Here is a 144,179-nt window from a genome sequence, read left to right as displayed (position 1 = left end):
CTCTTCACCTTCCTCATCACGCGACCTGCAGCATTGAAAACACAGACATTAAATAGTTTAATACATGTGGGTAAATGACATGATCTTAAAAATTTATTAAATCTGATAATTTTAAAACAGAATCATGGATTATCCATAGCACAACATAATATAAACAAGAATTTACACTTGCACTTAAAATCTTTAATCAAATCAGTTAATATTTTTTACAAAATGTTTTGTTTCACACTAAAACAAAAGAAAAATGGCTGAAATTATCAAATACACTGACAATTCATTAAAAACATACTTCCTACATGAACCTTATAGTCAAAACCCCATCCTAAGAGATTAGAAGTCACAACAGTTTATACAAGTTATGCATGGCTAATTAAATATCCAGCACCTTATGGTACTTATTAAGCAGAAATATATGTATGTCTGCCTTGCTTTATAGTCAGCTGTTACATACAAATCTCTTATGCGAAGCTTTTTAAAACAATCTGTTATTTATTTTGCATAACAATATTTACTTCTTGGTTAAAAAAAGACACAAGGTTAAAAAAAAATGCATAACAGCTTGAAAGTAATTTATAGACTTATCCTACATTTAAAAATTCTCAATCAGAATATTTTGTCTCTGTTTTTTTTTTAATTAACAGAAGAGCCATTTTAGAAACTTATATTTTTAAAATATGATCCAATTTTTCCTTAGTTTAAATCTTTTAAAAATACAAACTTTTGATGAAAGAACAGAGAGCAAGCATTTATATTTTATTTAAAAAGCTTAAAGCCACAAACCTTATTTGGCATAGTAAATTTAAGTATAAATAAGAAACATATTTCATCTATGCCAATAAGAATATATCTGGTGGTTACAAGGTATAAATCCGTCTTTTTTGCACTTTAAAACTTAAATAATAATCTTGTTTGTCAAAATGGAGGTATCATCTAGAAATCCTACTTTCGGTTTTAAAAGCAGTATCGTTTGAAAAATAATAAATTACTTGCGAACTAGGCTATAGATTTAATTTTATCTATGCCAATTAGAATATATCTGGTGGTTACAAGGTAGACATTCGTCTTTTTTGCGCTTTAAAACTTAGAAAGAATCGCGTTTGTCGAAATGAATGGACGTTTACGTCTAGAAATCATTCTTTTGGTTTTAAAAGTGGTACCGTTTAAAAATAATAAATTACTTCCTAACTAGGCTATAGATTTAATTTTATCTATGCCAATTAGAATATACCTTGTGGTTACAAGGTAGAAATACGTATTTTTTGCGCTTTAAAACTTAAAATAATTGCGTTAGTCGAAATGAATGGACGTATACGTCTAGAAATTCTACTTTCGGTTTTAAAAGCGGTACCATTTGAAAAATAATAAATTACTTGCTAACTAGATTTAATGACAATTTTGCACACTTTAAAATTGCATCTATATGTATTTATTTACATGTATTTCATTTCAAAGTCAGATGCAAGGTGTTTGGCTTTAACAATGATTGTCAGTACATTGTATTATATGGACTGTTTCAGACAAAATATTGGTCTTCTACCATATGAGTCGTGTTCTGAGAAAACTGGTCATAATGCATGTGCGTAGTGTCGTACCAGATTAGCCTGTGGAGTCCGCACAGGCTAATCAGGGACGACTCTTTCTGCCTTAATTGGATTTTTTGCTAAGAAGAGACTTCAATAACAAAAAATCTCATAAAAGCTGAAAGTGTCGTCCCTGATTAGCCTGTGCAGACTGCACAGGCTAATCTGGGACGACAGTTTACGCACATGCATTATGCCCAGTTTTCTCAGAACGCGACTCATTTGCTACCAGCAGAGCTCCATACCAGCCATTGAATGCAGGCAGTCTGGTCAGGAGCTTAGCTATCTGCTATAAAGCTCATTAGAATACAGGGTCTGGAGATACGCTGGCCGGAGAAGGTGTAACACCCATTTTTGCATGACAAGGCTCATGCAAAATGTGCTGCAGAGCTCACATTATACCATTACCCTTCCATCTTATCATCTTCATTCAAGAAAATTTTATACAAAACTAAAAATCTTCATCCTCCAAAGATTGAATGTAAATGGCTTCATGTTCCAAGAACAATATGGACATGTCAGCTGATGAAAATTCATAGAAAATTATATTATAAATTATGAATGTACAGACTTTTAAAGTACCGTAAGGAAGTATTTTTAATTAAAAATGGCCAAAGACCAAAATCACAGACAATTAAGTGAGTGAAATAAGGTGCGCACTAAATTTATTAGATAAACCAAACATTAATGTCTTTTTTATCACAAAAGAAGGAATAAGTTGTGAAAACCACTATGTCTGGATTAAATTAGTCTTTAAGAATGTTTTTATGGACAATACATTTACAGTTGAGGTGATGGAACACAAACTTTATCATTGACAGATACCAAGAACAATTCAGTTCAAGTATCTCAGTACTATGTACAGTCTGTAGTACTAAGGAAATGAAACTGAATGTAACAGTATAGGAAGGTAAATCCTTAATTAATTTTCAAAACCTGCTGTTGTTCTCTCTTTCACTTTAAGGGCTACCTTAAAAAATTCATAAGGTACAGTTGAATAGATTCTTTTCTAAAAAGGACCTTCTATAGGACCTCAGAAAACTGTTGATATTCCTGGAAAACTTAAATGATCAAATTGCTTTCAGGAAAATCTTAAATTGTTCCACAAAAAAAAAGGAATTTCCAAGATTTTTTTATGTTTAACATACTGAAAACCAAGAGTAAACATTACTCTAAAGATAAAATTCGGTATGATGAGCAACATTAATAACAGACAAGGAAGTCCTTTGTCCAGTGTCAATGAATGGTTTATTAAAAGAACAGGAACTACAACTTTAGCCTTTTTTCTTTTAAATCAGCGCGACAATATTGACCGGACACCCAAGCTGATTGATCTGTTGATTTATACATGTCCAGACAATGCTGGTTGAAATTTTTCAAATACGGATCATAAGCAACCAAGATCTCATGCGGTCACATATTATTTTTTGAATAAACTGACATCATGCGAACATATAAGAATAGAGCATATAAATTTAAATGTCATTAAAATGTTTAATCAAAAATCAATAAATACCTGAAAAATAACTGGATCTTAGCGACATAAAAATAGGCTTTTGTCAACCATATATGGATGTTGCATAAACAGTTTTATCAAATTGAGATCCAAATGGTCAAAGTCTTGTGTGGAAACAAACGAGCATTCAAGGGGCAATAACTCTCTGACACTCACTGGTCATCATCAATTAGACACTGTTTCATAAAAAGTTCCACAAAATAGTATATGGTAATAAGCATTTTAAACATTGTTTTTGTAACACCGGATTTTGGACACTCAATACGGTTATTTAAATATAATTATGTGAGTTTAGCTGCCTATTTGACGGATTATCACACAGGGTATACTGAGGTCAGAGCTGTACCTACCTGTCTCAACGTTGATCAAACAGAGCTGTACCTACCTGTCTCACTGTTGATCATACATGGCTGTACCAATCTGTCTCACTGCTGATCACACATAGCTGTACCTACATGTCTCACTGCTGATCAAACAGAGCTGTATCTACCTGTCTCACTGTTGATCACACAGAGCTGTACCTACCTGTCTTACTGTTGATCACACATAGCTTTACCTACCTGTCTCAACGTTGATCACACACAGCTGTACCTACCTGTCTCACTGTTGATCACACACAGCTGCACCTACCTGTCTCACTGTTGATCACACACAGCTGTACCTACCTGTCTCACTGGTGATCACACAGAGCTGTACCTACCTGTCTCACTGTTGATCACACACAGCTGTACCTACCTGTCTTACTGTTGATCACACAGAGCTGTACCTACCTGTCTCAACGTTGATCACACACAGCTGTACCTACCTGTCTCACTGTTGATCACACACAGCTGTACCTACCTGTCTCACTGTTGATCACACACAGCTGTACCTACCTGTCTCACTGTTGATCACACACAGCTGTACCTACCTGTCTCACTGTTGATCACACACAGCTGTACCTACCTGTCTCACTGTTGATCACACACAGCTGTACCTACCTGTCTCACTGTTGATCACACAGAGCTGTACAGACCTGCCTCACTGTTGATCACACTGTCTCACTGCTGATCACACATAGCTGTACCTACCTGTCTCAATGCTGATCACACATAGCTGTCCCTACCTGTCTCACCATTGATCACACACAGCTGTACCTACCTGTCTCACTGTTGATCACACACAGCTGTACCTACCTGTCTCACTGCTGATCACACACAGCTGTACCTACCTGTCTCACTGCTGATCACACAGTGAAGCTACCTGTCTTACTGCGGATCACACAGAACTGTTCCTACCTGACTCACTGCTGATCACACTGTGAAGCTACCTGTCTCACTGCGGATCACACAGAACTGTTCCTACCTCTCTCACTGCTGATCACATTGGAAGCTACCTGTCTCAGTGCTGATCACACAGAGCTGTACCTACCTGTCTCACTGCTGATCACACAGAGCTGTACCTAACTGTATCACTGCTGATCACACACGGCTGTACCTACTTGTCTCACTGTTGATCACACACAGCTGTACCTACCTGTCTCACTGTTGATCACACACAGCTGTACCTACCTGTCTCACTGTTGATCACACATAGCTGTACCTACCTGTCTCACTGTTGATCACACACAGCTGTACCTACCTGTCTCACTGCTGATCACACACAGCTGTACCTACCTGTCTCACTGTTGATCACACACAGCTGTACCTACCTGTCTCACTGTTGATCACACATAGCTGTACCTACCTGTCTCACTGCTGATCACACTGTGTGCACAAAGCTCTGCCGCCTCCTTCAACTTCCTCACTTCCTCTGCCTTCTCTAGAGTGGGAGTGCCTGAACAAACAACAAACTTGTATTTCTATATTACTGTAGCTACTTATTTACTAGGTACAGATGAAAACTGTTGGACATAAGACATAAAGGAAACAGTAAAAAAGTCCAGCTATCACTAGCAAATATAACCATCAAAGTGTCAATGTGTACACTTTACAAACATTATATAATATAAATGCCCCTGTGACCTTGAACTTTGACCTGTTGATGACAGATGTGTATATTGATTGGGTGATCCATCAAGACTAAGCATCCATTCACTTAATAATTCCATGTTAAATAATTTTTAGGATATTGTATGAAAATGGTTCTCATATAACAAGATCCTTAGACCTTGACCTTTTACCTCGTGACCCAAAAATCTATGGGCGTATTCCTATCACCCAAGCAACAATCATACCAATTAAAATGATAATAAACAAGAGGGCCTGAAAGGCCCAAAGTCGCTCACCTTAGATAACAAGATATTATTGGGACAAATCTTCTGACCAAGTTTCATGAAGATCGGAAAATAAATGTGGCCTCTAGAGTGTTAACAAGGTTTCACTATAGCCAAATAAGGAAAAATGCCCCGCCCCCTGGCAGCCATGTTTATCAACCAACCGGCATCACTTTTGAACTCTTTCAAGATATTATCGAGATGAATCTTCTGACCAAGTTTCATGAAGATCGGACAGTAAATGTGGCCACTAGAGTGTCAACAAGATTTTACTATAGCCATATAAGGAAAAAAGCCTCGCCCCTTGGAAGCCATGCTTTTAAAGCAAACATAATTATTTTCGAACTCATCCAAGATATCATTGAGACCAATCTTCTGACCAAATTTTATTAAGAGTGGACAATATATGTGGCCTCTAGAGTGTTAACAAGGTTTAACTATAGCCATATTAGCCATATTAGTTAAAATGCCCCACCCCTGGTGGCCATGTTTTTAAAGCAACCAAAACCATTTTCGAACTCGTCCAAGATATCATTAGGACAAATCTTCTGACCAAGTTTCATGATGATCGGAAAATAAATGTGACCTCTAGAGTGTTAATAAGGTTTTACTATAGCCATATAAGGAAATGCCCTGCCCCCATGGTGGCGGTGTTTTTCAACCAACTGGCATCATTTTTGAACTCGTCCAAGATATTATTGGGATGAATGTTTTGAGCGAGTTTCATGAAAATCAAACTTTTAACAAGATTTTACTATAGCCATATATAGCCATATAAGGAAAAATGCCCCGCCCCTTGGCAGCCATGCTTTTCAAGCAAATATAACCATTTTCAAACTCATCCAAGATATCAATAAGACAAATCTTCTGACCATATTTCATGAAGATTGGAAATAAATGTGGCCTCTAGAGTGTTAACAAGGTTTTACTAAAACCATATAAGGAAAAATGCCCCGCCCCTTGACAGCCATGTTTTTCAAGCAAAGGTTACCATTTTCAAACTCATCCAAGATATAATTGGGACAAATCTTCTTAGCAAGTTTCATGAAGATCATAAATTAAATGTGGCCTCTTGAGAGTTAACAAGGTTTTACTTTAGCCATATACAGAAAAATGCCCCGTCCCCTGGCGGCCATGTTTTTCAACCAACCAGCATCATTTTTGAACTCTTTCAAGATATTATTGGGATGGATCTTCTGACCAAATTTCATGAATATTAGACAATAAATGTGGCCTTTAGAGTGTTAACAAGATATTACTATAGCCATATATTTAGCCATGTAAGAAAAAATGTCCCGCCCCTTGGCAGCCATGTTTTTCAAGCAAAAGTTACCATTTTTTAACTCATCCAAGATATAATTGGGGAAACTAAATGTGGCCTCTAGAGTGCTAACAAGGTTTTACTATAGCCATATCAGGAAAAATGCCCCGCCCCCTGGCAGCCATGTTTTTCAACCAACCGCCATCATTTTCAAATTCATCCAAGATATTATTGGGATGAATCTTCTGACCAAGTTTCATGAAGATTAGTCAATAAATGTGGCCTCTAGAGTGTTAACAGGATTTTACTTTAGCCATATAAGGAAAAAGGCCCCGCCCCTTGGCAGCCATGTTTTTCGAGCAAACATAACCATTTTCGAACTAAACCGTCATATCCAGAAAACATGTTCTGACTAAATTTCATGAAGATTGGACCACAAATGTGACTTCTAGAGTGTTCACATGTTTTCACTATATATAGAAAACTGCCCAGCCCTCTGGCGGCCATGTTTTTTCACAGATCTGGACCATTTTCAAACTCGTCTGAGATATCAATGAAACCAATGTTTCCACCAAGTTTCATGATGATTGGGCAAAAATTGTGACTTCTAAAGTGTTCACAAGGTTTCTCTATAGCCATATAAGGAATACTGCCCCACCCCCTGGCGGCCATGTTTTTCAATGGACCTGTACCATTTTTGAACTCAACCAACATATCATTTAGACAAACATTTTGACAAAGTTACATGAAGATTTGGCATCAAATGTGGCTTCTACAATGTTCACAATGTTGTTGTTTTTTTTTACCTAGTGACCTAGTTTTTGACCCAGCATGACCCAGTTTCAAACTCAGTCAAGGTATCAATGGGACAAATGTTCTGATCAAATTTTATGTAGATCGGACAATAAATGTGGCCTCTAGAGTGTTAACAAGGCAAAATGTTTCCGACGCACAACGCACAACGGACAAAAGGCGATCACAAAAGCTCACCATGAGCGAGCTTACAAAAGCATTCTATAAGTATGCACAAACAGTTTCATTTAGGCTGGTTCATGAGGATAGAAATCTAAATGTTGGACTTAAAAAGATATACATCTAAAAGAGTTATGTTAGTACATATCTATTACTAAAATGTAATGCTATATTTGATGGGAGGGATAAACTTGAAATAATCACATGAAACAATAGACCGTGTGACATTAAAAGTGAATAAACCTGACTGGACATGTGGATCAAAATGACTGAACATGTGGGTCAGAATGACTGAACATGTGGGTCAGAATGACTGAACATGTGGGTCAGAATGACTGAACATGTGGGTCAGAATGACTGAACATGTGGGTCAGAATGACTGAACATGTGGGTCAGAATGACTGAACATGTGGATCAGAATGACTGAACTTGTGGGTCAGAATGACTGAACATGTGGGTCAGAATGACTGAACATGTGGGTCAGAATGACTGAACATGTGGGTCAGAATGACTGAACATGTGGGTCAGAATGACTGAACATGTGGGTCAGAATGACTGAACATGTGGGTCAGAATGACTGAACATGTGGGTCGGAATGACTGAACATGTGGGTTAGAATGACTGAACATGTGGGTCGGAATGACTGAACATGTGGGTCCGAATAACATAAAGCGTTCATCTGAGCCCAGGTCAAAGTGTTACAACATGTATATTCCAGTTGATCATTGAATAAATAAATTTCATCAAATACTTCCTGTAAACATTTATTGTAAAAATCATGTCATAGAAAAAGAAGTTTTAAAATAAACTGATGCTAATCAAACAGCCATAGACATACCTTCCATGCCAATCTCCCTCAGCATTTGTTCACATTTGCGTATCTTTTCCTCGTCTGTTCTACAATCCTTGAGTTCCCGGTCGTCACGCACAAACAAACGACACTCCCGGCATATCCTCTTCATGAGTCGCAGGCTGGGACTTTCCTCCACTACAGCTGTCTGAAATGTGTGTACAGATTTAGTCTGAAATGTGTGTACAGATCTAGTCTAAAATGTGTGTACAGATCTGTCTGAAATGTGTGTACAGATCTAGTCTGAAATGTGTGGACACATCTAGTCTAAAATGTGTGTACAGATCTTGTCTGAAATGTGTGTGCAGATCTGTCTGAAATGTGTGTACAGATCTAGTCTAGAATGTGTGTACATATCTAGTCTGAAATGTGTGTACAGATCTGTCTGAAATGTGTGGAAAGATCTAGTCTGAAATGTGTGTTCAGATCTAGTTTGAAATGTGTGTACAGATCTAGTCTGAAATGTGTGGACAGATCTAGTCTGAAATGTGTGTACAGATCTAGTCTGAAATGTGTGTACAGATCTAGTCTGAAATGTGTGTACAGATCTAGTCTGAAATGTGTGTACAGATCTGTCTGAAATGTGTGTACAGATCTAGTCTGAAATGTGTATACAGATCTAGTCTGAAATGTGTGTTCAGATCTAGTAAGATTACATGATCCTGACTCAATGTCCTTGTAACTTATATTTTTCTTCAGTCAAGATTTTAGTGTTGCTTACAAAAATTGATAAATGAAAGCCCCAAAATAAGTAAATGTTTTATAAAATGTGAACGTCTGAGTATGGCTACATGTTACATGTATGTAGATTTGGAAAGTTATAGAAACAAAGTTGAAGCTTTTTGGAAAAGATTTAGTTTAAATATGCTAATTCTACCCAATGCTAATTATATCCATGTAAATTACATATGGACCATACAAAATGCAAATATTTCTCTTTTTTTAAATAATACATGCTGCATTATACATTAAACTAACTTCAAAGACATTATTTATAGCCATACTTTCACTAAAGTCTCCCCTTCATCCTCCTCTGTTGTAGTATTCTGTAAATGATAAATCACATTGAAAACTGTAGGCTGTAAAAAATATTGCGTATGCCCTCCAAAGCAGGAAACTAGCCATGGGAAGGCAGCACTTTCAGGACTGTATATACATGTATCTGGACAAGGAGAATTACAAGTATATAGGAATTAAGAAAAAAAAATCCTAAAACAAGAGGGCCTGAAAGGCCAAAAGTTGCTCACCTGAGATACAAAGGAACAGACCTGTTCTGTGAAGACCAAGATATCATAAGAACAAATGTTCTGACCGAGTTTCATGAAGAGTGAACTATGAATGTAACTTTTCAACTCCAAACAAGGTTTTACTATAGCCCAATAAGGTTATGTTCCCTGCCGCTTGTAGCCAAGGTTTTCAACAGACCAGAACTATTTTTTCGAAGTCATCCAAGATATCATTAAAACAAATGTTCTGACCAAGTTCCATGATGATCGGACAATAAATGTGGCTTCAAGGGTGTTAGGTTTTTACTATAGCCATATGAGGAAAAATGCCCTGCCCTCTGGTGGCCATGCTTTTGAAAAAACCTCAACCATTTTCCAATTGTCCAAGATATCATTAACACAAATCTTCTGACCAAATTTTATGAAGATCGGACAATAAATGTGGCATCTAGAGTGTTACATGTAACAAGGCAAATGCTGACCCCAAACGACCCACAACAGACAAAAGACGATCACAAAAGCTCACCATGAGCACATTGTGCTCAGGTGAGCTACAAATAAGTATCATAACCAATAATCATTTATATGTGACCTTCAATAATGACTGTTACCTTATATATAAGTTGTGTATATGAATGGATATAATAAATCGAAAAAATCTTGATGTGCTGAAAGAAAAACCACAGTTTCAACAAGATTTGTAAACATATTTTTAATAAAAAATTAAGTGGGTGAACTTTGTATTTTTATTCTCACAATGGAAATTTAATTAAAAACATGTCTATTTAATTAATCTGGTCAATTCTTGAAAAGTTAAACTATCATAAAAATAAATTTTATCAAAAAATAATTTTAGTCTAAGACTTTAAATATCAACTGTCAACATTGACTAGGTACAAAATGAGAAATTCCCCATGATAACTCTGAATATCATTCGTTAAAAACTTCCTTGTTTGTACAATGATGGTGTAATCTATGCCATTAAATATCATCTGAAATGCCTGGCAAATTAATTGGCTAGTTATTGGTCTTCGCTGAGATTTTATTCACACAAACATTGTGTCGTTGATATGGCTAGTTATTGGTCTTGGCTGAGATCTTATTCACACAAACATTGTGGCCAAGTCTGCTTATGATATAAATACAACTATGTGAGTTTACAAGTGGTCAAGGTTAAAATCATATTCCCATAAACAATTTAACCAATGCTAGTGATATGCTTAAACCTATTTGGGCTATGGAGAGTATGATATTTGGCTTAGGGAGTGGGTGATGTTAATTTGGCTTATTTTGGAAAATTCACGGACCATATTTCAAAAATACTTCTTGCTGGTTATCCATCTTGATGAAAATTGTATGCCCACAAATCATTGTCACCCAGTTTCATGACAATACAATTAAAACATTTATTAGTAAGAAAGCAGACATGCTTTGCTTGGAAAAGAAATCATAGTTATATTATTAAAACAAGAGCACAGCATAACAGGTGCCAACGCTCGGCTGCTGATGCAGTTTTGAATAAATGAAAGCTTGTCAGAATTTTTTAATTTTTTTTTGGAGGTCACAATGCCATTGACCTTTTAACTATTGACCCAAAAATGGGTGTGGCGTGTAGAACTCATCAAGATGCATCTACATATTAAGTTTCAAAGTTGTAGGTGGAAGCACTTTGATTTTAGATTAAGGTTTTATCAAGGCGGACGGCATACAACGAGCTGGCTATGACAATACCTCGGGTTTTCTCCGAAAACAGCCAAGCTAAAAATATATCAAACTTATATTATTCCCACTTATATTATTACTAAGTGTCATAATTATCTCAATAATTCTTTTTGATTTAGAAAGTGGACAAGAATAATACAGCAATTTTTTCCAGGGAAATAAATAACATGTGCTTTAGACCATACTGCTGGTTTTCAAACTAGGCAGAGATTATATGCATTTATTTATAACCATTAAAGATATAAGAGTCTGAGATTGTCAAATTTATTTGGGTCTTATAAATTTCTTCTGGTGTTCAAAGAATCCTGTGTCAGTGACTGATGTTTCTTTACAGCAACAGAACAGTGGCAATCCAGCATTAATTTAAGGGAAAAACTAAAATCTCAATTAATATATCAACATGTTTATCTATCTCAATTAATATATCAACATGTTTATCTATCTCAATTAATAAATCAACATGTTTATCTATCTCAATTAATATATCTGTTAATCTATCTCAATTAATATATCAACATGTTTATCTATCTCAATTAATATATCAACATGTTTATGTATCTCAATTAATATATCAACATGTTTATCTATCTCAATTAATATATCAACATGTTTATCTATCTCAATTAATATATCAACATGTTTATCTGTCTCAATTAATATATCAACATGTTTATCTATCTCAATTAATATTATCTATCTCAATTTATATATCAACATGTTTATCTGTTTGCAAGTTAGTGCTTGCTTATGTTAAGAAACAAAATATGATGATTCAAGAATAACAACAACAAAAAAACTGACCTTTTGTTTGAGGTCCGCCAGGGGTATATCCAGATCCGAATCATCTAGATCCAAGTCAGAGTTGGGACATGCATGATCAGACTCAGTGGACTGAAACAAACAGATAGTTTCTAACATAATGACAACATTTTTTTTCCTGACTTCTGGGCAGTGACACACGGTATAAGACTATAGGGATAATACACATTTTCGAGGGCATGATCATCTGCGGGCCCTCGAAAAATCTGTTCCCCGAGTGCACAGCACGAGGGCAGGAACGGATTTTGAGAGCGCCTACAGATGTTCGATGTCCGAGAAAATGTGTACTTTCGCTATTATTGCATAAATAAATCACACATACCCCAAAAAAAATTGAATAACATTGAAAACAATATATTTTGTTCATTTGACATCGACAAAATAATTCGATTATTTTAAGACAGTTTAAGGTTGTGTTTTACATATGCCTCACTTGGTCATCATCCAAAATGACGAGGCTTTACCTTCGGATAGGCAGTTTTTCGATTTAAAATGTGTTTAAACAGTGGATTAATGCAAAGTTGAAATGCAGCCACGCAAAGTAAGAAATGAGGAATTGTTTTGGAATTTACAGCAGGAACGTTGAAGGTACATAAACACTTACATTTACAGCATAGTCTTTTGAAAGTGTTGAGTAAATAACCTTAACTTCATTGACGTTGCCAATAAAATAAAGCTGTTGTCAAGAGAGTGCAGATGGTATAACTTGAAAAGTGGATTGAAATAGTCATTATCCCTGCATGCATGAGGAAACTGGTGCTTATTCAGTTCCCTAATTATGCTTGGAAAGTCGTCGAAGGCTGGCGATGGAAGTAACTGCGCGTGGACCAGATTATGGATATGAAAAACACATAACAGGGCTTGAACGGCATGTGAATCGCATTGTTCATACACGATTTCTCCCGTTCAAGCCCTCCTTTTGCCAAGTTTCTGCACCCCGCCAGATGGCATTATAGATAGAGTTTATGCAATAATAAATAAGAAAGTCAGCAGAAACATTAATTAAATTGGATCTCTAGGCTTAGTAGTAGCCATATTCATTATACTTCAATAACCATAAAATACTGTGAAACCATAATTATTCGTCCGACATTAATTTTCGCCTTTTTCATCCTTCGACCGATGGACAAATTCAAGATCCTAACGAACAATCATGTCCCATATTTGAAACAAATAAGACTGAATTACCGTAGGCATGAGGTATTTAAATCCAGCGTAATCCACGCATATACACAGGGCTCGAAATTAACACTCGCACACTCGCAAAATGCAAGGAAAAAAGATTGCAAGGTAAGTTATAAGCCACTAGTATTTTTTGCAAATAAAGAAATAGTGGTAAAAAAAAAAACGAGTTATATTGCTTAATGCGTTCGACGGCGTGAACGCTAAACCGTAGGTCAATTTTTTGAACGTCCGAATACCCATATGCGGAAGCGCGCACCTTGTTTGTTGACTGGTATACTTATAATACAGATACCCGGATGGTATTGATACAAAGAACATGAAACAGTCGACTATTCACACTCAAGTTTAATCCGGTTTTGACACATTATACAGTGTACTGACAACTGACATTTCCTGTAAAACGCGAATGCAATAAGGCTGTATCGAATGCGTCGACTTCGTTTAGGTACAATAGTGTTGATTAGCGCTAATTGTTAACAACTTTATTACCCATTGTGTGTATTGTGTTTTTCAGGGGTGTTGCAGATTATACAGCCTACACGCGGCGAATCCGGATTAAAGACAATACTATTAAACGCAATTAAAATATGACGATGTGTGATCAACACCTGACTGAAATATATTCTGCGCTTTGTTACAGTTTGACTGTGATAGTAATAGAAAAAGACTAATTGGCAATTGGCTTCGTTGTTTAAAACACTCGTTAACGATTATTCAGTCCCACTTATCCGCTAATCATAACAAAGAACGTGTCAATGACATAAAATAATAAGGGACAGTTACTATCACCTAAAATAACAGACTTGTTAATTGGCATATGCCAAACAAGGCCCACCTCCTACAAGTGACTACCAAGTGTCACCTTTCTTTCCCCAGCACGATTTTTTCGCAACCGCGTATTACATGTATTACAAACAAATCGGACGTTGTTTTTTTTTCAAAACCAGAAATAGACGAATTTAAGAGCGGACGAAATAGTCATTTTTATATAAAGGGCGAAATTTTGTGCCGACGAAAATAAATGATTTCACAGAAGACTGCTACACTTCACATGTACATGTATAAACATACATGTTTACAGGTAAGTTAATGTAAAATAATACTGATTACTAGTATTGACATAAATTTATAACAACAACAACCTACACTGTAGTGTTCCAAAAAATATAAATATTGTTTTAAACTATTGGATTAAAGCTAGAAAACAAATATTATTAAACAGGATTTTATTTAAACTTACAGAAATCACTTTCGTTTTGTTTGCAGTTGCTGATCTTTTTACTTTCCTGATGGGTGAATCTTCTAAAACCAGTGCTGCTTCTCTTACAGCTGCATGTTTAACATGCTTGTCTTTACCTCCAAGCTCTGCAGGATCATCCTCACAAGTGTCTTCACTAATGATGACACATTCGTCTTCAGTCAAGTCCAAACATTTCAAGGTCATATTTTGCCGATCTGTCACAGAGCCTACTCTTGCCTTGCCGGCCAATGAACACCTTTGCTGAAGTTTTTTGGATTTAACTCCAAGTCCTTCCCCAATATCACTTTCTGTACTTGTGCTGCCGATTTCAAAGACATCAGATTTCCTTTTTAGTTTGCTACTATGGAGTGTTAAGAGACTCTTAGATGACTTTTGCTTTAATTTCACAAACTTATTTCCATGTTTGATTTCTTGGTCTGAATCCTGAGACAGTTCATACTCAGACGAATTTACAAGCGTGTTTTCCGTTCCACTTGATTCAGTTTGCACAGTCACACTATCAATGCCATGCTCTTTCATTGACATTTGTCTACCTCTGCCTTTGATTCCTTTAGATAAGGCAGAAATATTGAATTTATGCTTTGATTTAGGATTGTGCATTAAGAAACTTTTACGCTTGTGAAAGGTAGAAAGTCGTTTTGATCTATCTTCCTTTTTAACACTTTGTTTATGCCCATTTTTTTGCCCGATGACTTTCCTTTCTGTTATATCATCACTCTGACTGACACTTAAAGATGAAATCTCTGACTCATTCAGTGAGGGTAAAGAATCACAAGAACTGTTCAGTACAACCTTAGCAGACTTTATCTTGCCAAGCCAGTTTTTAACACGCTTTCCAGACTCCGAATGGGCTCTAGAATGGTTAATTTTCCTTTTTTTGGGTTCAGTGTTTGTTTTTAAGGCCTTTGTTCTTGCTGCAAGCGCAGACAAGGGTTCATCTTCTGAATCAGAATCTATTTTACTTACTTTTGTCTTTATATTGTCTAAACTCTTTGATAATTTTTTAATATGCTGTTTTTTTTTCAGAGAACTAAAATCTGCATCAGAGTCACTTCCAGATGAAATCAGAATTTTCTTTCTCTTGATCACCTTTTCACTTGAAGCTGTTCTTATTGCACCACTGTGTTTCTCATACTTAACTGGAGTCTTATTTACAAGCATGGAACTTGTATTGGGACCAAACACTTCCTCCACAGACTTCCTCCGCTTTTCTAACTTCTTCTTTTCAATTTTTTCCAGGACTTTGGCTTGTTTTTGTTTTCTTTGAGGTGATTGGTCACTGATCAAACTGAGAGTGTCTGAACTATTTCCTTCATTTAAAAGCTCTGAATAGTGCTTTGTTGCTTCAATACCCACTGGTTGTGAAAAAAATAATATTAAGCTATACTGGACATACAAAAACAACAAATTTACTTAAATTTTACTCCTTACATTTTTTTTAAAGTGTTATTAACAAGTACATGTACTATTTACAAACAATGACAACAAAACCCAAATAAATAAAATACTTACAAATGTGTTAATATTCATTTAGATACATGCAATCACATAGATGGTTTCATATATGTACACAAATTCATACTAAATTTAGAAAATTTACAAGGTTTCAATATTTGCATTTAAAAACATCAAATCAACAGCAGAACAGGTATTCAACAAAGGTAATTTTATCATTACTGTTCGAGTTGCTGTCCTTTTTCCGGTCCACAGACATCTTAATCTTCTTTTCACGTGCCTCTCTGAGTCGATCAAGCTGTTTATTTTGTTCAAGCATTTCATCCACCTCCAGGTCACTGCCTGTAAGGCTGGACACACTTGAGGAATCATCATCAGAAGCTGTTCATAGAAAATATTAAAATTTGTTATAAGTCAAGCTGTTTGGTAAATGAAAATTAAAATGGTTTTTGTGACTCCATATTACATGGATGTAACATTATATTTTTTTTTTTATTAAATCTTGTTATATATGTATTGTCTTGTCTTGTCTAATGATTTTCATTAAATAAACTATAAAAGGACAATAATTTCTCTCCTTATAATGTTCCTGAAGTTAAATCATCTATATGCACACTCATTTTAGATAAATATGTCTAGTTGTCATGCAATTGAACAATAAACAACATTGTATTAAACATTGTATTGATCTATCTATAAAGACAGAATATCAACATAATAAAAATGTGTACATATTACAAGGCTTTCGTCAGGAAATAACAGCAGACCTGATTATAAGTTAACCCTTTGAATGCTGGGAAATTTGTCATCTGCAAAAATGTCGTCTGCTGAATTTCAAAAATTAGCATTTTCTTTGATTTTTTTCAAAGAATACTGTCAGAATAGCAAACAGTTTGGATCCTGATGAGAAGCCACGTTTTGTGGCGTCTCATCTGGATCCAAACTGTTTGCAAAGGCCTTCAAAATTCGGTTCCAGCACTGAAAGAGTTAAATAACATAAGGTCATTTTGCAACAAGTATGGGAGACAGCCAAATACACAAACCAAGTAGTGAGCGGATGGCATCAGACACCTTCAATGTTGATGACTTGGGTTCTTTCATTTTGGCTGTCTCAACTCTCTCAGACTTGTGCCTGCTCTTCGAGGGATCTTTTTGATTGTCTGAACTTGCTGCATGCTCATTGGATTTGGCTGCTGAGCTTGCAGTCTTCACTCCTGGGGATTTTGCTTTATACAGATTGTCTGCATCCACTACTTGACCTTAAATACAAATAATATTACTAGGCTAAACATAACATCCATTTTAAGTTTAAAAGCACAGGAAATGAATCGCCTATAAAAATACGCACTAGACATGCATCATGAATGTTCATGTATGGTTTTAAAAAAAATTACACTTGTCATGCCAAGATGGATCTTGATTTATCTGTGTCTAATGTAGTTCGAGACCAGATTCCTCATACACTTGTCAGGAGCTATGCTGTCCACTTTTGGGACCATGAAACCTTGCCTGACTTTATAGCAGACACAGTAGTTCATGACAAGACTGGGGAACTGCACAGGCTGGTCTGGAGCTACATAAGTGGTATACGACATAACAACAATTCTCTATGATGCAGCAACTACTTATAACAAAATTAAAAATTTTACTAAAATCACTTGGCACTGAATTATTTTGAAAATAAGTGGGCAATACCGGCATCATATACATGTAAGTCATTTTCCTATCTTTGTGCTGAGAAAGGTTCTGACAAAATGTTTATAATTTAACCTCAACATGACAGAACAGAATTTAAGCTTTTGCCACTTTATGTTACCCATATATTATACCTTTCAAGATGGAACGCCTGTTTGTTTTCTCTCCAACAATGTTTTCCTTATTTCCAGGTGAGACCTCCTCAGTTTTGCTGCTTTTATTGATGTCAGAGTAACCCTGTAGTATAATTGTAACTTACCTTCTATAAATGAATTAGAATTAAGGAGGAAATAGTACAGGTAACACATAAGCAATGTAATATATAAATTATTCTACATAGTATACCAACAATACAAATGGATACTAACAATTATAAGTGCTGAATTTATCTTTTTCTACTGATAAATGATAAGCTTTAATCAAATTTTGACTTATATTAAATTATCTAATTATTTCTGCAGTCTGAATTGTGTATAAATAAAAACACCCAGTTATTGATTTCCTCTTGAGATAAATATAAACAGGTTAATTTGTTGAATTAATATCCCCCGCAAATTAAATTTTGTATATAGATATGTGAAAATCCCTTGATATCCCATAATAAATAATTAAGAGTAATAATATTTGTATGCATTTCCATGCATGAAGTTTCATTATGAAATCGTGTATGGTATCTGAGATATAAATGTAGCCCTTTTAATTTATGTCACAAGAATACCAATGGGCAATAACTCTTATTTAATAAAGTTGAGGGTTTTGGTTCTTAAGAAAGGCAATTCTCCTTATTGGCACTTCTCCTCATTGATATCTACATACCCATGAAGTTGCAGGTTAATATCATATATATTCTCTGATATACATGTACAACCATGAAAAGATTGTGACAGAGCGAATTCTAGAAGGATTTAAAAAAAAATCAACAAGAGCTGTCAGAAGACAGCGGGGAGCGCGCTCAACTATTCGAGTGCTTGACAGTATAACATAAGTCATCATGGAGAGGGGGGGGGGGGGGGGGGGGGTCGTATAATGTGGGTGGGTGGTCATTTAATAGATGATCTTTCAAAAATAAGGAAAAAAAAATATTTTTTTTTGGGGGGGGGGATTCTGGGGTGGGGCATGAGGGATGGTTTAGGTGGAGTGCATTGTGGTATGTCAGGTTCATGTGTAGGTGTTGTGTTGTCAAAGTGTCAATCAAATGTGATCATAAATAAAGAAGTTATGGCAATTTAAGCAAAATGTTCAAATATCTAAGTATAAAAGGGACCATAATTCTGTCAAAATGCTTGATACAGTTGTCTGCTCTTGTTTATAGATTGGGGTCATGTTGGTAAAGAAGTATGCAAAATATAAAAGCAATATGTCAAAGGACATAGGAAATATTTGGGGTTGTACGCGAACTTTAACATTTGCACGCTAACACTAACGGGAATGGAAATGCCGACGCCGGGGTTAGTAGGATAGCTCCACTATATATATATTTCATATATAAAAGTCGAGCTAAAAATACAACGGGAAAATTATGTGACATGTGGCTTGACCGTCATAACAGTTGTTGGTTATAACAATAGGAATTTGATATTAGGCTATGCTTGGAACCAGTTAAATCTCTGCGCAGCGGTTGATCTAACTTCTGAACACAAGGTAAGGTTACCTTTGCTATGGAAGTTTAAGTTGTGATGCTGCATTAGGTAAAATGTACTATTAAATGAGTCGCGTTCTGAGAAAACTGGGCATAATGCTTGTGCGTAAAGTGTCGTCCCAGAGTAGTCTGCACAGGCTAATCAGGGACGACACTTTCCACCTAAATTGGATTTTTGCTAAGAAGAGACTTCATTTAAACAAAAAATGTCACAAAAGCGGAAAGTGTCGTACCTGATTAGCCTGTGCGGACTGTTTTCTCAGAACACGACTCAAATGATAAGTATCTTGGACTCATTACAAGGAACCAAAATACAGTTCAAAGTTATATATTTCTGATTTAACTTTCCCCTTCAATATGTGAGGCACAGTGGTGTAGTGTATATGGTGTCCGCCTAGCAATCTGGAGGTCACCGGTTCGATCCCCATTGTGGGAGCGTTCTTTAGTTTCCCCACATTGACACCAACGACAAGTACTGGTTCTAGTACTGTCTTAGAAAACTTGACGTGTTTCAAATAAGCCTTAGGATTTCTATGTACAATGTAAGAAAGCTAAAATAAATAGGTTTAGACTAATATGTTAGTTTTTAATGCATGTGTATTCTATATCAATGTACTTACTGTTTGTTTGACTGCTAAATTTTTAACAAAGTTAAGGACCAGATTATTTATCTTGTCTCGCTCATCTGTACTCAGTTCCCTCCCAACATGTTCTTTGTATTTCTGTCTCACATGCTTCTTAGTTATTACACTGAAATAGAAAATCATTAGCATACTCAATTAAGCTCTTAAACAAAAATGTCAAGATAGCTATTAATTTGTTCATGATGTACAAGTATTGTGTAGGTAATGTAATAACTCGCCGTTTTAACAGTTTGTCCCTTAATAACTTGTCACATATTGCAATCTTGACTCTTTCTTTCGTAACAACTTCCCCTTAATTTCATTAATAAATGTTGCTATACATTTATTCATTTGGTGTACATGTAATCTGAGAGCATTTTACAATAAACAAAAAAATTGTTTTAATATGTTATTGTTTTTTGTGTATCATCAATGGTCTCAAGCACTTGAACTCAGTCTGTTGTTTATTTTGGCATCAGTATCTTTGTGATCTTGGAAAAAGGAGACTCAGGACTCCTGTTGTAAAATCCTAGTGAGAAACCTGTCTTAATTAAATAAAACTTACTTTATTTTAAAATGCCATAATTGAGAACACTAAGTCTTGCATAAATTACTTTATACTTTATACCGGTAACATTTCACCACATACTTTTCCCACAGTAACAAAAATTTCTATTATCATCTGTATTTAAATTTCAGGAATGAAAACTAATTTATTTTATTTAATTTTACATGTTGACCTTATTTATGGAGGCACATGAACCAGATTCTAACTCAGCCTATATATTTTCAAGATAAACATTGTGAAGACTTCCATCTTGACCTAATTTCGTCACTTAAATGTGTCTAATTAACTAAATAGTGTACTGGTTTAATTTCTATCTCATGTCCCAGTGCTATATAGATGCCAGATCGACATTGATCATAACAGGCATAATCCAGCATGTGAACTGTGTAGCAATTGTTTAGCTCAGTGCAAATCTTTGTTGGTCCTAGAACATCCAGGAATGTCCATGGGGCTCCACAAGGCCAACATTAAAGTTTTGGGAAGTTGGAAACTCCTGTATTGATCATTCCGGGAATATTGAGGCATCAGAGGTGGTCTGTTTAGCTGCCATATAAGGGCCAGGTAGAGCTGTATTACTGCCTTTGTTGTCTGTGTGAGTCTTTGACAGTCCAACAACAGCCCGGCCAATCAAGTACCAGTTTAAGGGTTGTATAGGGACCCTTTACAATCGTTACGCTGAATATACCTGTATTTTTTATATTTATGCTATCACAACGGATCAGCATGGAGCTACTTAGGTGGAAAACAGGAAAAAAATATGGTGGAAATATGGCAGATTCATGGACTACATGAATTACGCACGAACTCAAAATTAACACCGACGATATCGGATAGTTAGGGTGCTTATAAGGACTTTCATGGTGAATACATGTTGTAAAAATAGGGAGTTTCAGGGAGGAACATGGAATAAAACGGACAATGGTGGATATTAATAAAATACATTTTATTAGAAATTCTAACATTGACGATGAGATGAGGACTGAAAACAAGCTGACAAGATGCCAGCTTCACTGCAAAAATCTCAGGTTGCAAAAGTGGAGATTCAATAGATGAATTCAGCTCTTTTTTCTAATCCCTGGTAGACTTTCAATATGCAGTGCCTTCCACAGGCCATTTAACCAGACATTCCCAAAAGTGCCGGACCCTCGGACCTTAAATATATACCATTTGCCGGTCCGAATGTCCGGCAAATAATTCAAGAGCTTAAGTGTATTTATTTCAAAGAATTAAAACTTGAAAATAAGCGAGAGCTATTATGAACTATGAGAAGGAACAAGAGCTGTCACCATAGGATGACTTTTGCCCCCTATAAATGCTTGATAGAAGTTATGAGCTTTTTTCGAAACCTTAACACAGATTTCGAAACATAAAGGCAGACCCTAAGTTCAAGGTCAAGGTCACAGGGGTCAAAATGTTTGTGCGCATGGAAAGGTCTTGTCCATATACACATGCATACTAAATATGAAGGTTATATCTCAAGGGACATAGAAGTTATGAGCATTTTTCAAAACCTAAACACAGATTTTGAAACCTAAACGCGGACCCTAACTTCAAGGTCAAGGTCACAGGGGTAAAACATTTTGTGCATATGGAAAGGCGTTGTCCATATACACATGCAATACAAATATGAAGGTTATATTTCAAGGGACAAAGAAGTTATGAGCATTTTTCAAAACCTAAACGCAGATTTTGAAACCTAAACGCGGACCCTAACTTCAAGGTCAAGGTCACAGGGGTACAAAATTTTGTGCTTATGGAAAGGCGTTGTCCATATACACATGCAATACAAATATAAAGGTTATATCTCAAGGGACATAGAAGTTATGAGCATTTTTTGAAACCTAAACGCAGATTTCGAAACCTAAACGCGGACCCTAACTTCAAGGTCAGGGTCACGGGGTAATTTTTTTTGTGCTTATGGAAAGGCCTTGTCCATATATACACATACATACCAAATATGAAGGTTATATCTCAAGGGACATAGAAGTTATGAGCATTTTTCGAAACCTAAACGCACATTTCAAAACCTAAACGCGGACCCTAAGTTCAAGGTCAAGATCACAGGGGTAAAAAAAATTGTGCGTATGGAAAGGCCTTGTCCATATATACATGCATACCAAATATGAAGGTTATATCTCAAGGGACATAGAAGTTATAAGCATTTTTCGAAACCTAAACGCAAAGTGTGACGGAAAGACAGACAGACGGACAGATAGTTGGACAGACAGATGGATAGTCCGATCACTATATGCCACCTTTTCTTCGAAAAGGGGGCATAAAAAATACGTCATATTTTTGGCTAACATTCATGAAATGTTAATGCGCACGGCACTGATTACTTCATCCTTTGCAAGTAAATCTGTCTTATACGGTTAAATGAAAACACGATTGTTGCAGTTGGGGTATAAACAGTTCATTCTGAATCAAATTTGCTTCATAGTGCTTTTTCATTGATTTATATATCTTTGTGAACAGTTTGTTGACATTTGAAGTTTAATTTTTAGCTGTCATATAATTTTGCAACAGGGAAATATTTGCCATTGCTATTTTCTTTAATTCCGATAATTGTTTGTGCATAAAAACTTTTAAATGATTTAATTGATATCCCAAACATGTTCTGTTGTTTTAGGTACTTCTTTGATTCCTAACAAGTATAAATGTGATTTTTTTGTAAAAATAGTTTATTGAAAATCTTCACTGTCACAAAGAACTATCCGTATCTGAAAACACTTGTTTTAAGAGCAATTGGCTACCAGTATACAATTTTTGAATTTCCGATTGAGAAATTGCATTGTTTTTAAAATTTCGGTTTAAATATTTTTCTTTAGAATACTGTGTGTTGTTGTTTTGTTTGTTTTCTTTGTTCAGTGTTGTGTTTTTTATTTTTATTTCATTTTTTCAATTATCATTATGTCAATTAATTTGAGTTGTTTATGTGATGTTTCGGTCCTATGAATCCCAGTCCGGTCCTGCAAGTTTTTTAAGTCCACAGGACCGAATGTCCTTTGCACTTTGAATACTTTTGGGAATGTCTGTTTAACAGTCCCTCACCGGGACGCTTTAATTTTAAAATCAGAGTCCACGGGGCGCCTGAAATTTTCTGATCAGTGTATTTTTGCTGTTACTGCAACTAGCCATTCTAAAGATCAAAGCGATATTGACTTTGCCGAAAATTTTGAAACCGATTGACGATCCTTTGTCAACTACATCTAAAGCTTTACCCAACTAAAGCCCGCTAAGGACGGAGCATCGCTGTATTGGAAAATCAATATTGGTGAATAAAAGCATACGCTTTGTACAAGTGACAGCACTCGTAGGCAGGCACTACCTGCAGTTAAATCATGCAGACAACTCGTGACATACATGTAATTGCCACTGAAATCTTGGCCAGTTACTTTGAAGACTAATGATGGCTGTAATCCTCGTGGAAGTTGTGCATTTCATGAATAATACTGTCAAATAATTTAATCGATTTGTTAAGAGTTTTAACAAATTATCATTGAATTCATTACGCAACCGTTAATGTTTTCTTGAAGTCTCAAATGAGCATAATTGAATTTGTAATCCGAAATCCACCTCCGAATGTAAATGTTAGCTACGTTAACAGATTCTTGCTTCAAATAAACAATGATAATTTATTTTGTGTTGACCCTTTGTCTCAACAAGAGGGCCTGAAAGGCCCAAAGTCGCTCACCTGAGATAACAAGATATGATTGGGACAAATCTACTGACCAAGTTTCATGAAGATCGAAAAATAAATGTGGCCTCTAGAGTGTTAACAAGGTTTTACTAAAGCCATATAAGAAAAAATGCCCCGCCCCCTGGCAGCCATGTTTTTCAACCAACCGGCATCATTTTTTAACTCATCCAAGATATTATCGGGATGAATCTTCTGACCAAGTTTCATGAAGATAGGACAGTAAATGTGGCCTCTAGAGTGTTAACACAATTTTACTATAGCCATATAAGGAAAAATGCCCAGCCCCTTGGAAGCCATCTTTTTCAAGCAAACATAATTAGTTTCGAAATCATCCACAATATCATTGAGACCAATCTTTTTACCAAATTTCATGAAGATTGGACAATAAATGTGGCCTCTAGAGTGTTAACAAGGTTTTACAATAGCCATATAAGGAAAAATGCCCCGCCCCTAGTGACCATATTTTTAAAGCAACCAAAACCATTTTCGAACTCATCTAAGATATCATTGGGACAAATCTTCTGACCGAGTTTCATGATGATCGGAAAATAAATGTGACCTCTAGAGTGTTAACAAGGTTTTAATATATAGCCATATAAGGAAAAATGCCCCGCCCCGTGGTGGCCATGTTTTTCAACCAACCGTCATCATTTTGGAACTCGTCCAAGATATCATTTAGACCAATCTTCTGACCAAATTTCATGAAGATCAGACTATAAATTTGGCCTCTAGAGTGTTAACAAGATTTTACTATAACCATATATAGCCATATAAAGAAAAATGCCCCGCCCCTTGGCAGCCATGTTTTTCAAGCAAAGGCTACCATTTTCGAACTCATCCAAGAAATCATTGATACTAATCTTCTTACCAAGTTTCATGAAGATCAGAAAATAAATGGGCATCTAGAGTGTTAATAAGGTTTTACTATAGCCATATAAGGAAAAATGCTCCGCCCCCTGGCGGCCATGTTTTTCAACCAACGTGCATCATTTTCGAACACGTCCAAGATATTTTTGGGATGAATCTTCTGACCAGGTTTCATAAAGATTGGACTATAAATGTGGCCTCTAGAGTGTTAACAAGATTTAACTATAGCCATATATAGCCATATAAGGAATAATGCCCCACCCCTTGGCAGCCATGTTTTTCAAGCAAAGGTAACCATTTTTAAATTCATCCAAGATATCATTGGAACACATCTTCTGAGCAAGTTTCATGAAGATCGTAAAATAAATGTGGCCTCTAGAGTGCTAACAAGGTTTTGCCATAGCCATATAAGGACAAATGCCCCGCACCCTGGCAACCATGTTTTTCAACCAACCGTCATCATTTTGGAACTTGTCCAAGATATCATTTAGACCAATCTTCTGACCAAATTTCATGAAGATCAGACTATAAATGTGGCCTCTAGAGTGTTAACAAGAATTTACTATAACCATATATAGCCATATAAAGAAAAATTCCCCGCCCCTTGGCAGCCATGTTTTTCAAGCAAAGGCTACCATTTTCGAACTCATCCAAGAAATCGTTGATACTAATCTTCTGACCAAGTTTCATGAAGATCAGAAAATAAATGGGCATCTAGAGTGTTAATAAGGTTTAACTATAGCCATATAAGGAAAAATGCTCCGCCCCCTGGCGGCCATGTTTTTCAACCAACCGGCATCATTTTCGAACACGTCCAAGATATTATTGGGATGAATCTTCTGACCAGGTTTCATAAAGATTGAACTATAAATGTGGCCTCTAGAGTGTTAACAAGATTTAACTATAGCCATATATAGCCATATAAGGAATAATGCCCCGCCCCTTGGCAGCCATGTTTTTCAAGCAAAGGTAACCATTTTTAAATTCATCCAAGATATCATTGGGACACATCTTCTGAGCAAGTTTCATGAAGATCGTAAAATAAATGTGGCCTCTAGAGTGTTAACAAGGTTTTGCCATAGCCATATACATGTAAGGACAAATGCCCCACCCCCTGGCAACCATGTTTTTCAACCAACCGACATCATTTTCAAACTCGTCCAAGATATTAATGGGATAAATCTTCTGACCAAGTTTTATGAGGATCAGACAATAAATGTGGCCTCTAGAGTGTTTACAAGATTTTGCTATAGCCATATAAGGAAAAATGCTACGCCCCTTGGCAGCCATGTTTTTCAAGCAAGTGTAACCATTTTCAAACTCATCCAAGATATCATTGAAACCAATCTTCTGACCAAATTTCATGATGATTGGCTATAAATCATTAAAGGTGGCCTCTAGAGAGACTGAACAAGGCAAATGTTGACGTCTCACAACGGACGACGCACAACGGACAAAAGGCGATCACAAAAGCTCACCATGAGCATGTTGTGCTAAAGTGAGCTTAAAAGCAATTAACAATATAGGGCTGTTACACCCTTAGGATGTGATTTTTTAACTATGACACTAACAAAACTGAATGCTACGATAATGATTAAAAACCCTTATGTCGAGGCTTAACAAGCAATCATAATGCATAAAAGACGAGAGATGTGGTTGTCAGAAACTCAATCCCCCCTGCTGCGCCACTTTGAAGTCATATATTTGACCATTGATCATTAAGGATGACCTTGACCTTTCACCACTCAAAATGTCAGCTTCATGAAAACAAGAAGGCCTGAAAGGCCCAAAGTCGCTAACCTGAGATAACCAGATATTATTGGGACAATTCTTTTGACCAAGTTTCACGAAGATCTGAAAATAAATGTGGCCTCTAGAGTATTAACAAGGTTTTACTAAAGCCATATACAGAAAAATGCCCCGCCCCCTGGCAGCCATGTTTTTCAACCAACCGGCATCAATTTTGAACTCATCCAAGATATTATCGGGATGAATCTTCTGTCCAAGTTTCATGAAGCAGTCTTCGAAATTAGCACATGCCCGATCGCCCGTGGCGAGTAAAATTTATGCCGGGCGCATACAAAAATTCACGTTTGTGGCCCGCCAGGCATTTTAATTATTGAAGCCGATTGACAGTTTATAAAAAAAATTCGTAAGTTCTTGATATTTGCAAATCTATTTTTCAATTTTGGAAGTTGTAAAACAATGAAATTCGATTGGTATAACAACACGCACCTGCTTGCTCACGTCATCGTTATTGTTTTTGACCGATGCATTTCGGTCACATTCAGTTATTATTGACGGTTTCTTTAGAAAGTAATAGAGTAATGCTTTTTTGAATCGATTATTTCAATCAAGTAATACGCTTCCGTTTTCGTCAATGTCAACAAATGTCATTGTCGACATAGAGGCTATGTAGTATCTATTGTATGTTGATGGGGCTAAGCCCGGTAAAGCACTTCAAAAATAGAAAATTGACAATGATTAATAGAAAAAGGAAGCCAAGAAACCGTACGAGGACACCAGAGAATGCTCTTTCCAAGCGCTCTGGTGTAACGATCGACCGTCTTTATTCTAGTGACTGATTAGATGTCATTGTATTCACTACTGTTGAAACAAATGTTCTGCTTTACTATGTGTAGCATTTAAGTGCAAACATGTTGTGGTTTGTTACATTTTTGGTTAAAAAAGTTTGGGCATGTAAAAAATATGTTGGGCATGTAAAAATTCTTAAGTAACTGGCATGTAACTTTTCAAAGCTAATTTCGAAGACTGATGAAGATCGGAATAGCGCCATGAAATGTAAGTGATTCCAGCCAAGTAAAAATTGGGTCCGTTAAAAACAAAGTGTCATAAAATTCAAATTAGTATCATTTAAGTTATATTTTAAACAATTTTTTTTACAGAAACACTATATACAGTAAAAATACCAAGAAATAGACAGATTTACCATTTACTTTTTGAAATAAAAATAAAAATGCAACAAGCATCATTCGTATTTTCAGCAGTAAATTACCCAATTTAGCCATAACGTTGTTTTAATTTTAACAAGATGTGTTTGTAAAACACAATGTCCCCCTATATGATATTTGACCTTGAAGGATGACCTTGACCCCTATATGATGTTTGACCTTGAAGGATGACCTTGACCCTTCACCACTCAAAATGTGCTGCTCCATAAGATACACATGCATTTCAAATATAAAATTGCTAGCTTCAATATTGCAGAAGTGACATTACATGAGCAATTTTAACCCATATATTTGACCTTGAAGGATGACCTTGACCTTTCACCACTCAAAATGTGCAGCTCCATGAGATACACATGCATGCCAAATATCAAGTTGCTATCTTCAATATTGCAAAAGTATTCTTAAAATAAGCGATTTAGGCCACATATATTTGACCTCTGACCTTGAATGATGACCTTGACCTTGAGCTTTCACCACTCAAAATGTGCAGCTCCATGAGATACACATGCATGCCAAATATCAAGTTGCTATCTTCAATATTGCAAAAGTACTCATAAAATGAGCGATTTTGGCACCATATATTTGACCTCTGACCTTGAAGGATGACCTTGACCTTTCACCACTCAAAATGTGCAGCTCCATGAGATACACATGCATGCCAAATATCAAGTTGCTATCTTGAATATTGAAATACTGCAAAAGTGTACATTAAATGAGCGATTTTGACCCATATATTTGACCTTTGACCTTGAAGGATGACCTTGACCTTTCACCACTCAAAATGTGCAGCTCCATGAGATACATATGCATGCCAAATATCAAGTTGCTATCTTCAATATTGCAAAAGTTATTGCAAATGTTAAAGTTGGCGCAAACCAACCAACCAACCAACCAACAGACCAACCAACAGACAGGGCAAAAACAATAATGTTTTAGTATGACTACTATAGTGGGGGACATAAAAATTGAAGGATGTGCATACAATTTTCAACATATTTAACAATAAACATAGCTTATATGCTATATTAAATCAAATTACATAAGAAAAGAAATAAAACGCGTCAAAAAATATGCGATGTCGGCAGGATTCGAACCTGCGCGGGGAGATCCCAAAAGATTTCTAGTCCATCGCCTTAACCACTTGGCCACGACAACTTCACATCAGTGCAACCTTAAATTAGATATCCATAAGTAAACAGGTAAAAAGGCTCGTCGATCTTTGAAGAAATCGCGAAATCGTATTTTTCAGATGATAATTCGATCAAAGTCAATATTTATAGTGAAAATAATGTATTCTAAATGAATTAGCTTAACACATATCAAAATTCGAAGTTCGAAAAAAATTAAAATGCATCTCTCGGAAATAACCGATCATTGAAGATCAGCAATGATCGTAAAATAAATTGCGGGAAATCATTAGAGGTGCGCTACCTTAATCCCCCCATAAAATTTGACAATAGCAGTAAAAACACTGTTTGTAACACTTACACGCTGCAGTGATTTCAATGGCACTCTGCACTGTAGGTCGCTTACAACGTTGTAAATCAATATATACAACTGACAGACGCTTGCCGCTAATCAGTCTAATGCTCGGTCGCGTGTTTTTGAATCGCAGTACATTTTTGGATAGGATTTTACAGATTTTATGAAATTTGCCACTATTAAAAAATTGGAGCCACTTTTAAAAATTTAGCGCCATGTGGCGCCAATGGCAATCAACAGCGAAACCCCTGCTCCCCGTATCAATATATATTGTATTAAAAATGTTGTTGTTGTATTATAAGCCGTACATTTTACACTTGAAGTCGCTAAAGCTGGCTAAGACGCGTTGAAATCACCTTTTTGTTGTTTTCACTTTAGCTAAAACAATATTTTAGTTTACAATTTATAATGATTTCCCTTGTTTATGATCCACAGAAAATAAATATATAATTGGAAATCATTCAAGTAATTAAATAGTTTTCTTTTCTTGTGTACAGTACCTAAACAGTGCCCAGTGTTCTTCGGAAGCACCGGCGGCCGGCGATTTCGCCGGCTACTGACAGTCTAGGCGCCGGCTACTTTCCCAAAAAATATCAATTGGAAACGGCGCAAATACGCCCGTTTTAATTCGAGTTGTGACGCGATTTTTCAATTTCGTCTTTCTATTAACTAACCGGATGTTTCTATTCAAATGCGCGTTAATTTTGCGCCGAACAGGAAGAAGCACGGATAAAACCGATCGATACAGTACACTCCACGCGTTTTCCCCAATTTCTCTCACTTCTCCGCGGGCAGTGACCTGGAGGGAGATTAAGAAAATCCCACGATACGCGGCGTTTGCATGATTTTGGGCGGGGCGGTTAACTATCGGCAAAATTGATAAGCCGACGCGGCGGCCCTCGGCGTTGGCAACGCGGGGGAAACTCCGCGTTTAACGGGATAACGATCAATTTAACATTGTTTGACTTCCTGATTTTCAAATAAAATTACATTTATTACAAGTACATACATGTAGTATAATATATACAATTAAAAAAAAACAACCAAGATAGATCGATCCCGACGTGGTTGTAGAAGTAGTTGTTGTTGTATAGAAAACTCGTTGATTTACGACAAACAAAGCGTCGTCTTTTAACTGATACTTACCAATTAATATAATCACAGTTTGCAACATTGTTTTTATTTTGATAATTTAATCCAAAGTTTAACTGATACTTACCAATTAATATAATCACAGTTTGCAACATTGTTTTTATTTTGATAATTTAATCCAAAGTTTTCATGTTAGCATGTGTTTTTTCTATACTGAACATGTAGACAAATGACCGAGGACCCTATTAAAAGTCTCGCAAAAATTCGCAATATGTGTGAATTGACAGTTTGACGTCATGAAAGAAAAAACGCTTCCTGTCTGAAGGCATGAAAAACACACTGTTCTCGCCGACAAAATTTGCTTCCTTTGTTTGGCAATCAACACGCTAAACCAATGGGGTGTTTATAACTCAATAGCAACTGTCGAAATATTAACTGCACGTGCTTAGCTCCGCCTTTCGAATCTTTGAAAGTTGAGTCCTGAATGGCCAATTACAGTCACAGCGCGTGAGTTAAAATACACCACCTTAGTGTAATTCCATACACGTGTTTCGTTAAAATTAGCTGACCATGGCATATGCCGGGTCCCTTTGAATTGGGAAAACCAGGTTACCAGGTTAAAAATTGGAATCATTATGTTAAAGCAGACGACAAACAGCGGTAATTACGGGGATAATTAGTTGATGGCGATTAAATAATTATTTCATCAAGCAATGTTCAACGTAATCCAATTGCAGAAAAAACGGCGTGCAAAACAAAACCAGCCAACAATATTAGCGGCGATTTTCAATAATGACGATTAAATAATAATTGGCGAAAAATTAACAAAGATCTAACAGTTACCGATAATTGGTAAAGCACAGGGAGATTAAAGACGTTTTTTTCCGAAATATATCACTGCTGTCGGACACTGATTGAGAAAAATGCTCTAGGCCACAATGTCGCAGAAGTTATTGACGCGTGTATGACAATACACAGGGTCGAGTGTGTACACAGGTAATCTCGTTATCGATTTTTCCTGCTTGATGGCCCGATTTGCAGGCGTTTCGCAATCGCGGGACAACATTTAGTGGCAATTTGTTTTTTTATGTAGGCGGATAAAATAATCGCCATTTTTTCTAGACAATTTTAAGAAATAATAGCCAGTTGGATAAAATAATCGCCATTGGCGATAATGTCTGGCAGCAGCGTGAGCACTGATTTGATATAAAATCTGTGTAAACTCTTAAAAATTACGTCCATTTGATATGTACAACACACTTTTTTGTCGGACAAAATGGCAGCCAGGTAAGCGTTTCTGAGGGGTGTGTGAAAAATCAATATCTGATTGGCTGATCGGAATATATGATTGACAGGTGGCGACCGGTTGAGTAAAACCTGTTTGCTACAGTTTTATTGGCTAAGTTTTCGTTTCATGCAGTGTTATAAATCTTACTCCTATAAATATGAGGTCGATTTACATCGACCTCATATCGTTTAACGTTATTTTGCAATAGCATCGTTCCGACATGAATTCATGTCGGAAGCTTTAACGGCATCAAATTCATATAACAGCACAGAATAATCATGCAATAAATTATTAAACATTAAATATAAACATTATTTTACTAATTGCATTAGAAAAATGTTTATACAAACTTACAAGTAATGATAGTCTAGACCTTAAAACACTACCACTGTTCAAATTCCATATTGTTGCCATATAGCACTGTGTAAATTGAAAGTTGCATAATGTTACCTCATTGGTCGGTTATAAATACATTGTTTCTCTATATATAGTATTTGATTTAGACGAAAATAATAATTTACGTGGAATGTCATATTAGTTTTCCATTAAAACTTTGATCTTGCCGTGTGTGTTTATGGACGTTATTAATTATGTTATACTTATTTTTGTATTTAATTAAGAATTAGAACGTGTAGCCCTTTTTGTTAACTGTTTTTAGCAAACGATTCGCGGCTTAATAAGACACGGAAAATAGATAAAGCGACACTTTCATTTAAAGGTTTAATGTGAACAATATTAAATGAAACCTTTTTTGGTATTAATATATTTTATTGACAGGTTAAAATCGATACTTGAAAAGGTGTTTAGTCTTTAAAGAGATGTCGCTGATATTGTTAATTTCAATAACTGTTAATATGCTTAATGTTGTATAAGAAATTGAATAGTTTCACTGAGTTGTATTCCCGCCTAAAATCCGATATCGTAAAACGCGCAACGGTTAAGAATAAGGTCTGAATAAGTTTAAGTATTCAGATCCGAATATCAGCAGCTGTGCCAGCTGGGAAGCCCCGTTTTGGCTTTAACAACCGCAAGCGAAACAACATACTTTTTTAAGTCTTGCACTTAGACTCCATGATCACAAGTATAGGTCCCTGCTGTGGCGTATGACACCATAGTGTTATTTAGTATTGGTCGGCACAGTATCTGATCATAACGAGATAATTGGTTTGTGCTGAACACAGGGGCAATAAAACCACAGATCTATCAATAAACAAGATTATTGAGATTTCTTTTATTGAACACCGCGATAAAAATGCTCAAACCACGGACTCTAGATTACACGGATAAGAAAAATGGCAACATTCTCAGAATCATCACTGCTATAAGTGTAATCACCTAACAATTCGTCTAAAAATAATTTATATATTTGAGTTGCAGACGATGTACTGTTGTATAAGTCTGAATAAACTATCTGTCTGCCTGTCTAAATCTAAGCCGTCATCGTCCCAGTGAAAAAAATCTGATTTTGAATAGTTGGACATGATGCCCTGATGTCAAAATACGAAATGACCCGCGTAACACCAACCGTGATTTTCAAGAATCTTTAATAAATTGATAATTTAAGGTAAATAACATTTCATATAAATATACATAATTCCGTCGTTGATAATTAACAGCAAACGATGAATGTTTTTGACACCCATTTTATTTCAAGTATGCATGCAAAGCCGAATAAAATCGTGAGGGTCCGCTATATACGCTGTTTCATCATAAATTTAACACCCTTTCTGTGTTATAAACAAGAGCTGAAATCGTTAATTTATTAAGATTTATTTATAATAAGCTTTATTGATATGTTTCGTGAACAAAATATTACAATATATTCCATAAACATATAATAATCATGGCAAAGGAAATTCAATGGCCGGTTTCTAAACAAAAGCATAATCGCCAAGACCGTAGCATCAGTTCAGTGCGTTAGGAACGCGCGCTACTTTCTTCCGCCTTCATTCCTTAATTACTTTCGTTTTTAAACAATTTTTTTTCTATCGTATACAGAATTCTATTCTCCTAAGCAAGATGTACTTTTTAAAACTGAACTCCAAATATCAACGCTACAAATTGGTATTAAGTACGAAAATGTCAACCGTAAATCTAGATTCTAAAACTCCAAAACGGTATGATATTTGCAAAAGTTAAAGTTATAACTCGCCGGGCTGTCAAAATCAGAAGAACGCTACAAATTGGTATTAAGTACGAACATGTCAACCGTAAATCTAGATTCTAAAATCCAAAACGGTATGATATTTGCAACTTATTATTTAAGTTAAATTAATAAATCGCCGGGCTGTCGAAATCAGAAGAAAAACTTAATATATATTTATCTGTTTACTACGTAACGTAAGCTTTCTAATGATATATAATTTGTCAAAATCGGCCGAGAAATGAAACTATAATTCAACAAAATACGTGATTGGGTACATCAAAATGTATAACCTCGGCGCTTCGCTGTATGCTAATTGTACAAGATCGATAGCCACAACACGATAAAACGCGCGTTGGTAAAACATGAAATGTGTATTTCTTGTGTTTATCTCGCTATAAATCCATTAATAACAACGGGAATATACTAAACCGTATATTTTTTGAAAGAGGAATTAATAAGCAACAAGATAACGTATAAACCAATAAAATCGGATGAATAGTTTTTTCATAAGATTGAATTTACTACAGTAAGGGTCAAATACTCGATTCATCTCCTATCAATATACACTCCGTGATACAACTGGTAGTTTTAACACACACATATAGGTTTCATAAGAGTACAGAAAGCTAAAAAGTGATGTGGTTTGTTGTACAACAACAATTGGTTATGTGTAACCTATTCAAAAAATAATTTCGTTCAAAATAATTCAATGTAATTCTATAAACGACAAACACACTTCGTGTGTTGTGTATGTTTATTTTTAAAAATGTACATAAGTGGTTTAAAAGCACAATTTTTACACATTTAAGAGGTAATCGCTCACATTTATGTCTAATTAATGATAATTTTTTGCATTGGCAAAGATTTAACGAGAAAACCTGAAGTTTAAGTTGAACTCAATTTGCTATAGGAAAACGACGGTAGCCGTTTAGACGTAAGCGGGGTAGCTTACGTCTAATTATTTGGACTATATAAATCTTAGAAGTACGGATTTGTTTTGTAAATAATTTTGGGGTGATCACAAAAATATATAGAAAGTTTACGTCTTGATTAATGCTTAATTTATTGCAGCACACAGATTATTGATTATAAAAAAGATCAGTCAGAATGATAATAAAGCTCGCGAAAATATGTTATTTTACTAAATTATTCATCTCACTAGCTTACAAACAACTAGAAGAAAACCCACTTTCATTTTAATACATAGATTACCTTAAGTCTGAAACATTTAATATTTCGGAAACGTATTTTTCCATCTCTTTCTTTCGCTTTCAATATATTTTTCACTTCTTTTCTTCGCTTACTACACATTTAAAGGTGTAGAAATCGGTTATTGAATAATTTCACGGTCACCAAACGCGCACCTCCGGCTGATAGCAAGCGGAGGCAAATATTATGCTACCTTTGGCATGTATTTTAACAACATAAACAGAAATCAGCGCGCTCAACCCCCGCGTATAATTTAAAGATTGAATAACACTCCAGAAACCTTCATGGGCGACCCAACCTTAATTCATACAGCGACCCTCTTCATACCGTGTGCATTGACGTCAACCAAATGTGCCGTCCTGTGTCAAAAATTAAAACTGATATTGAAAATAAACGTTTTCCAAGAGTTTGTGGTGAACATTGCCACATGTGTCTTGCTTATAAGAATACACTAATTTCGCACACATCTCGTCGGTATCAGAGACGTAGTTATCTACGTCTCTGTCGGTATATTCATTCTTGTTTTTTATTCGTATCATAGGAGACGAGGCTTTATTTTACAAGTTGGAAAAAAAATGTGTGGACTTCACCATGGAGAGTGTAGAATATAAATATATGTATCTGTTCAGTGCCGTAGTTAATCAATTGGAAAAATAAAACTGTAGACTCTAATGCTTCACACCCAGAACAATGTAACAAACCTTTAAACTTTGCAGATACTCGTTCATTAAATCAAATAGTTGATGAACCAACTAGACTACCGGTATCTGATACCACTAAGAAATGTCTTGACCTGTTTTTCTTGTCTAATCCATCTTTAGCCGAAACAGTTAAGGTCATTCCAGGTTTTAGTCAGTGATCACTGCATCCCTTTTGTTGATATTTTATCTTCTGCCAGAATAAATCGGAAAGAGAAACGAAAAATACTTCTGTTTGACAAGGCTAACTGGTCGGAAATTAAAACTGGTTTAATAAATTTTATAAATGTTAACAATATTAATGATATGAATGTCCAGAAGCTTTGGGACAATTTCAAAGTCTGTCTTAACACACTAAAAATGCATACCAACTAAAACTGTTTCTGTCAAGCAGCATCTACCATGGCTGAATTCTGACATTAAAACGCGAATGAAAAACGTGACCGGACTTATAGAAAATTGAAAAAGACTAAAAATTACACTTTACTTCCAAAAATTAAGAAGATCAGATCATTGATACAAAAAAGTCGTAACTCTTATTGGGACTACATAAACAACATAATATGTGATGAAACATAACATAAACATGGGACAACCAAACGTTTTTGGGGGTTCATAAAAAGCTTAAAATATGACTCATGTGGTGTAGCACACTTGAGGGATGTTGGGGTCTTAAAATCTAACCCCAAGGAAAAAGCTGAAGTCTTAAATAAACAATTTTCTTCCGTTTTTACTAATGACACAAGCAGCTCATATCCAGATCTTGGTAATAGCCCGTATAAAAACATGCCATCAATTAATATTACGGTAAATGGTGTTAAGAAACTCCTACTCAAACTGAATCCTTACAAGGCCGCAGGGCCAGACCAAATCAAACCCAGAATCTTACGGGAATGTGCAAATGAAATCGCAACTATTGTTACAAATCTTTTTTAACAAATCACTTATTTCTGGTTCTGTCCCTTCTGACTGGTCCATGGCTTTTGTAGCTCCTATTTTTTTTAATGTGAAAAGTACCAAGCTAGTAATTATAGACCAGTCTCATTAACATGCATTGCTTGTAAATTGCTGCAGCATATCGTTGTCAGTAACATCTTAGACCATCTTGACAACTTTAGTATCCTGGTGGACAACCAACATGGTTTTCGAGCCCGGCGGTCTTGCGAAACCCAACTTGTGGGTTTTATCCATGACTTAGCTTCTACCTTGCAGAGAGACCAGATGGATGTTGCCATCATGGAGTTTAGCAAAGCCTTCGATGTTGTACATCACGGTAGATTGTTGCTTAAACTAGCCCATTATGGCATCACGGGCACTACACATGCTTGGATTAAAGCTTTTCTCGGAAACCGTAGTCAACAGGTTGTTGTACATGGGACAACTTCCACCATGGCCCCTGTAGTTTTTGGCGCACCCCAGGGATCAGTTCTTGGGCCTCTTCTGCTTCTGCTCTACATTAATGATCTACCTTCGTCTGTGAAGTCAAACGTCCGTCTTTTTGCAGATGACTGTGTCATGTACATATCCATAAAACTTTGGCTGACACTATTCAGTTTCAGAGAGATCCAGATAGTCTATCATTGTGGGAGCTTAAATGGAAGATGTCTTTTAACATAGAAAAATGTCATATTATGCATGTTACGAGAAACCGTAAACCATTAAAAACAGCTTACACTCTTCACAATCAACCTCTGTCTGTTGTAAACCAAGCCACTTATCTTGGCGTTGAAGTAAGCTCAACTTTTAATTGGTCACCTCACGTAAATAAAATTAGTAGTAAAGCAAGCCAGAGCTTAGGATTTTTAAAACGAAACATTCATTCTTCTAAAATGGAAACTAAGGCAGCGGCATATAACGGCATTGTAAGACCATCCTTGAAATATTGCTCTAGTGTGTGGGACCCTTACCATCAGAAGGATATTGATAAAATTGACAATGTTCAGCGTCAAGCCGCCAGATTTGTAACGAATAATTACAGCAAGACCCCGGGCACTGTCACAAATATAATAAGGGATTTGCATTGGAATACCTAGCAATCAAGAAGACAACAAGCTAGACTCATTTTGTTCTATAAAATAGTATATTTAATTATGTTGACGTCAATCCCATACACTATCTCACTCCATACATTAGACACACATGCCATCACCATCACATGGCATACCAAATACCACCAAGTACAGCTGATTACCACAAATTTTCTTTCTTTCCAAGAAGAGTTGTACAATGGAACACACTTCCATCTTATATATAGTCAGCGCTGAAACGATCCCTGGATTTAAATCTGCGCTGTCTACATCCGTGTTCCATCCTTAGTTCACATGTTTCTGCTTTTGTCCTGTTTTAAATTCTACTAATATATTACCACATGCACAGTAGTAGTATATGTATATATTAAAGTCTTAAAGGCTTAAGATGTTAGGTTTTGCACCTTTTTTATCACTGTTGATAGGATTTTCCTGAGTGGATTGAGTAACTCGGGTAACCTATCAATCTATTTATTTTTACCCCCCCCCCCCACGCATGGCCATAATGTATCAGTATTGAACATAGCCATTATTATAAAAGAAGAAAGAAGAATGTTTTTATTGGAAGGGCAATCGGGGAGGGTGTGGGAGGAGTCTCCCCCTCCATATTTTTTTTTAATTTGCCGCTTATCAAGGTTAATTTTAATGCGTACAACCGTTATTTTGTGAAATAAAAATGACAATCAGCACCTTTCTGAAGTCGTAAGCTTTAATAATTGGCGTGAAATTCACACAAATTTCGAAAGTGTTATATTTCAGAAATATTTTATGTTTGATGAAGAAGAAAGCAAACTTTGATAATCAAACACGTTTTTATTAAGAAATTTATCATGCAGTATGACTGACATATAACCATAATAATATTTTCTGTATGTTTGTCTACTTTTAGTACATGGTCAACTGATAAGTTATGAAATGCGTACCGGTCCATTGATTTGTTGAGAAGTTATGGGCCGTGACCTTATTTATTTGTTCGCTGATTTTTATGCCTCCCGGTAAGGTATATAGCAGTCAGACTGTCCGTCCGTTCGTCTATCCATCCGGCATTTCTTTCTCTGGTCTTATTGTCAAAACGCTTTAAGACAATGACCAGATATTTGGTATGTGAGTCTAGCTAAATGCCTGAACATCATACGTAAGTGAGTGAGTGAGTGAGTGAGTGAGTGAGTGAGTAAGTAAGTTAGTGCATTGTTTTCCATTACAATTAACAATTATATGAACTACAATAGAAAAAAGATTATAATCACAGAAAAAAGTTATTACCAATAAGACCAAAAACAACATCTAAGTTAAACGAGGTCGCAGGTGTTATAAAAATAAAGATCACATGTGTGTTCGACTGTTCGTTATTACATTGATGCGAGTACAACAACTGAAACGTTAGAAGCTGTAAACATATGACCAATATTGTCTTACATTTCTGTACAGGAAATGGTGTTGTAATATATATGAGCATGTACTATAAAAATGTTAACAGTTGGCAGCAAAGATCGTAAAAAGAGGTCTTAATTTTTTTTAATCTCGACTCCTAAAATGTTATTCCTATTTCTGTATGAAACGATGTGATACCGGTAAATAAATCAAACAGCCTGTTGTTGTCGTTAAATGTCATATGTTTAATTGCTATTTGATCCTTTCAAGAAATAAGTAGGGACAATGCATAGACTAATATTGTTTTAATCACGGATGAATACTATTGTCGAAAGCGCTTTTATTATTTGATTACGTTGTTTTATTGCTAAGCATTGCGTGTGTTTTTCGGCGTAGCTGTCTACGCCAGCTTTTCAACTTACATGAGCTTTGGAAGTGTTCAATAAAATTCAAATGAAATTTACCGCGACTAGACACGAATGAATACACTTCATTGATTCCACTGGCTGATTTGAGCATAATCCCCAAGAACATTGGAAACATGACCGCGTCTTTGTAGTATAGCATGTAACACTGTTTTACTGCGTGTTCAGCATGAGACAATTTATCTCTAATGAAAAGTTTTGATGGATAGAATAGTTTTACACTCAACTTTTGACATCAATACAGTTTTTGCGTGCCCCTTTATATTCAGAGGATTGTCAGCGCCTGAGCGTTTGTACTTAAAGGCTATGTTCTCATATTTAGTAATTAATTACATATTGCTGTCTGTGTACTAGTATATTTAAGTTCATAAAAGTATGGCTTTTCCATATCCTGATATTCGTTATGGCCAAACCATTTTTAATTGTTTTCGAAATTGAACATTAAACGTGTAAAATTATAAAGTTTTAAACAAGCCGTCGTTTCAACAGTGGAAGCGTGACCCCACTTTAATGCATTGCATTCCAACCTGCAAGGTATCAGGCTCAGTTCGCGGCCAGTAAAATAATCATTATATAATATAGACGCTTTCGCGTGAACTAGGTGAACTGAAATTGTCTTTAGATTATAAATATGTTATATAAAGATATTCGGCGATATAATTATGGTATGTCAATACTAGATTCTTAATGTGTTTTCAACAATACAATGATAAATATTATTTTTAATTAATTTAACAAGAATTATTCTACCATATTATGAAGCATGAGCGCGATTATTCTCGATACTGTTAATAATCGAATCTAATAGCAATACCCAACAAACCACTAAAACAGGTTTATTCGAAGAACGCGCGTATAAATATTAAAAATATGAACGGATACTTCGATTACGTGTGGCCGGTTGACTTATATGTTTTAATTTCTCTTCCAATCTTCTTTTGATTTCATGTTTTGTATTTATAGATTTATGATCAGCAATATGTACATGTAATAATGTTACATAAGCCGCGAAAAATCCGCGTAACATCCCGGACTGCGTGTGATGCAGCTAAAAACTGCTTAGATGAAGACATTCGCTATCTTTGATCTCATTCATTGAACTCTTCCTTTCACCAACTCCAACCACAATCAACGCCATATATATATATTTTTTTAAAGATATTTTTTGTTTTAAATAAACTCTACACCTGCCCTACGTATGCACCTTAGCGTAAAACGACGATATTTATTTGTCTTTAATGGCAAATGCCTTCAGCAACATATTGTAAAACTATGGAGAGGCCAATCAGCATTTAATACCGCACATAAATACGGATATGAATGTTACAGAAACCCGTGCGCTGATCTGATCATTCAATTTAAGTGGAATTCTATATACATCACATACGGGTCAGGCCCGTACCCAGGCCTTGGGCCCAGGGGCCCGGGCCCCCCTCCCCAGCTGGCTGTCGAACTATATTTTTTTTTAAATAAAGGGCCCACAGTACACTTTCCCTCAATACAAAACAGCAGCTATGTTTTATTGTCCCTGATAAACAAGGGGATTAGCGCTCGCCAATGGAGATAAGCCCCTAGGCAATGTTTTCTTATCGCCTTGTACACACATCCCCGATCAGTCCCCCATTGTGATCATGAATGCTTCATCTATCGATGGTTGATGTAACATGTATTTTGATTAGTCAAGGAAGTGAATGGAAGCAACTGCCACAGGAGGTCGTAGACTATTGTCTGATAATTGCTGACGCAGTTTTTTTTTCCTTCTTTGAGAAGGCCCTTTCCCCTAGACGTATTTTTCCCCTCTAAAAGTTAGATTTTTTTAAACCTTTTATTGGGAATTTTTAGGTCCCAATTGGGAATAATATATATTTTTTTACATTGGGAATTGCATGGGCCCTGAATTTGAACGGGAACAAAAACACTGACAAAGGTATTACAACTGAGTATTTATATTTTTTGAAATGAAATCACTGAAGAAGACTACGAAGAGATAGTTAACATAGTTTGTTTAAAAGAAAAACAGATTCATAAATGTGCCGAGCAACATATTCGAATTTGGCAGAATTCTGTATTTAAGATAATTGAGTACCGAAAATTGAGTAATGCCAAGCTATTAATGGCTCATTGGTAAAAAAAGGAAAAATTAAACAACAAATCGATCTCATTATATAAGTTAACCTGATCCAGTGAAGAAAATCATTGTATAATTAAATTATCTGTTTTCTTGAATTTGTTTGAAAACAGTAAAATATGTGTAATTGATTATTTAAGACTTTCATGATTTCCCCCAAAAATTAGGCGTTTTGCACAATTTTTTCCCTTAAAAAGGCAAGGTCTTTTCCAAATATCAGATAAAAAACCTGTGACATTATTGATTTGTGAAAAAAATGGTGGAAGCAATTAGAGAGTTGATATGGATAATCGTCATTAGTTTAAACCTGTAAGTTTCAGAAATCTAAAGCTTTTAAAATTGTTGTGAATTCACATCAATGTGTAAAGCTTAAAGCTTAAGACTTCCGAAATGTGCTGATTTACTTGTTATATTCCATAAATTTATATCACAAAATACGGTTTTTATAATCATTAAAATTCAACTTGCAAAGTGCCACATTAAAAAAGTATATATACATGTATATGGAGGGGGGACCCCTTCCAAACCCTCCCCGGTTGGGCCCCCCCCCAGTCAAAAAATCCTGGATACGGCCCTGCCGGGTACACGATTGTTTGAGTTTTAATCATTCTCAGTATCGGTAGATATAATATAGGTTAAACGACTCTCCAAATGAAATAAAATTATTTGAAGTGTCGATCATTATAGCATATTTTGTTTATTTTCACAAGGCGTTTTCAGATATATTAATTTAAATGATGAAGACGTCGGACTATTAATTTAAATACCTGATCATTTAAAACAATGAGAAAAATGAGAATGTTTACAAACGCATACGTTAATTCGATCATACTTTTTTCTAACGTTTTGTCTATATCATTCTATACCATAAATACTTTTTTAAATAAATACATTGCAAATCGTTATGTGTAGTGATCATTTAAGTTGTTTAATGATATCGTCCTAATTGCTATTCACTCCGTTTTCTGATTTGCTGCGTCTCCTTAATACAATACAAATGAACTCCGTTATATACTACTCATTTGTAGATCAATTGTTATAGTATGTTTAATCTGAAGTTCACCCCTAGCTAGATTTAGCCAGCGTCATGCATCAACGATAAATCAATACAAAACAATAAAATCAAAAACACACATTCTAATATCAAAACCTGCAAAATAACAATTTAAAATGAAAGTAATAAAAAATTGATGATAATGTGAAAATAAAAACTCACTTTATTAAAAAGTGATCCTTATCTAATTTTGAGTAGTATAAAAAGAAAGCGCGAAGAACGCTACAGCATCGATTACATTTGCGCCAACCTTGCGATATAAATCACGCCTATTGAATTAAGTTGTAATTTAACTGTTAGTAGACGAGCAATCTCCACGCAGAGTTGTGGTTTATTGATATAACATACAATCTGATCACTTCCACTCACGTTTTGTCACGTTTACTGTGATATCGAGATGGTAAAATAATTAATTATAAAACAACATAAGAAATATACCTGGTTGTCTTCAATTAAGAAAACGAAATAACAAATACGAAGTGTATAGTTTGTATTTCACCATAAAATGACAATAATCTTCATTATTATCATGATCAACTTCAAATACCCGGTCAAGATCGAAGCATTTGATTAACATAAAATGCGATATTTCTATTCATTTATTTACTTGCAGTTTTCATCACAAAACACAAGTAATTAAACTCTACCTTTATACCACGAATACATATGCTTTTCATGCTAAACAATAGGGATATACAAATTTAATAAGCAGCATGTGACATTTTTTCCTGTATTACCCCGGTACGCACAGTCTCTATCGGCACTGTTCGACGGAAGCGACTGAATTGCTTATACATGTATATTAAGCGGCAAATCAACAGTCATATACTTTTCAGGGTTACGCAATGATTTGAAATATGTGTACGTGTCACACATTGGAGATTCGTGTATAGATTATGTCGAACTTTGCATTTTACAATCGACGAGTCTGCGATGAAATGCTGATAAAAAACTATGGTAATGCCACAATCTCATGTAATAATAGTACTACATCTAAATCCGCACTAATATTATGTCTGATTTAATTACCTCACATACACAATCTTTTCCTTTTTGACGATGCTGCGAAGCAGCTCGTTTAAGTTATCATACTCTGACAAATTCTTCACAATGGCGACCTATGTGAAAGACCGAGCCAGTCCGAATGAGATAGCTCGATTTTTCTTATCGGGATACCACGCTGATTATCATTGATAAAGTATAGGAAGCTCAACTATAAATAGGACAGCATATTATGGGGAAAAGATTTAATAATAGTTTAAAACGTTAATTTTAAATCAGTTATATTCAATCCATTATATGTTTATATATCAATGAAACAACTATGCATTTTCTGTTTTGTATTTGACCTTTGTCGTGATTCAGTAAATAAATTGCGAATTAAAACGTGTAAAATTAACTTTCATCGCGATCATGAGTGTAAAGAAAACGAATTATTTCCAACCTGCCATTCGTAAACGTTGTAGCGACTATGGTATATAAACAGCATACCGGTAATAGCCGTTTGACAGCCCTGATACTCGCTCTTATGCGTGCTTTCTCAATTTACATATTTATGAATTAACTTTTCAAACAGAAATTACGGAGCCACATCGGTGCACATACTATGTTTGTGTGTTGGATATTGTTTGCTGTTTTAAACACATATTAGGTCATATCGTGGAGATTTAGTTAACCTTACCATGTGTTCATGTGCTCTTACGACTATGTGCTCATACCTACTTTCGGGAATCATCATGAAATTATTGCCGTACTTAACGAACAAACATGCCTAAGCTTATTGAATTAGAGAAAAAAACAATAATCAAAAGAGAAAAATGATATGTTCATGCACATGGGCATGTGAAATCACGTCCGTACACATAGCATCATTAACTTAGGAAAGGAAACAACGCAATAAAAAGTTTTGTATGATATACATGTGAAATTAAAGAGCATGGTGTAATTAAAGAGCATGTCAAGTTTTGAATTTATATGCTGAAACGTAATGGTATAACCCACAAACGTTTTACTGTAACAGAAGTTTTTTTTAAAGATAAGTGGTACAGAAAATACACGTCGAATATCTTTTTATATTTCTTGTTAAATTTGATCGAGAATGTAACCCGCCTCCCAGTTTCGCTGAATGGATCAAGTTCCCCACGGGTACTACTTCCCCGTACCCCCCATTTTTTTCGTACCCTACATTTTTCGTACCCATTTTTTTCGTACCCAAATTTTTGCTCGTACCCAAATAATCTTTCGTACCCAATTTTTTTTTCCTACTAAAATTTTTTTTCGTAACCAAATCTTTTTTCTTACCCATTTTTTTTGGCATAATTTTTGTACCCAAAATTTTCGTACCCATTTTTTTACCCAGATACACAATTGTGGTGATAAACTTAAATAGATGCTTTTATATCAATCTTCTTCAAAAGCATCGTCACACCAGTACTGTCAGTACTTTGATTGGATTATATACCAGTTTTTGAGGTAAAGCTTCACATTTTATGTACATGTAATTATCAACACTATAATGAAAGCGCTCACATTAACCCACAACAAGGGAACCATTTCCGTAAATATTAAAGCCACACACCTTATTTGGCATAGTAAATTTAGGTATAAATAAGAAACATATTTTATCTATGCCAATTAGAATATATCTGGTGGTTACAAGGTAGATTCCGTCTTTTTTTGCGCTTTAAAGTTTAAAAATGATCGCGTTTGTCATAATGAATGGACGCATATACCTCTAGAAATCCTACTTTCGGTTATAAAAGCGGTACCGTTTGAAAAATAATAAATTACTTGCTAAATAGGCTATAGATTTAATGAAAATTTTGCACACTTTCAAATTGCCTCTATATGTATTGATTAACATGTACTTCACTTCAAAGTCAGAGGCAATGTGTGTGGATTTAAGACACACATTCTTACCGTTACTGAATGTGAAATTTGCTTTTGCTTTTGACTACGAAAGTAAATGTCGACAAGAAGGCCATGGGCCCTCTGGAGGTAATGCGCCAACTTGAGACCCGAAGGAATTAAACATCAAACATGGAAAAGGTCGAGTTAAAAAAATGAAATTACTTAACAACACAAAAATATTAATTGCTATTTACACGTATAGTTTCAATCTCGACTTATATATAATTAAACTAAATGTTTGGATCCACTTTCAGGAATATTTGACTAGAAATGTGCCTTTGCGAGTGTTAGCTTTTTCTTTAATTTTACCTAAAGACCTAGTTTTGTTTACTTCAAATGACCCATTTTCAAATTGTACAGAAATATTACAAATTTTATCATCAAATTTCATGAAGATAGGAATATGACTTCTAGAGTTTTAGTAATGCTTCACTATATCCATAAAAGGAAAACTTCCCCACCCCTGGCAGTTATATTTTTCAACGACTGGAACCATTTTCTAACTCGACCGAGATAGTATAAGAACACCTGTTGTGATCAAGTTTCAGAAAAATTGGACAACGCACTTTCACCTAATTTATTACTTCAAAAGACAAATATAGTTTCAAACTTGGCAGAGATTTCATTGGGATAAATGTTTTGAAGTTTCATGATTGGACGATAATTTTCCCTAAAAGAGTGTTTATCAGGTTTCACAGTAGCAATGTAAGGAAAAGTGCCCCACCCTTGTGGCGGCCCTGTTTTACAATGGACCGGAACTATTTCCGAACTCAACCGAGATATAATTAGAACAAATATTCTGACAAAGTTTCGTAAATATTTGACTAAAATTAAAATATCAAGAGTCTTACCATGGTGTGTCTCATATACTCATATCAGGAAAATTGCCTCGCCCTTGTCTGCTATGATTTTCAACGAATCGGGACCATTTTCGTTTCGACAGAGATACGGTATGGTGGTTTGACACCATTTTATGAAGATATGAAAAATTGCCTCTAGAGTGTTAACACTGCACATGTTGACGCAGGGCGACACACGACGGATAAAAGACGATCATAAAAGCACACCTTGAGCGAGCTAAAAAAGAAGAAAACCCATGTAATTCTTTATTGAACTAAGGTAAACCGGATGACCGTTCAATGTCCATTTTCATACGATCGAACCCCGTAATATACATGTTACTGGGGTAGGTTTGTAACTTCACTTTTATTTCTTTATGTGTTATTTTTAATTCATGCGGCACTATAAATTCAATTTAAGTGGTATGTAAGCGCAAAAACGCCAACAGGAAATAACGACACAAGTAATAATTTTCGTATCGTGAATATTTTTCGTTTTTTCGTGTTGTCGTTTTATCGCTCTTTAAACACGCCAGCATGAAATAACGACTATTTAAATAAAAATCTTCTAGCGTCATGACGTTTAAACGAACTTTTCGTTCGAAAACACGAACCATGTCAGAATTTTCATATCGGCGTGGTTATTTGTCCGGGTGTTATTTTGTCGAGTTGGCTTCCATTAAAAAACGCATAAACACAAAAATATTGATGTTGTGGAAACCGCAGGTATAACTGTAGGTATAACTGTTTTTAAACAAGTGGAATATTGTATAAGACAATACTCTAAACAGTACGGATTTTGCCAGTGGATGGAACCTTATGGCTCGTTCACAGTCTATTGTTGCTGAACTTAAAGGCACCGTCTATCGAATGCTTTCTTTGTATAAAAGCAAGTCAATGTGTCTAGATTCACATCTTCTATGCACCTTCAAATATACATGTATGCACCAACTGAAATACTTCCAGCAGAAAACTGTACAGTAAATTAATTAGTTCGTAGTCCTTTTCTGTGTAGATTAAACCAATGGTTGAATGCACGTGCAAGCGACTGGAATTAGCTCTGTTTTCCTAATCCAACGTTTAATTCCATGATTACACTCTTGTTTAAGAACTTGGACGGAGTAAAGAACGGGAGAACATTTGTATTCCTCCGAGTTTAAGCAAGTCCTACACTTGCACTTAGCTACTGTAAGTACTGGGGGAAATCGATTTAAGTCCGTGTTCATTTCATAGTCCCATGGACAGAGGGCTCGCAAGAAGAAAGGTGCTGCCGAACTCGACGGAAACGGGTCACACGCCGGTTGCTCGTAGAACGCGTGCACCGACGCGTTTACGTAATCAAGGATGCTGGGCAGGTGTTTGGGTAAGTTGGCTAGCTCTTGCTCAAGTAGGGTCAGCGCTGGCGAAGACGTGCATGTTACGACTATGGAAACGGCAATCGAGATCTGAAATTGCGAGCTGGCGTTTGTTTGCAAAGACTTCGTCTTTTGAAACACGGAATTTATAGTATCTTTTGATGCGCACATATAGCTTATGAACTAATTCTTGTCAAGAACGTTTGAATAATTATTGACAATAATTATTTTGTTTAAAAAAGCAAAGTCTTTAGTATTGTACTCAATAAAGTAAAATATAATTATTTGATTTATGCTTTGTTGTATTGTACTGCTTAAAAAGTATTTTAAAAATCAAATACCAAAATACCTGTATCAATTGAAGGTTAACGTGTATTGCGATACGCATCTCTTACATACAGATCTAGCGCTATCACGACAAGGCGGACATACAGGTGACAGAAAATTCATCAATGTGCAATTAAATATATTGTTTTACCTTAAATAGGTGCAGTAACCTTCATGTGTGGGAAACTCTTATTTCCTGGTCGCACGACGCCGATAGATAGCTATTCGCTCCTCACTACCGATACCGCAACTGGATATGAGCTGTTCCTGGAAAGACAATATCAGGGATTTAATTAAACCGCGCTCTGGGAAAATTGGGTTTATCACATTTACGTAATGTATCGTCACATATTTACGTGACCAGTCCACACTGGCTATTCGGGGCGATACTGTGTGCTGTTTGCGATTTTTTGTTTCTTTGAATGAAGTCCCTTCTAAACGGAAATCCAGTATAGGCGGAAAGTGTTGTTCCTCGCTTTCCCGTGCGGACTGCACAAACTTATCTTGGATGACCGTTAACGCATGTGCATTAAGTGCAGATTTAACAGAACATGGCTTTATTTAAAAATTAAACGAGACTTACCTTGTGATTGTGATTCTATTAGTAATAGAATTACGAAGGGATTATCGGTAAATGAGATTGTACCCGCCACGCATGCTAATCAGTCTTCAAAGCAAAAATGTTGTGCATTACATTTCTTTATTTTTAGGCAAGTATTACGTACAAATACTGCACTTTTACAACAAACTGGGTTGGGAGGGAGGCATTTATTCTGTCAGTTATTCTATGATTAATATAGTTAAAGTTCAACTTCACCTTAAAAGGTGAGTCTCGTATATTTTTAAATTTTATCACGTCATAATTACTTTGTCATTAAATGAGCATTGAAAGCTGGGATGCAAGAATTAAAAAAAATAAAATAATTAAGCCTTAACCTAATACTTAATGACTGTCGTGCAAAAAAATTCCTCGTGCCGAACTTTGTTCTGGTAGAACTTGGTAAATGTCCCAATATTGGACCATCTTGCAACACTAATTATCTCACTAATAGGCACTGAACTGATCCTTGCTTGCGAGGAAGCTGCTGCTCGCACACTGTGGGACTTGTACACTGATGTGTCAATACAAGCCCTAACCATAACTGCCCAAATCCACCTGCTGGTCGTTTCTCTAGATACTGACGCATACGGTTTCACATAACTTACGAGTAGCCTCTCTGATTGACTGTTTTTCCTTACAGCTTTAGTTCTGCTTAAATATTATTTCATTGCTGTATACGCACAAATCCTCCTTTCAGGAGGGTTTGCATGTAATTCAACATATGAAACTGTACATGTTTCTGAACATCAACACTTGACAAATACTGCAGTGTTTGTACTCCGGCCGCATGTGTTAATGCAATCAACATTGTAAGTTTCAAAGTAAGACCTTTTAAAGATAACAACTTTACTGGCGATAACGTCTTAATATAGCACAATACTATAACAACATCCCAAATGTTCTGTTATTTGGACTTTGGAGGTAGTTTATTGAATTTGGGAACGTCGTTTCATAGAAAAATATACATATTTTGCCAGGCGTCTTAAGACTCCTGTTTGATTTGAGGACATAAGCTTAATAAAATTTATTAAAAAGCAGTTGGGATATTATATTATCGTCTTAAATCTTGATACAAGCGACAACAAAGTAAAACGTGGAATTCCGACTCAAATACATTTAGGTTACACAGTTAACAAACTCTTCTTACTCTATCAACATTATTGAATCTACCTGTTTCGAAGATATCAAGCTGGTGGGAACACAGTCTCAGTTTTGTTAATGCGATTCTATATAATTATCATGGTCCACTGCAAGGTGCCTGTACCACGTTTCGGCTATGTGTGGGACAATAGGATGTCAACAAACCATCGCTTCAGGTACGTTTCTGATAATTTCTTCATTAATTCAAAACCATTTTCAAAAAAAAAAACAAAGACGAGAGCCCGGTCATTGTCAAAATACACAACTGTGTTAAGTTTGCGCAAAATGAATTAAGTATTTTTTCCAAAAAGTGCAACCGCGTGTTTGAAAGCACACAAAGTGAAATGCTATGTGTGGTATATTTGTTATTCAATCAACACAAACTTTCATTTTAATATTGTTGAAGGTTTAAAAAATAGGGCGGACATTTTAATTCTTCATAGAGAAGCTGCATATATTGTATGTTTGCGCAAATACATCTGATTCGGAGTCTGTGTATAAAAATGCTATGTGTGGAACACATTTTTGAAATGCTATGTGTGGTATGCAAGATTTTTTCCGTCAGTTCTGCATTTAATCTGAACACAGTTTTGTAAGAATCTAAAACATATACTTCAGTCTGTACTGAAAATATATCAAATTAACCAAATGTTATATGATACATGATGGAATACTGAAGTAATTATGTAATGTTTAAACAATTCATGTTTAATTGAACATAAAATTTTAAATAAAATGCACTGCGTAATAGTTATCCAACCAATGGTCTTTTTTAACAAACACGTTATGTTGAGCTATAACATTTTCTCTTTTTTTTGACTTATTGTTTTTAAATAAATATCATGATTGATATTTCTGCCTGATAATTAAATTCGGTCCTTTTTATAAATGAATGACAAAGAAAGTAAAAGCACTTGCTTTAAAATGGGTTTTACTTCTGTTGTTTTACATACTTGACAAGGATTAGTCGAAGGATTTGTAACGCTTTAAGGCGCGAAGCTGTGTTAGAATTTGATGAACACCATCAAACCACACGGAAGATGTTATGCGGCAAATTATCAAAACCATAGTGACAGAGACGGACCCAGCTTCATTCTGTGATGTTTACGGAAAGCTTTTTCAACTAACAATGCAAACATGCCATTTAATATGTATTTTGGCATAATCAAAACAAAGTGTATGTATCGATATTTGCGTATATTTATGTGTTTTGTATCTATGTTATTAATGAAATTGATTAGATGAATATAAAATCTGAGTATATATGTTAATAAAACAATTGTTTCATAACAAATAACAATATAAATCAAATGATGATTGTTTGTGGTCTATTAAGTTCATTTAGTTTCCAATATCATCTCCATATGAATATCTTAAGTATATTAAAATAAACACTTCATTTATAATAACATTGCTTTATGCACATGTTACAATAGAAATTAAAGCATCAAGTACATAAAGAAGTACATCAGTATTCGCAAAGTAACAAATCTTGCTGTACAAACATATAAATGATCTAATTAACACGTAACAAATGATAGTGTTTTTCCCAGGAGGGCAAAGGGGCATGGCACATTACTTTAAAAAAGGGCATTTTAGCGCGCAGTTTAGGCAAAAAAGGGCAAAAACGTTCCCTGAATACGCTATTTGCCATTTTTGCCGAGTCACAATTTAATTCTGTATAGTCCGCCATGTTGATAAAATGCCAAATGATGTAAGCGACAGGTGCGCATAGCAACGTTAAATCGTATACGCGATTCGCATTTTGTTAAATTAGTATACGTCTCAGTAATTATTTCAATAATTAGATCTAATTATCTTAAAGACGAAAACGATAAAGAATACATTTGTTTGTGATTTTAAATGTAATTATGCGGAAAATATATGTTTTGATATAACTAAATAATGCATGCAATGCACAATTGCCACGAGAATAACATCGAGTTTTTCATTTAAAGTCTCCGAAGTAATACATTGCCGAGCGAAAAGTGCGCTTGGTATAACATAGCCTCCGGCATTATTGATACTGACACGGGGTCATTCACGCATGACTAATTCACAGCTTTGGAGCAGTCAGTAAGACCTACCTATAAATCGAGCACTGTTATAGATTAAATCTGCTCAATTAATATAGTCGATTAGACGTTGACGTCTCTCGAGTAAATCAAGCACAGTCGGAGCGTCACACAATCGAGGAAGCTGATTTTGCGGACCAAGTAAGATCGTAAGGCAATAAAGATGTTATCGATAAGGGCGCGTGGCGAAATTTGCCTTTGAAAAAAAGGGCGCGTGGCGAAATTTGCCTTTGAAAAGGGCAGCGTGGCGATCCGGAAGGGCGGCGTGGCTTTTCGCAACGCTAAAATGACCTGGGAAAAACACTAAATGATCATCGCAAAAAGTCTTGGCTTTGGGGCTTTATTATACCAACAAACATATTTAATTGTATTAATACTTCATGAACTCAATTTCAAATGAAATCTGAATAACTGAAAATAGTGTAAGATGTTTAATGAAAATACTCATTCGACCCGGTCATGAAAGGGGCTGCAAGATCTTGTTACCACCGCGCCAAGTAATAAACAATACATGTTGTTCAATTTGTTGAATTGTCAAATGTGTATTTAATGTTTACTTTGATTGTGTTTTCTTTCACTTCAATACTTGCACCATCTGGTAACAAAGCAAACAGTCTTTTAAACGTTTGAACATTAACTATATATGACAACTTTTCATTGATCAAGATATCAGTACGTCTCTTGAACGCTTCCAAAAGTACTTTAATCTCCCTGAAAGAACAAGATGAAATAAACTGTAAACATTAAAAAAATAAAATAATTGTCATGCGTAATATATAAGATAGCTCAAAAGGATTTAGATACGAATACATGATTTTACAGAAAAATCAGTTATTGATCCTTTTGTCTATTTGTTTAAATAATGCTGTATTATCTCTTTATGCTTATTTAATAACTCTCGTTACGGTCTAATATGTTTACACATTCCTGATAAAAAGCACACAACCATAAGTTCAATAACACTTTTTGTAATTTTGTTACAATTATATTCACATGACACCTTGCACAAACAATCCTTACGATTTTGTGTATTAAACAAGTGCCTTAGTTTGAAGTAAAAATTCACTGATAATTAACATTTTGTAACAATCAATTTAATAGAAACTCACAAGAAAAGGTTTGCCGCAACAGAAATATATTTTCCTTCCCGTGCGTGGGTGGCTTTGTGTTTGGAGATTCCCGACTGTGTTTTGACCTCTCTACCACACTGTTCCCAAACAAATGGCATTCTACAAGTAACATGAACGTCGTGATTATCATATTTTAAGCACGCAAAACAGTACCAACAATGTTTTATTGACCAACTTTTGTTATTTAGACAGACTTAAAATATCATTGATGTGTATGTCAATCTTTCGATTCTCTAGTTTTGTTTGTATACCACACATAGCATTTCAAAAACGTGTCCCACACATAGCATGATTGCATTTTTAAGCACACACTCCGAATCAGAAGTATTAGTGCAAACATACAGTGTATGTAGCTTCTTTATGAAGAATTACAATGTCCGCCCTATTTTTTAAACCTTCGACAATATTATTATGAACGTTTTTGTTGATTGAATAAAAAATATACCACACATAGCATTTCAATTCGTGTCTTTTTAAACTTGCGGTTGCACTTTTTGGAAAAATACTAAATTAATTTTGCGCAAACTTAACACAGTAATGTACTTTGACAATGACCGGGCTCTCGTCTTTGTTTTTTTTAAATGGTATTGAATTAATGAAGAAATTATCAAAAACGTTTCCTGAAGCGATGGTCTGTTGACATCCGATTGTCCCACACATAGCCGAAAAAGTCCCGTGGTACAGGCTTCTTGACTGCATATAGATATTTTTCATATTTGAAAACAGTTTTAAATGTGTTAAAATAGTATAATTTGCTTTGTGAGCTAACAATGTCGCACCAAGTATGTATATATTGATCACGAATTCTTTGTTTTAACATATGTACATAGCTACAGTTATAATCGAACATTGACCATAGGTATCCATATCCAAGGTTATCTAATAAATTATTTATGGCCTTGTCCCAGCTATTTTTTACATTCAATGAGATGAAACTTACGTCATGTATGTATTCTTGAAATATTTTGCTTGGAAGAAACTCAGAATTTTTCATAATTTTACACCAATACTTTAAAGCCCTTTCCTTACAGATGACCGAAAAAGGAAATCTGCCTAATACGCCAAGGACTGCAACTGTGGATGTTTGGAGACGAACGCCAAGGATATATGTTTACAAAATTAACATGGAGTTTGTTTACTTCCTTAAAGTCATATACGCCCCATATCTCGCTAAAACAATGATAAAAGACCATTATATGCTTTGAGTGCCTGTTCATTAAGTGTTTATATAGCCTGGTTAAAGTTTCTGTAATAATAAAATTTCTTGCCTAGGTAACAGAAACTATCAACAATCTCAACATCGATATTGTTGATACACCAAGTATAGTTGTTTCTAGATTGTTTGCTTTCAAAAATACAATTTTTTGTTTTTTCTACATTTGTTTTAAGGCCCCATATCCAAGAAAATCTACTTATATAGTCAAAATGAGTCTGGATATTTTTGGACCTGTTGTAAATAATGCAATGTCATCAGCAAATAAGAGCATATATAGTGACACTTGTTCAATATCATTTACAGACAAATTAGTTCATATAGTCCGTGATGTCATTTATAAATAATATAAACAAAAGAGGGGAAAGAGGTTCGCCCTGCTTTACACCAAGTGTTAGGTCAAACAGTTCATAATACGACATATTTTCACTATTTCTTATACTTGCCTTAACATTCGAGTATAAGGATTTAAGCATTTTTAACATCTTAGAACTTATTTGTGAATTAGTTAATTTCATCCATAAAGCGTCATGTATAACAGTGTCAAAAGCTTTTTGATAGTCAATAAATGCACAATATAATTTTTATTTATTAGCAAGTACTTTCTGTATTATAGTATGAAGGATACAAACTTTTGGAAGAATAATAGGAATGTCCACTAATGTCCTCATTAGAGCCGGAAACCACTGCCGAGTGGGGCCAAATCGGAGCTACTATCGGAGCTCTTGCTCTGTCCATCTGTAATTTCTGAACACTGCGGCCGAGCAAACTGAAAGGACAGAAAATATATATGCAGCCAAAATCTGACCAATCAATTTTGAAACAATCAATAAACTTTGCTCCTGGATCTTGTTTCCAGGAGCGAAACACTGACACTTTTGCATGTAGTCGGGTGGCAAATAGATCAATAGAGGAATCTCCCAAAAGTTTACCAATTTGTCTAAATATATCTGAATGCAGTTGATGGTTCATCAGCTAAATTTGACACACCAGGAACATGCGAACAAGCCAACCATATATTGTTGTCAATACAACTCTGACAAATTTCTTTAGAAACATTGTTGCAATCCTATGACTTGATTCCTCCAAATTCAGAGATATAACTCACTGCCGTTAAACTGTCAGACTGAACCAGGACATGCTTATCTTTAAGAAATTATAACCAAATAGTAATGGCTATTTGTTTTGCCAGCAGTTCTTAAACATTAATGTGCAATTCTTATTCGTAAACTGACCAACGGCCACCAACTTTTTGATTCTTAAACACGTAACCGCAACCATGGAATCAGTCTGAATGTTAACATTTTCAATCCACCAATGCAAATCATCCTTCATTCCGTTAGTGATCACAAAGCTATGACTAGCTTTCAAAGCTATGACTAGCTTTCAAAGCTATGATTATCTGTTTTCCTTTTCTAGTTCCCGATAGTGCAACTGCCCAAGCTGAACGGCCTAAAATGAGGCAACTAAAACCAAATGATCTAAGCTACTTTACGAATGATGGCTCTTTGTTTGCATGCTAACAATTTGCATTCGTGCACAATTCTTGTTTTCTTTTCATCTTCCGGTGTAAATAGTATAGCAAAACTAAAAATATGCTCTATAAAAATCATTAGAAATCGTCCACGGTGTTGATAGATAAGTATATAAGTATAAGTAAATATGCACAGTGTTAAGATATCCCTTGACATTATTAGAACAATATTTGTGAATGATTTTGATTATTTTGTTAAAAATCCGTTTCCACAATTTTACGTTTTAGGCATGGCACCCACAGGAAATGATCTGTGTAAAGACTTTGAAGTCACCTTTGATGAATCAGATAAGACAGTCCATTGCAATTTCTGTGAGAATGAGTACTGTCTCCAATGTACGGGGTCCCTGCGAAAACATATACAGCGTTGCTTAAGAATAAGAGTGATGGTGTCATGTGGGTGTGCAAGCACTGTAGAATTAGCATGCCTGGCTTTAATAAACTATTAACGCGCATAAGTCAGCTTAATTGAGGAAAACCAGAAAAATATGCACGAATCAATTGAATCCCTACAAAAAGCTAGACAAAGTGTACACGTAAATGAAGGTCAAAGTAAGCGTGATGTTGAGAATACTTTGTATGAAATTCTGCGTGAGCAGGAATAGCGAAAAGAAAAGAAGGCAAATATCATTTTTGGTGTTGAAGAAAGTAAGAAACAAACTATTGAAAACAAGAGAACTGATAAAAAGAAGGTGATCAGTAAGATAATTAAAGATGTTATAGTGGAATAAGCTGTAGAGATTGAAACATTTACACGCAAAGGTAAGATCCCCAACCAGGAACCTGTTGAGCAGAATACAGGTGAAGACCCGGATGGTGAGCAGGTTAGTGTAGATCCACCGTAAGTGATTAAAAGACCAAGAGCAAGACCAATCAAGGTATTTTTGAACAATGTATATGAGAAAAGGAAGGTTCTTGATTCTTTGCAAAAAGCAGTCAATGAACGCAGGACTGGTGTAAATCAGTATATATTTTGTCAGTCAGATTTAACTGTTAAGCAGAGAGAAGAGGAGGCACTTCGTAAGAGGCACAGGTAAGTGATTAGAGCACGAGGCTAGGAGAAGAGAACGAGCTAAACTTCTCACTTATCCACTCCTCACTGGTCCACGGCCCTCGCAGCTCGATGGATTTCGCTTGTAATGCAAAAGACTTTTGTTCCGATGTAAATATTTCAAAGTTAACAGTTCCTAGTTTGAACAGTTCTACAGTTTCTGTTCATTTAAGTTCTAGTCAAAGCCAATCAGACTTTACTCTATATACGTGTACTATTAATTCTTATCATGATGATACAAACTTTTTGAAAAATGACTGTGTTACTTATGAAAATAGCTCTAATAATGAGGTAGATGTCTGTTCATCTAGCAAGCCCACGGCATTACATAGTAACAGTAGTGGCAACGATGATCACCCCTTTGTCAGTGAATCTACAGTACTAATTAGTAATAACTCAAACATTAAAATGCAACTAAATCAAGATAGTTCCATTGAAAGTGAAGTTTCCTTTATTTCTATTAGCAACAGTGAAAGCACATTTTTGTATAGTGACAATGATACATGTCCATTTTTAGAAAATAAATGCGATGATCAATTATCAATTTTCTATACAAATTCGGACAGTGTTTTTAATAAACGTGACGAGTTATCGTTGGAAATAAAACTGCGTAATCCAGACGTTATTATTTTTACGGAAGTTTTTCCCAAAATGTGTAAATCTACAGACATGTGTACCTCTGAACTGCAAATAGATGGTTACAATCTTAACGTTAGTACCGTTGAATGTAAAGGTCAGGGTGTTTGCGTTTACATTAAAGAGACTGTCAAATGATGAATGTAAAATGTTGACCGGAAACAATTACAAAGAATCGTGTTGGTGTATTATCAGACTGAACAAGAGCTGTCACCATAGGATGACTTATGTCCCCTATAAATGCTTGATAGAAGTTATGAGCTTTATTCGAAACCTAAACGCAGATTTCGAAATCTAAACGCGGACCCTAAGTTCAAGGTCAAGGTCACAGGGGTCAAAATTTGTGTGCGTATGGAAAGGCCTTGTCCATATACACATGCATGCCAAATATGAAATTGCTATCTGAAGCGACATAGAAGTTATATGAAGCATTTTTCGAAACCTAAACGCAAAGTGTGACGGACAGACGGACGGTCCGATCAGTTTAAGCCCTCCTTCAGGGGCATAAAAATAATAAGAATAGTGGCGTGGCGAATAATATCAAGTTAAATGATCTTATGTCAACAGCTGTGATTATGAAATATGATTATACGTTGATCATCGGGGATTTAATTATCCGGATATCTCGTGGAGAGATTGAACAACGACTCAAAATGAAGAACATTCCGAATTCAGATTTTTAGAATGTGTAAAAGATAACTTTCTGTCACAAGATGTAAATCAACCAACTCGATATAGACTAAATCAAAGAAGCAATATTTTAGATTTGATTCTCATTTACAAACAGGAAATTATTAACAAAGTAGAATACTTAAATTGCCTTGGTGCTAGTGATCATCTATATTGTGTAAAATTGTAACCCCTTTATAACAGAAAGTAAGACATCTAAATATAACTTTCATATGGGTGACTATGAAGACATTAAAAAGATTTGCTCAATACCGATTGGGACTGTCTCGAGAAGTTAAATGTGCAAGATAGCTGGAACTATTTTAATTGTACAAAAAAAAATTCAGTTCCAAAGCATATTCCGTTAAAAAGAAGGGACGTCCGAAGGAAAAGTGGATCAATAAAGGAAACTTAATAGCTACAAACAGAAAGCATAAGCATGGAATACATATGTCCATACTAAAAATTGACTTTCAAAAATATTGTAAACTGAGGAATAAGTGTACTAAACTTACAAGAAAAAGCAAGAAACAGTTTAAAAAAAACAATAGCTGGGAATTTAAAAACTAATCCTAAAGACTTTTGGGGATAGGTTCGCTCAAAAACTAAAGTTAAATCTGGACTATGATAAATCTGGACTTTCAGATTTGAAAGTCTCTGAAGGGAACATTGTTTGTGACGATGAGCAAAAAGCTAACTCATTAAATGATCTCTTTGCTTCGGTCTTTGTAATTGAACCCTCATGTTCTCTTCCAATATTTGATAGTAGGTGCAGTGGTATTCCTGTTACAAAAATGGTAGTTTGGGTAGATGAAGTGTTTTAAAAGCTTAATATGTAACAAACATCAAAATATATGGGGCCGGACATGTGTCACACAAGGTTATTAAAAGAATGTGCAAATGAACTGAAAAATCCTTTGCGCTCTATTTTTAACAAATCTTTTGAATGTGGTGATATACCTGATGACTGGAAACTTGCTCATGTAACTACACTATATAAGAACAAAGGAGACAAAACAGAAGGGTTCCCAGCTTTTTGTATGAACACAATTCCCTGATTTTTCCCTGATGGAAAATAAAAATTCCAGGATCATAATTTCGACCTATTTCTTGTTTTAGACTCACTCAATAAATAGCAGTTGCAGACATAACTGAACTACATGTATACTGCAAAAGCACCATAGCAATACAGAGGAATCGATTTGTTGTTTTAATTGAATGGACTTTTCGACACAAGTCGGGAAAGTCTGACCATACGAAATTCTCTGATTTTTCTCTGATTTAAGGAACTTTTCCCATATTCCCTGACTAGAAAAAGTGAGTCTTTTTCCAGGTTTTCCCTGATTTCCAGGTTGGCTGGGAACCCTGCTAGACCAATTTCGTTAACGTCTGTACCTTGTAAAATGTGTGAAAAATCAGTTCGGGACGTAGTAATGAAACATATGGAGGAAAATGACCTTTTTAGTCCTGTACAGTACGGATTCCGATGTAAACGCAGTTGTGTACTACAATTATTGGACGTAGTTGATGATTTATATAAATTTCTTGATAGTGGCAAACAAATTGACATGATCTATTTGGATATTCAAAATGCATTCGATAGTGTTCCACATAGGCGTTTGATCAAGAAGTTTGAATCTTACGGCATACAGGGAGAATTTTAACATGGAATATAGGAGTTCAAGTTTAAGATTATGCAATATTCACCATTTTTCTTTGGTCTGAGAAATATGGGTAATATAAATTGATTTTCATGTGGTGGTACATCAACAATGATACCCTGTGTCAATAATTCCTTTCTCAACTGCCGCAGATTCCATACAATAGAACTGATATTGAAAAAAGAACGTGTTTTGATGGGGTGCTGGAGGTTTCGGTAAATGACAAGTTCGGTAAATTGATTTATATAGTTAATGCCGTGGAGGGTTCGGTAAATTGGTTTTTATAGAGGTGGTATACCTACAACGAGGTGTTAATGACACCTATTATTGGCTTACAATAACATCAGGGGCATTTATTTGCAAACTGTGGATTAATTTTGAGTTGAGTAATTAATGCTATGCCTACGGTAAAGAATTAAGGGGAATGAATGAGCTAAATCTGGAAAACGAATTATGTTAGGAAATTGTAGGTAAATTTACGATTTAAATAACGCAATACTGTTTTTTTAATAATTGGTGCTTTTATTAAAATAACATAATAGTAATAATAAATAATGATTTATCGCGGAATCAATGTAAGATCTTCAGTTAAGTTTAATGCTATTTAAAAAGTTTCTTGTAAAATATTGTAGACATGATTTAATAAAAATGATTTCATTAAATATAAAGCGCAATAGTATTTTAGACCACCGATAAACACTTAATTTCTCAATATATAAACATGAGGTAGTTTGCCAACATAATGAATATGTTGCCCAGCTCTTGCCACGTGGAGGCCACCTCTTGTAAGAGCCAAATGTTGAATTTTATATTACATGTTTTATTATTTCTTCTGGTTGAGAAAAACACAAGAAAAAAACAATATATATAATCTAATACGTGTACGTAATTAATAAAAAGTAATATAATGATACGCGTTATTTTCTATAATTTTGTTAAGTGCGCGTGCCATTGAACGTTGAGTTAAGCGAAGAGATACATATAATTGAAAACTGATAAAAATGACATCTAACACAACGCCAGCAGAATGAATACACTGTGTAATAGCAAGCTGCTGTGATGATCACTATCTTATCAGCTTAATACACAGGCGCCTGGCTACTGTACTGGAACAATGGGTTTTACGGCCAAAATACTTAGTAACTGATATCATTTTTAGCCTGAACAAATCCGTTGAATAAAAAAAAATATAACTGATTGACTTTGTAATCCGTTTTATTTTGATATACAGGGTGTATGTAAAATTATTAATCTTGTTCAATGTGACAATGTTTGACCATATCTTAAATAGTCAACTTTCCCATTCGTTTACATTATGTTTTAATCTACCGGCAAACACAAAAGTGACAGCACTCGCCTGTTATACAGTTTCTGATTCATTTTGCTTGATCCCCGTTTGAGGAAGTGTTTTGGCTCCTGGTATGAGCGTTCCTGGAAACCATATGAATGGTATCTACCCGTCAATTTCCTCTGTATGCACTCCTGCTTCTGCCTCGAAACCTTGACGTACGCGGGTAAGGCCTGATAACCGCCACGGAACTTGCTGTTGATCTTGTTAGAGATTTTGGCAGTGTCCAAATAGATCAAGGAAAGTTGCTGCGTTCACAACGGAGTGTTAACGTTCATGAGCCTACGATCATTAGATTTTACTGCAGTGGACATAGCATCAAAAACTAATGAATTCATGTTCACTGTGACAGGTCCTTCCCAATTCCCTGGGTTGATTTTTTCTTATCCTTGATCATATCTGCATACTTGTCATTCTCAATATCATTTCTGAACATAAATGTGATATTTTGGCTAACTCTAACTGACTTTTGGTTTTCGATAACCACTCTTTTCATTAACGATACGAGTTTCTTAAATTATCTACCATTATAAACTATTCAGACATCCATTCTGAAAACATAAAACTGTATTGATCGTATTCTGATTCGATATAAAAATGTTTTACGAAGACATGACCCTTTCAGTGTTTTCATCAAAGACCAAAGACCTATAGAATACACAGATTGGAAACTTCTTCTCCGCTATAGCTATATTCAATCAAATATCGCAGCGGGCCTGACTCCACGAGAGTCACGTGACATTGATTTTGGACATGCCTGTATTCTATAGTTATACTTACTGTGATGGTTAAGCATAATTAAAACATAAACTTGTTTAGAAAATAACAAAAATCTCACTTAATTTGTCAGTGTTTATATTTGATTCACAGCTCATGCAACACTCAATGAACATCATCTGTACGAAATGAACTGAACCAATCGTTCAATGTACCGTAATACAGGTAAACTAACAATAATATATCACTTAAGTAATTGAATAGGGCAATTAACAATACCATACATGCCGATATGTAGCATTACTTAAAAATGTTTTTGTCCAAATTATGTTGTTTGCTTGCGAATAACGATATTTCACAGAAAATTTGTCTGTAGCGAGAAATCACTACGATTCACAAGACATAGAAGTACTTTATAATCATTTATGTCAGACATTTCAGTTTTAACTACATTCATTCACACATTGACATACACTGTGGATTAATACGTTCGATGAAATAATTTATAAAGGGTCCTAAATAGGAAAACAGTCAATAAACAGAAAATGAACAAATAAAAATGCATACATGTGTGAAAAGTACATTTATGCATAATTAAAATAGTTACACCAGTCACATGGTATTTTTGCGCACAACATAGGTAGTAAATACAAATCTGGGCCTATAAATTGATCAGGTAAAATCAAACAATTATAAGTCAGGTCAGGACATAAGGTAGTTGTGAAGACTCAGCGATGACCGGTAAATAAACTCTGGCATACACACAAATAACTGTCAGCGATTACCTCCCATAACTGTTCAGATTAATATCAGCCATCCCTCTCAACTGGTGTTGTTTATAAGGATGTGTAACAGACTATTCACAGATTAATAAGATTTACTCACATTTTACAAGCACATTATACAGGCAACTAATAGCATTTTAATCATATGAAAAGTTATAGACGATGTCTCCTAACAAAAACAAAGCAAATTTTCAGCTGCAGAAGCAGCATAAAATAATATTAGAGCATCATAAAAATCAAAATCATCAATCACACACATAACAAAATACAGTTTGAATTATACAATTTTATATAAAACCTGCACTTTTAAAACATATTTTAAGACGGCACATGCAAACTTACATCTAAAAGGGAAATAAATACATGTTATTCTGCAATAATAACGCACAGGCTAAGAACAACAAGTCGAGTTGATACATAGTCTATGTGAAAATCTGAAATAGTTTTGCTAAAAATGCTGCATCTTAGGCCTGATTAATTTAAACCAGTATTAAAATATACATCACAAAATATAAATCGGAAATATGAACGCACAATTCGTTTTTTTTTATTTATATCTTATTCACAATCACTATCATCAGCCGATGAACATCACCGTTATCATTAACAACAAAAACACCAACCCTACTAAGACGTACTTGTATAATCATCAACACCGTATTTTACCATCACTGGTAAGGTTTAGAACGTTGAAAATATGAGGATGGGGAACTTGATAATTTTTAAAATAATGATGATTGTGATTATTATGTTGAATTATAACAATTACAATGATGGTGATGACGCCAACTATGATAATGATGATGGAACTGACCGAATTGTGCTGTTGTTTGTACAACCAAAATGTTGTCGCTTCACAAAATATATACTACTTCAACACACTTCTGTTGATTTTAAGTTTTGAATATCAAATATGGGTTTACAACTATAAACCAAAGTGCAGAACTACAATGACCTCTGACTGGCTCTGTTTACACAATAGCAAATAACTGAAGTGCCTCAAGGGCTTTGATACATCGCCCTTTGTAATACAATTCAGATTGAAGCAAACGAAACATATTCAAAAGAATCAGATACATAGTTATGCCATTCGAAATCATGAACCCAAGTTCAAATATTGTTACTACATTTGACCATCATAATTTTTCCATTCTTTAATTTGGCAATAATTTTTAAGCTGATCATAGTTAGTATTGAGCATAAAAGGTTGGACTGACACTTTTTTGGTCATTCATTTTTCTAATGAACAAAAAAAGTGTGCAGCAACCATGGCAATTAATTTCCAAATGTCACAAAATTATACAATTAAAACTATATTTTGTCAAACAATCATTTGTCGCATGATTTCAATTTTTCCAAAACAAATAAATATTAAAATAATGATGCACCACAATAGCCATGCTTTAATAAAATCAACAAAAGCTAGAAATGTGTCCAATGGACACAGTTGCACCCGCTATATGGACACGGAAATAGTTATTGTGTGAAACACATACTTTGTACTGTTGACACAGCATGTATGTACCTTTGTAACTGTTGTTTCAAATAAAGCCTATTTTACATTAACCTTTTAGCGAGCGCCATCGTTTTTGCATGCCACAAAACGTCTTGACATAAGCATTCAGGTTTCCATCATGCGCAATAAAGAAATAGACCTGACAGTTAAACCAACATCTACTATCAATATTACCATAAAAGGACAATGCATAAACTTCAAACTTACATTGAACACTGTATTATGTGAATTGGGAATAAGACATCAAACTGGGAATGGGCATCATTTTGGTGATTTTCTCAAACAAAACTATTCATTTCATGATCTGAATTTATTTTTGTACTATTTTATCTATACTATAAGCTTAATAAGCAATTTTCTATGACTTTTTCATTAACAGTGATTTAAAAAAATAATTTTAACTGCATTTTTAAACTGTGTTCATGCTCCGCATGGACACAGTCTCATTTTATTAGGATTTTTAAAAAATCAATAAAATAATCCAGTTTTGTAGTAAAATCAATTTAAATGATGTTATTATATATGCATGCTTATATTTTAATTATATTTTGTAAAACTCAATAAATACAACTTGTAAAGCTGCGTATTATGCACTGTTGCAAAACCAAAATTTATTCCCAAATTGATGTCTTATTCCAACTTCACATAATACTGTGTTATTGTGACATTAACATTAACGTCAGCAATATAGTGGCAGCAGGCAACACGATCATCTTGAGATGAATATATTTTGTGGCAACTGATTTGAAATCATGTCATGCATTATAAAGTTTTATTTTGAAATCCCATCATATTGGACAATTTGACTGGTTGAACATTAACATGTAGATTTACTTCATCAATATGAAGAAAAATAAAAAATTCCAAGTGTCTACTATGACCTTGATCTTTAAGAGAGCAACATAATAATTTTTCACAGACTCATCTTAATATGATTATCATTTGTGCCATATATTATTTTTGAATTGCCATAATACAGGACAAGGTAAAAGCCTTGACATCAATGTGTACTTTCACTTTCTTCAAGCATCCATCTTGTCCTTAGCGACATGGTTTTGCGCGGGACACTTTCACTTGATATGATATGGTCCTTCATCCTTTGTGCCAATGTAATATACAATCCCATTAAGAACAACAAAGTTATACCGCGAACATGATATTCCCCTCTAACACACACGGATATGGGTAACACTATCCAGACTTTCGCCATTTTATGGCAGAGGCCTAAAAACATAAAGTTATAAACCCAAAGATATAACTATAAACTATAAAATTAATAACAGAAAGTTCTGGTTTAAAGAACTCAATTAAAATGTAGAAATAAGTTATTAACATGTATTATGCTTTGCAAAAAGAGAGAATTAACAGTGTTAAACAAGATGTGTTTGTGAAACACAATGTCCCCCTATATGATGTTTGACCTTGTAGGATGACCTTGACCTTGTGAAGGATGACCTTGACCTATCACCACTCAAAATGTGCAGCTCCATGAGATACACATGCAATATGATGTTTGACCTTGTAGGATGACCTTGACCTTGTGAAGGATGACCTTGACCTTTCACCACTCAAAATGTGCAGCTCCACGAGATACACATGCATGCCAAATATCAAGTTGCTATCTTCAATATTGCAAAAGTATTCATAAAATAAGCGATTTGGGCCACATATATTTGACCTCTGACCTTGAAGGATGACCTTGACCTTGACATTTCACCACTCAAAATGTGCAGCTCCATGAGATGCACATGCATGCCAAATATCAAGTTGCTATCTTCAATATTGCAAAAGTATTTATAAAATAAGCGATTTGGGCCACATATATTTGACCTCTGACCTTGAAGGATGACCTTGACCGTGACCTTTCACCACTCAAAATGTGCAGCTCCATGAGATACACATGCATGCCAAATATCAAGTTGCTATATTCAATATAGCAAAAGTTATTGCAAAATGTTAAAGTTGGCGCAAACAGACCAACCAACCAACAGACCAACCAACCAACCAACCAACCAACCAACCAACCAACAGACAGGGCAAAAACAATATGTCCCCCACTACTATAGTGGGGGACATAAAAATAAATAACATTCCCTTCCATGAAGGAATTTGACAGGGGATCATCCAAGAGAAATTAATTTAGCTAATTTTTGTAAACTTTATCAGAATTATCAGAAATAAATGGATAAGGATAATGAACCACCACTGCTCAGTGAACTTAATTTTGTCCCCTGTCCTCTGATAAGCTACAACCATTTAGAATTATTCACATTTCATATTTATGTACACTGCAGTCTTGATCATTCAATTGAGTGAAAAACATATTCTCTTGCGTAATGTTTGACCTACAAAATTACCATACCATATAGCCTACATTACAAAGATATTTAATGTATGATATTTATAAAACTAAACATTTTTATATTACCTATTTATAAATATTGATAAATTTTCTATTATTATACAAGTTAACAATTTATAATTAAACACATTTGACTTTGCATCATAGTTGCATCACACTACAATTGTAATGTACTTTGTACTTTAAAAAATGACTTTGCTATTATGGAAAATAAACTGATAATTGTTAAAGCCACACACCTTGAAATGAAGTACATGTTAATCAATACATATAGATGCAATTTGAAAGTGTTCTATACGTAAACATCCATTTCGACAAACGAGATTATTTTTTAAGTTTTAAAGCGCTAAAAAGACGGATTTCTACCTTGTAACCACCAGATATATTCCAATTGAGATAGATAAAATTAAATCTATAGCCTAGTTAGCAAGTAATTTATTATTTTCAAACGGTACAGCTTTTGAAACCGAAAGTAGAATTTCTAGACGTATGCGTCCTTTTTCGACAAACGCGATTATTTTTAAGTTTTAAAGCCCAAAAGAGATGGATTTCTACTTTGTAACCACCAGATATATTCTAATTGGCATAGATAAAATATTTTTCTTATTTATACTTAAATTTACTATGCCATGTATTTCATTTCAAGGTGTGTGGCTTTAATTGTAATAAATGTATGGCAAAGAAACAGAGCATTAAGCATTTACCTTAAATTTACATACATAAAATCAATTAAAAGACAATTTCAAAAACAGAGAAAAATACATCAACAACATTTTGCAGCAACAACAAGACAAAACAATATCAATATGTACAATCCCTGCCAATACTACACATATGGAACATACAACCTGATATTTAGTTTCTGTCAAAACATGTTTGTTCTAAAATAAACTTATTAATAAAACATTCAATTTATATTTCAATGTACAGTAAAAACTGACAACAGCGGTCAGTCAAGGAAAAGTGCCAAACTGACAGTTGTCGACAAGTGACTGCTATTCTCAGATAACCACATTTTAGATGATTGGTCAGTTGGTAGTATTTCTACGTCGTTATCCCACCCAGTCTTTCTGTGAATAATTTTAAGTTATGGAGGGTAAATAATGCATAGGATTAGAAATCTACACATACTGTAAATTAATCTTTAATTAATGTATGATATACATTTCTCCAGCAAAAGATATCCTTTATTATGGAAATTTTTTATCATTGTGCTGGGACTACAATATTTGTTGGCATTTCTTGAAGTTTGTAAGTAATGGATGCTCAAGTCTAAGAAGTTACATGGTAATCTTTTGAGTAACAGATTTTCCAGAAAAAAAAACATTGGTCATAATATAATGTATTGTGTAATAAATTGATACTTCTGTAATTTTTGTAAGTAAACAACATTAAAAATATTCGTTTTTTCTGAGACAATATTTAGTGTTCACAACATTATTTTACCCATAATGGACAATTATAATGTACATAATGCTAGTATTTTTCTCTTTAAATTATTATTGAAATCGTTTATAGTCCAACACTTCCTCCCTTAAGCATATATGATTGGTTTATGCAGGTATAAAATGAAAATAGTATAATTCAATGACCAAACTCAAAACAGGAATAAACAAGGGCTGTTTGTAAAACATGCATTCCCCCCATATGGGCTGTCCATTGTAGTGGCAGCCATTGTGTGAATACTATTTTTGTCACTGTGACCTTGACCTTTGATCTAATGACCTGAAAATCAATAGGGGTCATCTGCAAGTCATGATCAATGTACCTATGAAGTGTCATGATCCTAGGCAAAAGCGTTCTTGAGTTATCATCCAAAAATCATTTTACTATTTCGGGTCACCGTGACCTTGACCTTTGACCTTGTGACCTCAAAATCAATAGGGGTCATCTGCGAGTCATGATCAATCTACCGATGAAATTTCATGACGCTAGGCGTATGCGTTCTTGAGTTATCATCCGGAAACCATTTTACTATTTCGGGTCAACGTGACTTTGACCTTTGACCTAGTGACCTCAAAATCAATAGGGGTCATCTGCCAGTCATTATCAATCTACCCATGAAGTTTTATGATCCTAGGCGTATGCGTTCTTGAGTTATCATCCGGAAACCATTTTACTATCTCGGGTCACCGTGACCTTGACCTTTGACCTAGTGACCTCAAAATCAATAGGGGTCATCTGCGAGTCATGATCAATCTACTCATGAAGTTTCATGATCCTAGGCGTATGCATTCTTGAGTTATCATCCGGAAACCATTTTACTATTTCGGGTCACAGTGACCTTGACCTTTGACCTAGTGACCTCAAAATCAATAGGGGTCATCTGCAAGTCATGATCAATGTACCTATGAAGTTTCATGATCCTAGCCCCAAGCATTCTTGAGTTATCATCCGGAAACCACCTGGTGGACGGACCGACATGTGCAAAGCAATATACCCCCTCTTCTTCGAAGGGGGGCATAAAAACAATATCAATAATTAAAGATCATAGATTCAGTTATTCAGTTCTAGATTTAGACATGGCTCAGGCATCGGTAAGTTCATCAGGAAGTCACCCGTAATCTTTAACTCAACATTGCTAAAATATATCTTTAACTCAACATTGCTAAAACACACAATAAACAAATCTATAATAAACAAAAAACTGCATGATAAAAAATAGTGTGTTTTGTTGCATTCAAACCCTGAAGAACTTATCGGGGAATTAGAATAATGATCATTAAATACTGGCCAACTGGCCATTACAAAGTTTTTAAGAGACTTCCACTTTCCTCAAATCATGTTCACCATCATTTACCCAACACTGACCTTAATGCATGAATATATTAAACTTTAATTCTGATTAAAACATTAAATTTTGTTAGGGAATAGAGTTCATCAAGTAAAAGAAACTCCCTACAAATAACTGTTGTGTTGTCATTTATCTCATGAAGAAATGTGATCAAAGTCAACCAAGAAGGAATACACAACACAAAGTTATTTTCAGCATGTAATTGAGTCTTGTTCTGGTAAAACAAGGCTTATTGCATGTGCGAAAAATGCGGAGGCTTATCCGAGACGATACTAGCACAGGCTTATTTGGGACGACACTTTAAGCACAAGCTTTACGCCCCTATTTCCCAGAATGCGGCTTAATTTAAGCTAATAGAATTTGCAAGCATCAGGTAAATGATAGCTTCATGTACTATACATGGCTTTGTGTTTGTCACTGTTGCCAAGCTTTAGTGGGCTTTGTGTTTGTCTCATGGCTAACTATACACGGCTTTGTATTAGTCACATTTTGGCTGGCTAAACTGGGCTTTGTATTAGCGCCATGATGTTTAGCACCAAGCTGCTCTCTCCCTCTCTCTCTCTCTCTAGGCTACTCTGTGGAGTGGCTGCTTGCTGCCACAACTTGCTCATCTGACAACGTGGCTGCTGGTGTAGGCTGGCTGCTACTGGATATACTGGTCTGCGGTGGGGCAGCTTTCTTAAGGGGAGGGCAGCATGTGTCTGGGTAGCAGTTCTTTTCTGGTCCACATGCCAAGGCACAGTCAGCTGTATCCCAATTCTGGAAGAAAGCAAAGTTTATGAATTGATTGAGTTGCTTGGCTTACAAAGCCTGAATTATTTGATAAAAATTAACACATGTGCAATGAAACTGGCTGGCACAGATGTGTGCATGTATAAACAATGAAAAAAAGACTACATGCTTTAATGCATAAACTGTATAAAGCATCACACTTGATCCAATAATTAGGGATTACAGATTTGGATGTTCAGATAGTGTTTATCGTCATTGAAAGTCATCTCAAGTGATGATTTGTTAGGGTACAAACAACAATTAAATTTCCTATTGTAACTATTTAATTCAATGATCCCAACCTAAAATCTTAAAGCTGGTGACCAAATATGGAAGATACCTGTCCAAACAACACTTATACCCTAGAATTCCTCTTATGTCTTACAACTCCCTTAATATAAACGAGAGCGCCGATGGCGTTGAAAGCCTATTTGCAAGTTACAGCAAAGTTGCTGCTGAAGTAAATATTAAGGGATCAGACAGTTGCCTGAATAAACGAGAGCAATGATGGCGTTGAAAGTCTGAGGCTGATATGGATGGTCTATTTCAAAAGGATGCATTTTATTTATTATAAGACATAAGTCTATAAAACCTATATTTTTCTTATTTGCCATTGATTGTAAATTATGATGGTAGTTTTAAAATTTTGATTTTGTGTTGGTTTTTCCTGAAAATGTGTATTAAGTAATAAAGCTTGTAAAAGAATAAGTAATGTTCAGTAACCTTTAGTTTTAGTGCATTTTAAAGCAATTTAATATTGAATCAATTTATATTTTGTTACAATTTTTAGTTTCAAAGAAAAAATAATAATTTAAAATCTAACTTTTAGCACAGACTCAAAAATCTGACCTGTATAACAGCCCTGTATGTATATTGCCATTTTAATTTCCAGCAAATGTTACCTCTTCCCATTTTCTCATTCTTCAGTGTTGTTTTAATGGGCCATTTAACTCTGCAGAAGCCTAGTTAAATAGCACAAGGTAATTAATCAAGGCATCATCAATTAACAGTTTTAAGAAGTTTAATGGCTCCTGCCTCTCCATTTCAATGTTCAACTTTGTACAACCTGTTAATGGGGGACTCCTATGTTCACCCATTCTCTACATCAAATTGATTTAAATCAGTCAATTCTGGCTCAAAGTTAATCATTTTAATTTCAATTAACACAGAAAACATTCATCATACTCTGCAATTTTTCTTACACATTTTCAAAGAATGAAAGTGCATTTTGCCCGACTTCCTGTTGAGCGTATGTACATTTCTATAAATAATTAACCAATGAAATTTTACATATCCATAAACCAGGACCGAATGAATTTAGTTATGTAAAGGAAATTAAAAGTAGTTATGAGGTCACTATCAACAAGAACAAAATTGTTTCACATAATTATTTTTTAGATTCTAAAACATTTTTTCACGTAAAACGGTCTTAGAAAAATTCACTCAAAACGATGTAAGCAATATTCTTGGAAGACCATGTTAGAAAAAAGTTTCTAAATGAAAAATGGTAAGAATTACCAATACTATATTAAATGTCTATTTCGTCTGGCCAAAATCTGGTAAGGCATCAAAATGGCCAACCATTCTTCCCTAATGATTTCGAAATGTGGTATTACAGCTGTTTTGTGGCCATGTTTTACTTGTGAGCTATAAGTGTAGCTTTGACCTTTGAGTTAGGGAGACATGTGATACACAAACAAGGCTGTCTCCTGAGAACGTGTTGAATAGCATAATTTGACTTTTGACCTATAAGAGTGACCTTGACCTTTGAGGAAAGGAGACCGATATAACAGTAAACATGTCATCTCATTTCAAAACATATCAACATATGGCAAATTTTGCTGGAGACAGGATTTTGTACCCCAACATTCAGTCCTTTAAACAAACAGACAGTGCGACTGTTATATGCTGCCTTTTTCAAAGGTAGGCATACCAAAAAAGGTGTCATGCGCTCCTGTTTTACTGGAAATTCATTTAAGCAAGTCTATTCAAATTTCTAGACAAATGACTATTTGTGTCTTATTTACATCGCAACTTATATGAAACTGTTACAACATTTGTTTTGTCTATTTTTATAAATAAATAAAACAAAATTAAAAGTCAACTGGTGCTGTGGTTATTATATTCACATGTCGCAAAAAGTTATATGTTAAGTTATTTCATTTAAACAAGAGCTGCTTGTAAAACATGCATGCCCCCATATGGGCTGTCTGTCACTCACCTGAGATAACAAGATATTATTGGGACAAATCTTCTGACCAAGTTTCACGAAGATCGGAAAATAAATGTGGCCTCTAGAGTGTTAACAAGGTTTTACTATAGCCATATAAGGAAAAATGCCCCGCCCCCTGGCAGCCATGTTTTTCAACCAACCAACATCATTTTCGAACTCGTTCAAGATATTATTGAGATGAATCTTCAGACCAAGTTTCATGAAGATTGGACAATAAATGTGGCCTCTAGAGTGTTAACAAGATTTTACTATAGCCATGTAAGGAAAAATGCCCCGCCCCTTGGCAGCCATGTTTTTCAAGCAAAGGTAACCATTTTTTAACTCATCCAATATATCAGTGGGACAAATCTTCTGAGCAAGTTTCATGAAGATCGGAAAATAAATGTGGCCTCTAGAGTGTTAACAAGGTTTTACTATAGTCATATAAGGAAAAATGCCCCGCCCCCTGGGGGCCATGTTTTTCAACCAACAGTGAACATTTTCGAACTCGTCCAAGATATTATTGGGATGAATCGTCTGACCAAGTTTTATGAAGATCAGACAATAACTGTGGCCTTTAGAGTGTTAACAAGATTTCACTATAGCAATATATAGCCATATTAGGAAAAATGCCCCACCCCTTGGCAGCCATGTTTTTCAAGCAAACGTAACCATTTTCAAACTAATCCAAGATATCATTGAAACCAATCTTCTGACCAAATTTCATGAAGATTGGACAATAAATGTGGCCTCTAGAGAGTTAACAAGGCAAATGTTGAAGCCGCACAACGCACAACGGACAAAAAGCAATCACAAAAGCTCACAATGAGCAAGTTGTGCTCAGGTGAGCTAAAAAAAATACATGGTTATCAAAAAAGCTTTTGCCCGTAAATAAGGTAGCACCTATTATCATATTTAATTACAACTACCTCAGAAAACTCTGGCTGAATGGTGGTGGAATGTATGCCTTTGTTATGGAAGAGCTTCTTAATCTTCTCAGCAATCTTCATGTACTCATGCAGGTTGTGGCACTGAATGTGAGCGGAGGCTATCACTCGGTTTCCTGTCAGCTGCCATATGTGGAACTCATGTACAGCCTCAATACCCTCCATCTTCAAAGATTGAATACAAAAATGAAAGTGTAAGACAATTATCATTTGGACATTTCCTTGAATACAGGAAGGAAGGGCAAGCAAATTATAACACCAGAGATTAATACAAGATTCTGAGGTGCAATCAATTTTGTTGTAATAAATGTTTGGACACAAAATTTATAGCTAAATCGATACAATTTCCTGTCTTAAGTAGCATTTTGAGTACATGTTAAGCATTCATTAATATACAATGCAATACACAACAGGTTTCATCCAACAGATAATAAACATGATGCCTTGCAGAACTATTTAAGACATATAATGCCCATATTATACCTTTGACTTCAATGATTGATCGTTGACCTGTAAAAACATGTTGTTAGCATGTTTCCATCACATGGTAATACAAATATAGGTTACTTTAAAATTGACTTAAAGTTTAAAAAGTCCAAAGACAATCGGTTAGCTCCCACGCACACACATCGAGTGCTACATTCAGCTCTTCACAATCAGACTCAAGACCAGTAACTGTAGCAAATAAATATCTGAGGACCTACAACAATAGCAGGTTCATATATTACTGCACCTAACCTAAGACATTTACAAAACTTGTTTGTAAGGTATCCAATCAACACTTTTATCATTTCATTTTCAGAATTCCAAAACTCTTAAAATTCTGTCCAATATTCATTTTGCAAACAAAATTTCCTAATAAAACAGTTTTGCAACTGACAAAATATAAAAGACAAAAATAAACAAGGGCTGTTTGAAAAACATGCATACCCCCCATATGGGCTGTCAGTTGTAGTGGCAGCCATTGTGTGAATATGTTTTTTGTCACTTTGACCTTGACCTTTTACTTAGTGACCTGAAAATCAATAGGGGTCATCTGCCAGTCATGATCAATCTACCTATGAAGTTTCATGATCCTAGGCCTAATTATTCTTGAGTTATCATCAGGAAACCATTTTCCTGTTTCGAGTCACTGTGACCTTGACCTTTGACCTAGTGACCTGAAAATTAATAGCGGTCATCTGCCAATCATGATCAATAAACCTATGAAGTTTCATGATCCTAGGTGTAAGCATTCTTGAGTTATCATCCGGAAACCATTTTACCATTTTGAGTCACCGTGACCTTGACCTTTGACCTAGTGACCTGAAAATCAATAGGGGTCATCTGCGAGTCATTATCAATGTACCTATGAAGTTTCATGATCCTAGGCCTAAGCGTTCTTGAGTCATCATCCGGAAACCATTTTACTATTTTGGGTCACCGAGACCTTGACCTTTGACCTAGTGACCTGAAAATAAATAGGGGTCATCTGCGAGTCATGATCAATGTACCTATGAAGTTTCATAATCCTAGGCCTAAGCGTTCTTGAGTTATCATCCGGAAACCATTTTACTATTTTGGGACACCTTGACCTTTGACCTTTAAATCAGTAGGGGTCATCTGCGAGTCATGATCAATGTAACTATGAGTTTTCATGATCCTAGGCCTAAGCGTTGTTGAGTTATCATCTGGAAGCCATTTTACTATTTTGGGTACCGTGACCTTGACCTTTGATCTAGTGACCTCAAAATCAATAGGGGTCATCTGCGAGTCTTGCTCAATGTACCTATAAAGTTGCATGATCCTAGGCCTAAGCATTCTTTATCCGGAAACCATCTGGTGGACGGACAGACATACGGACTGACATGAGCAAAACAATATACCCCCTCTTCTTCGAAGGGGGGCATACTAAATAAAAAACTTACTTGTTCAATTTCTTCCTTAATCTCTTTGACACGTATATGTGCTGGTACAGTTTGTAGTAATATCATTGCAGATTGTTTAACTGAAATATGTTAAATTAGTTAAATCTTGAATTATATTGAAACAGCTCTAAATTTTAGGTTAAAATGTTGCTTAAATTATTTTTAATCTCACCATACTGACTTGATTTTAAGACAGGGACATTAACCCTGGATTTTAATTATAGAATTGGTTACCTGTCTTTATGAGAGTAAAACAAATTTTTTAAATAAAATTCATTTTAATTATTAAATACTTACCTGTTATCGTATGCTTATACTTTCCAAGGGGAAATAACTCATCCGGAATTTTAACTGGGAATCCGCCACCTCAATACCGTAATACAGGCCAGGTTAAACATAGTGCAATGCAACCTAGCCAAAAATCGGTAACCAACCCTCAATATTCTTTCAATATATATACAAAAATATTAATCGAATAGCGGGGTGGGAGGTGGGACTTACCGATAACAGGTAAGTATTTAATAATTAAAATGAATTTTATTTAAAAAATTTGTTTTAATGTCATAAATACTGACCTGTTATCGTATGCTGATTTTGCAGCTGCGGTGGGAAGGTTCGTATATATTTTCCCAACACAGTAGAACCCATAAACAGGGTTATCAGCTAATGATATCAAGTAATCTTCGTTAAAACGGTATTAATTATGACTTCTCGGACAGAGTAATATGTCTATGTCGTAAAGAAGACACTACCGTTAGTGAAACCACAACAAGCCCAAACGTATACAAATTGTATTGTTGGCACTTCAGAAAACGAAGATAAAAAGATGACAAGGTGGTCGGATTCCTCCAGTAAACAGCTTAGAGCACGTCAAAAAGTGGGGTGTGATTAATATATGCCCACAAAACAGACAGAGCTCTTAATTCATGCGGTCAGATCCTAAAAAGGAATGAATCCTTAGATAGGATAAGATTAACTTTCCTTAGTCGAGGTCTAACCCCGAGAAATAGAAGCCGCAGACACATCTCCCCCCCCCTTTTTTGGGGGAAATGAAGAGTGTCTTTGAGAACCTCGAATGGACTTCTGACTAACACTGCTGAGATAGAACTTCAAAGCCCTGATTGCCCAAAGAAGTTTATCCTCATCTTCATGACTACCAGTTTAAGAAAACTTGGAAACTTGAAGGTAGAAGCCATATAGAGGACTTGATATTAAGCAAGGAATCCTGGCTGACACAACAAAGTGAAAACGACAATAGATCCAACTGGAATTGGTCGTATTCAACAGAAAAAGCATGAATTTCACTTCTCCGTATGGTAAAAGCCATAATAAGAAGGAAAACCGTCTTAAAATTATATTGGAACTGTTAATAAGCCTGATGAAAAAGGTTCATAGGGAGCTCATTAAGCATCCCAACATGTTACACAAGTCAAAACCGCTTAAGAAGGTAAAGGAACGAAAAACATAGTGTTGACGTTCCATAGTTTGGATCAGTTCCAAAATAGGTAAGACAGCACAGAGTTGCGATGACTTACACAAAACAAGGTATACGAGAGCATAATCTCTATCCTTTGATGAAGAAAAGAACAAATTTCTTATCATCAAGAAAAAGATGAGAAAAACCTCTATGTATCTAGCAGAGTGATTAAGGTAATAACTATGCTCTCAATTACCCAGTAAAAAAAATGAATTTCCATAGAACCTTTATACAGTTCTGATGGAATTATCCTTGCACAAGTAACAAGGATTGAAACTCTAACAGAAAAACGTTCTTCTGTAGAGATAACTAAAAGTTATTAATGGCCAGACATGAAGTGGCACATTTTTGGATCAGTAAAAATATGTCTCAGTGAGATATGATATTTGACCTGTGAAGAAGTTTCCTGAAAATAATTGTACAGGAGACTTAAAAGGTCGTAGAACCATAATCCCATGGTTCATTACGTATATTTCATGAAATTATGGCAAAAACTCAGTTATTGCAAAAACTCACCAAGAAGGCAAGATATTCCAGTTTATGTCAATGGACGAATGTATAACAATCGCACACCCTGCTGGATCGATTTCTGTGAACTGCATTGTTGACGTTGTTCAGCATACCGGTATACACTGCGATATACGATCGCATAACGCTAATAACTAGCGTTTGATGATAAACAACATTCTTTGATATACTATGTACACCATGCAACTCGTCTGCAACTTCACTGGCGCGCATGCGCGATTACATTATTGAACCCAACGGAAAAATAATTCGAAAGAAAGAACTGCAGGACAAAAGGTCCAACAGGGCGTTGAGACGAACTGGTATGAGAAAGACGATAGAGAAAATTTGTTGTTCTTGCAAAGAACGAATAAGTTCCTGATTTCCAGTTACAAGGAGTGATAATATGATCATCTCCGTGTCTGTAAGTAAACCACGACCGATGTGTGATAGTTGAAACCATCACAAAGGAATCGTGAAAATGTGTTGTAAATGAAAAACAGCTAAAAAGAATTTTTGCTTTTCAAGATGTATATGTGCAGGTGATATTCGTTAGGATACCACATAATTGAGAAAATCAAGATACGTTGTTCTATGTGATCGTCCATAACCTTATCTGCTCACATCTGTATAAGATGTAAGGAAGGTTGTGGTAGAATAAACTATATTCTTGCCAAGATAATCTTCTAGTCTAGACACCACTGAATAGTGGTAAATAATGACAAAAAGATGGAAATCTGTGTCATTAAATAATCCCGAGATTAATACAATTATCTTAAAAATAAAGCTGAAACGGACGTAAGAAAAGACGTCTCAGCAGAAGGACCGGTGACCGGACCGGTAAATACCGACCGGTGACCGGAACCATTTGTCAAGGATGGGTGGGCAAAGAAACCACGGCAAGCCGAACTTTCCCACTCCAAACACACTTGAAAATTGGTAGAATAGGACAGTGTTTAACACTTATAAGTTAATGACCTATCTACAGAATATAGCCTCTTCTTGAACCAATAACAGGCGCCTTTAAAATCCTGGATAATACAGGTCGCGAAGTCATCGATTTGCGAAGTACGGAAATATGATTGATAGTGGTACCTCCGGAATCGGAGGTGTGATGGCAGAAAAAGGTGAAAACCCTAGGGGTAACCTTAAGCGGGTCCACGCTTGCCGGTAGAATGCATGGAAGTCTTAAATTCTGACTTGATTAATCCATTTACTTCAAGACTTCTAACCTGGACGAATTCCGAAAGGAATACGACCAGTTATAGGAAGACGGCCTGTTATGGCCAGAAGTGTAATAGAAGAATAACTTTAAGATGAGGTCCCTCCAGATCCTAGGATCTAAGATCTGAGTTCAATAGGTCCTAAGCCATCTACAAGACTGTAGCCGCTATGCGGTCAATCTGATAGGCAATCCTATGTATCAGAACTCTTGTTGATTCCAGTAGCTTGAAAATATGCACTGCCGTAGGAGCAATAGAAAAGCAGAAGTCGATACAAATGTCGTCTTGCTAATCCTGCTAGCGTCATTAATGTGTCCCAACTGTTCCGTGACACTGACTGCAAAGTCTGTAGCCGACAGGTAAAGGCGGTTAAAACAATTCATCCTTCGGGTCTCGAACATAAATTAATAGAGGTCAAATAGTAATGTTCGACCTCAATGCTAATCTCCGAGCCCACTTCAGCCGATCTATCTGCAAGACCAGTAGTCTGCATGTAGCCAGTTGAGATAGAAGTACAAATAACAGATATAGCATGATTTGGTGACCGTCGCCAGTAGAAAATCAGTATTGAAAAACACAAAAAGTCATGTAGATTGTTGAATCCATAAAATATAGTATTCAATACAATCATAGCCAGGGGTATACAACTATGTAATGTAGACGATACCCGTGATACTAAAAATTGACCGATGAAAACACAGTGGAATACCGGTAATTGGTAAGTGGTGACCGAACCGGACCGGTCAATGACCGGTAACTGTAGCCCGGTGAACGGACCAGTCATAATATGACCGGTGACGTTACCAGTTAAAGACCGAAAAAATGGTTGAATCCAAATGGTCTGTTATCAATGTCAAGCACTGCTCGGAAAAGAAGATCATGCCAAAAAAATCCAATCCGATGGCGATGAGACATCACTTATTCTGACCGGTGATCAGTGATCGGTGATATGACCGATGAATGGTGACCGATGTCCGGTGATCGGGACCGGTATAAAATAACTGCGTCAGAATGGAAATATCTGGTGCAGAAGAATGACCATCCACGAAGTCATCTGATAATGTTAACCGGAAAACAACGGTAGATTATCAGTATTAATAGGCATAAGTGTCCTTGTAGTCGTAGTGGAGAAAAGAACAGCTTATCCCGAAGCCTGAATGTTAAACGAACTAGTGTTCGTATACAACTACGGCTCGGTGACTGCAACATGTGTGGATGCCATAAGAAGAACCATCACACGTGGAATGGAGACATGATATTCCTAAAGGAATAAAATGGAGAACGTCGATATGACCAGTAGGTTCATTAACGCCTACGTGAGAAGTGGCGACATCCATATAACTTCGATGCCGAAATATTGTTCGGCTACGCTGGAAATATTGTCTTCTACAATATTGTCTCCGTGAGCATTGACATGATCGCTTACGAGCGTATCAACGCCGAGAACTGCTCAATGAAGGAGAGGTATGTTCGATAAATATCCAGTGGTGCTCAATGCAGTCCGCTGATGTCTACGTGAAGGTTGACGACGTCCTCGTTTCCTGCGATGTCGAGATCTGGATCGGCCGAGATGTGGATCGGCTGCGATGAGACCGAGATCTTCTAGAATAACGTCTCCGTGAGTGACGACGTGATCGCTTACGAGAGCCGCGACGATGAGAACTGCTCGACGAAGAAGAGCGTGTCCGATGTCTAATCCTTGATGAAGACGATGTATTCAACGAAGAATAGGAGAATAATTCAATGAAGAAGACCGAGTTCTTCTTCTTGACCGGTGACTGGTGTTATCGGTGGCAGGCCTAACTGATGACTGTTGACCGGTGACCGGAGCGGTGATCAATGACCGGACCGGTGACCGGACCGGACCGTTGACATGACCGGACCGGTGACATGACCGGACCGGTGACATGACCGGTGACCGGACCGGACCGGTGACATGACCGGTGACCGGACCGGTGACATGACCGGTGACCGGACCGGTGACATGACCGGTGACCGGACCGGACCGGTGATCAATGACCGGACCGGTGACCGGACCGGTGACCGGACCGGTGACCGGACCGGTGACATGACCGGTGACCGGACCGGTGACATGACCGGTGACCGGACCGGACCGGTGACCGGACCGGACCGGTGATCAATGACCGGACCGGTGACCGGACCGGACCGGTGACCGGACTGGACCGGTGACCGGACCGGTGACATGACCGGTGACCGGACCGGACCGGTGACCGGACCGGACCGGTGACCGGACCGGTGATCAATGACCGGACCGGACCGGTGACATGACCGGTGACCGGACCGGCCGGTCAGACGTCGATCAATGGTCCGTGATCAACGTCCCCGGTGACGTACCGGTCATATCATGACCAGTGTTGTCACCGGATAATGACCGTATGGCGGATGCCAAATGGTCCGGCATTGGTCGATGTCCTTGACCAATGCCATCGGGCAAAGACCGGCTGACGGGTGTCGCCATATGGTCTGATGTTGACCGACTGTCTAAGAGACTTAGCATAGTACGGTCGCGATCGTGCCCGATACCCGGTGACTGATACTGCAACTATCATCCATGATCTGCGAAGTCACCGGGTATTTATCCACTCTTGTTTCTGCGACCATCATGTAGTCGAATATATGAAAAACAAGAGCAAAGCATATTCAACCATAAACTGGTCACAGACCAGATTATCATACGGCACATAAAATCATTATTTGACCATAATGAAAATTATAATAATACTGCCGTAGATCATAAATTAAACAAAAGTTTAATTCAAAACAGATGAAAAATAAAATGACGATCAATTAGATTGTCATACGGAACGTTAAAATCATTATTGCACACAATGGCAAATGATAAACAATCTGTCAATAGAAGAACACGCTTTGCACGATCTCGTAACACATTAGAAGAACATGCTTTGCACGTTCTAGCAATGTATTAGAAGAGCACGTTTTGCACGTGGTCGTTCGCGCCTGAAAACACCCAGCATGGTAGAAATAAACCATTGTTCGATAAAAACAAGCATGGCTTACCTTTTACAAATGAAACAAAATCCATTAAATCCACACAAATTAATCCGAATGAGAAATAAAAAGATAAATAACACAATTTATCTATTCAAAACCCCAATCAACCAAGTGAAAAACAATATTTTAATTCAGAGCCGTAAAAGACACGTATACACCTGGTTGATCCGGAAAGAATATTGAGGGTTGGTTACCGATTTTTGGCTAGGTTGCATTGCACTATGTTTAACCTGGCCTGTATTACGGTATTGAGGTGGCGGATTCCCAGTTAAAATTCCGGATGAGTTATTTCCCCTTGGAAAGTATAAGCATACGATAACAGGTCAGTATTTATGACATTAAAACAAAATCTGTGTGTTTGTGAAACACAATGCCCCCTACTGCGCTTTGAACACGGCAGCTATTAAAGAAACAAAGTTATATTTTGAATGTAAAGGTCACAGTGACCTTGACCTTTGAACTAGTGATCTCAAACCATGTTTGATTGTAGATCTCAATGAGCATGTGAAGTTTAAAGAAAATAGACCAAAGAGTTTTCATTTTATGAGCAAGGTTAAAGTTTTGGGACACACACACATACAATGACAGACAGACGGACGGACCGACAGACAAGACAGACAGACAGACAGGCCAAAAACAATATACCCCCTGATCATTCAATCTGGGAGCATACAAATAGACAAAACACAAAGATTTTTAAGGGTCAATGTTAATTTATACAATTGTTAGGCAGCTGAAAATATCCTCGCATATGCAGACATTTTTGGAAGCCTGTTTTAAGAAAAGCTTTGTTTCATTGGTTGAATTTTAAAACAGAATTCGACGTGTTCACTAAATCAAACAGATGTTTCAATAATTATTTATTACTACAAATTGTGCTAACCTAATCTCCCAAGCATATATAGGAGCATTGGGTATTAGGGTGAATAACCTTTCTAAAATGACAATGTTTAGTGATTTAATCATTTTGAGCCTTTTATTAAAGTGGACATGCTCACAGATGTTCGTATTTTACAAATCTATGTCTTTTGTTACAGTCTTAACTAATTAACGTAGCAGTATAAAATGTTATATTAACAACATGGCTGTTTTCAGGATTCGAACCTGTGCTATCTACACCACAAAGACTTTCATGTCGATCACAGACACATAAGCCTTATACTTAAATAATTGTAATCTAAATTATAAAGGAAAGGCATTACAGTTCACTTTTTACCAATTTCAAAAGACAATTACATTTAACCTTGTTGAAATTTAGCAACATTTGTCTTATGCAACCACTTTGAATTCCCCCCAAGCATTTTCACTCTATTTTGATATTGTATTAAAGGGATCTTTTCACGGTTTGGTAAAAATTCACAAAATTGAAAAAAGTTGTTTCAGATTCGCAAATTTTCAGTTGAGTTATGATATTTGTGAGGAAACAGTATTACTGAACATTTGCAATTGTCTAATATAGCCATAATATGCATCTTTTGACGATATAAAAACCTAAAATTAATAAAGCGTTGCAACGCGAAACGATTTAATAATTAGGAGAGTTCTGTTGTTGTCATTTAAATTTGTGAAACTACGAAGATTGCTTATATAACGTATAAAATACACATCTTATGTATGCTTGGCAGGATAGCTCAGTTGGCTTATGCGTTTTTACTTCAGGATTCCGGGAGTAACTGGTTCGAGCACTGCTGCAGGCTACTTTTTTTTCCTTTTTTAAATTTTATTTTTGATTTTTTACTGGAGTTTTTTAAATTTAATGTTTACATTTATCAATATAAAGCATTTAATGACAAACTTCAAAACATGCTAAAATCTGTGAAAAGGCCTCTTTAAGAAACTTTTGTCTGGCACAACCAGCAACGGCTCATTATCTAGTATATTGATGACCAAATAATGGATTTAGCGAAAACGTGGTGGTGAATTTGAAAATGGCTTGAAGCCCTACAACAACTTTTTCTCACCCATAAAAACATTAGCTTCCCTTGTCTTACTCGAGTTGCAAAACCGATCATGTAATAGCACATGCAAACCATGCCTTTTGAATGTTTTACTGAGAACCAAGTTGGACCTAAGAGTTTACAGTTGTGCCCCGCCCGATGCGCCGACATTAAACATATGATTCATGAATGTTCAGTCCCATATATTTGCAAACATATTTACTTGGCATAAGCTTTAAAATAATGAAAACATTTGTCTTTGCTTTCCGCGAAAGGCCATATAGTTCAGATATATAAACTTTCCATACTTTTCCACAAAACTTGGTGAATGTTTGTGTTTGAAGTGAGATTATACGATTTTGTCAAATATTAATGAATTTATACAAAATTTGTTAAAACTTGTTATATATATTTTTTTCAATATATATCAAAATAAAAATGTTAAGAAGAACATGTGTCGAAAAATGCGAAATAAGCCAGATTATCTGAGATATTTAATTCTGAAATCGAAAAAGGCTGTACAGCCAGCATGTATATCATGCATGTACGATGTGAATCTAAACTTAGTTTAACAGTTCATTTTAAATTCCTGCAACAATATATATTCATACGACACACGAACACTAACTCTGGTCCTAATAAAAAGACGAATGCTTCGGTCATTGTAGAAAAATATGTACGTCACAATTGGCTGGGGGCGCTAATTTGTCTTTGCTGCATTTAATGAAATTCATCTCTAATGTATAATTTTTCTTGCTTTCTTTGTGTTATTGTAACATATTTTATTACAATTTATCACATATAAAACATCGTATAATCTCGCTTTAAACAATTCTTATAAAACCCATTGATTGTCAAAGACAGCAGCAATGTTCTGTTGGTTTATTGTGTGTTATAAAATTGCGAGGTAATGATATGTTTAACTACACTAATATCTGGATCATTATATGTAATTTAAATGTTAATACAAGATAGTTGTGTCAAAGAATCAGTCAATGAATTTGAAACTGAATATGTTTTTACGTTTTGTCCAGAATGGTCTTTTTTAAACACCATTTTATTAAGAGACCACTTTTGGTTACTCACTTCTGCAGTCTCTTAATACAAGATTTACTGTATATGTTAATGAAACAATATTTGTAACATTGTATTTAGTCAATAGCGTTATTTCGCATGTTTAAACATAATGCAAACATGCTTTTTTTAATATATAACAATTATTTTGTAAATCTTCATTCAGCAAGCTGTTAACAAGTTCCTAAGTTCAGTATTTGCACAATTTCTTGAATCTTCTAAAAATGTTATAAACAAAGTTAATTAACATGTAATGATTCATTCCAATACTTACGTAAAGGAATGGTTGTAGACAGAATGATTGCTACCAGCATCAAACTGAAATGGAAAAGCAAGCTCAGATTATCTTATCTGTATGTTGAGTCTTTGTGGGAACTTAAGTATTAATTAATTAAATTGGGATAATTAATACTAATATTACTAATAAAGGAAGCAATGCTTGACACTTCTGCCATATCATAATGGATGATCATGAAGAGATATGAGAGATGTCCCCTCTCATTATGCTTATTACTTTTGCAAATTTCTTGAAGATCCATACATGATAAGCAAAGGTATGATCCAAACTAAGTGCTTAGGTTTAATTTTTAATCCAGTAAAATCCCTATTTACAACATCCTCATGGGACCATGTGAGAATTCCAAGATAATGGGGATTCCAGTTGAGAGGAAAAATATAAAATATAAAGATTGTTTACTTCAAAGTCTATTGTGGAAAAAACAAACAATTTAGACTTTTATTATTATAGTAAGTCAATTATTATCAAACGTTTATATTCCATTGTACAAAAATAAATCTTGTTATTTTTAATCTGCAATTACGAAAATATATCATTACATTATTAATACTCAAACAAGATCGTTGCGAACACTGGACTCTGATTAATTTTATATTTTGTATTTGTGAGACATACATTTGTTTCTGATATTTTTAACTGAACCTATACTGGATAGAATTAAAATTACAAGCAGTAACAATGGCAAAATACTGTATTTTGTCATGTTTAGCGCGCAGTTTTTTACCTTAAAATTTCCATTTAAAAGCTAGTGTGTGTTATACATTGATAAAAAGCTATCCTGGCTGCTAAATTGTGAACAATTCTTTTTGTAAATTCATAATAGCCACCATGTTTTTATACCTGTGAACTACACCCTATAATCTTTCAGACTGAAAAGTAAAATGGAGGCCATTTTTGGTCCGTTTGGTAGTTTTTTTGGCTTGCATTTTTTGTCTCCATTTTTGCATATAAAAAAACAGCCTGCAAATTATACATGGGGCGCACTATACATGGAAAAATGCTTATATACGATTTGAATTGTTTTCTATTAAATGCAGTTTTGCCGGATATATACATTTTTTTTGTTCATAAATACCTCATGGAAGGGTCGATATAGTAGACCCAATCCTGGTCAACAAACTTGATGACTAGAGCACTGATTATGACAATCACAGAGCCAAGGGCATCACCTAGCACATGCAGGAACACTGCACGCATGTTCATCTGGGAACTGGATGCTGTAAAGTAATACAAATAATAAACAGTTACATTGTCATTTAGGTAGAAAAGACATCTGTGCAATCATGATTTTCGGGAAATTCTTAAATTGGGAACATTTTTTAATGTTAAATTTGTGGATTTTTTTTATGGTGTATGCTACGATACTGATTTAAGAATTTATTTTTTGTCTATTGGCTTAAGCTAAATGGACAATTGTACCACAGACTGTCTGCCCGTTGAACATTGCAGACGAACAATTACAAAGGCTGACGTAAAATGCAAGATTGTCTGACTTACTGTCTGGTAATTTTTGTTTAAAAAAATTGTAACCCACTAAATTTTCACAACAATATTATTTCATGGTTACCGGATTATAATATTCCCGAATATAAAAGTTCACTTTCATTCAGTCAATTGTTCCTTTAACATTTACTTCAGCAGAAACTTCCCTGTATCTTGCCAAAGGACTTTCAATGCTGTCAGCGCTCTCATTTGGTTATGTGGACCTCTAAAATCAGTGTCATAATACTGTGAAACCATTATATATCGTCAGGCATTATTTTTCGTATATATATAGTCAGTCGACGGATTGACAAATTCAAGATCCTAATGAACAATAATGTCCCATATTTGAACAAATTGAGACTGAATTACCAAAGGCACGAGGCACTAAAATCCAAAATAATCCACGCATACATACTCCGTCTGTTACGTAATCAAGATAAATACGGTTTTGACACAAAAGGGTCTTGATTACACATTGTACTTAACTGACACGTGACATTGCTCTAAAACTCGAAAGCAGTACGGTTGTATCGACTGCGTTGATTTCGTTTAGGTAGGATTGTAATGATAAGTGCTTATTGTTAACAACTTTATTACCCATTGTGTGTATTGTGTTTTTCAGTGTTGTTGCAGAAGATTATACAGCCTCTTTGCACCGAATTAGATCCGGATCAAAGACAATAAACAAATATTAAAGATGATGATGTATATACTTACTGTATATACTTTCTCCGCATTGATTACATATAAATACAGAACATTTTGATTTGTGTTTGGTTGTTTGCGTTTACTACAAAACAGGTGTAACAAGGGACAAAATTGTCACAAAACCAGGTTTTCATTGTGAAAAAAAAATCTGATAAAGGGAGAAAACTCAAACTGAACTTTTGTAATGAACAAACAAAATTAACCCCCTTTGTAAGTTTGTTTAAAAAAAAATAATCTATTTTTAGTCATGGCGACCTTGACATTGGAGATATTGACGTGATTCTTTCGTGCGACACACCGTACCATGATGGTGAACAAATGTGCCAAATGATTTCAAAATCTCACAATGAATGACATAGTTATGGCCAGGACAAGCTCATTTATGGCCATTTTTGACCTTTGAACTCAAAGTGTGACCTTGACCTTGGAGATATCGACGTAATTATTTCGCGCGACACACCGTCCAATGATGGTGAACAAATGTGCCAAATGATTTTAAAATCTGACAATGAACGACATAGTTATGGCCCGGACAAGCTTGTTCCGCCAGCCCGCCAGCCAGCCCGCCCGCATTCGCCAATCTAATAACCAGTTTTTTCCTTCGGAAAACCTAGTTAAAAACCTGGTTAAAAATAGCTTGTGCTTCCTCTTATGGGCTATCAATCTTTTTAATCATTGACATCTTTTACTAGTTTTACAATACATGTTTCAAATAATTGTTACTTGCAGCAAAAAGAACAAGAGCACCGCTCATCTATTTTCTTTTTAAAGGTGAAGGGACTCTCATTTTCAATCACAAAGGAGGGAGGGCCGGAGTGAAGAGGGGTGCATTGTGTGGGGGTGTGGACATTTATTACATTATCTTCCAAAAATGCGAAAAAAAACGGGAAAAAAAAAATCGGGGGGGGGGGGGGGGGGGGGGGGGGGGGGGGGGGGGGCATTCTTGGGTGCGATGGTTGGACGGTATTTCAAACATAAAATAATAAAAATAAATATTTGTTTTTTAACCGTTTCAAAAAAAATAAAATGGGGGGGGGGGGGGTGAGGTGGGGGGGGGGTATAGTGTGAGGGTGTGGTGGTAATTTGTGAGATGATCTTAAAAACAAAAAAAATAGGGGGGGGGGGGGGGGGGTTTGGGTGGGGGGGAGGGGGGGGTGGGGGGGATTCTTGGGTGCGATGGTTGGACGGTATTTCAAACATAAAATAATCCAAAATAAATAGTTTTGTTTCTAACCGTTTTAAAAAAAATAAAAAATTGGGGAGGGGGTGGGGTGGGGGGGGGGTATAGTGTGAGGGTGTGGTGGTCATTTGTGAGATGATCTATAAAAAATTAAAAAAAATAGGGGGGGGGGATTCGGGGGAGGGGGGGGGGGGGGAAGCACGGGCGATGGTTTGGGTGGAGTCTATTGTGGTATGTCAGGTAAGAGTAGTTTTGTCAAAGTATCAATCAAATCTAATCATAAATAAAGAAGTTATGGCAATTTTAGCAAAATTTAATAATTTGACCTTGAGAGTCAAGGTCATTCAAAGGTCAAGGTAAAATTCAACAGGTACAGTAACCTTATGATAGCATGAAAGTATTTGAAGTTTGAAAGCAATAGCCTTGATACTTAAGAAGTAAAGTGGGTGGAAACACAAAATTTAACCATTATATTCAAAGTTACTAAGTCAAAAAAGGGCCATAATTCCGTAAAAATGACATCCAGAGTTATGCAACTTGTCCTTGTACTGTACCCTTATGATAGTTTGCGAGTGTTCCAAGTATGAAAGCAATATCTATGATACTTTAGGGGTAAAGTGGACCAAAACACAAAACTTAACCAAACTTACAATTTTCTAAGTATTAAGGGCCCATAATTCCATCCAAATGCCAGTCAGAGTTACATAACTTTGCCTGCACAGTCCCCTTACGATAGTTAATAAGTGTTGCAAGTATGAAAACAATAGCTTTGATACTGTAGGAATAAAGTGGACCTAAACACAAAACATAACCAAATTTTCAATTTTCTAAGTATAAAAAGGGCACATAATTCTGTCAAAATGCCAGTCGGACCTAAACACAAAACTTGACCAAAATTTTCAATTTTCTAAGTATAAAAAGGGCACATAATTCTGTCAAAATGCACGCCAGAGTTATCTAACTTTGCCTGCCCAGTCCCCTCATGATAGTAAGTAAGTGTACCAAGTTTGAATGCAATAGCATTGATACTTTCTGAAAATAGTGGACCTAAAAGCAAAACTTAACCAAAATTTTCAATTTTCTAAGTATAAAAAGGGCACATAATTCAGTCAAAATGCACGCCAGAGTTATCTAACTTTGCCTGCCCAGTCCCCTCATGATAGTAAGTAAGTGTACCAAGTTTGAATGCAATAGCATTGATACTTTCTGAGAAAAGTGGACCTAAACGCAAAACTTAACCGGACGCAGACGCCAACGCCGTCGCCAAGGTGATGACAAAAGCTCATAATTTTTTTTCAAAAAATAGATGAGCTAAAAATGAAAACCTAACAGGTAAAGAGAAATTAGCAATCATGACGATTAGTTCCACCCAAACGTAGGGAAATTGATTTCAGAAATTTACTTTTAATTTTGCGCGATTTTCAGGAAATCCCCAGAAAGCACATGTTTCGAATGACTGAGTATGATGCAATAAAACATTGCTTTGTATCCCATTGCATTCAATCTAATTTAAACTCACTCGTCCAATGGTTGTTACAATTAAATCTGAACTTTGCCCCATGAAACCGCTGTCCCATAATGCACTGTTAATTTTACACTTTCGAAAATTATTGTACATAAAGTGATCAAATATTTACTATGCAAAACTCTTAAAACTTTATTGAAAACTGACCAAATAGTTTGCTAACACTAATTTTAACCAATAATCTTTGCACCTTCTCTAATTTGCGCAGATAAAGGTAAGATTGTTATTAGTTTGGCCTTGATAATAAATGAATAAGACCAATTGGCAACTGGCTTCACTTTTTCAAACCCGGGTTTCAATCACTTGTTAACGGTTATTCAGTCCCACTAATCTGCTAATCATAATAATGATACACTAATGGGGGCAAATTACTGATCACCTGATAACAAAAGACTAGTATATTGACATGTGAGAAACAGGCCCCACCTCCTGCAAAAGACTCTCAAGTGTCCTCCCTCTTTCCCCACTACGATTTTTAGCAACCGCGATATATTTCAGACAAACAAATCGGATATTGACTGAAGCATTTTTTTTCAAAGTCAGGAATTGGCGAATTTAAGTGCTGACGAAAATGTCATTTTTATAAAAACAAGAGGGCCTGAAAGGCCCAAAGTCGCTCACCTGAGATTCAAAGAAACTGACCTGTTCTGTGCAGCCCAAGATGTCATTAGAACAATATGTTCTTACCAACTTTCATGACTAGTTAACACCCTGGCAGCCACGTTTTTCAACAGACCAGAACCATTTTCATACACATCCAAGATATCATTTAAACAAATATACTGACAAAGTTTCATGAAGATTCATAAGTCCATATATTGAAAAATGCCCGGCCCACTGGTGGCCATGTTTTTCAAGCAACTGGAACCACTTTCGAACTTGTCCAAAATATCATTGGGACAAATCTTCTGATAAAGTTTCATGATGATCGTACAATAAATATGGCTTCTACAGTGTTAACAAGGTTAAACTATAGCTATATAAGGAAAAATGCCACGCCCCCTTGGCGGCCATGTTTTTCCACCAACCGGAACCATTTTTCGAACTCATCCAAGATATAATTGGGACAAATCATCTGACCATGTTTCATAATGATCGGACAATAAATGTGGCCTCTAGAGTGTTAACAAGGTTTAACTAAAGCATGATTTATAGCCATATTAGGAAAAATGCCCCGCCCCCTGGAGGCCATGTTTTTTAAACAACCGAAACCATTTTAGAACTCATCCAAGATATCATTAGGACAAATCTTCTGACCAAGTGTCATGAAGATCGGAAAATAAATGTGGCCTCTAGCTCTAGAGTGTTAACAAGGTTTTACTATAGCCATATAAGGAAAAATGCCCCGCCCCCTGGCGGCCATGTTTTTCAACCAACCGGCATCATTTTCGAACTCGTCCAAGATATTATTGGGATAATCTTCTGACCAAGTTTTATGAAGATCAGACAATAACTGTGGCCTCTAGAGTGTTAACAAGATTTTACTAAAGCCATATATAGCCAAAAAGGAAAAATGCCCCGCCCTTTGGCAGCCATGTTTTTCAAGCAAACGTTACCATTTTCGAACTCATCAGATATCATTAAAACCAATCTTCTGACCAAATTTCATGAAGATTGGAAATAAATGTGGATTCTAGAGAGTTAACAAGGCAAATGTTGACGCCGAACAACGGACAAAAAGCGATCACAAAAGCTCAACATGAGCATGGTGTGCTCAGGTGAGCTAAAAATTGGTATTTAAGAACTTTTCTTTTTTCGTCAATCGCAGTTGACTTTAAGAACTTTATGTTTGCAAATATCTCAAGTTATTGAAATTCATTTAGAACAAATCTCAAGACAGTTTTTCTTGCAATTTGTCCCCATATCTTAATATTTAACAAGAAATGTGTTTGTCAGAAACACCATGTCCCCTTCTGCGCCGCTTTGATTTATTGCAATTTTTTTATCATTTGGCAGGTTCAGATCCCCCTTTAAAGCTTATTACTTCCCTTGGATCTGTTTTTTGACCTTTGACCTTGAAGGATAACCTTGACCTTTCACCACACAAAATGTGCAGCTCCATGAGATGCACATGCATGCCAAATATGAAGTTGCTATCATCAATATTGCAAAAGTTATGGCAAAGTGTTAAAGTTGGAGTAAACAAACAAACAAACCAACCAACAGACAGAGCAAAAACAATATGTCCCCCACTATAGTGGTAGGGGACATAAAAATAAATCATTTAATACATCTTTAATCAGTGCCAAAGTTCACGTTGCGTGTAACATACCCATGTACATGTATGCTTTACACATCAAATTTTTTGCCCAAAACACAGGCTTATTAAATTAAGCAATTTTGATGTATTTCACAGTGCAATTAGCAGCATTAAAACTGTCTTTTATGCACAAGTTGAAATTCTTAAGAAAAACAAGAGGGCCCTGAATCGCTCACCTGACTAACCAAATACAATCCCAACCCAGATTTCATCAAGATAAACATTCTGACAAAATTTCATAAAGATTAGATAAAAACTGTGACCTCTATTGTTAACACAAGGTTTTTCTATTATTTGACCTAGTGACCTAGTTTTTGACCCCAGGTGACCCAAATACAATCCAAACCCAGATTTCATCAAAATAAACATTCTGATCAAATTTTATAAAGATTGGATGAAAACTGTGACCTCAATTGTCTACACAAGATTTTTCTATTATTTGACCTAGTGACCTAGTTTTTGACCCCAGATGACCCAAATACAATCCCAACCCAGATTTCACCAAGATAAACATTCTGACCAAATTTCATAGAGATTGGATGAAAACTGTGACCTCTATTGTCTATACAAGGTTTTTCTATTATTTGACCTAGTCAAGTGACCTAGCTTTTGACCTAGTGACCTAGTATTTGACCTAGTGACCTAGTTTTTGACCCAAGATGACCCAAATACAATCTCACTCCAGATTTCATCAAGATAAACATTCTGACCAAATTTCATAAAGATTGGATGAAAACTGTGACCTCTACTGTCTACACAAACAAATTGTTGACGTTTTTTCTACAATTTGACCTAGTGACCTTGTTTTTGGTCTCAGATGACCCAAATACAATCCCAACCAAGATTTAATCAAGATAAACATTCTGATCAAATTTCATAAAGATTGGATGAAAACTGCGACCTCTATTGTCTACACAAGGTTTTTCTATTATTTGACCTAGTTTTTGACCTAGTGACCTAGTTTTTGACCCCAGATAACCAAAATACAATCCCAACCCAGATTTTATCAAGATAAACATTCTGACCAAATTTCATAAAGATTGGATGAAAACTGTGACCTCTACTGTCTACACTGACTGACTAATGGGGTTTTTTACCCTCGGGACTTTGGTTGATAAACCATTGCCCGAGCACACTGCTTAACATAAAACTCTGCATTAAAAGGTCGAAAACGGCCATAAAATGGACAGTTTGATTTTACTGGGCTGTACCATTGATAAAAATAGAAAACTTTGCAGTGTTGGTGCGGTGCTTTTATAAAAATCTAGTAATTTAAAAAATAGCTTTACTTATAATTAAATTAGATGGGATATAAATGCAATACTCATTATAAACTGCATATTGGCTGAGCGTAACGCTGTTAAAAAGCGGCGTTTGTATTGGTTAATAGGCTTATATAATGATGGCGCTGATTGGCCGACTTATCTTATTAAAAATTACAAGTAGTCCAATCTGTTTTAAAATAGACATTTTCCCACGAAGGACGACCTTGACATTGCACTTTACAGAATGTAAACAATAAGAATTACTATGCAGAAAATATAGAAATGAAAGAAAAAAGATAATTACATAAAAAAGAACTTGGATTTTAAAGAAATTCATGACTTGTTTTACAGTAATAAATTACTATGTTTATGTTATGTTGTTATACTTCTTCTTATTATTATTATTAATATGATATTGTTATTGGATGTTTTTTAAAAGGAAAGAGAGAGAGAGAGAATAGCCCAATTTTTATAAGTAAAGATGGTGAAAACACATACTGTTCTATGTGGCATCATCATTACTAGACCCACTGTTCAGTATATACATGTACTACAATCGGTTTGTTGGAGTTTTTAGACTTTGTGATCTGTGATTTTATTATTAAAATTAACATAATAATACTATTTCTGGGAGAAAAAGGATTACACAAATGTGTGATATGTATAAAATAAGCAACAATTATTAATATTTTAGTTTTTTTTCAGATCACAAAGTGGTTTAACACTGCCACTATATATCTACATACATAATAAACCTATAGATAGGTGTAATTTGTTGTTTGAGTTAAATTTTATGCTAGGAACTCTTAGCGATGGGAAGATATTGAGATTTATAAACCTTAATTAATAGGGAGGTGGAGCCTGTTTTAATAGCTCTCATAAGAAAAAAGAAGGGGATTTGCATGTTAACATGCAATTATATAGAATTATAACAAACAATTGAAATTGGTAATGCAATATAGTTCTAAATTGTATTTAGTATTAAAATAAGCATGTATTTGTAAGTAAGACACAATGTTGAACACTTGCAGACAGGGAATATAGCCGTGATGCTCCAACCTAAGACCCTGTCTGTATGGAACTTATAGAGGATTGGGCTATGAAGGAAGGATGTCCCACCAGAGTGGCGTTAAGACAATATTTAAAAGAAATTTAATGATAATATTAATATATTTAAAGGTAATAACTTGCATGTCGCCAAACAGTTACCTCTTTAGGGCCACATAAAAATCAAAGGTAAAACAATGTACTTTACAGTTAAAAATTAGACAAAACAAACAATGTTTATACATAAAAGCAGATTATGTACAGAATGTACAATATTATATGCACTTATTGATAGGTAAAAAACAAGTTGCCACCCTGGGTGGTTAATAGAAGGAGTTTGGAAGTGTAGGCAAGTGTGGTGGGGTGGGGGGTTTCCAGCAGGGACAAATCAACTTGTTTTTTTTAAGGGGAGATAATTTTGTATGGATCAGTATTGATGGTTTTGTCCCCTCGACCAGAAGGAGTGCACGGTAAATGGAACGAAGAGAACTACACATGGTAATTAATAAATAAAAAGAAAGAAATAATACACTGTCTACACAAGGTTTTTCTATTATTTGACCTAGTTTTTGACCTAGTGACCTAGGTTTTGACCCCAGATGACCAAAATACAATCCCAACCCAGATTTCATCAAAATAAACATTCTGACCAAATTTCTTAACGATTGGATGAAAACTGTGACCTCTACTGTCTGCACAAGATTTTTCTATTATTTGACCTAGTTTTTTACCTAGTGACCTAGTCTTTGACCCCAGATGACCCAAATACAATCCCAACCCAGAATTCCTCAAGATAACATTCTGACCAAATATCATAAAGATTGGATACAAACTGCGACCTCTATTGTCTACACAAGGTTTTTCTATTATTTGACCTATTATGTGATCTAGTTTTTTACCTAGTGACTTATTTTTTGACCCCAGATGACCAAATACAATCCAAACCTAGATTTCATCAAGATAAACATTCTGACCAAATTTCATAAAGATTGGATGAAAACTGTGACCTCTACTGTCTACACAAACAAATTGTTGACGGACGCGCGCACAAACGCACATACGGACGCCGGACGTCACACGGTCACATAAGCTCACCATGTGACTTCGTGACAGGTGAGCTAAAATGTGTTAAAAAGTTATTTGAAGGAAAGCACCACATATCTGTGTGTTTACATTGATTAACGTTCAGTTGTGAACCCCACAAAGTCATGTGATCCTGCACCCTGATAGTAATCATTTAAGATAAATTGCATTCAGGCAGAGATTTATAATAAAACAGACAATATTTTAAAACCTTATGTACATGTTTATGTAACCTTTTCACCTGACTTATAATATTCAAACAGTCATTTTTTTCTGAAAATTATTCCTTTTTTCTTTATAACTGGGATTCAAAAACTATGATTTTAGCAAATAATTCTAGTTTTCCATACTTATTCCATACACAGGACATTGGATAGAGATATTTTAACAAAAGTTAATGTAACTAGAGATGTGTTTAATGGACAAGTATTTCCTCATGTTATAATTTTGTATCAACAAATAATGGCAAAACAAATACACAAAATATTAATTTGCATAAAAAAAACAAATACGCGAAATGTTAATTTGCATAAATACATGGAGCTAACAAGAGCAACGCATAACGGGTGCCACGCTCGGCTGCGAAAGCTTGTCAGATTTTTTTTTTAGAGGTCACATTGACCTTGACCTTTGACCTAGTGACCCAACAAGAGATGTGTTTGTCAGAAACACAATGCCCTCTACTAGGCCGCATTGAAATAAAATTTCTATTTATCATTTGGCAGGTATAGAAATCATCTCCCTTTAAAGGTTATTACTTCCCTTGAATTTTGTCCAATCCAACCAGGGGGGGGGGGGGGGGGGTCACACAGTCAATTATGACCATGTCAGACATCACTGACAACTAAGGCCTGTGGTTTAAAAGAGATCATAGCCAGAGTTTTTTTCTTTTTCATAAAATTTATTCAAACGTAACTTGGGGTGTAGAGTGCCCCAAGTACCCACTTAAGATAATTAAATAGACAATTACAAAATAAAGGTGACTTAGTATGCTAGGTAATATTAACACAGTTATAAAAAACACAATAATATTTTAGACGAGCTGGCTATGACAATAGCTCGAGTTTTCTCCGAAAACAGCCGCGCTAAAAATGAATATAGAAATCCACACAAAATCTGTCACTAATTTTTAGTAACATGCAATGCAAGTCAAGAAACTTGTTTTTTGTTTGTTTTCCAATTGTCAAGAAGTGGTGATTGGGTGATCTTTTAAAAGTATTGCTAAAATGTTCATTTTGGCTATTGAAGAGCTCATCATCATTATCTTCATTGTGCACCAATATCCTCTTTACAACTAGAGTGTTTACATGATTTTAATATCGCCATATTAGGAAAACTGCCCCGCTCCCTGGCGGCCATGCTTTTGATAGAACTGTTCCATTTTAGTACACAGCTGAGTTATCATAATAACAAATCTTCTGACCAAGTTTTATGAAGATTGGACTATATACAAGTCTCCTAAAGTGTTAACAAAGCATTTACTTACGCATTTTACTACTATCCTGATCCAACTCAACCACTGTGTCATCAGACTCAGATTCACTGTGGTGATCGTGATGTGTAGCTGTGCCGTTGGTGGCCCTCCTTATTTCTACAAGGGCCTGACTCTCCTTCACCATGACATCATGGGAGTGGTTGGAATGGTTTGGTGTAGCCTTCTTGCCATCATGGCTGTGACCATGACCTCCACCACCATGGCTGTGGCCATGACCTCCTGAAAATAGAGTTGTTATTAACAATTATGTTAAAATGTACAATTTTAAATATCCAGATCTTTTTAAGCTAAAAACAGAACTGAGATGTTGATATTGTGTATTGAAACCACAAGGGTTTGACACATGAAGGTAGACAATATACTTTGTTTACTCTGCAATTAAAGTATTACTATCAAATCATAATGTAACTTTCTACTTGAATATTATATTAACCTACAACTTCATTTTTACAATACAAAATTATGGTTATGCTTAAGTTAATTTCAAATTGCTTATCATGAACAATAGAACACTGAAGTTTCATGATCCTAGGCGTAAGCTTTCTTGAGTTATCATCCGGAAACCATTTTACTGTGTCGAGTCACTGTGACCTATGACCTAGTGACCTGGAAATCAATAGGGGTCATCTGCGAGTCATGATCTATGTACCTATGACGTTTCATGATCCTAGGCGTAAGCGTTCTTGAGTTATCATCTGGAAACCATTTTACTGGTTCTAGTCACTCTGACCTTGACCTTTGACCTAGTGACCTAAAAATTAATAGCGGTCATCTGCGAGTCATGTTCAATGTACCTATGAAGTTTCATGATCCTAGGCGTAAGCGTTCTTGAGTTATCATCCGGAAACCATTTGACTGGTTCTAGTCACCCTGACCTTGACCTTTGACCTAGTGACCTGAAAATCAATAGGGGTCATCTGCGAGTCATGTTCAATGTACCTATTAAGTTTCATGATCCTAGGCATAAGCCTTCTTGAGTTATCATCCGGAAACCATTCGGTGGATGGACCAACGGACGGACATACAGACCAACCAACCGACATGAGCAAAACAATATACCCCCACTTCTTCGAAGGGGGGCATAATAAGGCATTTTAAATCAAAATATGTTATTTTGACCTTTGTGAGTGACTTTGACCATGAACCTAGCAACCTGGATCTTATATTTGAAACTCAGCTAGATAATGGAGAACAATTGTGGACAGTCATTACAGAATCCCTTGATGCATAGTAAAGGAATGACTAAATAATGAATAATTCATCAAATTTGTGACCTTTGACCTCAATGTGTGACCTTGACCTTAGCACCTAGGATTATGGGTGTTGAATGTGAATCAACCCCAGATGATTGAGAACAACTATGGCAAGTTTCATGGCTCTGGCTCATATGTTAATGGAGATAAAGCTCTAAGCTTATATTAAAAAGCATTTTTTTAAAGATACAAAGGGCATCATCCTCTTATCCAAAGATATACTCATACCAAGTTTCAATAAAATCCACCAAAATACTTTTAAGATATGGTTCCGGACACAAAAGTGCCGGCTGGAAAGACAGACGTACAGAAAGGTGGCGGCCATGTTGTTCAACCAACCAAAACCATTTTGGAATGCATCCAAGATATCATTAAAACAAATGTTCTGACCAAGTTTTGTGAAGACTGGACAATAAACCTGACTTTTAAAGTGTTAACAGTAATAACCTGATCCGTTGTTCACATTCTTTTTTATAAGTAACTAGCCTTACAAAGTACAGTCAATGTTCCTTAACAATCTTGAAGCTTGATTTGCTTTTTATTTATCTTCCCTTTTCCTGGCCATTTTTGGAAAATATGCAATGTCCAGATTGGGTATTTTTTCTCGCGTAAAATTCACTGCTTTGGGAAAAACTATTGTAAACATGAACAACTCTTTCTAATAATAAAAAAAAAGACCAAAATCATAAGAATTATAGTTATATACTTTGTTAGATGTAATTGAAATAAAATAGAGATATAAGAATCATTAGACACTTCTGTCTAAAAAAACTAAAGTTTTTTGGAGTATTTTTTTTAATTGGGAATTTGTTGTACCTTCTCTTTGGGAATGGTCACTTAAACGAACCTGTAAATGCGATCTAAAAAGGTCTGTTCATATCCACTGGATTTCACTGAATAGTCAATCACAGAAATCAGTGAAAGTCATTTGATTTTGCAATTAAATCAGCAAACATATTACCAAAACATTTTCAAAGACAGATTTTGATTGGAAGATTGGTAAAAATGACAGCAGGTTCAAGTGGACAACCACTGACTAGGTGAAAACTCTCACCCCTGCACAACATAACATACCATGCTGACAGAAGAGTGCCAGCCCGATGAGGTTCACCCCAAGCCCTGCGGCCCCGACAATCAGCAGCAGGGTGGGGTTTTCAATCTTCTCCACCTCGACCAGCCTCTTGAGGCCCTCAACCAAGATAGAGAAGCACAGCGCTATCAGGAACACAGAGTTCACAAGTGCCCCCAGTACCTCCGCCCGCGCCCAACCGTACGTGTTCTTTTGGGTATGCCATTTTGATATCTGAAGTGGAGGTGTTATAAAACAAGACTAAATAAACTTTTATATTGGAATATACTGTGCATTTAAAATATACTTCTGAGAATACTTTTGGCAGCCATGTTTTTTAGCTTGAAAATTTTTCAAACAATATCAAGATATCATTAGATAGAATGTTTTTCGCAATTTTCATGGAGATTGGACAACAATCTGACTTCATGAGTATTCACGAGGCTTCACTAAAGCAATATAAGGAAAACTGCAATAGACCCAGGGGTCCTTGTTTTTTGTTGGACTTGAACTATTTTCAAACACTGTTCATCTTAAACAAGACTACAGTCGAAACTGACCTAACGGCCACCTGAGAATAACGGTCACCTGCAGAAAACGGTCAGTCTGGATGACCCCCGATGAAAATCACTCTAGTATAGTACACTTGAGAATAACGGTCACCTTTCCATAACAGCCAACGGCCACTATATTCCACTCCGAAAGTCATCTTTGAATTGAAAACAACGGTCAGGCGACAGTCGTTTTTGAGTCAAGGACATTAAAAACACAGCACATCATTTTGTCCGTCTATTTTGCGGGTAAAGCATCTGATAGCAGTAATTACCTTTGATAGTTCTATGACCGAAAGTTAAGTTTGAACTGAAAACAACTGTCACGCGTCAGTCGTTTCGAGTCGCGAAAATTAAGAACAACAAGATGTGTGTGAAACACAATGTCCCCCTATATGGCGTTTGGCCTTTAAGGATGATCTTGACCTTGACCCTTCACCACTCAAAATGTGCAGCTCCATGAGATACACATGCATATCCAGGGCTTAACACTAACTTTTTTTTCAACAAGCCCATTCGGGCTTGTAAATGCAGAACCTACTAGCCCTGACCAATCTTTCATGTGCCCTGACCCAAGTATATCAAAACCTTTATATTTATCATTCAACTGGTATTTTCTTGTGCGTAGAGATGCGCAGTTATGATTCAATAATTCTTACAAGCTTGCCTTTCTAATGCTAATGAATTCAATATTCATCTACTTTAGACATCTATTTGTAATCTTCAAGCCATTTCGGGAGAAATTTCCTTTTTTTTCCTCATACTTTCTCTTACTTTCCTCCTTCCCTTTTCTTTTCTTATCTGAGGAACCCCCATCCCCACCCATAAAGCCAAACCTTTTTTTACATAGATTGCCGCGGTTACCGTCTGACAACAAATGGTAAGTAAATCTTAGGTTTCGCAAAATAACGTGTTACGGTAGACGTAACAATTGTACAGGGTTAACTCTCTACTAAAAGCCAGGATCAACCATTAATATTAGTTTTGCTAATTGAATTGCGTAAAAAAGATTGCCAAAACACTTCTAATCGATCAAACAAATTACAATTATTTAAAATTGATAAATAACTAATAATTTTATAGTAACTTTGTGTTAATGCTTTCATCCACCCCGGACGATGCTGGGCTATCCCGGCTTTTATATTATAACGTATTTTTATCGAGAAAACACGTCACTACGAAGAAACCAATCAAAAACCGTATCTAGCGGAATTCCGTTTAAAAATAGGTACCGACGTGTTTTACCAGGAAAACTGCCGGGGATTTTCTGAATGATCGGCCTCTTTTTGATTGCAATCAGGGGGTTCCAAATCTATTTTGAGATACGATCCATTTGTTGTCTCCGACTTCACTCTGGGATTTAATTGTCATCTGATCATACTGTATTTAGATTGTTGCATCTTTGAAAAGCTTATTTAAAATGCAGTTTATTGATATAGAACACATAATCCCTCCGAAAATACACATGACCGGTCGGGCATGTTCCTGGGACACTGGCTAGCCCGGACTTAGGTACAGGCAGTGAATGTCGTTCGGACATGCCTTAGTGTTAAGCCCTGATGTCAAATATAAAATTGCTAGCTTCAATATTGCAGAACTTACATTACATGAGCAATTTTGACCCATATATTTGACCTAGAAGGATGACCTTGACCTTTCACCACTCAAAATGTGCAGCTCCATGAGATACACATGCATGCCAAATATCAAGTTGCTATCTTCAATATTGCAAAAGTATTCATAAAATAAGTGATTTGGGCCACATATATTTGACCTCTGACCTTGAAGGATGACCTTGACCTTTCACCACTCAAAATGTGCAGCTCCATAAGTTACACATGCATGCCAAATATCAAGTTGCTATCTTCAATATTGCAAAAGTATTCATAAAATAAGCAATTTTGGCCACATATATTTGACCTCTGACCTTGAAGGATGACCTTCACTTTGACCTTTCACCACTCAAAATGTGCAGCTCCATGAGATACACATGCATGCCAAATATCAAGTTGCTATCTTCAATATTGCAAAAGTATTCATAAAATGAGCGATTTTGGCCACACATATTTTACCTCTGTCCTTAAAGGATGACCTTGACCTTTCACCACTCAACATGTGCAGCTCCATGAGATACACATGCATGCAAAATATCAAGTTGCTATATTCAATATAGCAAAAGTTATTGCAAAATGTTAAAGTTGGCACAAACCAACCAACAGACCAACCAACCAACAGACCAACAGACAGAGCAAAAACAATATGTTCCCCACTACACTGCAACGCCGATATAACGCGGTTGGTGGGGTCCAAAGATCGCGAGCGCGATATATCCGGCGCGCGATATAACTCGAGAAATGTCTAACTCAATTGTATTGCGGTGAACTTCTCAAATTTCCCCAATGTTTTCATTTTATATACAGCGCTGCTGCATATTTGTTTTGTAATAATTGCAAACCAATTATACAATAAACGTTTTCATTACTACATAAGTATCTGTGTATTTATCATAAAAACCAAAATGTAAATTATGTTTTTTATTTTCATGTACGATCCCTCGCGAATCAGCTAAAATGGAAAATTCTTGCCGTAAAAAACTTATAAAATACATTGTGCATAGATTCCAATTTACCCTTACCGTAACGGTAATGATACCGTGTGTTTGAATGATATTTTATTAAGAGGAAATGTCAATGCCACATAATTCGCGAGATACCGCGGTACTTTTGTTGAAATTAACAACAAAACTTTTAACGGAAATTAAATTATCGCAATGTTGTATCGGCTACGAAATTTACAAATAAATACACCCACGCCAATTTTAGCGCGCTTTTTATCAGGACAAAGAAATTCATGACCAGCACCGAAATTTAACGATCTATACTGCCATTATTACCTTTGCAATGACACTAATTGGATATTTCCTAAGTGTTAAAAACAACCCCAGCCTTGTGTAAACAACATTGTCACTAATTGACTGTTTTTCACGCTTCACTGCGTGCCATAGTAAGCCGCGAAATATGTGGTGTTGATACTAGCTAGAACCGGTTTTTTGCTTAAGTTAGCGAATTCTCAAATTTAAACATGTCATTTAGAGATCATGCTCGTCAGATTTTTGAGAGCCATAGCCAAAGCGCGATATATTGGACAGCGCGATATAACGGTCCGCGATATATTGGCGTTGCAGTGTACTATAGTGGGGGACATCAAAACGAAACAGGTGCACGTAACAATAAGAATGTGTATAAGTGGTAATTATCGGCTGCATTCATAACGACAAATCATGAGCGCGTGACGAAGTCAATAAATATTTATGCGATAAAAGGATTAGTGATCGTCTATTCAGGAAAATGTACACTGAATTGCAACTTGTATAACAAACTAAATATTTAAAAATGTTTTGGCATCTTTTTCATTGAATTAGAACGATACTGTTATCCTGTACTGTCGGTTTATGAATCAGCGAATCCGCTTTTAAATTTGTTCAGACGTGACGTCAATGATGCGTGACAATCTTACATCAAAATGAATATACCTCGAACTGTAGGATATGCTGAATGAACGTACTATCGTTTATGACAGCGAATCCGCTTTTTAGACTTGTTTGGTCGTGACGCCAAAGGACTTGGCAAGCTTTATTTACTGAATAAACATGATGCATTAATAAACAATCAAAGTAGCGTTGATAAAGTCATTGATTTAGTTTAACAATATGACATTAAATCAATTTATAAGATATAATCCTGTATTTTCAATGTTAGTTAATTATATTCTTATGCTTATTTATCGGTAATGAGCCTTTGTTTCACTGTATGCAAACGCCTGGGTGGGGAAACAACGTAGAAATACTACCAACTGACCAACCATCTAAAAATTGTGATCTGAAAACAACGGTCACCTGTGGACAATGGCCACTTTGGTCATTTCCCTTGACTCAGGTTTGACTGTATTGCCAAACAATTTATGTCCCCTACCGGCTCACCCATTGTCAGATTTTTTTTAATTGTTGCCAAAGCAACCAGAATTTTTGATGTAAGAACAAAATGAAATGACGTGCATAATGTCTATATTGCCATCAATCCATGTTTCAAGTTTCATGAAAAAATATGAAGAACTTTTAAAGTTATCGCAAGATCTAGAAAAGTGTGACAGACTGGCAAGACAGACAGACAGACACACAGAGCGCAAACCATAAGTCCCCTCCGGTGAAACCGGTACGGGACAATAAGAACATATTCTGAACAAGAGCTGTGTTTGTGAAACACAATGCCCCCTACTGCGCTGCTTTGAAGCCATATATTGACCTTTGATCTTGAAGGATGACCTTGACCTTTCACCACTCAAAATGTGCAGCTCCATGAGATACACATGCATGCAAAATAAGAAGTTGCTATCTTCAATATTGCAAAAGTCATGACCAAGGTTAAAGTTTTGGACAGACACACACATACAATGACAGACACATACAATGACAGACAGACAGGCCAAAAACAATATACCCCCAATCATTCGATCCGGGGCATAAAAAGCAAAAGTGCAGATTCATTGTTGCTATGCATTGAAATTCTCCAATATCTATATATCCTTTAGTTTCATATTGAAATCTGGTATATTATCTGAGATAAAGCCTTAAACAGTTATAACATACAAAAACAACTAAGGGAAATAACTCTTATTTAAGAAAGTGCAGGGTTTTGGTTCTTTTGCCAGGCAATTCTACTCATTGGTATCTATACACTGTAAATCCAATATAACGCGGATGACGGGGTCCAAGCCACGCAACAGCATTATAAACGGACAGCGTTATAAGTTTTGAGCTTATTTATTTAAGGGGCTATAAAAACAGGTAAAGTATAGCCTATAATATAGGTCCTGTGTATCGTCATTCTGTGTTGTCATCCGCAAATACATGCATATAAACCGAATTGAACGATAACAGTATACATACCACTTTTCTAATGTGCACATTTATCCGATAATCCAATATAATTACATCACTTACAAAAAAATAATGTTAAACATTTGTGACAAAATATGTTTATGAACTTCGTAAACAAATTCATATGCCTACGCCATTTTTCAGAAAAATTAGTACAGTGCATTATGGGACACAGCTTTTATTGGACGAGCGAATTTAAATTTAGATTGAATGCAATACGATACATGTACAAAGAAATGTTGTATTGCGTCATACGCAGCATGTAAAAAACGTGCTTTCCGTGGACTTTCTGATAACGGGCAAAAATTTAAGTGCATCTCTGTTAACTATTACACTGCGTTAGCATGTAAATAAATCGTCAGGATCTTTAAAAAAAAATTGTATACGTACTGAAACATTAAACACACACAAAGATATTTTTATTTATCAAGCATGTGTAGCATATAATAAACTATAACACACTTACACAGCCATAGTTTATACAATGAAATACAATACACGATAAATACAAAACATAAACAGGTAATCGTTTTAAATAACTTTAATTTGATAATTATTCCGCTTGCACTTGCCTTATTGAAATTAGCGCACCGAACCGCTCTGATAGGGAATACATGTAATAAACACTGACTCGCGAGTTTTCACACCTTTATTGACATTACACAACAGATTAACACCAATTAGCTGTTGAGTGTCGTTTAACCTCTAAACGATTAAAATCAGTTAAACGGACGGATAAAGCAATCAAGCTGTGATCGCCGGCTTCTTTGAATTTATGAAAATATATGAAGTTGCATAACATGGATTTGAATCAGTATGGAAGGTTGGAGAAAAAACGGGATCCAAGGACCCCCCGCGTTATATTGGACACAGCGTTATAATGGTACGCACTTTATTGGAGTTACAGTGTACTACTATCAGAGCTCCAGATAAGGTTTTGTGAAATTCTTAAATTACTACCAGATTTTCTAAAAGAATTATTAACTCTGAAATTTTATTCTTAATGTTACTACTGAGTTTTGGAAAATAATTCTTATTTTTTCTAAATGACCTAAAAATAAATAATAATGGTTATTTTCATGCAAAAAGAATCAAAATAAACATACTAGCAACTTTATTTATACGAGTTCAACATTGTCTTTTCAGTATTATACAATTTTATTTTTCAAATACCTTCATATGCCCAAACTGTGCTTAGATTGCATGTCTTAGAAGAATTTTTACATATTTCACAATTAAAATGGGTCTCCCCTTTAATCTTTTCAATGATTAGCGACGGGACTTGTCCCTTCCACTCGTTCAATGTTTTTTTGTGTTTAAGTTTGGACCCGTCGTGTCGCGTTCTTGTTTAGCTTTTCCGACTGTGTCGGCAACTGAACATACAACATCGTATAAAATCTTATCTATAATGTCTTTCTAAACATTTAACTTCGGCTCACTTTGCGTACAATATGTTAAAAGCGTGTTTTTGGACGCTTTGCAGTTTTTTAGGACGCTCTCTGGGCGCCGCCATTGTTTTTTGACAGATAGACTGTATACGCCACTTTTATTGGAAAAAATGCGCTTTGTTAAACAAACCCGATAACCATTCTATATAAGCACCGCAAAGATCTTTAATACGCGAAAAAAATCGATACCAACCGATGTAAAAATAATATTCGTAACTTTATTTTGTAATTCTTAATGGTACGAAAAGATTTTAAAATAAATGCGTAACGGACTTGAAAATAATTCGTAATTACGAAAAAACGACCCTTATCTGGAGCTCTGACTACTATGCAGTTTCATGTTGAAATCTTGTATAGTATCTTAGATATAGCCCTTTAGAATTACATTTAATAAAAATAACAATATCTCTTATTTAAAAAAGTGGAGGCCAGGGTTATGGTTATTATACATGACACCTCTCCTCGTTTATATTTATACACCCAGTAAAATTAAAATGTATTGCCGGCCAGGAGGTCCTATAATCATGCAGCCCTAGCCGGCCCGTACTGATAATTTCTGGCCCAAAAAAGAAAAATGATAATTAAAGACAAAAATGATATTTTTTAACAATATTTTACAATGTAATATTATTATAGTAAGAAACTATTTAACCCATTTATGACTAGCGTCTAGAAAAAAGGCCTTAGCAAACAGCGTAGACCCAGATGAGACGCCGCATAATGCAGCGTCTGATGAGGGTCTGCGAAGTTTGCTTAAAGGAATTTTTGTAAGAAATATTCTAAATATAGAAATAAATATACTAGACATCCCTAATTTTGGAAATAAATTGATCCAATTCAGAAGGATGGGAGAGTCCACTAGGCATAAATGGGTTAATATCAATATTCATAAATAATACTGACAAATAATTAAACTTAATTCTTCTTGACTAAATAATGTACTTCTGAGAGCTTAACTTCATTTATTACATTTAGAGCAAGTAAAAATTCAAATTAAATACTTGTCTTTGTGCTTGTTTTTTTAAGTAATGTTACGTAACTGTATTGTTACTCCTGTGCTGATGTTGACAGTTTGCAGTTATTTCAAAATGACCTTTGCTTATGCACTGCTCACGCACGAAATAATCGGATAAAACAGGAACCAAAACGCACATGGTTGGCTTGATTCCCTTTGCAGAATGTCCTCATTTAGTGATGAGGTAGAGTGTATTTCGCTTTGATGACGCGGCAAAAATCTTCGGATACTTTCCATATCAGAAAATGCAACCAATAAAAAAGCATTTACATTATTGGAGTATTCATTAATAATTCATTAAATTCTTACTTTAGCCTTTAAACTTTTACCAAAAATTAAATAGCTTATGGAATTCCAAATTTTGCCATAATTTTATTACAGGAAACGAGGTCCTGCAATATAAGAATCCTTTCCGAATTTTCCAAATTATTTTTGGAAAAATCCAAGATATTTCGGAAAGACTGATACACCCATAAAGTTTCATGACAAAATCTTATATAGTTTCTGAGATATAGCACTGAAAAGTCTGTGACAGATGGACGGACAACACCAAAACTATCCCTCCACCTTTCGCTGGGGATAACAAGCTTCATTCAGAATGGCCTAAAATCTTGACTAATGGCATGGTTACAAATTTTCACTTCAGCCAAATAAAAAAATTGACACTGGCAGCCATGTTCTTCAACAGGACAGAACAATTCAAGAACTACCGGTATGCCAAGATATCATAAGGACTTAATATGTTCTTAGCAAGTTACATGATGTGAAACTCACCCAAAATATTGGAAAAAATAGTCTGACCAAGTTTCAAGAAGATTGGATAATTAATGTTGCCTATATAGTGATAACAAGGTAAATGTTCAAGACCAGCCACCTACGACAGACAAAGGGACCACAATTTGCCAATTATCTTTTTGTTAAACCTGATAATTTAAATGACTATCTAAAATATTTTTATATATACATCTATGGAAATCAATATTAACATTTTAATATCTCTCTACATACAATATGCCCCCACTATTTAACCTGGTAGTTTGTGTGTTATCACACTGACACAGATTTAGGACATTTGGTAAGATGGAAAATCTCCATATACTGAATTCAGATAACAGTTCAAATAAAAGGCATATCTTCAATAAATGTTGATGGTCAACTGACCAGACCCCACTTGAGAAATCAAGTACCTACAAATGTATGTCACAGTGATTACATGAGTGTCCTATAAACTGTTCTCTGCTTTCACTAAATGGTAAATGCTCTTTAACAAAAAAGTTTCAGCTATAATTAACTCACACAATAAGAGCTTAAACAGTTTTATTCAGCTTGGCAGAATTTAAAAACACACGTGACCTTAAACTCAACTTGACCATTGAATAATTCAATGATCACTTTCAGGAACATGTACAGAATATCAGATCAGTAACTTCAAACACATGTTTGACCTGAGCTGGACTGTATTTAATAGGAGACTAAAAGTGTTTTTAAGAAACTGTTAAGTCTAAAGGCGCTTGATGGCAATGTTTGTATGTCCCCCACCACTATAGTGGGGGACATACTGTTTTTGCCCTGTCTGTTGGTTTGTTTGTTGGTTTGTTTGTTTGCCACAACTTTAACATTTGCCATAACTTTTGCAATATTGAAGATAGCAACTTAATATTTGGCATGCATGTGTATCTCATGGAGCTGCACATTTTGAGTGGTGAAAGGTCAAGGTCAAATATATGGGTCAAAATCGCTCATTTGATGTTACTTTTGCAATATTGAAGCTAGCAACTTGATATTTGACATGCATGTGTATCTCATGGAGCTGCACATTTTGAGTGGTGAAAGGTCAAGGTCATCCTTCAAGGTCAAAGGTCATATATATGGGGACATAGTGTTTTACAAACATATCGCTTGTTTTAAATTTATTTTTTTTTAGTTACCTGTTGTTTATTATCATGCATACACATACTAAATAAATAAAAATCTTCAGACAAAACGTCTTCTTGAAATAAGAAACCGTCAGAGACGGGTGATGCTCCCCAAAAGTTTTTTTGGTCACAATACTGCACTATATATTTAGATAAAAGGAAACGTCTTGAGGGGCATATCTTTGGACAAAATAATACGATGGATGGTTTAGCAACTTAAAAATTTCAAAGGGCCATAACTCTCTTAACAAGGGCTGTTTGAACAACATGCATGCCCCCCATATGGGCTGTCAGTTGTAGTGGCAGCCAGTGTGTGAATACGTTTTTTGGCACTGTGACCTTGACCTTTGACCTAATGACCTGTAAAATCAATAGGGATCATCTGCAAGTCATGATCAATGTACCTATGAAGTTTCATGATCCTAGGCGTAAGCTTTCTTGAGTTATCATCCGGAAACCATTTTACTGTGTCAAGTCACCGTGACCTTGACCTTTGACCTAGTGATCTGAAAGTCAATAGGGGTAATCTGCGTGTCATGATCAATGTACCTTTGAAGTTTCATGATCCTAGGCATAAGCATTCTTGAGTTATCATCCAGAAACCATTTTACATTTCGGGTCACCGTTAACTTGACCTTTTACCTACCTGAAAATCAATAGGGGTCATCTGCGAGTCATGATCAATGTACCTATGAAGTTTCATGATCCTAGGCATAAGCGTTCTTGAGTTATCATCCGGAAACCATTTTACTATTTCGGGTCACCATGACCTTGACCTTTGACCTAGTGACCTCAAAATCAATAGGGGTCATCTGCGAGTCATGATCAATGTACCTATAAAGTTTCATGATCCTAGGCCTAAGCGTTCTTGAGTTATCATCCGGAAAATATCTGGTGGACGGACGGACAAACGGATGGACCGACATGTGCAAAACAATATACCCCCTTTTCTTCGAAGGGGGGCATAATAAATCATCTAACCAGAACCCACAAATAACATGTGCATCTCCTCAAGGTAGTTAAGCTTCCCATAAAGCTTCATTGAATTCCAGTCAGTAGTTGGGGGGAAAAGAATTGCACCATATGTACAGTTAATGTAAAATTTCAAAGGGCCATAACTCTGTGAAAAATCATCCGACCAGAACCGGCTGATAATATGCACATCTCCTGTTTGTAGTGAAGCTTCCCATAAAGTTTCATTGAATTCCCGTAATAAGTTGCTGAGAAATAGCTCGGACAAGAATTGCACAATATGTACAATGGACAATTTCAAAGGGCTATAACTCTGTGAAAAATCATCTGACGAGAACCGGCTGATAATATGCACATCTTCTCTTGGTAGTGAAGCTTCCCATAAAGTTTCATTGAATTCGGGTCATTAGTTGCTGCGAAATAGCCCAGACAAGAATTGCACTACATGTATATGTACAGTTAATAGAAAATTTCAAAGGGCCATAACTCTGTGAAAAATCATCCGACCAGAACCGGCTGATATTATGCACATCTCCTCTTGGTAGTGAAGCTTCCCATAAAGTTTCATTGAATTCCGGTCATTAGTTGCTGAGAAATAGCCCGGACAAGAATTGCACTACATGTATATGTACAGTTAATGGAAAATTTCAAAGGGCCATAACTCTGTGAAAAATCATCCGACCAGAACCGGCTGATAATATGCACATCTCCTCTTGGTAGTGAAGCTTCCCATAAAGTTTAATTGAATTCCGGTCATTAATTGCTGAGAAATAGCCCGGACAAAAATTGTGCACGGACGGATGCACGGACCGACGAATTTTGGGGGAGCATAAAAAATGATAATAACACAGCTTAGGTGCAACGTTGTCAAGAATAATGGAAGATATACCTGTTTCATAATTGAAAGAAATGTTTACAACTTTGCAATTAACGTGGTGTGTAGCCTCAAAGCGGAGACGTATGCTAAAAATAGCCGAAATAAAATGCAAATTAAATTCTTATTTAAACAACTTTTACCAGCAGAAAGTAACTTATTAGATCAATACAAACGTTTTAATTATTTAGAAGAGACCTACTTTGTGAGTGATACCGGAAAATGTTGAAAATCGACGATATATTTTTGGTGACCTGAGTCACCGAAGCGTTGCTCTATCCCGAGTTAACAGCGATGTAAATAAACTGATTGTTTGTAAACACAGTTGACTTGGACGACACTGTAGTTTTAGCTCAAAGCAATTTGTATTGCTCATTTTGTTATGGAAATGTCCAACAGAATATATATATTGTTTTTTGATAACCTTTATAAACAAGAGATTGCCAAGCAATATTGTCCCTTACCAGTGAAACTCCACCATTGTCAATTTTGTTGTGGTTTTTTTTCTGTTGCCATAGCAACCAGAATTCTTGACATAGGAACAAAATGAAATGACGTGCATAATCTCAATATTGCCATCTATCCATGTTTCAAGTTTCATGAAAAATTATATGAAGAACTTTTAAAGTTATCGCAGGATCCAGAAAAGTGTAACAGACAGACTGACAGACAGACAGACAGAGCGCAAACCATAGGTCCCCTCCGGTTTCACCAGTAGGGGACAATAAAATATGCAAAATATATTTAAAAATCTGTAATAATTACCAATCATCACCTTGTATGAGACTTTAAACAAGAGATGTGTTCGTCAGAAACACAATGCCCAATATAGTGCCGCTTTGAAATAAAATTTCATAAAATCCTTTGGCAGGTTTAGAAATTATCTCCCTTTTAATATAAATAAGTGAAACTCCAGCTGCTGGATTAGTATATTTTAATTTGAATTATTATTATAAACAATTAGTAGGTCCTTTATTTAAGGCAAGTTACCGATTGCCCAAACAATACAAAACAGCACAATACAGCCATAGGTCCCCTCCGGTTTCACCAGTAGGGGACAATAAAATATGCAAAATATATTTAAAAATCTGTAATAATTACGAATCGTCACCTTGTATGAGCCTTTAAACAAGAGATGTGTTCGTCAGAAACACAATGCCCAATATAGTGCCGCTTTGAAATAAAATTTCATAAAATCATTTGGCAGGTTTAGAAATTATCTCCCTTTTAATATAAATAAGTGAAACTCCAGCTGCTGGATTAGTATATTTTAATTTTAATTATTATTATAAACAATTAGTAGGTCCTTTATTTAAGGCAAGTTACCGATTGCCCAAACAATACAAAACAGCACAATACAGCACAATACAAAACAACATAAACACAAATAAGAATAAAGCTGGGGTCACCGCCCTGGAACGGTCAATGCAAAGCATTAGGGGTTTAAACCGGTTTTGGAGTACTCAACCTCACACTTGGCCCAGCGATATTTATAATACATTTAAGTGTAAATAAAATTTAACCACATAGCATTGTAACTCAAATTAAACAATAATAAAAGGAAAATAAAACGCATTCAATTTAATTACCATTTAATTACTCAATTGTATTGAAGATACCAGAGCAACAGAGATACAACTTTTTGAGGAACGATGGAATGAAACTATGAACAAGTGTCAACTTCATTCCTTCTGTATAGAAAAAGATTTAACAAGATGTGTTTGTGAAACACAATGTCCCCCTATATGACATTTGACCTTGAAGGATGACCTTGACCTTGTGAAGGATAACCTTGACCTTGACCTTTCACCACTCAAAATGTGCAGCTCCATGAGATACACATGCATGCCAAATATCAAGTTGCTATCTTCAATATTGAAAAAGTATTCATAAAATAAGCGATTTGGGCCACATATATTTGACCTCTGACCTTGAAGGATGACCTTGACCTTGACATTTCACCACTCAAAATGTGCAGCTCCATGAGATGCACATGCATGCCAAATATCAAGTTGCTATGTTCAATATTGCAAAAGTTCTGAAGAAGGTTAAAGTTTTGGGACACACACACGCACACACACACACATGGACACATACAATGACAGACAGGCCAAAAGCAATGTTCCCCCGATCATTTGATCCGGGGGCATAAAAAGCATGATGAATGACAATGTTACAGGTCCAATAAGCTGTATTTAGTGAATCATGATCTTTGAAGTGTGAACTTGACTTTTGAGACACAAAGACAAGATATGACCTTGTAAGCCAATGTTCAAAGCATGTGATCCAATTTCAAATTGAAGACCTCAAGATGAACACAGAAACCAAGTTTCATAGAAATTGAGTGATAATCTCTACAATGGTAACAAGGTTTTCTCCTAAGATTTGTTCTGTAGACCTAGTTTTTCGGACCACATGACCCACACTCTAAACTTGGCCTAGATATTGTCCAAATACAAACTGTGACAAAGTTTCATAAAGTTTGAGTCATACATGTATCATGTAGAGTGGTAACAAGATCTGATCTGGGGATGTAGTTTTAGAAAACACTTTATCCAGATTCAACTCAACCTTGATCTTTTCTACATAAACATTCTGACCAAGTTTCATTAAGATGGAGGAAAATCTGGCCTCTAGACTGGTACAGAGCTCAAAATTGACGACACACACCACACATCCAACAGCATTATGACAGAAAACAGAAATAGATAAGTAACAATAGTTTATTATGAGCACTGTGCTCAGGTGAGCTAGAAATAACTGTAAAATAGATTTTAATAGCTATAAACATTATTTACCCGCACTGATGCAAATCCCACAATGAGCGCCACCACGTCTGACAGCATGTGAAAGGAGTCAGCAACAAGGGCGATTGAGTTTGTCATGTACCCCACGATGATCTCAACAAGGAAGAAACCCCCAGTGAGGGCCAGCATTGTCAGCAGACGACATGTCTTCCCGCTGTACTTTCCCATCCTTTGTTCTTCTTGTTGGTGTTAACTGTTGTCTTTTTATTAACTATAACATTCACCTGAAATATACAGAATACAACTGCTGTTAAAGTCCATTCAAATTATCAAGTGATATTGATCAGCAATAACATGTATATGAAAGAGAGGAGTACTTTAAAATGTGTTAGATATCAGCATACATGTATAATTTATATACATTTAATAACAATATAATATCAAATTGGAAAAAAGATATCTGAAATTGTGGTGATGAATCACCATGCTTTCACTATGTGGCCAGACTTTGTCAAAGTTCAAAGTTTAGTTTTTGTTTGATGGTAAAACATTGTGATAAGTCTTAAACCAACATTCTTATTGTTGTGATAAAACACCAGTTTTCAATATTATGTCAGCAATATTCAAAGTTCATAGTTTAGTTTTCTGTTAAGTATAACTTGAGATTGACCCATTCAGCACAACATCATGATTTGTAATTTTACTTTTGTTACAAAACTTGATGCCATAAATATAAAAATTAATTTAAAACAAGAAACCGTCGGAGGTTTTTTTTTCCTCAATATTGCACTATATATTCAGATAAAAGGAAACGTCTTGAGGGCACAGTAGTTGGGGAGACGAGAATTTTTTATAGAAAATTTCAAAGGGCCATAACTCTGTGAAAAATCATCCGACCAGAACCTGCTTATAAAGTTTCATTGAATTCCGGTCATTAGTTGCTGAGAAATAGCAGAAATAGCCCGGACAAAAATTGTGCACGGAAGGACAGACAGACACACACAGTCAACTATATGCTCCCCCCAAAATAAATTTTGGGGGATCATAAAAAAAAGACTTTTTTTTACAAGAAACAATTATGATGGACAAGATCATGAAGACATGTTTTTGTTTGAAAAATCATCATTTAAGAAATTAAAAACCTGAAAGAAAATTTGAAACTATGACAAGCTAGAAGATTGTTAAAGCCTGATGACTGTTTAAATAGAAGGTGAGGGTACAGAACTTATCAGGACTATCCAATATCTGGACCAAGTCTTCAAGTGCACAGCTAGGACTAACTATGCACAGGTCAGAATGGGTCTTTTTAAATTACTATTATAAATGACAGTATTAAACAGTAACTGTTACTGAGGGCCAGTGAGGGGTGAACGGACGACTGTTGTAACTCATATTCAATAAAGGAGAAATGACAGTTTTCCGTTCAGGCCCCACAGCAGCAGTTTTTAATACTAAATGTGATGAACAATGACATTTAATTATTATGCACCTCATTGAGAAAATGGAGAATGTTTTAGACATAAAAAATATATTCAAACTTTACAAACATTTGTTGTGTTATTTATGTGCTGAAAAAAAGATTAAGTTTAAATTTAACACATGGTTTTTACTTGACCTTCTTTTTTAATAGTAGAGAAATGACATTATGTTTATTTATTAAAGACTACAACTATACAATATGGACTGTGGTATTGCAATACAAAATTTTACTACCACTTTCACAATGATCATTTTTATTAACATGGTTTTTTACTCCATGATAAAACTAATAAAGGCTCAAAAATGGTGCTGCAAGTTTCAATAACTAAAAAGGACATAAAGCTGCTACATCAACGATTATGAAAATGAAAAAATGAAAAGCAATTATTCACATAGAAACAAGATTTTGTTCAATTGAAGTCTGTGAAGTATCATAGTTGACAAATTATCAAATTCACTCTTCAATTTCAAACATGTATGACACTTTACAGCTCTTTATAACTAGTTTGCTGTAAACTTACCATGTGCATGAAACTAACATATCAATTTCAATTTTTTACAAACAATAACTTCATTTATAATTAGAAGATATAGAAATATCAGTCACTAACAAGCGATGTGTTTGTGAAACACTATGTCCCCATATATATGACATTTGACCTTGAAGGATGACCTTGACCATGACCTTTCACCACTCAAAATGTGCAGCTCCATGAGATACACATGCATGCCAAATATCAAGTTGCTAGCTTCCATATTGCAAAAGTATACATTAAATGAGCGATTTTGACCCATACATTTGACCTTGAAGGATGACCTTGACCTTTCACCACTCAAAATGTGCAGCTCCATGAGATACACGTTCATGCCAAATATGAAGTTGCTATCTTCAATATTGCAAAAGTTATGGCAAATGTTAAAGTTGGGGCAAACAAACCAACAAACAAACCAACAGTCAGGGCAAAAACAATCTGTCACCCACTATAGTGGTGGGGGACATAAAAATAAATTAACAAGATATGTGTTCGTCAGAAACACAATGCCCCCTACTGCGCCGCTTTAAATAAAATTTCTATTTATCATTTGGCAGGTATAGAAATCATCTCCCTTTAAAGCTTATTACTTCCCTTGGATTTTGTCCAATCCAACCAGGGGGGGGGGGGAGGGTCTGTAGACAGTCAAAAATGATCAATCACTGACAAACAAGGCCTGTGGTATATCAAAGAGATCATAGCCAGAGTTCATCATGTATCTATGGACATAAGTACACAGGTATGTAATGAACTCTACTATTCACAAATGAGTACAGGAAAGAAATGATAATCATTTAAAAAAAAAACTTTGACAAATCAATCATTTGAGTTATAAATAATCAAAATAACCAATCTGTACAGTAACTGTGAACAGAACTTAAATTCTTGGTAAGGAAATATATAATCTGAGATTTATAATTATATAAATTACTTCCCTTGAAAATAATTCTCTAACAAATCTCTATTTTTAGTAGCAAATAATTAAAAGCCACTACCGTGACTGTAGATTCACCACTCAAAATGTGCAGCTCCATGAGATACACATGCATGCCAAATATCAAGTTGCTATCTTGAATATTGAAATACTGCAAAAGTGTACATTAAATGAGTGATTTTGACCCATATATTTGACCTTTGACCTTGAAGGATGACCTTGAACTTGACTTTTCACCACTCAAAATGTGCAGCTCCATGAGATACATATGCATGCCAAATATCAAGTTGCTATCTTCAATATTGCAAAAGTTATTGCAAATGTTAAAGTTGGCGCAAACCAACCAACAGACCAACCAACCAACAGACCAACAGACAGGGCAAAAACAATATGTCCCCCACTACTATAGTGGGGGACATAAAAAATAAATTACCTAAATGAAAAAAAAAAATCAACAAGAGCTGTCAGATGACAGCGCGCTCAACTATTCGAGTGCTTGACAGTATAACGTAAGCCATCATGGAGAGGGGGGGGGGTGTATAATGTGGGTGTGTGGTCATTTAATAGATGATTTTTCAAAAATAAGGAAAACAAATCTTTTTTTTTGGGGGGGGGGGGGGGATTCTGGGGTGCGGCATGAGGTGGTTTGGGTGGAGTGCATTGTGGTATGTCAGGTACATTTTTAGGTGTTGTTTTGTCAAAGTATCAATCAAATGTGATCATAAATAAAGAAGTTATGGCAATTTAAGCAAAATGTTAAATTATCTACATGTAAGTATAAAAGGGACCATTATTCTGTCAAAATGCTTGATACAGCTGTCTGCTCTTGTTTATAGATTGGGGTCATGTTGGTAAAAAAGTATGCAAAATATAAAAATGGGGTCATGTTGGTAAAAAAGTATGCAAAATATAAAAGCAATATGTCAAAGGACATAGGAAATAATAGGCAGTTTTTTTTATCTGATTTTGGGAAAAGGGCCTGGCCTTTTTTGAGGGGAAAACAAATTGTGCCAAATGCTGGATTTGGGGGGAAAAAATCACGCGAAACGCCGGATTTTGGGGAAAATAAGGAAAGCCTTAAATAATCAATTTAACATATTTTGCTGTTTTTAAAACATATTCAAGGTGACAGATAATTTAATTATGCAATATGTTATATTTCCTACACTGGATCAGGTTAACTTGTGTATTTATTGTTAAAAAAAAATGAAGTCTGGGGGAAAATTTACCTGCTGAGGGGAAAAAAAAATCCGAGGGGAAAGGGCCGTTTTTTCGGATGGTCCCAAAGAAGTAAAAAAAGCCCTGGGTGCGCATAGCAACGTAAAAGATATTCATCAAAACGCTGGCAGAATCCATTATTTAAGCATAGAAATGGAAAAAACACGTAAAATCAGAAGATTGATAACGAAAGCGGAAGTGGGAAATGCGCAGTTATTTTCCAGCACTATCGGACGGTACCCGAGATTTTTTTCCAAGATCGTTTTTTCTACAAGAGACGAAAAAAGTAGGGTTTGGGACCAAAATCGTAGGTAGGGTCGGGTTACAGAACCATACAATTTATTTTCTTTTGCCAGGGTATTAATCATGTCAATAAATAGTGTAAATAAATAAACTAAAAGAAACAAGTATAACAAAGATGTTTCTTGAATGTTAAAATTTGTATTTTTTCTACTTTTTTAAATTCATATTTTGTTCAGCTTGCTATGCAAATTAAATGCAACAAGACTATTGCCAAGCAATAAAAGTCCTCTACCGGTGAATCTCTAGCATTTTCAGATTATTTTAAAAAAAAGAAGATTTGTTCGCATTTGCTATTTGATAGCAACCAGAATTCTTGAAGTAGGAACAAAATGAAACGATGTGCATAATCTTCATATTGCCATCCGTCCATGTTTCAAGTTTCATGAACAAATATGAAGAACTCTTAAAGTTATCGCAGGATCCAGAAAAGTGTGACAGACTGACAGACTCAAGGACACACAGAGTGCAAACCATAAGTCCCCTCAGGTTTCAACGGTAGGTGACTAATAAACTATGTTAACATAAATATCCCCAATTATTATACATATAAATATATCCCCCCACCTAATTCCCCTACATTCCACTTTTGTATGATTCACTCAACTTCTGACGAAAAAAACAGCATCAAGGTATAGAAGTTAGCAAGTAAACACACTAGATACACACTTGTTAACTTTTAGTAAAGTAATCACCCTCTTGCAGCAAAACTTTTTAAGTAACTTACAAATTACACAAGTGACAAGATATTTTTTTTTTAAATGATGCCACAACTATGGTTGTGTGAAGCATCCGAACTGAAAAATGATGGTGAACAATGGAACGTGCTGATAAATATGAGCCTTGATCTGAGAAAACTGGGCTTAATGCATGTGCGTAAAGTGTCATCCCAGATTAGCCTGTGCAGTCCGCACAGGCAAATCAGGGATGACACTTTCCACCTAAACTTGATTTTCGGTAGGGAGGAACTTCCTTGAAACTAAAAATACCATAAAAGTGTAAAGTGTCGTCCCTGATTAGCCTGTGCCGACTGCACAGGCTAATCAGGGACTACACTTTACGCACATGCATTAAGCCGGGTTTTCTTAGAACACAACTCATATGTTTCAATGTTTAAGCCTTCCAGCAGCAATACTTTTTGAGTTACCCCAGACACAAGTACAACAACAGGGCCATCATGGGCCCTGAGGGGCTCATTCAAGACCCGAAAGAATTAAAACTATTCTTACTTAATTAATTATACATGTACATAATTGAGGTGGCATGTAGTGCAAAAGAGCCATAACTCTTGCTACAATATTTTAAGAGTTATTGCCCTTTGTTTAGATTTTTACCTTAATTTTGTCCAGAGCAATATCTTTAAAACTAAACAAGGAATTAACTTGAAGAATTATGGGCTTCAAAGCTTGTTTACACTCTTAAAGTCACATTTGTATTCTTATGTTCATGAAACTCATGATACATGTATGTAGGATGAGTTCTAATATTGTTCAGGTTGTTGAAAAACTGAAAAACATTGCAACTGGGGGGGGGGGGGGGGGGGGGGGGGGGGGGGGGGGGGGGCGTGGAAGTTTACTGACATTGGCTATAGTGAAACCATGCTAACACTCTTAATCCTTTATCTCTTCTAAAAGATAAGTACAGTCTACTCTCGACATCCGATATATCGATTTTCTCGATATGTCGAAGTAAGCTCAATGTCCCATCTGTTTCCTTCTTTATCTATATTAATAAACATTGCATATCTCGATTTTATTTATGTTGAACAATTCGATATCTCGATATAAAAATTTGTTCCGATTCCCGATTTTACATGTATTTACTGTGGTTTATCTCGAAGTGCGAATAACTGTCCCAGTGTCAGCAAAGATGAGAAATGGTTTCTATGATACTTCACCGTCCCGCTTCGCCCTCCTGCTCCCGATTCTGTGCAGTAGATAATTGATCGTTAATTGCATCAATGATCACACATGTGTAATGTCGTTAGCCATTAACACTTGATTATGGCCTGTCACTTTAACTGTCACTTAAACTGCAATTAACTGCAATTAATACACAGCCTGCCAAAGGCCAAAATACTGATTGTTTTTACAAACAACATTACAAAATGCATTGAGTTATATTTCTGCGTATATAAACCGTCCCAAAGTTGCAGAACTACAAAATGTACATGTACAGTTCAGTATTCCGGAACGTGATTTACACATGTTCAGATGGAACAACCTCGTCTTGATTGGGCGTCAATTGCTAGGTTTACGCTAAGGAAAAAAACTTAGTCGCCAAATCTAGGGGGGTCCAGGGGCATGCCCCCCCCCCCCGCCATTTTCTTCGCTGGTGAGCCAATTGTTGACATTTTGCAGCCGGGTTTTTTTGTTTACATACATGTAGACACCGGTGTGGTAGTGATAATGATACATGTACATTAACACCATTAAACAGTTTTCGGTACATGTGGTATTTAGGTTAGAAACCACTATAACAGCCCGCAGTCTCGGTAGTAATTATACAACATTTTATGAAATCCACTTTTTTCATTTTTTTGTTTTTGAAGAAATGCGTTAGAAATTACTTAGTCAGCATTATACAGTCATTGCATGTCAAAAACCGTCAGACTCATGGCGAAACCGTGAGACTTGACAGGTAGACGTGATTCACATCTGCACAATTTTAGACGTCCTCCAATCACGAACCTAACATTTGGTCATTTCCTGAGTTACATTATTCTGTCCGCTTTCTTTTCTTAAGAAATGCGTTAATTTCTGTGGCTTCGATTTTCCATTTTCGTTCGCAGCATCCATTTTTCCAGGAATCAACTCACTTTCTAAATTGGTCTTTCAAGTCGCATAGTGACCGTAAGGGGAAGTTACTCTTATCTACTATTAAGCCAATCAAAATCGTTGTTTCTTGGGAAATTAGTTTATAGTGACTATGTCAAAGCCATAACTCCGCCAATCTGATTAAATGACAATTCCGTACTGGTCGATTCTATAATGTTGAATCGTAACATCTGTAGCATAGGTCATTACACGGCATGCTTCAGTGATTCAGTTATCACGTAAATTGCCAAGTACCGGTAATCCAAATGTTCGAAAAGTCTGGTCGCAGTGTATGGCGTGCCCAATTAAGACATTAGCCATGTGGATTATCGACCTAGGCGGTCGTCATTATCCCCAGGGGGCTATTCCGGTAAGGGTGTTATCTGTGTAATCTTAGAGATGTTTCTGGCGATTTATACGAATACCGATTTATACGGCCTGAAAACAGGCATTTAGATTGTGCATTTGTAAAGCATAGGGTGTATTTTTTTAAATCGCCAATTTTATGAAAATATTATTTTTAATCGCCAGCCAGGAATTGTGAACGCCAATGGAGATTTCCGCGATCGGTAACGCTTATGTAGGTCTGGTCAATTTCATCATAGTTTTAAATAGCAACATTACAGGATGTTTACTCGACAATTTAGAACAAGAAACCGTCAGAGACGGTGATGCTCCCCAAAGTTTTTTTTTGTCACAATATTGCACTATATATTCAGATAAAAGGAAACGTCTAGTAGTTGGGGGGACAAGAATTGCACTATATGTACAGTTAATGGAAAATTTCAAAGGGCAATAACTCTGTGAAATATCATCCGACCAGAACCCACTGATAATATGCTCATCTCCTCTTGGTAGTGAAGCTTCCCATAAAGTTTCATTGAATTCCAGTCATTAGTTGCTGAGAAATAGCCCGGACAAAAATTGTGCATGGACGGACATACACACGGACAGACGAAGCGGGCGACTATATGCTCCCCCCAAATTTTTTTGGAGGGAGCATAAAAATGATAACTGCATGTGTTCATGCAATTCTGTAACACTTAAAATGTCGTTTTAAACATTTAATTAGCAAATTTAATCATGTCTCGTAAAAACGCTTATATTTCAGGTAATAGGTAAGGTAGTTGAGAGTATTATGCCACACAGTGACGGCTTTAGTTAGACCACTTAGCAAGTATATGGAGGTACATTTTGGTCTCATTTTTTCTTTGAAAACGCCCAATCGGATATCTCGAACTCTCGTTATCTCAATATTTTTTCTTGTTCCAGCCGACTTCGAGATAACGAGAGTAGACTGTATTTTTACGCATTGGTAGTCCCTTAGAAAGTTATATTTAATTTAAGACCTTTCTAACGACATTGAAGTAAATTAAATTTAGGGTTGGCACGAATTGACCACCCCCCGTTTTAACCATTTTTACTGGTTAAAACCACCCCGGTCAATACTCCCGAAGTGGTCATTACTGGTCAATACTGGTCGATTGAACATTACCCCCAATTTTGATTAATATTCCATGCTTAAATAAACAATATTGATAATATAAATTAAACGGATATGTTGCCAATAATGTCTAAAGTTAGTAATACCCACTATTTTATACCTGTTTATGCAATTTTTATTACAATCTCTCAAAATTTTGTAAATAAGTCAAAGTTGGTCACTTGGATTTTTCTGGTCGATTGAATGTTTTTTTCAATTCTAAAGAATGTTCAGATAATTCTCGATTCAACAAGATTAACAATATGGCACACCAATGATGTGCAACATCAAAAGTATATTCAATGTTTTTGAGATCAAAAAAGCTAATACACAGATATATAACCCTAGAAAACATAAGAGTTCTGTTTGTCCATCTGCTTATCAAATAGATGTATCAATAGAAATACTATGGTAACTACAATAGTAATCAAAGCGCTAAAGGCACTGTAGGTGTTTGCTGTTGTAAAATGTCGTCATTGAATAGCTTGTGCGCATTGCACAGGCTAATCAGTATGCACAGGCTAATCTTATTTGACATGCATTAAGCCCCGTTTTCCCTGAAAGCAGCATATATGTACAGATTTCAATGATAAACACCAGACTGGCCAATCTCGTTTTACAAGCTGTTAAACACTATTAGTCATATAAACCCTCTGCAGTGTACCAATACACAGCTGTTCATTACATTCACATTTATGTTGAGGCACGAACAACAACTCTGCTACGAGAATGACATTTGTCGTCTGCTGCAACAGGCAGTGGTTGTCTTTCCATACCATACCTAAGGCTTCTAAGCACATACTGATTTGCAAAATATGGTCTGTAACATTAGTGTGAGCGTTAATAATAATACTATATAACAGATGTGATTCATTGAGATAAAGATATTGCCGAACTCCTTATGTATTTGTGGCCGTTTCCATAAATAATAAAGAAGTAATTTTTTACAGCTTTAAAGATTTTTTTACAATAAATAACTAAAAAAAAGTTTATCAATTACGGAATAATGATTGATTTAATATAAAATAGCTTAAAGTTTTTCTTTGTGATGTTTGAATGCTATAATTTTCAATCGACCAGTAATGACCAGTAATGACCAGTATTGACCGGTTTAAACCGGATATTGACTGCTGGCATGGTCAATACTCAATTGACCGGTCATTATGCCAACCCAAGTTTGGAAGGCTTCATTTCCAACCCTTAGATACTGATGAGCAGCAAACAGCATAAAACCTGAACAGACTGCGAGTAACCCCTAGGCTGTTCTGGTTAAATGTTGTTTGCACATAGCCATTTTCACTTTGCTACTAAGAGGGAAAGGGGTGTTAATATTTATTTGTTATTTTTTATAGTATACATATACATTTTATATATTATTTAAAAAATGTGCATGCTAATGAAATAAAAGGTAAAATTTTATGTATTTTGTTTAACTAGCAATTACTCTTATCTAGTACATCAATGACAAGTCCAACTTTTATGTAAGTAATCTACAAAGCGGCAAACTGTTTATAAACCAATACGCAGTACTCTTGCTAACAAACAGAGAGGTGTTTTCGACTGTAAGCAGAACTGAGCCAATATCTATATTTGCAATAATCCAACTCCCAGCTATTAAACCTCTGCAGGGTCACTAGGAGTTCTTGCAACTGGTTACTGCATGTTGCATGTCAAATCTATCGCCCGGATACCAGGTGAAACTTTTATCAGTAATATATAGCAACATAAAATATTTTCTGTTTTTTTACTATTAACACAAACAGATCATATATATAAATGTGCAAATTAAAACAATTTACATGATGTGGTGTGCTCACATAATAATGATACTAATCCAAAGTTTCAAACACGTCAAAGGTTAATGAAATGTGTAAGTTTTTGCAATGGAAAAAGCCGAGTATTACGAATTGGAAAATACGCTATGAAATATCTCCAGATTTCCCAGTGAGATAAATCTCGTGTCTAATCAACCAATTGTAATACGCCAACTTTCTCCATAAGAAAGATGGAATGGTAAATTCACAACTTCGGCTTGCAATTTGATAATGGTTTTTATCAACATTTTGTTTTGAGCATTATCCACAAACAACACGCAAATTGATATAAAGTAACAGTTATGGTGTTTGTTACGCTGTTTTAGGTTGACTGAATTTGATTTCATAGACCAACTTGAGACTCATTCTTTTTACATTGAATTTGGTTTAGAGGGGCCTTTTCAAGTTTTGGTAAATTGACAAAATAAAAAAAAATTGTTTCAGATTCGCAAATTTGGGTTTTATTTCTGATATTTGTGAGAAAACAGTAATACTGAACATTTACCATGCTCTAAAATATCCATTATATCATAATTTATATGCATCTTTTGACAATTTAAAGACCTGAAAATTAACAAGCGTTGCAACGCGAAACTATTGAATAATTTGGAGTTTTGTTTTTGTCGTTATATTTCGGGATACTGCGAGGATTGCTTAAATATAGTATGAAATACATAAATCTTTGTGTGAGGGCCGATGTGGTGGAGTGGTCTTAGCGATAAAACTTTTTCTCCATTTACTCCAGGGGGTCAGAGGTTCGAGCCCATTTGAGAGTTACTTTTCTTTCTTTTTTCTTTAATTCTATTCATGTTTTTAACTGGAGCTTTTTATATTGAATGCATACATTTATCAATATAAAGCATTTAATGACAAACTTCAAAACATGCCAAAATCTGTGAAAAGGCCCCTTTAATCAGACAGGCTTCCTGAAAAGATCGGACCACCGGTCTTGTCCGGAAAAATTCTTTACGGTCTTGCAAAGTTTCTAATATGGCCGGTCCTTGTGACAGGCCAAAAAAAAAAATTACTATAAAATAACTAAGAGTCCAATACCTGCCAAAAGAACGAAAACACCCCACTAGAATCACTCTTTTCGTGAATTTCGAGCCTTTTTGTCATTAAGAACACTAACGCGTCACTAGTTGACAAGTTGGCAGCGGACTTATCAGAGGACAAAGGGCCAGGCATACAGCATATGTACAGATGCCCCATCGACATCGTCAGCTTCAGTGGTCATCGAATCAGATAGTAAATCGGAATCAAGTATATTTTTTGTCGAGTCTGTGCCTTAGAATGCAACCATGCAGCAGCCTCATTTTATCATGGACAATGACATTGCAAAACTGTGTGACGAAGACTCTGATTGTGATTCTGATGATGGTCTTGACTTTCAGGATGAAGAAGGCAACACCAATAGTGTTATGTTATTTTCTTTTGAATATGACTAGAATTTAAAGCTGTTGTCCATCATACACTGTAATCACTAGAACACTTAAGCGTTTGTTTTACTTTATCGAGTGTATTTATACAAAGGCTGCACTTTGCAATAAATATAAGTAAAACTTAACTTAATTCTTCAGTTATAAACTCACACTGTTCGGTCAGGTGAATTTTTGTCCGGACAGGCTAACTTGTCAATCAGCCTGTCCAGTTGACATGCACTTTTTGGGACTTTTCAGGAAGCCTGATCAGGAAGAACTCTGAGCTGTACTACAGTCAGTCAACCAGTTTAGAATTACCTGGCCAAAAACGTTAATTCTTTTGACCACAATAATTTCTTTCGAGATTTAGTGTCAATGTGAGAACATGTAAAAACAAGAGCACCGCCTTGCGGGTGCAGACCGCTCATCTATTTTCTTTTTAAAGGTGAAGGGACTCTCATTTTCAATCACAAAGGAGGGAGGAGTGGAGTGAAGAGGGGTGTATAGTGTGGGGTTGTGGACATTTATTACATTATCTTCCAAAAAAGCGAAAAAAAAAAAATCGGGGGGGGGGGGGTGGGGGGTTTGGGTACGATGGTTGGAATAGTGTGAGGGTGTGGTGATAATTTGTGAGATGATCTTAAAAAAAAAAAAAAAAAAAAAAAAAAAAAAATTGGGGGGGGGGTGGGGTGGGGTGGGGGTATAGTGTGAGGGTGTGGTGGTCATTTGTGAGATGATCTTAAAAAAAAAAAAATAATAATAAAAAAAATTAGGGGGGGGGGAGGGGGGGGAGGGGGGGAGGGCACAGGGGATGGTTTGGGTGAAGTCTATTGTGGTATGTCAGGTAAGAGTAGTTTCATCAAAGTATCAATCAAATCTAATCATAAATAAAGAAGCAGGGCTTGCACTAAGAAATAAATTTTGGAAGTCCTGACTTCCTGCCCTTTACTTATGGAAGTCCCACTCAAAAATGTTGGAAGTCCAAACAACTTTAATGTTGATGTTAACGGAATGTCAACTGCGTAAATGATCACAAACTCTTCCCATCCATTTTGGGTCACTGTACATCTGTGAAAGTAACTAGATATATCTTACAACAAGGCGGAGACTACCCTAGGCTTTAAAAATACGGAAAAGTTTGGAAAATCAGGGTATAAGTTTGTGCAAACAATATCGACTTAAAAAAGAAAACATGTTAATTTCAAAACTTTTATTATTTCTATCATTTACTATGTTCATTTGTAAAAACATTAAATTATCATTAAAATCTACGTAATCATAACACATTTAAGTCATTCAACACATTTAAGTAATTTGCGATATGTGCGGTTGCACATTTTCATCACATATTTATTGTCATTTTATTATCCTCATCCCTGCATTTGCAACAAAACACAATCTTAATGAATGGTCATGATGGAGCATCTAGTATATCAATTACTGTTTATCCGAATACTATATATGTCCGAAATATGTACACTTAATAAATGCCTTACCAATTAACTTTAACAATCCAAACTTTCCTTGTTGTTATCTGGTTTAACAAACCTTATCAAATATTTGTTAAATCTATTTAATGTTTTCTCCATTATTGAACCAACATTACATGTAATTTGAATCGCCAGCTTTGAACTGAACGCGGGTTGAATGTTACAATAGGTCAGCCATTTGCAATGTCGAAGGTCATGACGTAGCAATTTAATTCTACTCGGATAATTTATAGCTAATCCAGGAAATGTGTTTTCTGAATGTTTCTGACTAGTTAAATGACTGCTTAGTATAGAAAATGAACTGTGATTCCAGTTTATATAAGATGGCTATTACTCGTAATTATCGGTGGATTAACAAACTGAGAAAACTCGCGGGACCTAATACGGTAGTGAATCTACGTAATAAATTAAACTTTGATCAATTTTGTTTTTCTTTAATTATTTTTGCCGTCTTTCTTTTACCGTGCCGTCTGCCCAAAACCAGCATTTATCTCCTAATCATTAGACAAAATATGGCCTGGCAGAGGCACGAGTGTGTTGTTAAAGCAACCAATTTTAAGCGACTGCTTTGTCACGGTAAATTTGCGATCCGCGCGGGGGGTAAATTGTGTAACCGTTAGATAAACAACACACAAAAAACTTGCTAATCACCGGTAGCAAATATAAGGAGGCGGAGTTTAGACTGATCGAGACGTGTGCAAAACACATTGAGTCGCAGAAAGCAGTGTTGATTGAAGTGTTATTTTAATCGACAGCTTACGTCACGGGTTGCTATTTTCGGCGTATGACCAATTTTAAGGAAGTACAGTGGACGTCATGTTTTTTTTTATCGGCGTATGGAAACAATTATCGGGCGTAATATACGGCCGTACGCCGCTTAGTGCAAGCCCTGAAGAAGTTATGGCAATTTTAGCAAAATTTAATAATTTGACCTTGAGAGTCAAGGTCATTCAAAGGTCAAAGTAAAATTCAAGTTGCCAGGTACAGTAACCTCATGATAGCATGTAAGTATTTGAAGTTTGAAAGCAATAGCCTTGATACTTCGAGTGGATCGAAACACAAAATGTAACCATATATTAAAAGTTACTAAGTCAAAAAAGGGCCATAATTCCGTAACAATGACAACCAGAGTTATGCAACTTGTCCTTTTACTGTACCCTTATGATAGTTTGTGAGTGTTCCAAGTATGAAAGCAATATCTATGATACTTTAGGGGTAAAGTGGACCAAAACATAAATCTTAACCCAATTTTCTAAGTATAAAGGGCCCATAATTCCGTCCAAATGCCAGTCAGAGTTACATAACTTTGCCTGCACCGTCCCCTTATGATAGTTCATAAATCTTGCAAGTATGAAAGCAATAGCTTTGATACTGTAGGAATAAAGTGGACCTAAACACAAAACTTAATCAAATTTTCAATTTTCTAAGTATAAAAAGGGCACATAATTCTGTCAAAATGCCAGTCAGAGTTACATTACTTTGCCTGCACAGTCCCCTTATGATAGTTAGTAAGTGTTGCAAGTATGAAAGCAATAGCTTTGATGCTTAAGGAATAAAATGGACCTAAACACAAAACTTAACCAAAATTGTCAATTTTCTAAGTATAAAAAGGGCACATAATTCTGTCAAAATGCATGCCAGAGTTATCTAACTTTGCCTGCCCAGTCCCCTCATGATAGTAAGTAAGTGTACCAAGTTTGAATGCAATAGCATTGATACGTACTGAGAAAAGTGGAACTAAACGCAAAACTTAACCAAAATTTTCAATTTTTTAAGTATAAAAAGGGCACATAATTCTGTCAAAATGCACGCCAGAGTTATCTAACTTTGCCTGCCCAGTCCCCTCATGATAGTAAGTAAGTGTACCAAGTTTGAATGCAATAGCATTGATACTTTCTGAGAAAAGTGGACCTAAACGCAAAACTTAACCGGACGCCGACGCCGACGCCAACGCCAAGGTGATGACAATAGCTCATATTTTTTTTTCAAAAAATAGATGAGCTAATAAAGGGTAAAATTTATTTTGTATGATTACATGTTAGGCCAGACGGCATAATTATGCAATTTTTGTCAAAAATAGCCAATTAAAGTTCAACCTTTGGAGAATTGTTACAACTCATTTAACTTACATGTACAGAATTAGTATTTCAATAAATTGTCATGGCATTTGTTTTCAATCAGCAAAAAGTTTATTTGAAAATAATAAAGCCTTCTATATCCATATGCACATTTCAAAACTGTTGAACCTAACTAATTCAATCAGTTCCGGTTAACGTTTTGCCGCATTTATCCCCCCTGTAAGCATAATACAAAATCTTTCTTGCTAAAACTTTGTTAATTTATTCCTTTACCTTTATAGTTTATACCTTAGACACTTATCATTTTGTTTTTTTGGGGGCATTATTGAAAATTAAATATCGTACGATTACCGTAAGTCGACCATGACCTAATTTCGACCACTTTGTTTACATTAAGAACGCGGCCATTTGGATGACGTCACACGCAAGCGCTCCGAGTATTTCGATGAAGTGACATAACTACGCTTATAAACAAAAACAAATAAAAACAAAATGAGGAAAAAACAGGTAAAATTGCATTTAAAAATAAAAATTTAACTTAAATTACACAAATTTAACTATATCCCATACATTTTATTGGTCCTATTTATTAAATTCCCACAAAATTTGAAATGTAAAGCAGACGATCTTAACTTAAGGTAGTGCACCTCTAATGGGCACATATCCAAATATAATCTAATTAATTATTTTCTTAATCAGCATCATTTCACTGAACTACATGCAAATTTGTAGGTAGGCTTTCCATGCTTTTAAAAAAAATATACCGATTTTTTCAAAACCACCCCCACGCTCGGCTTTTGTCCAATTTATTTTCACCCCTGGGGTATATAAAAGTTCCATAATTCATTCAAATTTCCAAATATGGGCATGCAGTTGGTGTGTACAGATGCTGTAAAGGTGTTTAAAGTTTAAACAAGATGAAATAAGTATTCTTTTACAGACATTTATTTTTTACAAATTTTTATCTATGGAAGAGCACCATGAAATGTAAGTGATTTCAGCCAAGTAAAAATTGGGTCGGTTAAAAACAAAGTGTCATAAAATTCAAAATAGTATCATTTAAGTCATATTTTAAACTTAGTTTTTACAGAAACACTATATACAGCAAAAATACCAAGAACTAGACAGATTTACCGTTTACTTTTTGAAATAAAAATAAAAATGCAACATGCATGGTTCGTATTTTCAACAGTAAATCACCCAATTTCGCCATAACGTTGTTTTAATTTTAATAATTGAAAAATGTGCATAAAAATTGCAACATATTTAACAATAAATATAGCTTATATGCCATATTAAATCAAATTACGTTAGAAAATAAATAAAACGCGTCGCAAAAAAGTATACGTCGTCGGCAGGATTCGAACCTGCGCGGGAATATCCCAAAAGATTTCTAGTCTATCGCCTTAACCACTAGGCTACGGCACCTAATAGTAGGCTCTTCAACCTTCGAAGAAATCGCGGGAAATCATTAGAGGTGCACTACCTTAACACTTTCATTGACAACGCTTCATATCGGAAATAGTAGTAAATCGTAGTAAATTTAAGGCAAAGCTTTTTTTATGAAATTGGTTTTCAGACCTCTTCTTAATGGTGTTTTTTTTTTCTTGTTTTCTTTTAAGGCTTATCCAAAACGACTTTTGTAAAATGGGCACAGTGTGACAATAGAGCCTGCAACCACTGGGTACACCTGTCATTTTGTACAGAAATAAAAGTCATCAGAAGAGGTGCAACATTTATGTGCCCATGCTGTGCTAAAGAAGAGTGAAAATTGTTCTTAAGAAAAGTGAAAGAAACTTGTTCAATTGTATTCATAAAATATTGAAAACATATTTAATATATATTTACTGTTTTAGTTCTTGTTAAAATTGTTCAAAGAAGCGAAGTTTTAAGTTAAGTTGGCCTAATCCATTACCACTAGAGTGCTGTCCCTTTCTCGGATGTGACGTATCGACTTAAGGTAAACAACGCGCGGAGTTAATGTTCTTGTAGTGTGTATGGAACTTTCGGCTTTGCATAGTAAAACATGCTGTAAATAATCATTTTTGACATTGATTTAACGGGAATTAAATAAATCTCTGAAGGTAAATAGTATATTGCTGCATTTTGTTGCGTAAATTCAGAAATTCTTTTACTTGTTTCCTTAACCGGTCGACTTACGGTAATTGGAGGATACAAATTAATCGGAACTGCTGCTTATCAGGAAATGGTTGACAAACTGTATGTACCCATAAAAGCTCAGAGCATTCAAGAAGAACTTAGCCGATATCGAGATAAAATACCCCATCAATCATATTATAATGGAACTTGATTTATTCACAAAGTGGATAAAATAATGTAGTGAAATAAGGTCACTTCCAACAGTCGTGCTGTTGGGCTAACTCTTTAGTGACGTGGTTAAAATGTCTGACAACCACTCAGGAAGTCGTGGGTTCAAGCCCCAGCTTGAGCTCAGTATTTTCACATTAATGGCGACGAGGCAAAAAAAAGAACTGTGAATGCGGGAATGGGTCTGAACTGTTTAATGGTTTCTGGGAGGGCGATGCGGATGCAAGACATGCTGTAGCAGGCGTCTCTGGATCTTGAAACATTAAAAGGGAGAGGAGTGTAGTGAAATAAGGTCACTTCCAAAAGCCTTGCTGTTGGGCTAGCTCTTTAGCGACGTGGTTAAAATGTCTACCACTCTGGAGATCGTGGGTTCAATCCCCGGCTTGAGCTTAGTATTTTCACATTAATAACAACGAACCTATGTGCTTCTTTGATTTATCACGATTAAAAAATTGTATTTCAAGACAAAGGCCTAATACACCGGTACGCGGTATCACCAGGCTACACCAACAATAGGGACTAGAATAATCCAAAAACAACGTCAAAAACAATGTCAGCAACGCATGTAAAGTAACAGGTCTTACCTTAATATCCAATGTGACTTCTCAAATTTAATCTCATAGTGATTGCACCCGGTTCTTCTTATATTGCACTCGGCACGATAATTATGAATTTTGTTCTCTAAAGAGTCAACGAAGGCTTAAGTTAGCCGAGTGCACATGTCATCAAATTAGGTCAAGAATTAGGCAGGGGCGTAGCAACACATACGCAAAAACGGGTTTACAGTCAACTCGTACCTAAGTCAACACGCACGGTAGTCAACTCGCACGTTTTTTGGTCAACGGTAGTCAACTCGCACGGTTGTCAACTCGTACGGCACCCAACTCGTACTAAAGTCAACTCGTACCTCAATCTCCATGCAGAGTTGTCGTTCCTTGCTCTCACATACAACATATTTGATCCAGCTATGCTGGTTCCCGTCAAATCACTGCGCGGAGGTTGCTCGTACCTTATTCAAATTATTGCTGAGTTAATGGGTTTTATGTGAGTAATTAATGCATACACACAAATGAGAAACATATTAAGAGTTAGTTCAATACTTTTTTATTTCAATATTTTCACAAATATTTTTTTTTTCAAGATTTGCATCATAGGCATAATTGTAGCAGAGATACATTTACAAAGGTTAAAACATGTTTTCATGGTTTTTACTTTGTTTTCACGAGTCCTTAATTGAGTACTACATTTTACAGTATGAATAATTAAAATCTTTTTATTAAGTAGTGTCTTAAAGACGCCACTCTTTAGTTACCAATGAAATATTAAGTATAGAATAAAATGTATGGTTGTAAACGATTTCGCATGTTCTGTATTGCCATTTTTGGCAAATATCACGTGTCTTATATATAGCTTGCTGCCTAGGATCTACATTCCTTAAACATAAATACGCGGATATGCCATCACACAAATACGCATTTATTCAATTTTACGCATGTGTATAGTCCGTTGCACAGATATGTGAGATATGTGAATATAATATTCAGTCGATTTATATAAATATCTAAGAAAGTCGGATCTATTATAAAAGAACCGCATGCAACTAACAACAACTAATTTTCATTTTTTAATTGATGGACACAATAGGCATTAATTTACATCAAAATTTAGTTTACTCGTTATAAAAGTAAAACTGATTAATTACAAGATGATTTAACTTTAATTGAATCTTGAGCGGTATACGACACCTTTTTCACCATTCCCCGTGTTGTCACATATGTACTGTAAAACTGATTAGTTAACATACTGATTATTTGTCAGAATGTTTGGCAATTAATTGATTAACTTACGTGGTATATAACACCTCTTACACACAGATATATAACCCGTGAAATACACCGACAATAAGTGTAAAAGAGACGTTAATTGTAACAACCTTTTATTCAGATAATTATAAAAAGACATCATCTCTTTATACTTATAAACTAATGATCATACTATATCCTACATCTATTTCTGAATATTTATTCTTTTTTTGGGGGGGGGGTATGCTAGTAGACTTCAATAAGTGTGAGTGTGAGTTGACTAAGATACGAGTTTACCGGCACCCCAATAACGCAGTTACGTACACATTGAAAAATCGAAATTAATTTATAACGCAATGTGTGAAATTCATGAAATAATTGGTCCTCGTTGAGCTCTCTTAATAACCTCTGCATTAAAATTGAAGCCTCCAAAAACAAACAATTTTCACCACCATACCAAGCTGTTTTGTCGGAATTCAAGTCGACAGACGAAAAAAAAGTATGATGTATTGACACAAATATGGAATACAGCTCATTCTTTCCCTACAAAGATCGTTACAGTTCTGATAGATTATTGAATCTGGGAAAGTGGACTTACGAAATGACAGGCAGCACTGCCGAACGATCTATAGACTCTTCAGTGCTGTCGACTTGATCTAATGGAATACTCGATATCCTGTTATCGTCCGCTCTAAATTTGATTGGATTGTTGTTCACTCCGTTTCAACAGTACATGTATTTCAGTTATATAACAGCGGTCAGTAAAGCTCGATTGTTAATTGTCGGCATGGGTACTACTTAAATGTTCCCCCGGGTACTCTTAAGTATACTAAAATGTACCCCGGGTACGGAAAATATACAAACACATACCCGGCCAATTTAGACTGTACCCATTATTTTTCCGCCCAAAGTCCGATGTCGTCAGGAATACAAAACACTTTGAACAAAACCTGCCTCAACATTTTTTGAGTAGGTGTTTCGATAATATAGATGCGATTGTACATAACATTGACATACATATTTACATAATTAATTTGAAAAACAATCCGACAACGACATATTTAGCGTTCGAATTCCCGGGTACGTTTCAGTACATTTTCCGTACCCGGGATAAATTTAAGTATACTAAGGAGTACCCGGGGTACATTTATGAAGTACCCGAGCCGACAATGACCAATCGAGCTCCAGTAAACCTATAAATGTTTTCTAGTATTTTGTCACCGGTACTACAAACTATACTTGCAAACTTGTTGACTGTTTTCCGACATGAACCGCGTATGAAACGTTAGCTCGAGTAAGAAAATACTTACGAACGCATTGTTTAGATCAAATTAGCATTTCGCCATGGTAGAAATATGCACAAGACAATTTTGATAATTAGGAATGGACTATTTTTTTAGGACAAAGCGCCACTATATGAATTGGATACATCACCGGCGTCCTTTGAAACAGACGTATCACCAACAGGCTTCAGTATCAACGCGGGTTAAAAATTGATAGATAATACTTTTATTTTCAGGCCGATGTCCAACTCTAAAAGAAAGGCAAAGGCAGGCTGGTTCATCGATACTAAATGGCTCAGCTATTTCGAGACAGGGGACAGCGTGTTTTGTGAAGTATGCAGATTTGTTGGCCCTCAAAACGGAACGTCCAATGAGAAAATATTTGGTGTTTCTTGCGTAACGGACTGGAGTTACATCAACAAGCTTCACTCAATGATGAAAATAGCACGAAACTGCCATGTCCAGCGCAAACGATTTCATAAGCGTAATGGAGGGCAAAGCAAAGTGCATCCCAAGGCATGTCTCCAGTCACCATGATCAAGTGGTAAATAACATAAGGCAGATGTTGAGTATTATTTTGCAAGCAAAAGATCTTCCTACGCGGACACGAAGAAAATAGCCTTATTAAAGTATAGAAGCGAAGATAATCAACTTTTGCTAGAGCACTTGGAATCAAAAACAAGCAAGACAATTAATCTTTCCCCAAACAGCCGTCAGCTGAACGAAGAAAGAAATGATTTAAATTAAGTTGTTACGATTATTAATTTCTTTACCACAATGTCTCCTAGGTTTTACCGGTATTGGCTCTTTTTGGAGGACACAATTGTTTAAAATAAATGTCCACCATGTTACACATAAAATATGTAATTGATGGTGACATTAATAAGTTGTGATCGAGTCGTAATTTAAATTTTGACACAATAGCTCAGACGGTAGCGATACCCCAGTTTTAACCCATAATAAACAAGGGTACGGAAGATCGAGTTTCCGGCTGGGGATCTTTCTTTCCGACGTTTAATCTTGTCATTGTGACATGGTTTATTCATGTCTCAGTCACCACTGTTCTTGTGGGGAAAGCGGTCCAATGCTTAAAAATATTGCCGTATAGTACCCGAGGAGATATCATGTGCTCAGACCGCCGTAATAAAACTGAAACTGTTGAAAATGGCGTTTTAAAATATCCAGTCAATAAATCAAAGAACCCTGACTGGGTCTCGGCGACTTCAAGTGTGAGGTTGAGCGCTCTAAAACCGGTTTAAACCCCCAGTGCTTTGCAATGACCGTTTCAATGCGGTGACCCCAGCTTTATTCTTATATGTGTTTATGTTGTTTTGTATTGTGCTGTTTTGTACTGTTTGGGCAATCGGTCACTTGCCTTAAATAAAGGACCAACTTATTGTTTATAATAAGAATTCAATACTGCTCTAGCAGCTGGAGTTTCACTTCTGTATTCATAATGTGGTATAAAAACAAGTAAAATGCCACCAAGTGGCGTATTCAATTAAAAAATTATTGGGAACCCATACCCCCTCCCACACTCTCCCCCGTCTTGGTGCTTCGCACCTCGCAAATGTCGTAGGCTTTGGTAATTGTGTTCACATCAGCCAATACTACTTCCGAGGTGGCGCTCAGGCCAGGTCGATGTTTTGAAATTTAACGGATAATTTTAGGTTATATATGTTTTTGCAACATATTTCGCATTATTTTTGAAAATCGACCAATGTGGTGCAATTCAGCGAAGATAAATTCATCCATATATGTACAGAAACATACAATCACAACCCATTTGGAGACGTGAGGATCTTTATAAGTTGTGGAATGGTAGAGTCCGTAAAAGCAAATTGATGTCTTTTGCCTGTGTGACGAGCACTTTCACAGCCAATTAAATCGGGGGGGGGGGGGGGGGGGGGTAGAAACTTATACCGAATGCCTGTGGCTTAGGCAATAAGCCCTCTCTGATTTGAGTAGCTTCATTCTAAGAAGTAGTCTATGTACTCAAGTAACATGTCATGCCAATTATGTATGCTTAATTTTAATGTTGTCATGTAAATATAATTATAAAAAGAGCATTCCCCAACTCGAATTATAAAAGAATAATCAACTATAGACAGCACGATTATGATTATGATATTGTAATATTTATGTTTAGTTTTACCTTTGCAATGAACAGAGAAGAACCTAATATCTGACATGATGTGTTTGTATTTCGAATTGTATAATAACAAAGTCCTTCCCAGCCTGAGGCTCGAATTTTGAATTATCGGTGAAATTTTCTAACTATTGAGAGTTTTATAAAATATTTTCAATTTTGGACTGGTCTTGTGTTGGTGGGGAAGACGTAAGTTTCGTTTATAAAACCTGTAACGCTCTAATGCTTGCTGTATAAATCGTTTTGGAGAAGTACCGTTAGTTTGTGTCAGTTTGTTCTTATGAGCCGACAAGTAACGATTGCAATCTGACGCTTCGGACAGTGGGCTACACCAATCTGAACGCATCGGACAGTGGGCTACACCACACCGATATGGCGGAATTGTCCGAGGAGTCCCGATTGTGGGCTACACCAGACGATCGCCTTTATGGCGGAATTGTCCGAGGATTCCCGATTGATCAAATTGTATGTGAGAGCAAGGAACGAAAACTCTGCATGGAGATTGTTTGCTAGACCGGCCGGTAACCATTTAGTCAGTCAAGATTACATCCTTTTCCGCCTTGTCAGCGACCCGAACAGGTTGGGCTTGAATTCCATAGAATGAAATCGAAGATAATCTTCGAAAATGTCATAATAAGTAACGATCTTTAATTAATTAGTATTATGTTATGCATTTGACACTTATTATTAACACACTTTGATTGTTTTAGGTAAATATGGGGGCCTACAAGTATATGCAGGAGATGTACCGCAAGAAGCAGAGCGATGTGCTCCGCTTTCTTTTGAGAATTCGCTGCTGGCAATATCGTCAGTTGTCGTCGGTGCACAGGGCGCCACGACCCAACCGTCCTGACAAAGCCAGGCGTCTTGGATATAGGGCTAAACAAGGTGAGTTTCATTCGATTTTGGTTTTAGTTTACTGTGGAACTTGAAAAAATATTTTTGAAGTGTGCCGAAACTGGTCTTGGTTTGAAACTGGTTCACTAAGTGTATTTAGAAGGAGTACTGTATCGTAAGAAGAAGATATGCTAGATTCTCGTTAAATTTTGTCCATTATAAGCGATTTTATTTGAATGCTTGTTAAGTGAGTATTTTCATTTTGACACGTTTGTCTGCCTTAAAAGACAAAAAATTCGTGATCATTGATTACACAAACTTCCCTCATCAGTCTAAAAAAGGTAACGCAACAAAAGATATTTAACGGAAAAATATTGTATTTTCAGGTTACGTTATATACCGTGTTCGAGTTCGCCGTGGTGGACGCAAGAGGCCGGTCCCAAAGGGTTGCACATATGGCAAGCCTAAAACCCATGGAGTCAACCAGCTCAAGTTCCAGCGATCGCACCGATCTGTTGCAGAGGTAATTCTAAAGTTTCAATATTAAAGTTTTAAACAAATCAGTACAGAAATATTCTTTCTGTATGCTGTTCATGAACCATACCATGCAAACTTATCATTGTTTAAATTGGGTATACATAAAACTGATAATTGTAGCAGCCGATGGGCACTTCTGATCAAATTTGTATACCATGCAAACTTATCATTGTTTAAATTGGGTATACATAAAACTGATAATTGTAGCAGCCGATGGGCACTTCTGATCAAATTTGTTTATGGAAACGACTTATATGTGTCTGGCCTTGAAGATTCCACTCGACCGCTCGCAAATGCGAGTAAAGTTGACAGTCGGGCGAGTAAAGTTTGTTAAATCCTCGACCGACCGGGAGTGCTGTTTTTCAAGTTGAGAAATATAAATTCAGTTCCAGAACTCCTGCCATATCGACACGAATTTAGAACAATTTTTCGAACTATCACAAAAATAGGTTTAGTACACAAAGAAACTGCACTTTCGTTTTGACAATGAAAAATGACGTCACGGGCACAGTAAAAATATTTCTCAAAATCGGCTGCACTCTTTTCGTAGTCAGTGCTCTTAGCTAATTGATTAAAAGTGAATAAAACTGTTAAATATATTGGTCATTCCGTGAATTTTAATGTAAATATCAATAAAACAATAATTCATCACTGGTTAATTATAATACTTCTTATATTTAATTAAAAATAAACAGAAAAAATAATTATTAATAAACATTATAATAATGTAATGGTCCGTTGCCCTCAGGCATGCACCTGCCATGTTTTAAGATGTTAATCTGGTTGTAAAACCCCATGATCGAAGTGTTATTAAATATCGGAGACAGGACCGAAATTTGGTAAAATAGTGCTGTAAAATATACTGTCTGAAAACTAAGAGACATTAATTATGGACAAAAAATCATGTGTCTGAAAATTAAGAGTCACGAAAAATAATTATTTTTGCTAAAAAGGGGGGTGTCCGAAAACATAGAGTAATTACAGTAAACGATTAAAAGTGAAAAAACAGTTAAATATATTGTTCATTCCGTGAAGAATAAAATTTCATTTTAACGTAAATAAAAAATAATACATAACTGGTTAATTATAATACTTCTTATATTTAATTAATAATAAACAGAAAAAATAATTATTAATAAACAGAAAGTTTACAAAAAGGTTCTGGTTGATGATAACTATAAATATAGATATATATATTTTTTAAATGCAGGGCGAGTACCGTCTTTATAGTAATGAATGCGCCCAGTTAATGAACGATTATTACAATCAGTTACGAGTTCTCTATGGCTTCAAACTGTTAATTGCCTTATCAAACGTGCAATTATCACTCCTCCAGGTGCAGTATCCTACAGCTAGGTGCGAACACGGTTTTGTTTTATACGTGGCATTTAAGAAGACAGAGAAAACTGTCATGGTGTGAAATACATGTTGAAATTTGAAAGCAACAACGCTAGCAATCCCATATTGTTCTACAGACAAATTAATTTAATTTTCGGGGAAGCGATGGGCTTGTAATCAGTTTCTATCCAAGGTAAATTATAGATAATAAGAGTGTTTGCGGAGTGTCACATCACCAACAATTTCCTCGGCATCATGCCGAGACGTGGCTCTGGCTCTCGGCAAACAGACGCGGCAACCATATGGTTGACGCCGAGCCAACTCCGCGAGCACTTGATGTTGTCAAACTCCGTGGATCGCGGAATTTGTTGGTTTTGCGGAAGCTGTACTGTACCTTGTTGATTAAAAACAGAATTTTCCATCAATAAAATGCAATTACTTTACCCCTTAGCAGCCGAGAAAAGGGGGCGCTATTATTTTTTCATTTAATTTTACGATAGGGGCGCGTTTGTTAGGGCAGGAGCGTTTATTAGGATAAAGACGGTAAATTAAAATGAAGGGCGAGTGGATTGTCAGGCCTACTCGTCCTGCAGGGCGAGTGGCTCTGGAAAAAATCTTCAAGGCCTGATTGTTATGTTTTAGTTGTGTATAAAATTGTTTATCTTTTGTGTGTACATTTTGCAGAAATAATTGGATCATTAAGAAACATAAATTGGACTTGTTTACAGGAGCGAGCCGGACGCAGATGTAAAGCTCTCCGTGTCCTAAGCTCCTATTGGGTTGCTGAAGATGCCACATACAAGTTTTTTGAAGTAATTATGGTGGATCCATTCCACAAATGTATTCGTCATGACCCAAAAATTCAGTGGATCTGCAAGCCTGTGCACAAGCACAGAGAATTGCGAGGCCTTACAGCTGCTGGCAAGTCATCAAGAGGGCTTGGTAAAGGCCATGGTTTCAACAAGACCAAGGGTGGCTCTCGCCGGGCTTACTATAACAAGCAGAACACCCTCCATCTGCGCAGGAAGCGTTAAAAACGTTTTTAAAATTTTCTTTTCTTTTCATTTTAATACATGGCTTTTGTGTGTTTCATGGCAAGTGAGAGTTGAATCTGGAACATAATAAAACCATATGTGCATCCAATGTTGTGTTCATTGCATTATTTTGTTGCATTGTCTCAGAATTTTAGAGCTCAATATCTGTTAAAATTATTATAAATTTAGCTCATAGACATCAATTTGAATACGCTTGTACTAGCCAGTAATTTCAATAAGTGTGTACTATTACTTGTGAAAAGAAATGAAGTTCAGAAACTGGTCAGTATTTAATCTGTCAAAATTCAATCAGCAATCATGTATTGCTGAACAATGAAATGGATTTCAGGTCCACATTTTGGTAAAGATACGAAAACACAATGATTTTCCACTAGCTTTTAAGTTTAAAGATGCCTTTTCACAGATTTTTGCATGTATTGAAGTTTGAAATTAAATACTTAATATTGATAAATGTAAACATTTGATCATAAATGCCCCAGTAAAACAACAAGAATAAATTTAAGAAAGAAAAAAAGTAACCCTCATCTGGGCTCGAACCAATGAGACTCTGGAGTAAGTCTTTTCGCCTAGTCCACTTGGCCATCCATGCTAATTCTATGATGATTTATTTTATACTGTATATAAGCAAGCTGCGTAGTGTCTCACAATTTAACGACAACAAAACTCTTTAGTCTTGAATCGTTTTACGCTGCAAAGCTTTATAATTTTCAGGTTTTTAAAATCGACAAAAGATGCATATAAATGTTCAGTATTACTGTTTCTTCACAAACATAACTACAACGAAAAATTTGCGAATCTGATTTTTTTTTAGTCAATTTACAAAAATGTGAAAAGGCAGTAATTATGTTGTAAATAACCTTATATGAAGGGCAGACATCTGATTTATGCACCATCATCAGAATACATCTTAGTTGATGCATGGCAGCAATGTATTAAGTGATCACAAGAAGATGAATAGGTAATTATACCCCCACAAACGAAGTTTAGGGGTTTATATAGGAGTGAACTTGTCTGTCTGTCAGTCCGTATTAAGTGTCCGCTCTCATTCAAGTAGTTTTCATCCAATCTTGACCTAAACATCATCTAGATGCAACTTCTGACCAAGTTTGGTGAAGATTGGATGAAAACTACTTGAATGAGAGCGGACACTCAATACGGACCTACACATCATCTAGATACAACTTCTGACCAAGTTTGGTGAAGTTCAAATATAGGTCATGCCGGGTCAAAAACTAGGTCACAGGGTCACTTGGTGCATTTCAAGCATTTAGCATGGTGTCCGGTCTCTAATAAAGTACTTTTCATCCGTTCTTCACCACGCTTGGTCAGAAGTTGTATCATGTGTAGGTCAAGTTTGAACATGGGCCATGCTGGGTCAAAAAGTAGGTCACGGGATCACTTAGTGCGGTCTAAACATTGAGCATGGTGTCCGCTGTGTTTTGTGAAGACAACATGCAAAATATTCTGTGTCAATGTGGCATGTGGGGGTATTTGTCACCTATGTGACAAAGCTCTAGTTTATATTTTATTAAAATTGACTGTTGAACCCACTTGCAGATAGCTTGATACTAAGAGTAAAAATGTAAGAGTGTGTGCATCTGCACTCTTGTCATTCATAGTGCAAATTTTAGTTCAATTGATAGCTGAGTCTCGCCCAGTTCAGTATTCTCTGTCTGCGATATAGGTAAATATTTCAATGTCACTGTTTACAGAACGGGTATTTAATTGAATAGGAGTATGGAGTCACTGTGCCTGGTCACCAAGTTTCAAAACATTTTCCTCTCCATTACCTAAGTAGAATTATGCACCTTTTTGTACATGGAAAGTGATATTGGTAAACTGAACCTATCAATATCCCATTTTCATTTACAGGTATTGAAGTGATGCTTAACATGTGTTCTGGGTAATTGTGTGAGGTAACTTTACAATACTTGACATTTAGCAGGACAATGCCCCTCTTAGTACACCTTATTTACAACATTTGTTCAGATAAACATAAAACTGTTCAATATAACTTTCTCTATGACAGGCATTCAGTTAAAACTTTACACATGTGAAAGGGGTAATTTTTGTAGACCTCTTGCCACGTTTTACTACTTACCTGCAATTCAGCAGTATTATTGCCCATTTTGTACTTCGAAATTTGGTAAAAGTAAGCGAGCAACAACTCCATTTCAGTTTTCTACGACATACACGTACTCAATTGAAACTTTATGCATGTGTTATGGTTCTTTTATATGTGAAATAAAGCAGATTAATGCCCTTTTTTGTACTTAGAAATGTGCTGGAATAATCTAATCTTGCTACTTCTTCAGATAATAGTTACTGATATAGGAATTCAACTGAATCTTCACACATGTGTTGGGGGTTGTTGGGTGAGGTCACTTGACAGGTTTTATTACTTTTAACTGCAATTAAGCAAAATTATTCCTCTTTTTGTACTTGGTTCAGGTCATTGTGGGACAAATCAGTGTACCTACAGGTAATCAAATGAAGAGTTACACATTTTGGGTCATTATGTGAGGTTGCAGACAAAGTTCCGTAATTCTGAACAGCAATTTAGCAGCATATTGTCCCTTGGTGCACTATTTTTCTGACCTGCATATCCAGCATGGGATGGTAATCAACAGAAATGTACATCATCATCATACTATCAATGCGGATTAATAGTCAAAAGTGCTGTATTGGGACAGCGCTTGTAAATAATCTGACCACAAACATTAACCATCAGGAGACCACATGTAGCATTTAACACATCTTTTTAACGTCACAGTTTGAGGTCAAAGATGGCCATTAAAGAGATTGTCTGGATGGAAACTCTTATTCAAGAGCTGTTTTCAAAATACTTGACCACAGATGTCCGCCATGAGAATACAATGCGTGACAAGTTCAATCTGTGTTCCTACCCAAATATGTCATGATAAAAACTTCACAATGGTTTAATTTTGTCATAGAACCTCTTGTCTGGACTCTAACCTTGTAATTTGTTTTAACCTATTTATTTTAGCTCAATTGCATAGAAAGCCTACGGTTAATTTCAAACGCTCTCTAGTCTGTTTCCGGGGACTGGAACCAGTACTTGGCGTCCATGGGGGAAATCTAAAGAACGCTTTCATAGTGAGGATCAAACCAGTGATCTCCCGATGGCTATACAGACACCATATCCACTTCATCACTGCGACCTTCTTTGTTATTCACCATGCTATGTCAGAACAGCACACCACAAAGGTTCTTCATGAGGAGACAATGTGTTGCTTGATAAATCTGTATCAGTACTCTTTAAAGTTCAAAATCAGACTTAAAAATCACAGGTTAAATTTT

General features: G+C 35.7%; 3 protein-coding genes and 2 long non-coding RNA genes across 14 annotated transcripts in view; 1 reads left to right on the top strand and 4 right to left on the bottom strand.

Moving 5' to 3' along the window:
* The window catches only part of LOC127841311 (uncharacterized), a 36,448-nt gene extending 947 nt beyond the window's left edge, over positions 1–35,501 (bottom strand). The window contains exons 1-11 of one of the 4 annotated variants that reach the window (XM_052370033.1): positions 35,386–35,501; positions 20,056–20,185; positions 17,931–18,033; positions 17,145–17,360; positions 16,324–16,482; positions 14,626–16,001; positions 12,183–12,272; positions 9,438–9,479; positions 8,422–8,581; positions 4,822–4,911; positions 1–25 (exon numbers count right to left, since the gene is read on the bottom strand). The exon at positions 1–25 is cut by the window's left edge and continues 947 nt beyond it. In XM_052370033.1, coding sequence (XP_052225993.1) covers positions 1–25; positions 4,822–4,911; positions 8,422–8,581; positions 9,438–9,479; positions 12,183–12,272; positions 14,626–16,001; positions 16,324–16,482; positions 17,145–17,360; positions 17,931–18,033; positions 20,056–20,185; positions 35,386–35,429 — 2,435 coding nt within the window. In that variant the 5' untranslated portion in view covers positions 35,430–35,501. Of the gene's footprint in view, positions 26–4,589; positions 4,647–4,726; positions 4,787–4,821; positions 4,912–8,421; positions 8,582–9,437; positions 9,480–12,182; positions 12,273–14,625; positions 16,002–16,323; positions 16,483–17,144; positions 17,361–17,930; positions 18,034–20,055; positions 20,186–35,385 lie in introns of those variants that run through there. The other 3 variants (XM_052370054.1, XM_052370046.1, XM_052370038.1) reach the window with 3 other exon arrangements.
* LOC127841332 (uncharacterized) lies at positions 32–4,497 on the bottom strand. Of its 2 annotated transcripts, none has more exons than XR_008030919.1 (5): positions 4,374–4,497; positions 4,202–4,271; positions 3,832–4,166; positions 3,482–3,621; positions 32–3,446 (listed from the first exon to the last, which is right to left on the bottom strand). It is a non-coding gene; the product is annotated as an uncharacterized LOC127841332 (long non-coding RNA). The 2 variants fall into 2 exon arrangements; XR_008030924.1 differs by having other exon boundaries at positions 3,832–4,076.
* A 12,641-nt stretch (positions 35,502–48,142) lies between the features above and the next one.
* LOC127841338 (uncharacterized) lies at positions 48,143–58,131 on the bottom strand. Of its 4 annotated transcripts, XR_008030928.1 has the most exons (4): positions 56,484–58,131; positions 55,308–55,444; positions 48,668–48,783; positions 48,143–48,279 (listed from the first exon to the last, which is right to left on the bottom strand). It is a non-coding gene; the product is annotated as an uncharacterized LOC127841338 (long non-coding RNA). The 4 variants fall into 4 exon arrangements; XR_008030927.1 differs by lacking the exons at positions 55,308–55,444; positions 56,484–58,131 and adding an exon at positions 49,453–49,918; XR_008030926.1 differs by lacking the exons at positions 48,143–48,279; positions 48,668–48,783; positions 56,484–58,131 and adding exons at positions 52,659–53,043; positions 53,442–54,155 and having other exon boundaries at positions 55,308–56,452.
* Positions 58,132–62,412: 4,281 nt separating this feature from the next.
* On the bottom strand, positions 62,413–132,785 carry LOC127841305 (zinc transporter 1-like). Of its 3 annotated transcripts, XR_008030890.1 has the most exons (10): positions 132,442–132,612; positions 114,015–114,247; positions 99,510–99,738; positions 97,174–97,401; positions 86,210–86,351; positions 85,111–85,154; positions 75,586–75,665; positions 73,661–73,843; positions 66,449–70,507; positions 62,413–66,296 (listed from the first exon to the last, which is right to left on the bottom strand). XR_008030890.1 is itself a non-coding variant. In XM_052370032.1 (9 exons), exons 2-9 carry the CDS (start codon positions 114,189–114,191, stop codon positions 70,319–70,321), a joined length of 1,272 nt encoding a protein of 423 aa, XP_052225992.1. In that variant the 5' UTR covers positions 114,192–114,247; positions 132,655–132,785; the 3' UTR covers positions 62,413–70,318. The 3 variants fall into 3 exon arrangements, 2 of the variants coding, with proteins under 2 accessions (XP_052225992.1, XP_052225991.1); XM_052370032.1 differs by lacking the exon at positions 132,442–132,612 and adding an exon at positions 132,655–132,785 and having other exon boundaries at positions 62,413–70,507; XM_052370031.1 differs by having other exon boundaries at positions 62,413–70,507.
* Positions 132,786–137,523: 4,738 nt separating this feature from the next.
* LOC127841296 (60S ribosomal protein L15-like) lies at positions 137,524–140,946 on the top strand. The gene is made up of 4 exons (XM_052370023.1): positions 137,524–137,670; positions 137,802–137,979; positions 138,315–138,451; positions 140,532–140,946. The coding sequence occupies exons 2-4, from the start codon at positions 137,808–137,810 to the stop codon at positions 140,835–140,837; spliced, it is 615 nt and encodes a 204-aa protein (XP_052225983.1). The 5' UTR covers positions 137,524–137,670; positions 137,802–137,807; the 3' UTR covers positions 140,838–140,946.
* The last annotated feature ends 3,233 nt before the right edge of the window (positions 140,947–144,179 follow it).

This window comes from Dreissena polymorpha, chromosome 1, assembly GCF_020536995.1.
Source record: "Dreissena polymorpha isolate Duluth1 chromosome 1, UMN_Dpol_1.0, whole genome shotgun sequence".
Classification (NCBI taxonomy): Eukaryota; Metazoa; Mollusca; class Bivalvia; order Myida; family Dreissenidae; genus Dreissena; species Dreissena polymorpha.
This window is presented reverse-complemented; position numbering and strand designations above follow the sequence as displayed.

What these genes read in the sequence shown, in the direction of transcription:
- LOC127841305 (XM_052370032.1), bottom strand. Translation starts at nt 114,191, where the DNA reads ATGGGAAAGTACAGCGGGAAGACATGTCGTCTGCTGACAATGCTGGCC. An exon ending in TATATCGACCCTTCCATGAG is followed by an intron (nt 85,155 to 86,209) that starts GTATTTATGAAC and finishes TTTCCATTTCAG; the next exon opens with TTTGATGCTGGTAGCAATCA. An exon ending in TTCAGCCAGAGTTTTCTGAG is followed by an intron (nt 70,508 to 73,660) that starts GTAGTTGTAATT and finishes GCTTTCTTCCAG; the next exon opens with AATTGGGATACAGCTGACTG.
- LOC127841296 (XM_052370023.1), top strand. Translation starts at nt 137,808, where the DNA reads ATGGGGGCCTACAAGTATATGCAGGAGATGTACCGCAAGAAGCAGAGC. An exon ending in TGGATATAGGGCTAAACAAG is followed by an intron (nt 137,980 to 138,314) that starts GTGAGTTTCATT and finishes TTGTATTTTCAG; the next exon opens with GTTACGTTATATACCGTGTT. An exon ending in CGCACCGATCTGTTGCAGAG is followed by an intron (nt 138,452 to 140,531) that starts GTAATTCTAAAG and finishes ACTTGTTTACAG; the next exon opens with GAGCGAGCCGGACGCAGATG.